At 33.0% G+C, this 144,179-nt stretch overlaps 9 protein-coding genes across 9 annotated transcripts; all 9 read left to right on the plus strand.

Annotated features, from left to right (window-relative positions):
* The first annotated feature begins 3,964 nt into the window (after window positions 1–3,964).
* Window positions 3,965–13,579, plus strand: LOC138317661 (probable cytochrome P450 CYP44). Its single transcript, XM_069259473.1, has 9 exons — window positions 3,965–4,257; window positions 6,086–6,323; window positions 7,167–7,357; window positions 8,167–8,362; window positions 9,055–9,229; window positions 9,716–9,876; window positions 10,327–10,405; window positions 11,112–11,274; window positions 13,254–13,579. The coding sequence occupies exons 1-9, from the start codon at window positions 4,023–4,025 to the stop codon at window positions 13,406–13,408; spliced, it is 1,593 nt and encodes a 530-aa protein (XP_069115574.1). The 5' UTR covers window positions 3,965–4,022; the 3' UTR covers window positions 13,409–13,579.
* A 15,866-nt stretch (window positions 13,580–29,445) lies between these two features.
* LOC138319492 (SCO-spondin-like) lies at window positions 29,446–70,549 on the plus strand. The gene is made up of 27 exons (XM_069262647.1): window positions 29,446–29,575; window positions 36,823–36,984; window positions 38,163–38,371; window positions 39,737–39,842; window positions 40,428–40,592; window positions 41,109–41,188; window positions 41,850–41,960; window positions 42,430–42,586; window positions 43,489–43,735; window positions 44,759–44,903; window positions 45,584–45,922; window positions 46,244–46,402; window positions 46,848–47,091; window positions 49,124–49,385; window positions 50,888–51,086; window positions 55,055–55,149; window positions 56,764–56,813; window positions 57,216–57,584; window positions 58,682–58,878; window positions 61,718–61,848; window positions 62,677–62,786; window positions 63,182–63,331; window positions 67,953–68,054; window positions 68,906–69,016; window positions 69,572–69,688; window positions 70,021–70,146; window positions 70,518–70,549. Exons 1-27 carry the CDS (start codon window positions 29,446–29,448, stop codon window positions 70,547–70,549), a joined length of 4,305 nt encoding a protein of 1,434 aa, XP_069118748.1.
* A 1,312-nt stretch (window positions 70,550–71,861) lies between these two features.
* On the plus strand, window positions 71,862–73,764 carry LOC138319493 (uncharacterized). Its single transcript, XM_069262648.1, has 3 exons — window positions 71,862–72,677; window positions 73,269–73,446; window positions 73,706–73,764. Exons 1-3 carry the CDS (start codon window positions 72,237–72,239, stop codon window positions 73,762–73,764), a joined length of 678 nt encoding a protein of 225 aa, XP_069118749.1. The 5' UTR covers window positions 71,862–72,236.
* A 701-nt stretch (window positions 73,765–74,465) lies between these two features.
* Window positions 74,466–76,353, plus strand: LOC138319494 (uncharacterized). The gene is made up of 3 exons (XM_069262649.1): window positions 74,466–75,263; window positions 75,855–76,032; window positions 76,295–76,353. The coding sequence occupies exons 1-3, from the start codon at window positions 74,823–74,825 to the stop codon at window positions 76,351–76,353; spliced, it is 678 nt and encodes a 225-aa protein (XP_069118750.1). The 5' UTR covers window positions 74,466–74,822.
* Window positions 76,354–77,027: 674 nt separating this feature from the next.
* Window positions 77,028–78,939, plus strand: LOC138319495 (uncharacterized). Its single transcript, XM_069262650.1, has 3 exons — window positions 77,028–77,851; window positions 78,443–78,620; window positions 78,881–78,939. The coding sequence occupies exons 1-3, from the start codon at window positions 77,411–77,413 to the stop codon at window positions 78,937–78,939; spliced, it is 678 nt and encodes a 225-aa protein (XP_069118751.1). The 5' UTR covers window positions 77,028–77,410.
* A 694-nt stretch (window positions 78,940–79,633) lies between these two features.
* On the plus strand, window positions 79,634–81,528 carry LOC138319496 (uncharacterized). Its single transcript, XM_069262651.1, has 3 exons — window positions 79,634–80,439; window positions 81,031–81,208; window positions 81,470–81,528. The coding sequence occupies exons 1-3, from the start codon at window positions 79,999–80,001 to the stop codon at window positions 81,526–81,528; spliced, it is 678 nt and encodes a 225-aa protein (XP_069118752.1). The 5' UTR covers window positions 79,634–79,998.
* Window positions 81,529–87,501: 5,973 nt separating this feature from the next.
* LOC138319497 (uncharacterized) lies at window positions 87,502–91,015 on the plus strand. Its single transcript, XM_069262652.1, has 4 exons — window positions 87,502–88,337; window positions 88,929–89,106; window positions 89,369–89,419; window positions 90,675–91,015. The coding sequence occupies exons 1-4, from the start codon at window positions 87,897–87,899 to the stop codon at window positions 91,013–91,015; spliced, it is 1,011 nt and encodes a 336-aa protein (XP_069118753.1). The 5' UTR covers window positions 87,502–87,896.
* Window positions 91,016–91,646: 631 nt separating this feature from the next.
* On the plus strand, window positions 91,647–99,294 carry LOC138319498 (mucin-2-like). Its single transcript, XM_069262653.1, has 9 exons — window positions 91,647–91,842; window positions 92,101–92,151; window positions 93,409–93,806; window positions 94,398–94,575; window positions 94,836–94,886; window positions 96,144–96,541; window positions 97,134–97,311; window positions 97,573–97,623; window positions 98,882–99,294. Exons 1-9 carry the CDS (start codon window positions 91,647–91,649, stop codon window positions 99,292–99,294), a joined length of 1,914 nt encoding a protein of 637 aa, XP_069118754.1.
* A 1,910-nt stretch (window positions 99,295–101,204) lies between these two features.
* On the plus strand, window positions 101,205–103,101 carry LOC138319499 (uncharacterized). The gene is made up of 3 exons (XM_069262655.1): window positions 101,205–102,010; window positions 102,602–102,779; window positions 103,043–103,101. Exons 1-3 carry the CDS (start codon window positions 101,570–101,572, stop codon window positions 103,099–103,101), a joined length of 678 nt encoding a protein of 225 aa, XP_069118756.1. The 5' UTR covers window positions 101,205–101,569.
* The last annotated feature ends 41,078 nt before the right edge of the window (window positions 103,102–144,179 follow it).

Raw genomic sequence — 144,179 nt, forward strand, 5'->3', positions numbered from 1 at the left:
TACAGTGATTTATAAATATTTTATTGATTTAAGATTAATTACGACTATGGATAGATAATATTAATTTAGCTTCAGACTCCAGAGATCGATTCTACCGTGTTACACGATTCAGATATGTAGTTTCAAAATACGTGTTCAGCTTCATTAAACTTTCGATTAGGTAATTTAAGAACATGCTTTGACAACAACACCCTTTTCCAGTCATTATTACTTCATGATATAAGATCGATTAGGGCTAAGATACTTTTTTGTATGTATATAATGCAATGAGTGTTGGCAATGTTAATCCAATCATCATGCTCTGCTGACTATGATTGGAAATATTATACTTCACCAAACGCAACCACATTACTCATACATATATACACACACCTTTTTGGATATTTACGTAACGATATACAATCATATGCACTTTATTAAAGATATTTACTGGAATAAAGGCGATATCTATTCATTTATAGCTACGAGTACAATACTGTTTTCCAGTACAATACACTAATATAATACAAGCAGATGACGTCATGGCGTCAACACAAAGACTGTTTTCTCGGTATATTTGGGACGCCGTTTTTCTGAAATTAAGCTTCTATTTATGTATATGACACTAGCGCAGATGGTTAATGTTAGAAATATTGCGCAATTTTCATGTGTTGGTAATGTATTGGGGTCGCGGTTTTTTTTATATGTGCCGTATTTTTCATACTCATGGATCAAGAAGAGCTTTGAATATGTTATCTACCATCGAAAATTACTAACATTTCAGAATCACATCCCTAATAATGCATTGGTTTTAATTTTAGATGTACAAGTAAGAGCTGAAAAGGATTTTTTGACAGTATTGCCAAAAACATTGTTTTTACTTCTTCAGCGCACTGAAATAAGTACTTACGGTCAGACGACGACGCCAAGTTGTCTTCTACAATTTCTTTTCACATTTCGTCAGTTTTATTATACAAATATAGCAATTTGATGAGGTCGATACATGGTTATATCGACCACAGAAAAAATATTGACCGAGGACGAAGTAAAAAATATGTAACAAATAGCATGTCACCATTTTCGCCCAGTAAAGGAACATATAACTTTCACAGTTTATGAGTGAATTACTGGGAATCTGATAATACGCTAATGTACGAAGAGTTAAATTCGTTCAAAATAGTGAAAAGCGGGACATTTTGATCTACAACATCAAGCGGATAGAGGTAATATTTAAATGTAAGCTTGTGTTCTGAGTATATGATAACATTGGTTTTGCCAATTATAAACAGTCATTTTTATCAAGTGTGAATTATTGCTTTATCCAATCGTGAGTTTAATGAAACATGCAATTTCGAAAAATACACAGATAAAATCGCATTATCTTTTATTTATAATAGTTCAAAAGTGAGCACACAAGGAAAACCTATTTCTAAAACTCCATATAAACTGTTTAAATAAATGTTATTGATAAGAAAATGTTGACTTCTCAGCGGAGAAGATCCTTAACAAAAAATAAGACAACAACTGTTCCGAAAGAGTACATACACATTGGTTGTCACTTTGTATTGTACTCAAATGGATCATTAACATATTTAATATGGCGTGCGAGGGTGTGTACATTTGTATGTAGGCGTGTGTGGCGTATGTATGTCTGTGTGGATGTGGGAGTGAGGATCATGATCGTAAATAGAGAAATGAGGTAGAAGCTGCCACTGCAGATGTCAGATGATGATGATGATGAATGATGATGATGATGATGATGATAATGATGATGATGATGATTATGATGAATGTTGATGATTATGATGAATGTTGATGGTGATGATGAATGGTGATGATGATGATGATGATGATGATGGATGGTGATGTGATGATGATGATGATGATGATGATGATGATGATGATGGATGATGATGATGATGATGATGATGATGATGATGATGTGATGGTGATGATGAATGGTGATGATGTGATGATGATGATGTGATGATGATGATGATGATGATGATGATATGATTATGATGAATGGTGATGGTGATGATGAATGGTGATGATGATGATGATTGTGATGGATGGTGATGGTGATGATGATGAATGGTGATGGTGATGATGATGATGACGATGAATAGATGATGATGATGTGTGATGATGATGATGATGATGATGATGATGATGTGATGATGATGATGATGATGATGATGATGATGATATGATTATGATGATGGTGATGGTGTGATGATGAATGATGATGATGATGATGATGTGATGATGATGATGATGATGATGATGATGATGATGAATGATGATGATGATGATGTATGATGATGATGATGATGATGATGTGGTGATGATGATGATGATGATGATGATGATGATAATGATGATGAATGAAACTGATGCAGCAGATTATGAGGATGACGATGAATGAAACTGCTGTGGCAGAGGATGATTGATGATAATCTTTAATTTGTTTTGTATTTGTAAAAATGCTTTAGAAAAATAAAATAATTATAAAAAAACCCAAAAAACCCCATTTAATATGATATGATATAATTATATGTAATATATGTAATATATGTAATATATATATATTTTGTTCTGAATTTACAACAATGGCGATGTTGAACGTGTTTACACAGCCATATCAGATTATATGCATAAAGGTTTTTGACCTGTTTAAACTTATGATATTCTTTATGACTATATATCAGTTCTTAAACATACTTGAACATAACTGAATTGATAAAAAGTGTCTATGCATCAGGCCTAAACTTAGGTATCACAGTTGACTCGAAGGTTGGCAAAAAATTTTGGCATTGAATATTTCAGTTAAGCATGTCCACAGGGATCGGTACATATTTTTGTCACCAAATAACTATGATGTATTAGGAGCGCTTGTTTGATAGGATTCGACTTTACAAAGGCATACATGTCTATTCTTTTTATTTACCTTGTCAGGAAAATGGCGGCTGTAGATTATATCTTACAAACATAGCATGTAAGAAATCATTTCAATCATATCAATTAATTCTATTGTATTTTGGGAACACCAAATATGAAATGAAGACTAGTTTTGAGAAAGAAGTGCTCCACTGCTGTATTTGGGGCAAATCATACAGATTTGTGGATATACACTTATACTGTTAAGCGTTTTGACTTTAAACCATTATTCCCACCATGTTAAGATGATGACATTATAACATTGAATATGTGAATTTGTACATGGGAATCAATCAGAATGGCTTCTATATGCCATACTTACATGTGCATGACAATATAAAAAGGATTCGATGTGTTTCTTAAAGTCAACTCCGGTTGAACAAGCGCTCGTAGTACATGCTGTACAAACACTAGTTAACATAATGGCGTACTGAACCCTGTACATGTGGACTAAACTGTACAAGTTTTGCATATGTTGCCAAAATGTACAAAGAACATAACACTTCATACAAGTCAGCAATAGTATATTAGGCTAAGACGGATGCATAGACACTTTTTAGCAATTAAGTCTTGTTCAAGTACACCTATGAAGTAATATGTAGCATACACAAATCACTAGTTTAAAAAGGACTCAAAATTTAAATGTTTTGTCGTATTGAGCATGCAAGTGCTTCAACCGTGAACTGAATCGAATTATCAAACAGGAACAAATTATTCATTTTCAAATAAAGCAATATTGTTTGATGAACCAGTAAACACGCATGTATCACTAAGACTCTTTATGACTTAATTAAAATATTATGTTTAAAAGTTTGTAAATGCTTATTTTACATATTAGCATTTACTCATTCTTGGAAGCTTTCGATAAGTAATAAAAGAATTTAAGTTTAGTGGAGTAATACATGCTTGAATTATAATATTCTAATATTACTTTTGATTATTAAAGCATCACACCATTTTTATTTACGATATCAAGTGTTATTTTTGTACCATATACATATTAAGAACCTGTTTTCTATTTCACGCATGACATCCGCAGGGGACATAGACCTCGGTAGACCTATTCATTTATAACATCCCCGATCTACCCAAGACTAATCTGGATGAAATACTGTAATTGTAATAACATTACGATGACCTTTTTAAAGCGATTTGTGATTTGCAGGACGATATTGCTAACACACGAGAGCCATGTTTGTAAAGGTAGAAGAAACCAAAGCACTGTAGTTGGATCTGTTGATTGCCACATAGACAAGAGATATGCCAACGCTAAGCCGTTTAGTGCCATTCCTGGACCAGTTGGGGTTCCTGGCATCGGATCACTCATGCAATACACAGGTAAATGTTTTTTTTTCCATTAATACACGTGGATAGCCTTGGGAAGAATATACTTAATAAGTACAATTTTATATATGTTTATAGTAGTAATAATAGAAGTTTTTTTTTTATATAGAATTACATATAGTGAAATTGATTTCACGAAAATAAGGATTGGCTGTGAACGATTTTCTCAATTCAAAATTATCATTACTTTACATTACTGAATGTTAGATACATTTATTATGTGACTCCCTATTCAAACTCATATTAAAGATGTTCTACCGCCAAAAGAGAATAAACGATATTTATTATTTGAACAATAACTGATGTTTAATCGTGTATATATGTGTCTAACACAAAAATACATATAAATAATTTGTTTTGCTTTTAGTGTATGCGCAATCAGTTATTCGTTCCATATAGGACATATTGCCACCGATTTTTCGAAACGCAATTAATTATTTTTATCTTGAAGTAAAATGAGAAGCTTAAACTTTGGAGGTAATGGCGTAAAATAAGTAACTTTTGTAACTGAAGAAACATACTAATTCGTCTGCTCCTGCTGATAGCGAAACAAATATCATTTGTCAGCGGTGTACCATCTTTAAGCATTTTGACTATTGTTATGAAACCCATATATGAGTACTGCTAATCATTTGGTTATTGCCAGATGCACTGTTGCATAGTACTATTGCATTTATGCGCCTAAAATATGCGCTGTAGTCTCAACGACCGAGAACCCATCGCGCCACTTCTTTGTGTTTATTTCATGACGTCAAAATAATTTTCCTCTTCGATATAACCACTTGATATATTTGAGAAGTTTATTAAGTGATATTGTAATAATAATATGCTGACGAAAAGTATGGGGACATTTTACGAAACTGGTGAGGCATATTTGATGGATATAACATCAATAAATAGAAAAGATACAGAAAAAATAAATAAAGAGAAACAAAATAAAACAGTTAATAATAGAAATATTTTCGACATATTTCTTGAGAGTGTTATTAACATATTTTATTACAATTAGCATATTTGATGAAAAGAACCCTTATAATAGGTTAAAGCACTTCGTAAAGGACGTTTGGTTGGTTTTGAATTACATGGCAGGTGAGTGACATATTTAATGTCATATCGTTTACAAAAAAGAACGCCCGAACTCCGTTGACCTGAATCTGATATCATGTCTTCAAGATGAAAAATAGGAACAAACTTTAACTTATATCCTCGTTTTTTAGTAACCAAAGAAGTGTGAGATTTCGTATCACCAGGACTAACGAAACCTTAACGAAAAACGAAAACATCACTTGTTGACATATCACACTACCCTACTTCTTAAATCATAGTAGACAAAGGACCCATTACAGTAACCTGGAGAAATGTGTCTGTACAAAAATAGTTTAAATGCTAATTTCAGTATCATTTATAGTTACAGTACTTATCACAATGAAAAACGTGTTTATATATGCATAATCTGGCATAGAAAAATATATGTGATATATACATTATGAGTTATGTATAATATTCACAAAGTTATTTTTAATCCAAATGTACTAAACTGCAGCGTTGTTAAATGTTTTGTACACCCGAATACAATTTCAATATACGGACAGAGACGGAGAGCATGCACCAACAATTGACGTATTTCATATTTGCATATTTAAATCCCGAATGGGTAGGTATCCATTGTGACGTCACTATTTTATGAACGAAACTTATAAAACATATAACTTAACGCTTGCAAACACTTGACGTCACTATCAATACCTACTTTAAAGGGCAAATAACTCTGTAATGTGCAAATACAGAATACTGAAATAGTCATTCTAGTCATTCTTTGCAGGCCCTTTTAAAAAGTATGATATATCACGATATCAAGAAGCCTTGGAATGCAGATGGAAGTCATATGGGCCTGTTGTGAAAGAAACTATTGGAACTCGCACGGCGGTACGGTTGTACGATCCAGACGATGTTCAGACTGTTTATCAACATGAAGGGATGTGGCCAAACATTATTCCAATTCTAGAAAGTTCCAGAAAGTACCGTGAATCACGTAACATGTCGCCAGGGCTTGGTAATATGTGAGTAAAGACTGTAACATGTTACTACCTTCTGGATTTAGAACAAATACAAAAAAAGATGGTCAAATATATAACTTAAGCTCTACTTAGATAAATACAAGAAAACGGAAAAAATGTGACTCTTTAAATCTGTTCATATATCAAGATGAACATTTTTTTAAAATAAGCAATGAAGGAAAATTGCTGAATGAATTGCGTCCCAAATTATGACAATATTCTTGCTGCTAATTCTGCTAAATATCTTCTCATAATGCATTATTTATAATGCTATTCAGATACAAATGTTGGTAATATGTCAATCATTGGAAAATTAGAAAATTGATATTATTACAAACCTTATACCAGTACATGTAACTCGTAGCATCCAATTCGTCGTGACCATAGTCGAGTTATCCGAATATTGTGTTACATAAAACGGAACATATTAGTCGAGATAACGAAGAAATTCGGGTCTTCGAGATTAACGAGTTTGAGTTCAGAGTTCAATGATATATGCCTAGAATTGATGGTAAATAGAGTATTACCACACCATGTTGTTGTGAATTCGCAATTACACTATCATATAATTTATAACCTTGTTCTCAAATAATATTAGTTTACTATACAACTGCTACACAACTTACTTGTTATAGTATACAGTTACATTTGACCAATATTTGCCTTAAAACTTCTTTATAAAGTGTTAACTTAAAAAATATAAAACATTGATATTAAGAAAAAAACTCATGTTACAACTGCATTGGTTTCAGTCGTAGGTCAATCATTTTCTTTATAGATTTGTTTTTGTAACCATGACATTAATATAAACTATATCTTACCCTTGTATACTTATATCTGGAACAGAAATGGCGAAGAGTGGAATAGAATGAGAAAGGCTATTCAGTCCGTAATGCTTCGACCTCAGGAGGTGGCTAAATACCTTCCATTTGAGAATGAAGTAGCTGATGATGTTCTGGTAGAAATAGAACAAAGGAGGGACTCGGAGGGAAATGTTGTTGACTTTAACAACCTTATGGCGCGTTGGAATATGGAGAGTGAGTAGCTTCAAAATTTGGCTATTAACATTTGATACTTGTAGTTTGACATGTGGGTTACAATGATAACATTTTAAACACTCTTCTGCAGCGAAATACAATAAATAAATCTCTACTAGAATTTTGGTATTTTTGGTAACATATTGAAGTTAATCTAAAACTGAACAAAATGCAATGCAGATTCCGTAAGATAATGTATAAGAATTCGATCTCTATATGATTGTAAAGATATTGCTAGGAAGACTACCGTTCAAGTAAGTTATGATTAACAGGAAAGTTCTATAAGCATGTACATTAACATAGAATAATTCGCTGTGCTCTATAGTTTTAAGTTATTGGCCTTTGTCGAGGACAAATATAATAACAATTCACTTATCACATCGCCATCTTTGCTGTTCGAATGAAACAAAACGTTTTATTGACTTTGTATAAATTCGAGGAAATTGCTTGTGAAAATCAAAGAAACTAACATTAAATGTCAAATTTAAAAGCAACATTAATATGTGTAAGTATGAGTTGGTTGTAGACTAATACCGACATTTTCTGTCATATTAGAGTTGCTTCCCCTCGTTTCACTCCGTCAGTACTCAAAGTTACTTCCCTTCGTTTCACTCCGTCAGTACTCGGAGATACTTCCCTTTGTTTCACTGCATCAGGAATCGGAGTAACTTCCTTAAATATCACATATACAATGCTCAGAGTTACTTCCCTTTGTTTTACTTCATCTGTACCCAGAGTTACTTCCCTTTGTTTCACTCTGTCAGTTGCTATAACATATCAGTCTGATGCAGACATTTTATGTTACAAAGCTGCCGGACTAATTTGTTTTGAAAAGAGGCTTGGTGCGTTGGAAGAAGGAATGGAATCACACACTCAAAGAATGATTCAAGCGAACTATGACATCTTTGACATTTCAACTAAATTGATGTTTAATCCTCCGTGGCAATTTACAACATATTCTACACTCTCGAAAAGACACTTTGAAGCCGAGGACTACTTTTACAGGTAAATGCTGCTACATATGCTGTCAAGTTCACATTTATAAACATACTAGGCTAATGTACGTTTATAGCTCAATGTTCATATATTAAATGTTCGTACAATCACATCACATAATACATATAAAAATAATAAAATACCCTTTGCACACAGGTTGACGCATTGTATTCTTATACTTTTTCATGATGTATTCTTGCCAAAAATGTGCAGATCTAAAAAAAGACAAACTTTAAAAAAGTTCACCTCTAAGATAAATTCATTTCAAATATTAAAGATCACTATGTAATTGTTTTCATATTTACTGCCAAAACGATGGGAATTTAGCTAATGAAACTAGCAGATTACCGAGTATGAGTATTTGTAATGGGTCTGGATCGGTTCGGCCACCGAGGACAACATTCCGACGATAAGAAATTCTGTCTGGTCATGTTGCATTTTGTAATCATACCTGGTGTGTAGCGAGCTGAATACCTAATAAGGGGAGACTCGAAATTACGGTTTGACACAAAGATGCCTTAAGTTACAGTTGACAGGTTTGTAAACGACTTGACAGATATTTGCATTATATCTTATTGGCGTTATGAATTCAGATACTCTTATGGTTTTGTCTTGTTTTATTATTCCTTTGTCTTATAAATAACCCGATTGAAAGCAAACCTCATATTCGTTTGGCATTATGAGATTTTTTCTGTCAACAGAAATGGTCAGGATTTAGTTAATTCGACACTTTCCCACATTAAGACACTGACAGAAGATGGTGAACTAAAAGAAGGACAGTACCAGTTTGTATCCCATCTATTGTCTAATACCGATCTTAATTTTAAAGACCTCAGTATCACGGTTCTAACTCTGTTCGCTGATGGACTCAATGCCGTACGTACATATATATTCCCTTTACTTTCGTCAAACTAATTCCCCCAAACACATATCATATAATGAAAGCTACATTTGTAAGCCTATATGCGTTTTAATAAAGCATAAATATGAATCCTAATTCGATATTGTATAAAATAATATCATTTATTTCATTTATTTTCTTTCTTTTAGCTATCGATTACACGCTGTTTATTTACCCCAACGAATGTTTGGATAAAGTCAGTCAGTCAAGCACATTCTTGAATCACTATAATGATATACATCAGATATTAGGTCAACAACTGTGTTTTCTTTTTCAGCTCTATATTTGACGTCACAATGTTTGACATTATTTGAAATGATTCACGTATGGGATATTTAGCACTATACATTGTACGTTTAATTGGTTTGATTGAAGTAGGTTAGCTTCACATGGTAGAAGTAAGAGAAACACTGCGGTGAATAGTTTTTGGTTACCGTATAGTTGTTTGTTCCTTTTTGCAGACGGTCCCTACATTTCTATTTGCATTGTATTGCCTTGCAAAGAACCAAAAGATGCAGGAAAATGCATTCAAGGAGCTGCAGCAAAATACTACGGATAATATTACAGTTGGTTGCCTGAAAAATCTGCCCTATTTGAAGGCATGCTTCAAAGAATCGTATAGGTAAATATGTAAAACTGTTGCTACAATAAATATTGTTTTATATGAAATTTTTTGAGACAGATTTTACATGTAGGTTAAACATACGTTGACATCAATGTCTTTTGACACTGTCACCTATGTAGTTATGACAACGCGTAAAACTCCATGATTTATCCTTAATGTTAACAGGTCCTCCCTATGTTTGTTCTTGACTAAGATAAAATAAACAGAGTTTTATAGAAAGTGCTTTGATATGAGAATGTGTACCTAAATCAATGATATAGTGCACTTAATTTTTTTTCGTACGGTTACACCTACTTTTTTTCGTGTTATCTGAGTAATGTTAAAATTATCTGAAAAAATGAATAATTTGTCGGGAAAAACATGAAAGTCTTATTTTTGACTGTAATTAAATGTAGTTTGTCAAGTTCCAATGCTAAATTCTTTTATTTTGGTCTTCGTCAACAACAGGTTTTATCCACTGAATCTCGACACAAAGCGAGTACTTGATAAAGACATCGTTCTTGGTGGTTACCAGATACCAGCCGGTGTGAGTATATTCTTTTTTAGATAAACATAAAGGAAACTTATTAGACAACAACAACAACAACAACAATATTACTTATTAAAGTATCACAAATCACATTTCAAATACATAAACTACGTTTCTGGAATCAATCTTTGCGAAGGAATTGTAATTGATTAAAAAGGATTTTAACTGCAATTAATTTTCGCGGATCTTTACAAGTAAAACAAATTAAATGTAACATTCTTTCGAGGCCAGCAGTGTGGCACAATTATAGTGTCAGGGGGGTTGGGGATATTCCTGCTTGTACCAGCGTGGTCCACACAATATACACCATCCATACAGATCTATAGATTGATAGTGTTGCATGTTTCCTACTGATATCTGTTTCGATTAATATTTATATTTTATTGACATATTCCGGTAGGGTAATAAATGAACATCATAGCATTTAACAAGGTGTAGAATATACGCATATGGCAAAGTTTCTTGCCTTTTTCCAAAGACCCCTTAACTTATGTTTTATTTCATATTTTATTCAAACTTGCTATGTTAACAACGAAGAAAATAGAAGATGTGTATTTTTTAAAGTTATCCATATCATATCTTCTTTTTAAATAATACATCTTTTGGTTTATCGAAAATCACAAATACAAAGGGATTTATAAACTAATTGATAACTTAGAAATATTATATTCTACATTTGAATCGCATATGATTTGTTCAACAGACGGTGATAGAATTTTGCTCCTTCGTGCAACAAATGTCTCCTGACTACTTCGACAACCCGAATGACTACCAGCCTGAGCGTTGGATACGTGGAAGCAGTCACTACAAGAACCACCATCCTTTTATTCTAATTCCTTTTAGTCATGGCCCGCGGATGTGCATAGGTAAGATTAGAACAGTCATTGTATATATGTGACATTAATACGTACCGCGTATTTACGCACACTGTCCGTGCAGAGCAGAGGGAAAACTCATTTAAATATTTAAAAAAAAATCATTACGGGCACTCGAATGGGTCCTTAGGGAACTCCAAATTTGGTTTCTAAGGACTGGACGGTATATACAGTCAAAATGTTATTAGGAATATCCCTCATCAACTGACAGACCCATGCTTATTAAGTTCCCCAAACGGAGTTTTTGCTCCGTTTCCTATTCTTCTTCTCTTCTTCTTCTTGTTCTTCATGTTCTTCTTTTTCGCAGCGACTTTGTCCGACCATTTTCTCGAAAACCATAAGTCGGATCGCCATGAAATTTTGTGACGTCATTTCTGCTGACCTGCAGATGTGTAAACCGTTTTCACTTTTTCCAACCAGCATCCAAAGATGACCACCACAGCCTTTCATTGTTTAAAATTGAATTGCTTATAGATATTTAGTTACTTGTTCGATTTGCCTTGAGTCGGTTTCAATATGTAGTTTAAATTTAATTTAATTTTGTAAAGATAAAAATGCCATGATTATGACTAAAAAACAAATTTTATGACTGTTTTAAATTTTCTAAAATCAGTAGGAGTTATCTCCCTATATTCACAGGTCAGCAGGTCCGTTTTATGTCCAATCTTATTTTTGTTGTATTTTTAAGTTATATATCATATTGTTACTAGTGACATAAAACTATTTTGAGGTCATTTTTGGGCAACTTTTGCAGACCAGAAACCAAGATGGCCACAACGGCATGCAATAAGTCAAAAATTGAACAAAAATGAACATGGTTGAGAACAAAAATCTAATACAATTATAAGCATCGCTGTGCCTAATATATTAACTTTTAATGATGATACTTTTCCAAAGGCATTTTTTCTTTTGCGAAATTAAATTTATTTATAGGTAAAACAACGTCATCATTCAGGGGAGGTCACTCTTGTAAAATAAGGCTCTGTGGAAATTGGGGGAACTTTATGTGATGGCTACCGTCGCAGTTAGATCTTGTTTTTATATGATTTCTTCTATAACTGATCGACTGACCGTAAATGACCGGTTGTTTAGGAACACCTTTGTTGAAATTTTCAAAATCGATGACGTCTACTACACTGTGTGTCAAATATATTAATGACGTCAGGTCTCAAACCTCGTTACAAATATAAGACCTTCCTTGAGGGCGTGACAACCAATTCACAACCCGAAGGTTAATAAAGAAACTTACAACACGAGGCTTTCTGAGGGTTAGATACTCACAAATTATCCCGAAGGTGATACACTTATTTTCATTATTTGATTATGATAGATACATGATTTCGAAAATAAAACAGAATCAATGGAGGAGAATGATATCCCATTTTTAAACGAGTCTAAGAAAAAATAACAAGTTGCGAACTACGAAGTTAGAACAGGTGATGATGGCGATATTTAATCGACGAAGAAAAATGCTTTCAAACTTGTGATGGCTATCTTGTCGATTTAATGATGTTTGCATATAACATACATCCACAAATGAAATAGCGGGATATACGTGTATATAGACATAGATTTTAATATTTTCAATTGTGTATACATAATGATAATTTTTACATTACATTTTGATCTATATCACTGATCAAAGGGAGGTAATCAAAATTGGGGACGCCTTATTCGTTTTTTTTTTTTTTTATACAGTGTATTTCTTTACAACTCGTTATTGTTATTTTAGTCACATATAACACAGTCCAAACAATATCTAAATCGATATCTTTTTAGCCATGTGACATTATGACGTAAATGTTGAAATTCGTGTAGCGTTCCTCACGTTAATGCTAGACTATGACTTAAAGTCTTAATATTTAACCAATACCATATGCATACCTATTAACCCAATAAAATACACCAGATACCTAATGTCGGGTCCATACAAAACATAGAGTAGTTAGGTTTTTTTTCTTTTCTTATAGGCAGACGCATAGCTGAACAAGACATGTACGTGATGATGGCGAAGTTGCTAAAGAAGTACAGAGTGAACACTCCAACAGAAGGTTTGGGGTTAAAGTTCCAAATCATCCAAACGCTAGACCGACCAGTGACGTTCACATTTGAGAAACGAGAGTGACGGGAACCTCTTAACTGGTATAATCTGTTTCATCAAAATGTTTAGAGGTGGTAGTACTTTATGTACTCATATTGCAATAAGTTTATAATTGTTGTTTATGTCTGAAAGTGTTTAAAAGTAATTTCTACATGTAGATAAACTAATTTAACAAAATAAAATAATACAAGAGAATTTGCTATAATTAATTTTGAAATTGGATGACGTTATTGCAATATAATATTTTTAACGGAGAAGGAAGCAATACAATGAAATAACTAAAGGATGATTCTGCTATTTGGTTAGTCAACCAAAAACCAGTATAAAATAACTCTTTCATTCTGGACAGAAATCATGTATGGAAGATGGAGGTTGACTTGTATGTATATTGAGAAAACGGAAGAATTAACTAAAAGTGTGGGCATTAAATGTTTGTCAGAAGATGAAGAAGCTGGGTATGACAACGACAAGGTAGACGAATAGTGGTTAAGTCACTAGTAATGATGACCCAACAAGGTAGTAAGGTTAAATTCGAAATAACGGAAATTGGATCCATACCGCTTGCAAATTCTGTATTTGCGTATTACATAGTTATCTGCCCTTGCGGGAAGGTTCTGATTGTGACGTCATATGTTTGCGACGTCGCAATGGATATATACCCGTAAGAGGCACCTCTATGATGTGCAAAGACCTACATGTATTTATTATTTGTATTTTCAAATGTAGTCATCAACGTTGGAGCGTTTACTTGTACAGTTTAACTTGTCTATAAATCCATGGCACGACGAAAAATGATCTTTGTAATCAAGTTGTCTTTTACACATGTCAAATGGTTTTTTTGAAGTGATGTTATCACACAACTGGTCATGACATTTTACAATATTTTTTTCTCAGATGAAATCATGTGTAGTGAAAAGCTTTATTCGGATCACATTACAACTCTGAAAGTGATACTTAGTCATTCCGTCTTTGTTATATACGGTTTTTTTGGAAATAGACATTATAGATATATGAATCAAATTTGAAAGCAACAAAGCTTAAAACATCAAAGGACAGCAATCATGCGGAACTATATATTTGATCATATTAAGTACCTTATCCATCTAACTTTGCAACCATCTCCGTTTTAAATTCGACGATGACCGAACATGCTAATGCAGAAATATCATGTAAATATATGAATTCAATAGTGTTGTAATCCGTTAAAGGTGAAAAGAAAACACCACACAATTACATGCACTCATATTGTACACGTAGCGCTAGGTAACGGTTCATTCGGTAAGTATGCTTCCAATACGTCCATAACGTGACGCGACCAAAGCTGAAACACTTTTTGAAGCATGTCCGGTCCAGTCCTGTCTTTCAGCAGGTTTGAGTACCCAAAATGGAACACCTTTGATAAAAAATGTTTGAATTCATTTAAAGAAAGTTCCAACATATTTTATTTTATTCAAGTCACATGTCTTTCAAAAACAATCTATTCAGCATTTTTTTTCTTATTTTAGAATATGGTGTTTTTCGGGTTGTCGCTCGACGGAGTTTTTCAACATTTCATTATTTTCATTTTTAAATACAAATTATAAGCAACTGAAAAGAAAATGACATATTAAGTTCATCGCAGTCATTAGTCGTAACCTTAATTTTTGTTCAAGACAATTATTGTTAGTTTAAACTGTAAACTGAAAATTATATATCACATATTTTAAAAGTGTTTCATTTTGGGTAGCGTTCCAAATTAACGAAGTAATAACACTGATCGTTCAAACCCTATTTAATAATCATTAATAATGATCATGATTCTTAATGCACAGCAAAGTAGAAATATAGATAGAGAAAGTGGTGATAAATTCGCCCAAGTTCAAAGCAATTGGTTGACATTACGCGTGTCGTTCATCGAAATAAGCACGACGTGCCTTCCTGGGGATGTTAACACAGTAAGGAAAGAGTGCTTCATTATAACTGGGTGAACATCAGGATATAAAGTCCATCAAAACAATTTATCTAAGATACTCCCACTAAAAATATTTATTATTTAGACAATTTTGATTTTTAAACGAGTCTAATTAACAAAAAGAAAAAAAACTATATTTATTAAATAATTTATTTTCCTTTTGTCGTTTGCGCAATCAGTACCTCATTCCGTATTCCGTATCTTATTATGTGTTAATTTTTAAATCCTTATTTTAGCATTTCATGTAATCATATAACATCTGCTTGCTGTTTGAATGTATGCTATATAGCGTATAATCTGTAAAATTTTATTTTTTGCCATATTGGTATATACGTATACAAGACTCATATTTGTGTCTACTATTTCATTATCACTACTTGCAAAATGAGAGTTTATGTCTGCGTGGCTTTTATGTGTACACTTGTGGCAACTTTCTGTATTTATCTAGACTGTGAAACTATGATTTTATTTTGTGATATGATAATTTAATCTATGATATATACACATAAATGTAGGATATATGCATTGCGAAAGTCCAGCTAATTCCGCCATTTTCTCCCGCCGTCCTCGAAATCCTGACGTCACATATTTTTTTCTGACATCATATCATTTCTGTCTGACGTCACAATGAATTTTCAGCCAATGAAAATCGTTTCAATTCATATCACACTAGTGACATACGCAAAAATAGTACACGGGCGAATCACTGGATATCAGGCGAATTATGTGATAAGATTAACTTATTGAGTGATGTTTTTATTTCATTTTTATTGTTACTGTGTGTTGATTAAATATGGTGTAAATACTGCACATTTTATATGTTTGACTACATGTGAAAAGAGTCTTTGAGTAAAATCCATTATTATCATTATTAATAATGTACCTCCTTTGGACATTGATCCAAAGTCATTTTTAACTTTGAATGTGGACCCCGAATAATGCTGCCGAAACTGGTTAGTGCCATTAAAAGTTGATAGCTTCTGGGGTCTGTTTATAATGGAAAGTCTGTTGAAAAATGGCCTTCGAAAATTGTCAATGAATGGTCTGCTGAACATGACTTTATATGGCTACGGTGCATTAGCCGTTCAACACACTCACTGAATTACTGACATAAAGAGTTTTGTGATCGCTTCTCTGTATTGGTATTTAATTTTCACATTCACTGTCTTTTATTTTGATTTCCGATTCTATTCTTTTCTGTCAGTCATCCGTTATCCTTGCCACAAAATGATCATGCCACAACCAATGGAGTTTCCATATATACAATCGCTGAAAGGCGTATCCTGTGGGAAGTAATCTACAATAGTGAAGACCTATACCATTAACCAACAATTGGTTTTCGGGAGGAAATATACATATGTAGATGTAAGTGTGTTGATACACCTTAACCATCTACTTATGCATCAGTGCAAACACACAGGAAGGTTAATCGTTGGTACACTGTGCATCTGTGTTTGATAAAGAAAGCAAACTATCAAGTTAACACAATGATAATCATATATATATACTTTTTACTAAAGATCATAATTTGTAAAACATACCAATTTGCATTTTATCTAAGTTTAATGGTTATTTTAATAGAAAACAATGGATTAAGTTTCAAACATGAATAACATAAGTTTAATACATGTTGTTACTTACAACGTGAATTTTTTGTTTCCTTTTATTGTATTTTCCCCCGAAGATGATTCCGGTAACTCTGATTGTTGCTATTTATAAATTATACTTCAATTACTTATTAAACGAAAATTCGCAACCACACTGAGGAAATGCCTATTGATATAACTTGCTATTCTAGTAAAACGAATATCTCAAGTTTGATTAAGCCCCAATTTATCGTGGCTGCTATCAGCCATGTCGTACTATCGTGTTGGCGACCCACAATGCGACATGGCCGATATCAGCCACCATAGCAAGTAAAATGATTGTTACTTGGTGGTAATTATCCTAACCAGCCGCTGAATCCTCACGTCATCAAGTTTAACAATGTTCCCTAGCTCTTCCTCGTACACTGCAGCGACGTGATCGTTTAAAGGGAGGTAAATCTTTCTCTTATCGTCAACCATTTTCCACAATTTTTGTGAAAAGGCCATATCAGAAAGTGGTTTGTGAACGATTTGGTTAGCGATTTGAATCTTTAAGGAATCAATCTTGATAAAAGTATGTTGAATCAGGTAAGGGTATTTATTTTGACAAGAAATAAAAAACAAGGTATGCTATACCATGTGTAGCCGATGATATAGACATGTGTGTTTGGAATAATTCTGAGTATGAGATATGTATATCCTTCGCAGAAAGCTTCATTTTTTCTTTATCGAATATTTCGTCGATAACATCATCATGCCGTTGCTTCTGAGGCGACGACACAAAAGGCGATGTCATTTCTGTACGTTATGGAATTATAACATCATTTCTGTACGTTATGGAATTATAACATCATTTCTGTACGTTATGGAATTATAACATCATTTCTGTACGTTATGGAATTATAACATCATTTCTGTACGTTATGGAATTATAACATCATTTCTGTACTTTATGGAATTATAACATCATTTCTGTACGATATGGAATTATAACATCATTTCTGTACGTTATGGAATTATAACACCATTTCTGTACGTTATGGAATTATAACATCATTTCTGTACGTTATGGAATTATAACATCATTTCTGTACGTTATGGAATTATAACATCATTTCTGTACGTTATGGAATTATAAAATCATTTCTGTACGTTATGGAATTATAACATCATTTCTGTACGTTATGGAATTATAACATCATTTCTGTACGTTATGGAATTATAACATCATTTCGGAGGCAAGGACAATGTGTTTGCTTTGCATTGTAAATAATTCAGAGGAAAATATATAAATCATAAAAAACCCGCTAAATTATTTGCTTTTCTTTCGTCTTTCCTATGAAATAAAAATTACCCACCTCACCTAACATACTTTTATAAAGTTGTTGTTTTTAAAATAAATCAAGGAGGTTTAGTTAGCGCATATCGGCCTATTCGACCTAAAGGTGACAGTTTTGATAATCCAAAAATAAATATCAAATGTATGACGTTTCTTGAAACATATGCTCTACAAATGGTATTTAAATGATCTTATTTGTTAAAAAGTATATTTTATTGTAGATAATTAAATTACTGCTTCAATTGGCGACTTGTGGTAGGTATTTTTCCAAATTAACATTAGAGCGCATCAAGAACCAATTTCTACCACGGTTTGTTTTATTCGACATACTCAAATACAACTGTAATCATATTTCGAAAAAGTGGCCCTTTAATGTGCTGACACTAAAAAAAAAATGAGAAAAAACGTAGTTGATAAAATGTTTTAATTATATACCGTATAGCTGATATTTTCGCGCACCAAAATTATAGCAATTTGATCTAAAACGAGAAAATCATTTGTTGGCGATTTATTGGTAGATATCATTCAACAATTTCTCAATTTTTTGCTATCCTAGCAATGTCTCACGAAACCGCGAAAATAGCCAGTTATACGGTATCAGCTAGACTGTCTATAAATTAAAGTATTACCAGTATCAGATCTGTGTAGTTTAGGTGGTTCAGCCGTCATAATGACCTATGGGCCCAATGCCTGGGACATAACAATAATATTTAAGATAAAAAATGTCGTCGCAAAGGTTGAGGAAGTTAAGTGTTCAATCTACCACTCGAGGTTTTTGTTATTTGTATGTTAACTAGGAACAGAAATCCTTTGTTTTGTCATACCACACACACACACATATATATATATATATATCACTATCACTTTTGAATTAGTCCTCCACCTCTGGGTCGCGAGTTCGAATCCCATGCGGGGCAGTTGCCAGGTACTGACCACTGTCCGGCGGTTTTTGTTCGGGTACTCTGGCTTTTCTCCACCAACAAACCTGACACGTCCTCAAATGACCCTGACTGTTCATAGGACGTTAAACTAATAAAACCAATCCAAACTTTTAAATTATATAAGTGATATTTAGTCAATAGAATCTAAAGTGAATTTTAAAAAAAATCGTAAATATGTCGGGATACATGTATAAATAATACATCTTTCCCATATCTGTCACATTATCAATTGAAACCATTGTGTCACGTCAACCCTAGTAGGGAAAGAGTCATTGTGAGTGATACATATTTTGATTTCCGCTTACTTTCCGCATGCTTCGATATTAATTATATATATTACTAATATCTAAGTAATACAATACTGCTGCGTTTGCAGCTTATGATGTGAACAATGAAAAGTCAATAAAAAGGCACGTGACATTTTATTTCTAGTGTATTTTTAGCGCGAGCATGAGCTGTGCGCAACCTAGGTCGTGACAGGCGACATTTTTCTACATCTCTTCTCCCCCTTTTATACTAAAACAAACATTAAACATGTTTGACTCCATCTTCAATGATGGTCCTAACCACAGCTTCTCTCTACAAATGTTACACAAATTTCTTAGTCATACTACTATGAATAGTCCATGTAACCATACGTAGTTCTTATATTTTGAAGAATGGCTATAACTTTTGAATATAAGTATATGGAATTAAGTACTGATTGTGTATACACCAAAAGCAACATAAATTATTTCATACGCATTTTTGTGTTAATTTTACACATGAACACGATCATACATCAGTTATTGTTCAAATGATGGGTATCGTTTATGCTCTGGTGGCGATGGAGCATCTTTAATTATGTTTCGAAAAAGTCTGTGACATTATGTCCTACTCCGTCTTTGCATGTTACGGAGTTAGCTCCCTTGCGGGTAGGTATCTATTGTTACGTCATTATTTTATGAGCACAAGTCACGTCTCTTTCTCCGAAAAGTATGACGTCACGCTAGCAAACACATCACGTCAATTCCTTTCCGCGAGGGAAGGCAACTCTATTTTATGCAAATACAGAGTACGGAATGCAGTATTTATTGCGTGCCACAAAAAAAGGAAAATGAATACCTTAGTAATACAAATTATTTTTCAAATGATGAGCATATCGCTTTGCTTTGTCGGCAGTGGAACATCTGTAATTCGATTGAAATGAGACCTATGTATTTTTCATTATGACGTTATTTACCGCGTCCATCTACATGATTTCATATAAGTAACTTATTCTCGCTCATAAAATATCTCAGTTTAGCATAACAAAATAAAATATTTCTATTGATTGTCAAATTAAAGATAAGAAAGAGAAATGATGGCGAATCGAACTTTAAACCTTCTTATTACTACAGTACTAAGTATAACTCTCTCTCCCTCTCTCTCTCTCTCTTTCTCTCTCTCTCTCTCCCTCTCTCTCTCTCCCCTCTCTCCTCTCTCTCTCTCTCTCTCTCTCTCTCTCTCTCTCTCTCTCTCTCTCTCTCTCTAAAATCTTGTAAATATGTAAATATGTATATTTTGCCATTTTTGTATTCTTTGTTATAAAATTGATTATAATTCTGTAGGGAGAGGGCTTCATATAAGTTGGAAAACTTGTGCCCAATCCCATTGTATATTAAAATTACACAATAAAATATGTTTAAATCAAATACTAAGTATGCGATGACACAACCACCTCTGTTATACTGACCTAATGCTAAACAATATTACTGATTCATACGCAGTCTCGCTGATATTAAGTTAAGATATTCCATAAAACTACACTTAAAACATTTTCTTCGGTACGCGCGCACTAGAGGGTCACTTTTTTGTATAAAGGTTTACGTTGTATTTCATAATATTGAATAAAACCAGCCTTCTAATGCTTTATACATGTATAAAATAAATTTCAACTCGGCAAAACCTTTACAAAAATTTGATAATCACAGAATGATACATTTTTGAGGTCAAATAATGGATTAGCTAATGCAATTAAAATGAAACTATTTTCACAAATATGATAAATATGTTAGATATTACATTAAGTGTCCATAAACTCCATATTTTGACATTTAGGTTTCGATTTCGAAAATAATGGCCTTTACGGGCCAATATATGAGATGCCTCTTTAAATATACTCAAGTTCTATCAACGTTTTAATACGCCATATTTTTACATTGGGCGAATGGTATCCAAAATTAGTTAACGGGTTTAAAACATAATAACTAGGTGCTAATTTTTGGCCCTTTCCCCTTATGTCAAAATACTAAAAATGACAAACTGCTGACTAAGAAGAAATATTTTCCCAGATGTTGACCCAACACATAATGTCAACATTCCAGGGATATTATGGAATATATATATGAACAAAAGGACGATCGGCTTCTCTGTTACCGAAGATAGACCCTAATGTACAACCAAATAAGTTTTAATCCTACTTCAATAGGATGTCGAGATGTCTTACTGCGTATATTAACAGTCACCACAGCTGTAACGTAGACGCAGGCATGCGGAACGAAAACTTAATTACGCGTTTCTATACTTCTTATATACTTTGAAGCGGCTGGGTCGAGGAGAGCCATTGCACAATATCTTCGGTATGGAAATGCAAGATGTTGTTTATATTGCAAGCTTTCATTCAGGACTCAGAAAAAGGTTAAGAAACACAGCTGTTCCTTTTAGCGTTCCTTCACGTTAAATAATGAGTATATTTATATTATGAACACTCCAGCAAACGTTTTCTTTGCGTTATGAAGTTCGCGAACACTCCCTTGGGTTGATTATTAATCCTTTGTGGTTTGTTAATACCTTCAATACCCCATGACCATCGTGCGAGAAGAGGCGCCCCAGCTGTCGAGGATAGTACACAATTGCACATAATTATCACATGCTTTATGGAATAAGGCCATGGTTGTGTTTTTGTCTGTTTTACGTCCGGTAGAATATAATTAGCTAAAAACAAATATTTTTTTGAGCGGAAGGAGTAATAGGAGACATGTGCAACAGGGAAAGGAATGCTTCCTACTGTATATAAAATATCTAAAATATATAAAATTAATACAAATAAAATTACAAATAATTATATATATAAAATAAAATATACAAATATAGAACACAGTCTTCTCGACATCTGAGCAATATTATAATACATTTTTTATGAGAAAATGATATATTAAAAACTAAATTGACTTGAATGCCTAAAAGGGTTACAATTGTAGTAATGTAAGAATGAAGGTTATGTTTATTTTCTTATATGTTTTTTCCGCCTTGCTGGTTGGTAGGTTTTTGAAAATCAAAAGGGTCCTTAACAGAAAAATAAATACGATGAAAAAAAAATATTTACCCAACAAACCACTAGTCATAGTGTCAAATATTTTATTGTAGTTTCGATTAATAGTAAAATTTGGACAATGTATCACTGTTATCATGGCTACAAAGACAAGACAAGAAACGAAAAAAATGCAACAAATGTAATTTATGTAAAATAGAAAGTATCGTTCAATAATTTTTGGTGTGTAATGCCTTTTGATGCTGGCATGTAGAACTAGATCTATACGTATCATCCTTAAAAGTTCTCAGTGTAGATTGAATCAAACGCCATTTACTTATTACTATGATTCGCGGGCCGCAATGACCGAGTGGTTAAAATGTCTCGACAGATATACCACAGACCTTCCACCTCTGGGTCGCGAGTTCGAATCCCATGTTGGACAGTTGCCAGGTAATGACCGCTTGTCGGTAGTTTTTCTTCGGGTACTCCGGCTTTCCTCCACCTTCAAACCTGGCACGTCCTTTCGTGATCCTTACTGTTAATAGGACGTTAAAATAATAAAACCTATTCCTTTTTTAAAAATATAATTTTCAGTATTACAAGTTAAGCGATATTCACTTGATATATAATTCATCTTTCGATTATATGGACGTAGTGTGAATAACAACTATTTTACATAATGAATAACTTGCGTGCCCCTGTGCTTGGGCTGAGGTGACCAATATTACATTTTACGGTCCAAGAAGAGCAGTTGAGATGCGTTGTTTTTATCTTTTAAACACGTTCCTTCCACATATTCATAGTTCTAAATAAAACTGTTGTAGACAGATATAGCTGGATCAAATATTCGATGAAAAGTTACATAATATAAGACCACGATCGAGTGCATCGTGGGAAGCGATAGGCCTATGGCGTCTCCTTTCAGGCGGTGTATGGAATTAGAAAATTATTATTTGTCTAGATGAATTAATTGATTTGTTTTAATGTCCAGACTGGTTTATGTAAATAATGAATATACAAACCCATATTTTCAACGTTAGACATTTTTTTATTTATTTTTTTCATTTCATTAATATGAATATACGTTTTCGTTTTCATTTCATAATATTTTATTGTCTGAAGTTAAAGACAATCGGAATTGGGCAACAGGCAACATATATCAATACACGCCATCTCATTGGTATCGTTTGTGCGATATGCGAAGATGACGAGGTTTTGCCTAGTCATCTCGTCTTTCCGTGTCGACACCAAAATTTAACTTGTACTGTAAGATACTGACTGTGTATCCGATGTAAATCCTAAATAGAATTATATATTTTGTAGTAGTAGCTAAATGTTCATGTTACCCTCACCAGGTTTTGTAAATAGTTTGAATATGCATATTTGCATGATATATTAAAAAAATAAATAAATAAATAATGCCGCCGATGGTGAGAATGGAACCCCGGCTGTGTAATCAGAAGATCTGCACATTTTTTTATAATAAGAAGATAACACTGTTATTTTAATCATCTATCTTAGCAACTATTTGATAATGTATGATTTAGTATTTTCTAATAAAAAAACACTTTTATAAATGTTATTTTCATGTAGCAATGGTTTCAACATGAAGAAAAGTGAAAAAAATGATAATAACACATTAATCACTAATCAGAAAGTGTTTTGTTGTTCATTGTTATACCGTAACCTTTTTTTGTTTGTTGGTTTATTGATATCAAGTTCAATCCGTGATCCGCTTTTTGTCGAAATGCTCGAATGTCGGTAAAGACACCCCTTAGGGTGATTGGTTGGATTTCGACGAGATGAAACAACACCTGTTATTTCATAACGTTACCATGGAAGTTATATGGTGTGAGAAATTGTACAACACTATTTGTTTTAGTTTATATCTTTCGATCGAGCTTACTGCGTATGCACCGTAAAATTCTACTAAGTTGAAATATCACGATAACTGGTACAGTCGATGTCGGGAACAGGTCCAATTGGATGCATGCATTAATTGTCTGCCAATATTTCGTATGACACAATTCAAATATAAAAACAATGAATGCTATTTCTGAAACTTCTTGGGTTAAAGATAGTTCATGTGGATTTTAAGTCTTCAAAGATCGTTACTTTTTTAATAAATAAAAACCCAAGAAAAAATCACGATAACTGGTCGCGACACAGTACTGTTTCTTTTTGTAAAAGTGACGTTTCAATACTATAATATTTCAAGATAAACTTACACAATTATTTTAAACTATGTTCTTTTGTATATGAATGCAGATTGCCACAATGATACCACAAATGAATGTTTATTCCTTCAAAACACAAGCTTGTAAGGTCGAATAACCCGGGATCATATACGACTAAAAAGTGACACGTCACTGGAATGTTCGGGATCAAATCATCAAATTTAGAAATGGTAATCAAAATAAAGAAATTAATTGTTTATTTACTCACATCGTTATATTTTCCAATCGGAACTGTTACAGGAAATTCGTATTATCTGGTATTGAGTTCTATGCCTGACTAATCTCGATATGAGTGCTGAAAACACATTTTTTATTGATATTAATGTTCCGCTCCTTTTGTTGAGTTTAAATTCGCAAATTTGAAATTTTGTATAACTTGTTTGTAAACACGCGAGAGTGTGACTTTGGATACTGTCTTACGCAATGCTGGATCTTGTTTTGACTTCTGGTTTCTGGGTTACGAGAAAGTTTTCCACCTCTACATATATAGGATGATTTTCATAGAATAACGTTACCGAGACACCTCTATCACAAGAGTTCGCTTCGCGAACGGGCCTTCGGCCCATTCACTGGGCTCCCTATAAATGTATGCTAAGGGAACCCGCCAAAAGAAATGTTAGCTTGATATTATTTTGATCTAAATTCTAATACGACGAACAGAAAATGTAATATAATTATAGACAAAGCCTATCTGAGAGCGCAGCAGATAATCCATTCTTCTGTTTGTTTTTCAAACTGTGTTACTAAAAAGAAATATGCCAGGCAAATAAAGGATTTCCAACGGCGAAAGAATACTTTTCCCTGACCCATCAGTCTTATCGATGTTGACATTAATCATTATAATCATAGCTTTGCTGAATTACTGGCATTTAGTTTATAACAAGAAAAACAATATTGAACACGGGATACTTCTACTTTCACTTTCTGCAAAAATACGTGACTACAGCTACAAATTATATATCTACGTCATTCTCCGTTGCCAGGCGGAATATTCCGAAACAACTGCTCATGTAAAACGGCTTTTCAGGTTCAGGACAAAATGTAATTGTTAGATTCAGGTAAGAATAAATTGGAAGGTTTATCATTCACTAATGTTTTTATTTTGATTTTTTCCAAGCGCGTTTCTTATACGCGAGAGTGTGATTTTGTAATCACGCGAGTGTGTGACTTTGGATACTGTCTTGCGCGATGCTGGATCTTGTGTTGATTTTCGGTTTCCGGTTTACGATAAAGTTTTCCAACTCTACATATATGGATGAATTACATAGAATAACGTTACCGAGACACCTCTATCACAAGAGTTCGCTGCGCTCTCTATAAATATATGCTAAGGGAACCCGGTAAAAGAAATGTTTTTATATAGGGATTGAATGTATTTTTCTAATTTTCATAGCGGCTATGAATAGCAGAAGCTATATACACGTATCCCGTGGAGCGCGTTAGCGCTCCTCGGAAGATATGTAGATAGCTTCTATTATACATTAAAATATTGAAAAATACATTCAATCCATATATTTACATTAGAATAATTTATGAAAATAAAAATTATGGAAAGGTTTTTATATTATATTTAATATTATCACACACATACACAATAATACGAGAAACGAGATTAATGGAACAGCTGGATGACAACGTCGTTCCACAACGTCGCGTTTTCAAGCTTCCGCCTTCCGGTCGACTTTTTTTTTGCAAATGACAAACGAAAAAAAAAGAAATTTAGTTAAAATAAGATTTGATTGACTTATTACAGTAAACCTTAGTTAATTATATATCAAGAAATAACACATTATATATTATACATTAAAATATTGCGGGGGACTATTTTTTATTGATATGAAACTGGCGCATTGTTTGAAATCAGCTGATCGATGCACGAGAATCGTTGTATTCATAGTGTTTTCATAGGCAAATGTTTGTTTTCGTCAGTTGGTTGATTCATATAGTGACGGAACACTCAGAATGTAAATATATAATTTTGAATCAATCCGGATACGACGAACATAGAATATAAATGTATGCTGAAGGAATCCAGTAAACGAAATGTTAGCTAGGTGTAATTTTGATCTCCATCTAGATACGACGAACATAAAATATAAATGAATGCTGAGACAATCCGCCAAAAGAAATATGAATGCTGAGACAATCCGCCAAAAGAAATGTTAATTTGATATCATTTTGATTTCAAACGGTACACCACTAACATAAAATGCAAATGTACGCTGTATCCTGAACCGGCCAGTAAAAATAACTTTAACTTGACAGTGTTTTGATGTCAAGCATTACACCCCATCCTCCGGTCGCCAATAAGGATAATATTGAACCTCAGATACGTGATAAATAGTTAACTTTCACGGATGTTTATCAGCACAACTACAACACATTATAGACCACAGAATCACATACATTTCATTTGAACTTTTCTTTGTTTTATAAAATAAATCAGAATTAAAACCTGAAGCGGATGTATAGAACGACTTAATATTTAGAATGATTGCCGTGTGTTTGGTTTTTTCCCTGAACAAACCTCAAAAACGCAGGATTGCTTACCCTAGCATTTTTATTTGCTTCGTTCTTGTATAAAATATCAACGTGTTCACCTCAATCGATGGAATATAACTTTTTTCATCACGAAGCAAGGCATATTTGGTTTGTTTAATTTTAAGTCTCTGCTTTAGGTCTAGACTAGACCGACCGATACCAGTTCACGTAATAGGCCGCAATTCCCCCCCCCGTAATTCCCCCCCCCCCCCCCCCCCCCTGACTATTTGTATAATTCCACACATGGGACACATATTTCGAGGAAAACTAACATAAGACAATCTACTTCAACATCTTTATGCTCCAGCCATTACTATAAGTATAAAAAGTGAAAGGAAATACGTACCTCATATTATGTTAAGGTGATTTTTTCACCCAGATAAAAATACTATTTATATATATTCATCATTGTGTAAAACCGTACAGTTTGAAAATAATACAAATGTAATAAAATTGTTTAGTTCGCTTTTTTTTTACAACGGCATTCGATAAAATCTTATGTCAAAGTAATGTTTGTCGTAATTTGCATGCTTATGCAATATAAGTTTTCATGTTTGTCTCTAAAAGAAAACTTCCTAGCTTACACAATATTCATTTATATAGAAAACTAAATAAGATTACCAAACAGTCGAAGCAATTCTATCTTTATTCAGATTTATTTTGATTTCATTCTGAAAGACGTTACAAACTGACCAATGATTATCGCTGTTGTTGACAATGGGAGGAGCTACGCCTTGCTGTCGGAACATCTGTGACAACAGAGGGATATATAAGCAGATGATTTTAACGTTTTCTCTGGAATAATATCCCACGAGTGATAACTGTGAAGAAACATTAATTTGATCTAACAACAGTTAATATAGATATAGATACTGAAAAAGTATAGCTACAATCCTTCACCCTCTGGGACCATGACAGGGCCATTTGGCAGTTGGGTGTTATGGAGTCTCTTTCTGGGAACGACTACACTATTGAACTTCGCGCATGGCCGGGAACGTGCTACGTACGTATATTTATTTATATGATTATTAGAAAATATTATGCTTTTATTATTTATCATTATCAATAATAATTAAAGACAGGAGCAGACGATTTAGTATTTTTCTTCAGTTACAAAGTTACTTTACACTATAACCACCATTGAAAAGTTTGGGCTTCTAATTTTACTTAAAGTTCAATATATGAAAAATAATTAATTGCATCCCGAAAAAAATCCGTGGTATTATATCTTATATGAAATGAAGTAATAATTGCGCATGCACCAAAGGCGATATAAATTATTTTATGTTTTTTGTGTGTGTTAAATAGGCATATATTGTTCAATGATGAATATCATTTATGCTCTGTCGGCGATTGAGCGTCTTTAAAATCAAATAGTAGAATGTATGCTTTAATATTTAAAATCATTGGTGAATTCATAGTATAAACCACATTGACATGGACAGCACAAATTTATTTCTCGTTAGATAAAAATAAATTCAAAGTAAAATAACAAATCATATCACAATTCTATAGAATATATATTCAGCCACAATAGGGCCTTCTTCAGTCCAAAATAACACTAACACAACGTCTTAAAGTTATATGTACCGTAACTGGCCGAAAGTCTGGACATGTTATTTTTTCTTCAATTATCTATGTAAGACCATAAGTTTTCATGAATAAAGCTGTGAAAATCATTCAAATTGACAGACAAACATATATAATGCCTTATAAACGTTAGTTGGAACACATAGGTTATGCGCTGTGAAATTCTTGTTTTTTATGCATTATACACGTTAAGATGGAAACATACCTTCAGAAATCACTTTATAATTATCAATAATACTGTAAAAATGTGCAATGAAATTGTGGACAAATAATATGGCTTCGTGGTCTGACCGTATGAACTCATTTGACTACACTAAAGATGTTAATATAATGATTCGTGGCTATGAAAAATACGGCACATATAACTTTAAATGTTTAATATAGTACATGTAAATATGATAAACGGTAGAAAAAAAAAATAAAAAATAAATTGGATGATTGTTGAAATTTGTTTATAACAAAATCACAAGAATATTTCATCATGCTTTACTGAATTATGCATTTAACTTTGGAATAAAAAAAGATAATTATTGCTTGATTGCACATTGTAAGGCAAATGTGTATCGGATTTCAGAGAAAATGAGTGTGTTGTGAAGAAAAAAATGACGTACACCTTTAGGAGGCCGTGCAAGGATTACCTTGATATTGTAGTCAAAGAAGGTTTGGAAATGAATTTTGCGGACAATTTTCCAACCCCGGAGTTACAGGCAGCGAAAATGGATATCATTACAGGTCAGTACAATTTTTTTGATAGATATTTAAAATAAGATTTGATTACATGACCATTTTGATACCATATCCATTACGATATCAGATAGAACTAAAATTATATCTAAATAATTCATTCTTACTTATAGTGACTTATACTGACCATGATATCTATAAAGTAAAGATAAGTTCAGAAAGATACGAATACTGCAAACCAACTTTCTTTTACGGCTATCAAATTTCGAGATTTCCATTTCAAAACAAGTTTGCGAAGATTAACAATGGCAGTTTTAAAAACTTTTCGAAAAGACATACAGTATCGGAATGAATAATGTAGTTGTGAATTCGCCGATATAAACTTTCTTGAATTTACTTTGGTCTCGAAATTCGCGAAAGTAAATGGTACGCGAAAGAAAATTGGTTTACAGTAGTAGGGATTATCACAATTTCTTGGATATTGTGAACGGTCAAAGATTAATTACAATTTTCATTTGATGAACCTGCTCTCATGAATTATAGCAAACTTTAAAATTAAATATATATAATTCTGTACTATATGAAAAAAGAGCGATAACGGAGTTATCGTTCTTGAACGAATTTTTTACACGGCTAATTTAACCTACCAACACACTTATAACCGCGATTTGGGTAATAAGGAAACGGTAGGTACGAATTTGCTGAAACTTTTCATGATAAATCTTGGCGTGATCTATTTTTGGCATGATATTCATAACTACTAAAACTCATTCGAGAGAGAAATCTTTGGTCAAATATGCAGAAGTCAACATTTTCATCGATAGCTTCTATTTAATTTGAACTGGCGAACAAACGCTTAAAGTTGACAAACTGAGATTCTACACATTAAAAATAATTCTTAATAAAACGGTATCTTTGGTTTTTGAAAATATTATGAAGAACGACCACCAGACGGTCTTGGAAATTGGTAGCATTTCGCAGGTTCCCAGTAAATTTCCACAGCAGACGAGATTTCGGGACCTGTGGGCCGCTTTCCTTCAAAGTTATTCTGACCGATTGGATCGACGAGTTGACCATTCACAAATTGATCGTATTTATGAAAATTCTGTTCATTTTATTATATACTTTAAGTTTATAGAACGTTTTATTAGTCTTGCAATGATATCCAAGTATTTGTTGGGAATTGCGTTTATTGTGGAAATGGATGCTATTTTGGGCGTTCAACCGCACAAAGGAATGCTATACGACTAGCGCCACCTGGTAGAAAGAATGTGCATGGTAACGTTGTGTCACTTGTGTATCCGGTTTGAACCGTTTCGGATTGATGTTGAAAGGCGCCTCGCTGCATGCACTGACCATATTTTGGTTGGTATATCAATATTGAGTCCTGAACACAGTTTTCATAAATGCAGAATTTATCATACCTGTTTAACAAATTTATATATAGATATATATATATTATATCTTATAACATTGTAATTTTAAATCAAGAAAACAACAACCCTTTGAATGTAAAAAGAAAAGATGGAGAGAGATGATGAATGAAATATTTGTGAGCAATGAACATTGAAATGAGAAATGTAGGATGTACATGGAAGTACAATATTATATTTTTTCCATGACTGCATGTGACAATAACTATTTTTTTTCCATTGTGATTCTCAACACTGATCCAGTTTATTGCTGTTTTGTGTAATTAACTCTATTAACTATGAAATAGTATATGCCTGCAAATCTGGATATCTAAGTCCTTTTATAATTTTGAGAAACCACTTTAAACCTACTGAGTCACTGCTTACATGTAACTTACATGTATCTGTACTGAAAGTACATGTGTAGGTCATTGTCTGAGGAAAATGTCACTGGTTTGTTGTTTGATTATTTCATTTTATTTCAGACAAAAGTACAAGGTTTTCTTACAATCTTAGTGATTAATAAACAAAAAAGTTATAATTGACACACACACATAATATATAGATAGGTATATATATCCTTGCTATAAATCCGGATCATTAAACCACAACCGAGCACCTGGCCTGGTAGATCGTTTTAGTCAGCAACGTTGGGGTATGCGCATTGGTCGTAAAAACAAAAATGACGAAGCGTGATGTTTGAATTGCGGTGTTATACTCAGAAAAGTGGCGTATCTGCGTTAATAAAAGAGGTATCGTTATGGAAATGATATCCGAAGAATTTTAGAATTTTTATCCGAAGATATAGAGATTCATTTAATGCGCTTACTTTTGCTGAAAACGGATGATAATATAGCATAAAATAGCCGTCGAATGGCTCTACGTTTACGGCCCTTGCGTCCATTTCGATGTAGGCGTATACGAATATAAATCGACGATCGAAGTCATATTTGAACTTAAATTGTCATTTTATACTTGTATTTTCGCATCACAATAGTATAAATAACAAAACACAGTAACTAGGATTTTAGAGGGGAAAACCCGAATTTTGTACATAGAGGGGTCGTACCAAATGGGGTAGGGTCACGTTATGCCTACAAGTAGGCGACTAGTTCTCGCCGGGTACCAATTCTCGCCATCGTTTCTGTATCTGCATAATTAACATACAAATTTAGTCACTAAAGCCATTTTCTGATAGAAGACACTATCATGCTGATTTCCACAAAAATGATCTGAGAATTCGTGTGTGATCATACAAGTACACATGCGATGGCGTGAATTGGTACCCGGTGAGAACTCGTCGCTTGCCAGTACTTCAGTACCGAATCTGATCATGACAGCGACTGAATCAAGCGTTAGGCTAGGCAACACTGCATGAATTAAATTTAAAAACAATGTGTATTGTGTATTGCTTGATTGTACGATTACATAAGCCATAGTTGACGGCTTGACGCAGCAACACTAGTTTTTTGACAGGTCCTGATCATCAGCTGTTTACATGTAAGACTGCCGTCTAAAATAGACCGAGCTTCTTTTGTATGAAGATTTTGAATTAATTTCATCGACTGAGTCAGGGCATTTGATTTCCTTGACCATACCATGTACTGATGACATGACATAGTAGGGTCATTAGTATTGATATTAAACAATTTTGTCTTAAACAGAGCAGGCATGGTTTTCAGAATTTTCCTTAAGCATCCAAACTTAACACGTCCAAATGTGTAAAATGGAAGATGTACAGTAACCGGACGGATACAAGTTTAAAACATTGAAAAACTCCAACAAAGACAAGAGATGTAAGTTCTACATGTACTGTCACATGTAGAGATGTATAGGCCTACATGTATACCAGTATATGTACAATGTACACACAAGATATTTGCGTTTATACATGGCATACATGGGAACCTATGCAATACAGCCTCATGCGACATGAGTGTTATGCCCTAGACAAGCCAGAATTACACGCGTAGGTATGAGGGAATATTGAGTAATGTTTATGCAAACAGTAAAGAATCACTTTTAGTAACATTTCTTTTTTTATCATTTTACAGGCAAAGCGGTTGACCCTGAATATCACAATATGTATTGTAATTATACACAGTAAGTATATGGAAGAAGAAATCAATCAATTAATGATAATATTCTCAGGTGTTTTTATTTCGTTAAAGTCATGGATTCATCGAAGTTAGCGAAAATCAATTACTCGGGAAATTAATCATAATCATGGTTCTACATGTTAAAGCCTGTCATGGGAATGACGATTTCAAGTGTTCTGAATATAATTTACGAAAATTAACCAACGCGAAAAAATTCTAAACAGTAAATCGCGTTTTTGGGTCTATTTACCAAACAATAACAACCACAATCCTAAAAATAAGATATCAAGGTGATTGCCGGATTGGTATAAATCAGCAGTGAAATCAAAAATACTCCTCTGATCATTTTTTATACATACTTACCGGACTTGAATTGACCACTGAATGTGACGCTGATCACCTTGAAATTGAGGCTTATAATTCTTGATAAGTATATGTATATTGTATCAGTTTCGCCTGTTCTCTGGTAAATCGCCCGGGTTTGCTTTTGCTTTAGTCACTAATGTAACTCTTTGCTTGGCAGAAAATACAATACGTGTCTTTATAATGTGAACAATAACGTGATGTTAAGAAAATAATGACGTTACGTCGAAATCCGAAGATGGCCTGAAAGTGTTCTCTGCTAAATGTATAAGCTTTTATAAGCATTGATGTCACTATTTTGTAAACTTTGTTTGCAAACAAAAATTCTTTCATAACCCTATGCTTACAATTAATTTTTCAGACTACGTGTGAGCATAAAAAAGTCAAATAAACGTACAATTTCATTAATTTTCCAATGGATTATTTTTTCACAATTAATACGCAACGTCGACGTCTCTATTGTGGTGTCATGATAATGTCGGGTTACCACGCCATTCTCGGATTTTTCCTTCGTGAAGTGAAAGAATCTGCCAATCAGGAAGTCAGATTTAGTATGAAAACAAATCAAAATTATTTTTAAAATGTTGTGCTATTTTCTAATGAGATTTTTGAATTTGATTCATACAATTCTTTATGATATATATTCTCGTGATAGATTATATGCCATTAATCACATTTTTGAACGCTCATTACATTGTACCACTATAATGAAAGCTATTTTTTAATTTCTTATGCCAGCTCCAACCTAACAGATGTGTTGGAATGTTGTGACGGCTGGTCACCACCGGAATTCTGCGACAAACGTAAGTTTAATTCCATTTCTCTGAAATAACGGTATTTGCTTGAAATTTACCAAAGCAATATAGTTATAAGTATTTCAAAGATATCTGTCAAGAGAGCCACATTTTATCATTAACAAAATGGTTACGTCTTGCATTTGACTAATCAGATTCCGAAAAAAAACACCTTTTTAACATAACGCAACCCTTTTGGAATAAACAAAAATTAGAAATGGGTCAAAAGCAAATGTTCCCGGTTTTTTTGAAAATCGGAATGGAACTCGATAGAGTAAGACTTGACAGACATGAAAAAAAACCATTTTAACATAATGCAACCCTCTTGGAAAAAACAAAAATTAGAAATGTGTCAAAGGCAGATGTTCCCGCTTTTTAAGAAATCGGAATGGAACTCGATAGAGTAAGACTGGACAGACATCGATGATATGTCTTACACTTTTTTGTATGCAAACCACACTAGATAACAAACATCGATTGGCTAATCTACACAAACTTATCCGATTACTTACACGTTATTAACGGAAATATCTTAACCCGGCATTGAAATTAGACGGAAGTCGGCGTACTGAGTTTATTTGCTCTGATATGGTTATGCATGGACATCTGGTCAATCAAAGAAACGCATCTCTGTATCATAGGTCTAATAGACCCTGTTAATATAAGGTCAGCTAGGATAGTTCAAGAAGATCTGAGTTCAAAATAACGAGAAAAAACACCAAAAAGCATGTTATGTTATGCAGTACACGAAAGCTAAGTTGAATGGCACACTTATGATAATATTTCTATTTTTATCCCATTAATTCATTAATGCCCAATGTGTACTCTAACGAACTGCATTACAAGCCTGAGCCGTGATAGAATTGTTAAAGGTCCCGAAATTGTATTATTACAATAGACCTTCAACTTCTGGATAGGTGGTTTTCCGCCAGGTTGTCCAGATTGCATCTACCTTATTGACATGGCATGTCTCTAAATAAGCTTGGTTCCTAAAGTGAATTTAAAAGTCAAACTTGAAATAAACTTGAAATAAATCGAAAAAAATACCAAGATATCTGATACCCCTTTATTAATAATATTTATTTCATATTTTTATGAATGGTCCTTTCATCAGTGAACTGTCGAAATCGACAAAATAATAAAAAAATGTTGTCCAATGGACTGTTCGTCGGTAAAGTCTGTACAAATAATAAGTAATGATACTTCCCACTTGGTTGTTGATAAAGTCATGATAACAGTTTCTAGAGGGTAAAATCTTTTCATTTATGATAATTTACATACAACTGTAATGAATGTCATATAAATATCACAAAATACATAATTATATTTCAGCTATATGCACGTTTGAGTGTCAGCATGGAGTATGCAGTGCACCCGACGTTTGTGAATGTGACGAGGGGTGGTCTGGATATCAATGTAGTGACGAAATATTAGGTGCGTATGTCATTGTGTCTCATTGTATTAGTGTTTATGTAGGAAAGGCATTCATGATGTTATATTCAATTTAACCACTCGAACTTTGAAGCTTACGTTTATAAAGCTTTAGTAGTTTCATGTCAATGCTAATGCTAACTACGTTTATGCTACTTTAGTATATCGAAGCTACATTTGCAATTTATAAATGTTAGGACTCGAATGTTCGAAACTTAATTCAATTTTTTTTTTATTTTAATGGGTTTTTTTTTAAATTATTTTCAGTTCTTTCGGTTTAAAACCTTCATAATATATTATATAGTTTTTTTTATGTTTTTATGTATATTTGCAAAATAAAAATGTAATATATTAATAGACGAAATATAGCAAAACGCTATTCATGCCTCTTCATAGTGGCGATCGTGCCGATATGTTGCGGAAGGCAAGGTATTTGAGGCATTAGATTATATTATCTACAGAAAAAGAACACTGGCCAAAACTTTGTCTATCAATCCCATTATCACTTTGTGATATTTATTTCCGTGGTTTAAACGTTGATCCTTAACGTTACAATTTTATTAGACCATTAAAAAAGAAACTGCTTACGAGAGTTGCAAATGTATACTGATTCATCGGTGCGTCGAAATATGAAATATAAAAAGTAAGGAACGGGGGAAATTACTGTTCTATGGAAAGTATGTACTGCTTTTATTTTTTTTTTTATTTTTTTTTTATTCATTGAATTTTCGTGAAAACAAATAATTTGCACATGGAGGTACAAATTAGCGCAAAAAAACATGTATTCGCCCATTCCCAGTTAATGGGTAATCAAAAATACATAATACATTCTATTTCTGGATACATTATTTAATACGTAAGTGGCTAAGAGAGAGCGGATGTAATGCGTGGGGTCCATAAATTGTGCGATATGATTCAAGGTGCGTAGTTTTTGAGTGGCGCATTTATAAGTAAATCTATGACTTTTGGAATTAATGATTTTGATTCCAAAATATGAAAAATATTCAGATTAAAGATGTGTAACTAAATTTTATAATTGTTCATCTTTTTGCGTTTGCTTCATACCCTGTTTTTTTATATTTGTAGAATATATTAATCAAATCTATTGTTTACATGTTTAAGAGTTTACCTTTATTTTATTTACCGTGATTACTGTACTTAGACGACATCACAAACGAAATGTTATCATTTGCCAGATCCGACCTCCCAGGAACAGTACTGTTTTGCCAACAGAAATTGTTACGGTGAGAAAGTTCCAGAGTTTGAGAACACGCTGGCGACTGTTGGTGACTGCTGTAGCAATGGAGCCTCTCAGAGTTGGGGAATGCAAGGATCGTACTCGTGCCAAAACTGTAAAGGTATACAACATATATTCCCCTGTAAGTTACCACACAGGGTTAAAGATGGGTTTTATGTTGATAAAAAGATCAAAGGCACATATTGTCGAAAATTGAGCAGCTATTAAATGCCAGTGAATTAATGAATATAGAAATGAAAAATATAAAAGTTGGGGGAAAATGTTATTGGATATATGAAGGATATCATTCGATACAATAGAAATAAACAAACAAAATAATGTGTATAAAATTAACAACAAACAAAACCATGTACATTACAGAAAACAATTGTGTACAAACAAACAGCGTAATGTAAAAAAACCCCAACATTAGATAAAACCGTTATATACCAATAAACAGCATAATAAATCTACACAAAACCATTAGAAAGAAACAAAATGTATATAGAAATCCATAAAAACAAACAACATAACATAATAATAGAAAATCATTAGATACAAACAAAACATATAATATGTTTAAGACATACATTTACATGAATATATACCGATTATTGCTCAAATGATGAGAATCGTTTATACTCTGTTGGCGATGGAACTTCTTTTAAGATCCATATCATGAAGTCACACCAGCAATGTTATAACAAAGGTAAATGAATTTGTATAAAGGCGGATTGTGTATCACAATGCGTAAGATCGATACGTTAAAAGTACAATCGAGCCGTCATTAAAATTTGTCTGTGATAAATGGTACATCAAGGTCCTGGCAAAGATGATGTAACAAAATCTACTTAGTACCACATGTATATATACAACTATTGACATCACACATGTCATGTAATAAATTACGTTTAGTTTGGTTTTATTAGTTTAACGTCCTATCAACAGTCAGGGTCATTTTAGGCTGGTTGGTGGAGGAAAGCCGGAGTACCCGGAGAAAAACCACCGACAAGCGTTCATACATTGCAATTGCCACACTTGGGATTCGAACTCGCGACCCAGAGGTAGAGGGCATGTTGTAATATGTTTGGACGTCTTAAGCACTCGGCCACCGCAGCCCCTAAAAATAACGTTAAGATATAACCCCATATATATATATATCTTTTGATTGGTTATATTATTTGTTATTTGTTTGCGTGGTTTAAACAACCACATCTCTTAAACAGCTATTTTAAGTCGATCCCATTGGTGGCCGCTTGATACATGCTTGAATGTAATTAGATGCGATTTTGATTGCAGATATAGCCGATCTTGACCAAATTAACCTGAATAGTAGCGCCATCTTAACTTATGGAACCTGTCTTGCATTCGGTAAAAGCTACTACAGAACGTTTGACGGCGTAGAATACATGTTCGAAGGAGAATGTCGATATGTCTTGGCTAAAGGAACACATTGGTCTATTTCTATCCAATCAGTGGAATGTGTAAGCGCATGTGATTGCTTTAAGGTAAGAAAATATACAGACAAGCTCCATTTTTCCTGTTTGTTTTCGAGGAGCGGATTTTCACAAAATTTTTCAAACAATTTATTTCATTACCCGTTGGAATTAAAAGAAAAATGATATCAATGCTGATAAGCAATTAAGCAGACTACTTGACACAATATAATGCATTTACACACATAGATTCCTTTGATTTCCCAGGAGATTGTTTTTCTAAACCAATACGCAAAGTCAATATGTCTATTGTGACGTCACGCTAACGTCGGAGTTTCGCCCTATTTTCGTTTTTTTCATAGTGGTATATGAAAAGAGGAATCGACCTATTATAATGCCAGATTCAGTATAAAAACAAAGAAAACTTTATTATTATTGCAATGGAAAAAAAACCTTGATGTTTAAACGTGTCACTTCATATAATTAGTAATTGAACTAATACGCCGATAGAACTCTTATTTCGATATTTATAGGATCATAAAAGAATGTTTATTACATAGAAGATTCTCTAAAATGTGTCTAAAATCAAAAATCAAAGACGAGGTTCGTAAAATAGTGTCTAAATTAACACTTGTTAAAGATTCGTGTTATTACATAACTACAACAACGTGCATTTTGAAGAATCTCACGTGAGCATGTATCACAAAAATCCAGCAGAGACCGCCATTTTATCAAGACGTCCTCGACATCCTGACGACACGTCATTTTTCCCCATCGTTTCATTTAATCTATTACAATGATTCCCCAGCCAATGGCAATCGCTTCTGTTCATATTTCCATGGTGACATGCAGACATTTAATACTGGAGAATCCACTGGATATCAGGCGAATTATGCGATAATCGTCTGTTTACTAAGGCCTAATCACTGTTACTTCAACCTGGAACAGATTTTGAGCAAGGACCGTCCTTCACCTGATCTATTAGGAATACAAGACATACTTATAATGTCACTGCTCATAGTTTAGAAGTAATGCTATGTCTCTGCATTTTAAGCAAGACAGTTTATATGATTGCACCCATTCCATATTATTTATACCGTTAAAGTGGTACTCGCTTGGTCAAATTCAATTTGATTTGTTTATATGTACTAAAATGTGCTAGCGAAAACATACACTGTAATAAAAATGTATATTAACTTTATATGTATCGTACATTACATTAACGACTGATAAATGGTGACATTTATCTTCTTTTAACTGTAAAAAAAATAAGACTATTTCACTATTTAATTATTTTTTGAAATGTTGTTGTAAATGATGGTCAACAAACACTTTAATAACATGGTCGTTTTACTTTTATGATAGAAAACATCGTTTTACTTATTTTTATGAGAATGAACGACTGTAAAGGTGAAACGTTATGCATTGTTCTTGCAGAGAATCACAGTGATGTACAATGCAAAAGAGTTTCTACTGATCAAAGGAGAACTCTTCTTAGAAGGAAGTCTGATGGATCTTAAACAAGAACCGAATAAGCAACATGGTAAATTTTGTAGATCAATAAGAGTTACCGAACTAGGGTATATGGAACTAATTCGCAAGCTTCAGTAAATATACTTTATTTATTTTACATCGATTGAGAAACAATTTATACAACTGATATAAATCACTCTCGATGGTCCGAATGTTAGCGCGCAAGGCGTCTTAGTGTGGGGGGAAACCGGAGTACCCGGATCAATTTGTCAATTTGATGTCTATATTACGAAAAATTGCCATTAAAGTTCGGTTTCAATGTGATCATGCATTTCCATTTAAATTTGTTTAGCCTCATTCAGAACTTCGAGCCAGGATTGTTTTAATGACTTATATCATTTCCTTCACTTTTAATTCAGAAAGCTGATAATTAAACTGGTGATATCAAATAATCTAATAGCAGTCGTATATTTATTTTGTAATGCTAAGCTGTTGGTTTTTTACATTTGTATTTTATTTTCATTAAAATCAGATCGCATCAAAAAGGCTACACATCTGTTTAATGTTGTTTGACTTTATTTAATATTACTTTAAAGAAAAACAAATTATAAAATGTGAATTAATGTAACATTTTTATGTCTCACCTCACTGTCAGGCGTAACGTACATGAAAAAGCTGGACAATTGGACGATGTTAAATACTGCCGAGTTCAGACTAAAAGCAGACAAAACGTCGGCCGTATACGTAACCATAGAAAAGGATATTGCAGAACAGGATACTATATTGGGGCTTTGTGGACACTACAACCAAGACAGAACAGGTAACGTCATTATTTAGAATTTCGAGAATGACTAAAAGGTGTACTTCCTTATTGCACATTACGCCATTTGGGAAAAAAATCAAAAATTGACGTCACTATTATTTTTCAAATCTATCGGGGTATCAAAAATTGTTTGTAAACTTTTGTTAATATCCGCTACACGGATTCACACAGTTTGCGAACATATGTTTTTTCATAACCCGATGAAGTTTTTTTCCAAATGTAGGCAACGTAAATGTCCCTAATGTGATGTTCAATATCGTCGTTTTTTTAAGTGTTATCAGAAAGTATCAATATTGATATTCACGTAGTTAATTACATTGCAAAAATGTTACTGTTACCGAAAGTGACGCTCAATAACTTAAGTGGTGAGATACAAAAAATTAGACGTGGCGGCTGATAAAGCAATTTTATGCATCAGCATTTTTGTAATGTCGTGTTATCGTTTATTATTGTTTCTTTTACTGATAGTGGTTAACATTTCATGGATTAATATCTTTTCTTAATTCCCTTTAGATGATCTGTTGATGAAATCAATGGTTCCAACATCTAACCCAACAACCTTTGGAAATTCGTGGAATGATGATGAAAATTTCGTAAGTATCATTAAAGTGAATTTCAAAGTGTTAGAGATATGTTTAAAATAATTTTATCATCATTTTATCGACATGTATATATTGATATTTTCTCGCTAAATTTGTCTATTGAATATGCATACATATATCAAGGCCATAGTGCCGCTAACTGATGGGAAAACTTTATTTCATTTTTTCAAGTTCCTTTGATTTACCCTCTTAATAATGGTAAATTCGTGTTGTTTGTTTTGTAAGAGAGTGGTTTAATATTTTAGATAAACTCTCATTTGTTGATGCATACATCCTGTTGCATGAGATGACTGTTTTTGAAGTATCCCTATTTTTTGAAATATATGCAAACATACATAAAACTCGTTTATACAAGAAAAACACGAATTTGCAGACATCGCTTGGGGTTCTATGTATTACTATGAGTTATTCATACTCGGAATTTGAATTATCGTCTACAACAAAGGGGCATACGGAGTTTAACATCAATTTTCCGTTAAGCAGATAAATGGGAGTAAACAATTGCATTTCTTCTAAGTAGCTGTAAGTCACACTTTTCGTGAGGTGTAAAATGATAGTAGAAATGTAGTCTGTTCCGTAAATGTAAAAAAAAAAAAAAAAAAGCCAACGTTTATTGATAATGATATCTTTTTAAAAACATCTTTATCCGAAGTGTCCCTCTGCCGGATCTGTCCAATCATGCCAAGATCAAGACGAACGCTCTCGAGCAGAAGATGCCTGCGTCATGTTGCGCATGAATACATTCTCTCAGTGCCGCCAATACGTAAGACAGTGTTTTACCAATTAAATATTATTTTTGATCATAGCAGCAAAAAATATTCTTATTGTACTTGTGCGATATGCTTTTATTTTCATATATGGCGTAATTATGCTCACCGCATAATATTGTAATTAATACTAATGCTATTACGAATTGCAAAATCACCACGTATTAAGCTTTTGAAAATAATGCTATTTTTATTTTGAAAAGTCGATATACTGTATTTTCCATAATACTATATAGCCGGTTATTTCCGCGGGGATAGTATTTCGCGGAACAACGCTCTGATCGCGAAAGTGTGATCCGGAAACTATTGACAAATGGTTGAATCATATACACCCTTATAGCTATATCGCAAAAATTAAAAAATGTTATTTTTTTCGTTTATTGATGAAATTGTGAAAATTATCCAGTCTGGCTATCGGTATTTGAACAGAACTGGTGTATCAAAGTATTACTCTATACATTATAGGTTGACTACAGTCTTTGGTATCAAATGTGTGTCGATGAATACTGTAAGGTTAGTGAGGACAGGAAGGAGGAACTTCGATGTAAAGTAATTGGCGGGTATGCTCATGAATGCGCACAGCATAACATTCAGGTTTATTGGAGAACTGCAGACACTTGCGGTAAGTTAACTTACCATGTTCATAAAATGCATGCCGTGTAGTTTGTAGTAAGCTGTGCTATTCTAATCCATGACTAATATTCAATGTTTATTGTCTATTCAGATATTGCAAGGACATATGCTTAGTTGCTATGGTAATATATTCTGAAAATATGTGGTCATATGCTAATGAATTGTGCTATAATATCATAAGCCCCATTCATACATGAATGTGGATATGAAGTATTCTTTCTCGATGATCAAAACTATAATTGTAAACCCGAAGCTTGCGGGGGGTTGTATATCGTATATTGTGAAATCTAGGGTAGAATATCAATATACTTCATATCCACATATGATGTATATTTCTCTCATACCAGGAAACTTTAGTACAATTAAACAATTATGATATCCTTTCATTTTGAAAAAATGGTTTGAATAGGTGGAACTGCAATTCAATTATTCATGGATAACATTGCGTCACAATATTAACAAAAAAAGGTTGTTAGTGTTTCTAATTATAAAACCAGCTTAGGATAATAATGGTATTTTTCCGAGAAAATACCAACTTTATTACATAATTGATACATAATACAGGCTCAGCCGTCATGAGTATATTGCATGTGATAAAGCAGCATTACAACCGTCAGCATGAGAGAATAATACATACCAAAATTGTGGATCATTTAGAAAATAGTTATCTGATGATATTGTTTTCAAAGATTGCTATTTTATTACAGGATTCCTATGTAAAATTTCCACAAGGCGAGTCTAATGTATATAGAAAATATATAACACTCCATTACGATAACGTGAAATAGCTTGTTTTGGTGAAAAATCATAGACATCATATCTCCTGCTATATAAATATTCTACATTAAGAGCATCAGATAAGTTGATGGTAACAGTAAAATTTCTTTTTAGCTCCAACATGTCCACAAGGTTTCGTATATAGTGATTGTGCATCTCCATGTCAAAGAACGTGTTCGAATCCCTTTGCTGACCTCTCCCCTCTCTGCACCAAAAGCTCGGAGTGTTTAAACGGATGTGAATGTCCGAAAGGACTCATTAGAGAAGGAGATAAATGTGTCGAAATAGAACAATGCAAATGTTCATACAAAGGTGAACACTACGACGCAGGAAAAGTCATAAGAGATGACTGTAATGAGTGGTAAGTGAAAGTCATACGTTATCTCAAGTCAAATCTGTTTTCCGAGTAAACCGTAGACGAAGATTTTGTTTAAATATGCTGGCTTAAGTTCCATTCTCATTTATTCAACTGGTAATGTCAGATAAGGGAAGTTTATGTCTAGGTACCGTACAGGATATTAAAAGCGGCAAAATAAATAAATTAAGTTTGAAGAAGAATATTAGAAATATGGAAATTACGCGAGAAGGAAATTACGTGAAGGTCTCTTGATCGCAAAAAATTCCCGCGTATTTATTCCCAGGAGAAATTAAGCACTCAAGGATTACAGTAGTTCAGTTGTGATGTAAATAATGCTAGATTCCTATTTTTACAAAGCAATCATTATTTCATCACAACAAAGCAGCGAGAGAAAAAATTGTATTGATATTAGCTGCAATTGTTGTTTGGATTTTAAGAAAAATGTCAATGTCAATGTCAACCATCGACTTCCGCAAACCACTGGTCGGATTGTAACAATATTTATCTGGTAGCAACGAAATCGGGCGGTGACTAAAAATTGAGCAAACGGTCGGACTGATTGCATTGGTTCTGGGGGCGGGCCAAAGGGGTATCATCCTTATGTTTTGAGGATTCAAAATTGTAAACATTGTAGGGATAACCTTCGAGGATCTTAACACCAAGATGAGTAAAATTTGCTATTTCCAATTGTAAAAATTTATGTGATAATTGCATAACAAATTGGTGAGCCGTACAGTCCCACTAAGCCCCTTTTTAATTGCACATGAATATGAAAAAGGAATTACTTGTTAACTGTGTGAATCCGCGTACCGGATGCACACACGAATTTCCAAACAATTCTTTAAGACCCAATGAATTTAAATAAAAATAATCACATCCATGATTATAATTAATCTTTCATATTATCTATAAAATTTAATAAAATTCTCCTCTTTGTTTCATATTGGTATTGAAAAAATAGTTCGCCAATACAAAACTTAGTTTTAGTGTAGATGCAAAGAAGTAAATAGTATTAATATTTTACAGTACATGCGAGAAAGCACAGTGGAAATGCACAGACATGAAATGCTCAAAGACTGCCAGTTACATCGGTGTTAACAATCACGTGACAACATACGATGGCAAACGGTACAGCATCCCGGCAGGCCCCTGTGTTTATACGATGACAAAGGTGATTACCATGTTAGAGAGGGATGTACTAAGGATGTATTATGTGTTATAATGTCGTATAGGTCGGAAACACTAAAAGTTAGTAAATAGCAAGTATAACGCCAGGGAATCCATTTCCATGGATTCCGGTGTTGAAGTTAAAACATCAAGCACATGCGGGATTTCCCGTATACATGGAGTTTAACAAGGACAATGAAGGACCATTTCACTATATTTGCACTTGACGGTATAAGCACGACGCCGGAAAATATAAGACCACCGGTGTTATGAAAATTAGCATTACATCTATCGAGATGAAATTGCTAAAAAGTTATGCTAAGTGTAGTATTTACAATAAGTTAATAACCTTTTGAGACTCTTGTTTTGCAGTTCAAATTGAAAATTTATGTGTCTAGAAGCGTATGCGTTCTTGGGTGATAATTACCCCATATATTACAAATTTGCTAGTTCAATAAGTATATATAAGAAATGTTGTATCAAATATCTCTTGACAAAACTATGTAACACGTATGATCATAGAAGTAACTCAACAGAACGGTGTGATAATAATTGCATGTTTAGTTATTTACACTCATGTCTAACTGCAATACTTAATTCTACATTTCAGATTTTCAAATTCTCGTCTATGATTATACTTCTTTCACCAATTCTAACCCATTTATAACATTTATGGCAATTTAGGTTGATGAATCTGCAGTTGACGAAAGAAGAGGAAAACTAAACATTGAAATAGCTTTTACAAGTTGTGTGGCAACGCAGGATGCATATGGTCTCAACTGCTTCCATTATTTGAAGCTTACATATAAAACATCGATCGTGGAACTGCGCCGAGACGAAATCAGGGTGAACGGGAAACTTATCGAAAAAAATTTCAAGAAATACTATCTACACAATACTGCCACCTTGTACATTAAGATGGTAACCTCTCAGTTCGTGATGGTGAAAGGATTCGGATTTCACATTTTATACGATTTTAAAGAGACTGTTTTTGTCACATTAGCCCGGGAATACGAAGGCAAGGTAATATAACGTTATCTGAGTCTTTTTCCTTGGTGTCAGGAATAATGTCATGTTTGTAAAATTCTAGTTATAATCAGTAGTTATAGAACATTCTCTATGCAAACGATCCTTCCAATAGTTGAATACCTTTGGAGAATACTAAATATTGCTATGAGTAAACATTAAAAAAAAGAAAAAAAAGAATTATTACTTTTAACACCATAAAACTATTTCCAACAGTTCACATGTCGAGAATTTTTATGTATTATTATACAAGATGTAGATTGGGTTAGATCAGCAGCATATTTTGTATGCGTATCTTCACTGTTTCTATTTCTCAAGGTAAGCGGTTTATTTGGAAACTACGATGATGATATAGCTAATGAGTTTCAAATGAATACCGGATTGCCTAGCACAAATGAAAAGTCCTTCACTGAATCGTTTAGAACCCAATGTTCTGATGAACCTACCACAACAGAGGCAAGCAACATGTGTACCCCGGTAAGTGTTAACTTAAAAAAAAACCCATTTAAAACATACAAATAACTTAACCAGCGTTTGAATCACTTCCCTTACATACTATCTAGTGTTTAAAGGGTTCTTAGACCTTATTTTAGATAAAAGAATTACATTGTAACTGAATAGTGATATTTTGTCTTGTATGAACGTCAATTACAACATGAATGGTATAATGTGCTGGAATTGAGAACATCTTCTGAAATTGCTTCGGCACCAATTCTGATCCGAGAATAGCATTTATGATAAACATATATGTAACAATAATATATAATGATCATATCACAATACACATACAACTTTGTTAGTAAGGTATTTATTAAATTTAAAATGATGAGGCTTTACGCGGCTAGAACTAAATCAACCGTTCGCTGAATAAGCGGTTCATCATGTGATAGTCATTTCTTTCATGCTGCCTTCCATTTTGTAGACCATAGAGATGGAAGAACTATGCAACGCTTTTACGTCAGACGTATTCCAAGAGTGTATAGGGAGTTCTACTGACGTGAGAGACTTTGTCGAGTGGTGTAAACAGGATTTGTGTGTGGCAAACAGCAATGAACAAGATGCCAAGTTCTGCGAGCTGACATCAGCTTTGGCAATGACATGTTTAATGGCTGACAAAAACATGAATATTCAGTGGTACGATGTCGCACCATGGCAGACAAGATGTTGTAAGTAATTTTTTTGCCCCATTTTCCTAAAAGAAATTTAAGTGATATAGAAATTGAAGTAATATGTGCCATAACATGCTAAAAGTTTTGAGGTTATGTTGGGATTCAGTAATGCATTGAACACCATCAGCTGTAAATATAATTTAAATAGATAGATGAACCTTTTACTTACAATTAGTTAGATTTTATTAACAAAATCACTGTAAAATGTAAAATGAATATTATTAACTGAGATTTTGAACTGATATTATTTCCTGTAAAATTGAAACCGAAACATTTGCATTGTAATCATTGAAGTTCTTAAAATGTTGGTAACCTTTTGGGGGGTGAATGAAAATTCAAAGCTCTGGATTCATCAACACAAAATTACGGCACATTTAACTTATAAATTCAAGACGGGTTATGTACACATTCTAACATATTATTGTATTAATATGCTGTCTCCCACTTACTGCTAACGTTACTGTTAAGGTATCATCAATATTATCATTTACCAAATACACAAAGCATGCCATGCTCTTCTATCTCTGTATCTAGGCATAATGCAGATGCGTGTACATATATATGTATATTTATGCATTGGAAGATACTACATGTGTTGTAATATACAAAAAAAAAATGAAAGAAAGGAAAAATCCTAAAATAAGATAGATGTTACAGAGCTAAATTATAATGTAAGGCTCATTGAAAGTCTGAAATTAAACATTGTGGTACATACATCTGCAATAATCGAGATTCACGCGACTCAAAAATAGAGTATTTATATATGTATATTTATTAATTTTGGCTTCTGTTGAGGTCCATATGTTGTTATATCTCCCTAGTAGAATAAATGATGCCTGTAAATTATACAAGGGCGATATAACACCATATTGACATAAACAAAGGCTCTTAATACACATATTAAATATGACATTTCAAAAAATGTCAAAAAGTCTAAGGTTTATACGAGTTATAAGAAAAGCGTTTGCCAAAGAACGGCACTCTGAAGAATGTTACGTTTGTGCAATGAAGTTCACAAAGGAATATTGATTCGGTGTTTCTTAAAATGGAAACACCTTGTCAATATGCTATATATTGAACTTCACGTAACCAATGAAAATAGCAGAAAATGATAGCATATCTAATATATATGGATTTGCCTTTTAATTGACAAATATCATATTATTATTGTAATCCTCTATGCTATTCAATTTCGTCCTACTTACGTGACGCTACCCAAATTGGTACACTTTTTGACAATAATTGTAAAAGTTTCTTTTAATTATTTGCTGCCTTTAAAAGACTAATGAGGCGCCACAGACAATGTTAGAGTTCGAAAGAATAATGTCTTTATTAGAGAAAGAAAGTAAACACTGAATATAAACAAAAAAGTTTCGTCGTTCCGTGAAATGAACACCAAAATTAAATTTAACCTCGAATTTTAAAATGATATAACAATGAGAATATGATCAGTAATTATACTTAATAGAAAAATTGATACATTACATACAGTATTCGTCACTGGTCAGGGATTTCCACAAGAATGCTCTCGGAAACTCGGAATTAAGCTAATTTGGGGAACCTGATTGGGGCAGAGCTCGGGGCTCTCCTCGGGGTTTTTCAAAAATACACCCATCGCCTGTCAATAAGTGCCCGTGACTGGGGATTGGGTTTGACAGAAACTTAGTTCCGTCTAATTTATCGCTTTCCAGTAACAATATTTACACAAGAATGGTAATAATAAACGTCACTAATCAATCATTTTTCTGTTTCGGTGATTCAGGGATGTGTAAACTCAACAGAATTATTCGTTAATATATTTTTTAATAGTTTTGTTTCACTTTTGAATAAATCAATTGACATATTTCCATGAAATATTATTTGAAGTAATACATGAATGTCATAACAAAAACAGCGCATTAATAACTAAAGGTATAAATGTGTTAACAGAATATCTCTAGAACTATTTCAATCAATTTCAGTGTGCATGCATGTGATGTTTTAAATCATTTGTTTGATAATCGTCTTGTAAACCTATTGTTTCTTGTAGTCGATCATACAACATGTGATCTGGGAACATATACGAATTGCGACAATATTTGTGAGGGCCACTGCCTTGATTCACATCTCGGGGATAAAAATTGCATTGAAATGTGTGTCCCTGGGTGTAAATGTGAGGATGGTCTGCTGTTTACATCCGACAGTAATGCTGGCCGGCAGTGTGTACAGAAACAGCAATGTCCCTGCTTTGACATCTACACACAGAAACAGGTACCACCAGGTCATACAGCAACGCACGGATGTACCAATTGGTAAGTACAGGTGGTGTGTGTTTGTGAAATCAAGATATTCTAATTATTTGTTAACACATTACTTTTTTAAACAATGGCGAATTAGAATAAGCTCGCCACCTAAAGATAACACCACAACGTAATCATTTTTGCAAATTCTTTATTTTGCGATTTGTTATTAGAAACCTTTTGAAGCGAAGTTGTTTTCGAGATAGACATATACCTGAGAAGTTTAGCAATATTTAATACGTTATAATGCCCTTTTAAGCAAGCATTACCCTGACATTATTATATAGGAGGAATTATACTTGCTTATCTTTATACTGAGGCATGATAATGACATATATTTTATAGGGAAGCATTATATGGCAAAAAATATACTGATATACCTTTCTAGGTACGCATTGGACTGACATACTTTATCTGCATTTATACATCGAGGCATTAGAAGGTATTTTACTGTCATGACTTTATACATTTTCAAAAAAAAAATTCTGGAGGTATTAGAAGGTATTTTACTGACATGAATTTGTAAGAAATGTTAAACAGGAATAGCTTAATAGGTATGCATTATATTGACATATCTTTTAAAGAAAGACTTATTCTTACTGACATATTCTTAAAGAAACATTATGCTGACGTATCTTTAATATATACATTATGCCTAAAAACCTCTGTAGAGAAGCCTTTTACTGACATATCTTTTTAAGTAGGTTTCAAACTGACTAACCTTTTAAGGAAATATATATCATACTGACATAGATGTATAGGGAGGCATTATGTTGGCATACCTTTACCAGTAGACATTATACAGACATACTTAAAGATGCTCCACCGCCGACAGAGCATAAATGATATTCATCACTTGAACAATAATTGGTGTTTAAAAGTGTATATATATGGCTAATTAACAGATAAAGTAATATAAAATAATTTATTTTGCCTTTGGTGCATGCGCAATCAGTACTTCATTCCATATAGGATATAGTGCCGCGGATTTTTTTCGGGATGCAATTAATTATTTTTTGTAATTTTAACTTGAATTAAAATGAGAAGGTCAAACTTTTCAAAAGTGGTAATGGTGTAAAGTAAGTAACTTTTGCTACTGAAGAAAAATACTAAATCGTCTGCTCCTGTTTTTGACAGTGAAAAAATACCATTTGTCAGCGGCGGAGCATCTTTAAATAAAGATCCAATATACTGATCTACCGCCATAGAGATAAAGTATACTGACATAATTATCTTTATAAAGAGGCCTTTACGTATTGTGATTTTTTTTTCTAGATAAAACGAGGAATTCTTATAATGTCGTCACAATAATAACATTCAATTTTGCGCCACTGCTATAGTGCCTGATTCTCCAGGTAGTATTGAAAACAGTGCGCATGTATTTAGCCAATCAGAATCTAGTAATTAGTTAGGTGATGTACTAATGATAACTAGTATTGAGGGTATCTAATACATATTGATTGATATTCAATATTACTTGTAATTAAGCATGTTTTCAACATTGTCTTTTAAAGTACATGCTCCAATACCGAGTGGGTGTGTGACGATGACTACTGTTTCGAGGATATTGACTGTCCAAGAAACCAGGTCTACCAAAAAGGAATATCCGGATGTGCGCTCACCTGCGAAACTCTTGGATACAGCACAAATTGTGAATCCGAGGCGACCTTCGATGGGTGTGAATGTCCCGTGGACACATACAAGACCCCAGATGTATGTGGTTGATATTATGCTAATTTTTGTTTTAGTAATTCATATTTAGGTGTCAATAAAAAAGACATTTTTAGTGTATTGAACTGATAATATATTTAATACTTGACTATTTGTCGAATTGCAATCTTGAAATGTAAGCGTTAAACTATATGTAAAATGAAATATTGTTATTTTACAACCTAGTGATAAAATATGTATAAATATCGAAATACGCTTGGATATAAGACAGAGAAACTCATGTGGAAACAATAATTTTATGGAACAAAGTAATATTAATGATAAGAAGTGCGAAACAAAATCTTTTAAAATTTCAAAAGATTGGGTTACAAAATTCTTCCACGCTCCGATTCCCCCCCCCCCTCAAATTTTGCAGTGTTAAAGGTCTAGGTATATAGCTAATCTTTATCGCACCTCGGACAGAAATGTCCCCAAATGATTGACGGAGAGCCGTCACGTGGTGACCCCCTAATACTTTATAGGGGGTCAGTAAATTTTATTATGGTGCAATATGGCGGCTGTCGCCCTCGCTTCAAAATTTTAACCCTTTTTCTTCAACTAAATATACTATTTCTTTATCGTAAAAATATATTTTAGTTATTATTTTTCATGTAAAATTCATTTAAAATCGTTTTAATACTTCAAATTAAATGAAACGGATTTTTTAAATACGAGTTGCTTCCCCTACGCCAGTTTGAAAGTTGATGACGCGGTGAAAGTCAAACGTAAGAATTCAAGCGTTTTCTTGACCGAGACCATAAACAAATGGAGGGGTTCGTATCTTTAGATCTATCAACCCTCACTCTACAGCTAATTTATCGGCATTACTTTAAGTCATTAACTAAGCGAGAATGCCGAGATGATCACGAGTCTGCGCTATAAATGTTGGATTGATGTTTGTGTCACTTTTGTTTGTGATGCTTTCAATATACAACCATTCTGATGTCGCATTGAGGTAGGCCTATTGTGCACTAGGAATGTCGAATTATTGTTGATTTATGAATTACTCAGTATTGTTCTTCAGGTCCCTTATATATAGTAATTTGATGATTCTGGAAAGAAATACATACATGTAAATAAATACGTAGGCCTACTGTAGGCCAAATATTTAAAAATGCAGCGATTGTTTTATACTTCGCCAACATGGTTCAGGTTTAATATCGGATTCTTGAGAAAACAAATAAGAAACAAAGATCTAATGAAACAAATAAATGGTCCTCGATGCGATAAATTCGTTATATAGTCAGTTACTGACCCCCTATAAAGGCATAGAGGGTCAGTAAGAAGTATATGAGGCTCGGGCTACGCCCTCGCCCCCTATAAATCTTACTGACCCTCTATGCCTTTATAGGGGGTCAGTAACTGACTATATAACTAATAATATGAGTTTTTGTCTCTTACATTTTTTTTTTCAAAAGCATTAAGCCTAAACTTATGGTTTCTAACAATACTTAGGTATTTGGTAAGGGGACCCCTTGTGTTTACCTTTTGAACATATTTTTTTTTATTTTCAAATTATTTTTTTAGTAAAATATACTTCGTTCTGTATTCTAAACCCAATGGTATTTATTAATTATTTTTGACTACAAATTGATTTTCAAGCAAAAAAAATCAAATTCGTTGCAGGATAAACATTTAGGATGTTTGGTTTTCTCGAAAAATTTGGCATGTTATCGATTTTGTCTACACTTTTAAACCATATCAAAAACATGCTATAGGTTTATTCTTATAGCAGATACTTTTTTTTCAAAAACTTGAAATCAAGGAAAACAGTATTTCATAGGCTGAAATGTAGCAAGGAGAATTGTCTAAAAAAACCCAACAATATTTGCCCTATTGACTGTCAATTCAAAATGGATCATAGACACCATCATAAAACATCAGTTAGTGATAGAATTTTGTCAAATAAAATGTATACTGTACAATAAGTTCATTATTATTTTTGCATTTCAATTACAGAAAAGCCTAACAACTAGATATGCTCTTGGGTGAAACAAATAGTTTCTTTTTTGATATCAGAAATAAAAAAAATATTGGAAAAAATATATTTTTGTCAACAACTTAAACTAAAAAGATACAAGTTAAGGTTATTCATATCTTTTATGTAGCCAAATACTATTTTGAATTATATTATAAATGATTAAAGAGGGAACAGAGTTATATTTGATTTTCAAATAAAATATGGTTAATCAAGAAATAATACCAGCACCTCATAGACTAAATTCTTTATTTTGACCAATCAGAGGGCTTTTATTTCGTTACAATGACAGCAATTTATTCAAAACTGTTATCATTTCATTCGGCATACCCCATTACCAATATGTACGAATTTTTAGTTCGTAACCTCTATATACAAATTTTCAGCTATTTCTGACATCATTTAAAATTTAGCCAATCAGAGGCGTGTATTTTGTTACCATGGCAACCAATATTTTTAAAGTGTTGCCATGACATTTAGCATCTAAATTTATTAATGAACACTAATTTTCACTTACATCAGACTCTTGAAACATAAAATGAAATCATATGGCTAGGCATACTAACAAAGGAGTGGTCAGTTACTACCTGCACTTTCAATTTTCAAGTCACTCAAAAACTGTTTTCCTGAATTTTAATTTCGAAATCATTTACAATTCGAAAGAAAATGTCATGAGTGTATTTTTCATCGGGGTAAAATTGTGGACAAAACCCGTAACAGGGTGAAATGAGATGTCTTTTTTTTTTTTTTTTTGACAATTTTTTTCGTGAAACTTATTATTTAAAACAAAATTTTAGTTCAAAATCTAAAAGAAATGAATTACTGAATAAATATAAAGTAGACGATCTACTGAAATTATTTATTGATAAAAAATGCAGAATATTCAACAAACGCTAACCTACTTTGGAATGTTTGTGCTGGTAGTATTAATGAAGATGATTAAGAAGAATTCAGGCTCATTGGGCCTTTTTAAAATCACTAAAAGAATAAGTATGGTAATTTTAAAGAGACAACTAGTAGTACTTTCGATATGCAAAGTTACAAGAAAATTGGGCTGCGGGCAGTTTCTATGGGATTTTTAACAAAAGCTTGAACACCACCTTTTGAAAATCTTGTCGACAAAAGTCTCTCTGGGTAAATGGTGGCGAATTGCCAAGTCTGTAATAAATAGCAAAACAAAAATGATACAGATTATCCTTCGGAAATTAATGGTAATTGGAACATACCTTCTGTGGGGAAATGCACATCTCTGATCTCTATTTACATTTTTTTCTACAACTAATAAAATAATTGATGGGATGATGTCCCAGACTCATTTCACCCTAAATGTGGAACTTATGTTTCTGAATTACTTAATAAACCATACATATACTTTTTAATAAATCAATTGGACTTCATCAACAACCTCAAATCTGGAAAAAAAATGTTAATGTTACAGCTATCTACTAAGGTAAAGGAATAAGAAGTGTTCCATCTAACTATAGACGTATTTCTATCACACCATTGTCTATCAAAATGCATGAGAAAGTAGTTTTAAATATATTTTTAATTAATTATCATCATTTACATAATTTATGAAAAAAAATTCCTCCTAAAGACTCCACTGTAAAAGAACCCTTGTCTGTCTATGATTTAATTCTTATAACTGTCAAAGATGATATCGTTGCTTGTACAATTATGAGGTTAAAATAATACGAGTGATTATATAGTATATCTCGTTTTTTTTTTTTTTTTTTTTTTGCTAATATGTTCAGATTGGTATCGGACGAAAGGACATAAAAGTAGATCGAGCTAGGTATTAGAATATCAGCTAGTTTAAACTTATTCCTTCTCAACTAATGAGCGCCAGTTTAAAACCTAGACAAGCTATGTTATGGCGAGAATAGCGAAGAAAAAAACCCGTTATACGGTATTTGATTCCGAAGACGTAATGTCGGATCAGTATGAATTAGAAACTTTCTATTGCTAGGAATTGAGTTTTTTTTTATTTCAGGGAACTTGTGTGACAAAAGAAAATTGCCCATGTAAAGACGACAGGAACAATTACCACCAACCAGGGGAAATGATCGAACACTCCTGCAAAACCTAGTGAGTTTTAACCGTTTCTTAATAGAAACTGATATTTTTCCTTAGACAGAGGACAAGAATCCATATTGGTTTTCTGATTGTTAATTTTAGTCATGAAAAAACCCTTTCCTCACGAAGATACAGGTTTTCATTGTAAAAAATGGATAAAGCATTGGACAACAGATTGACTAAAATAAACGATTTTTAAGCCTTGGAGTGTATAATGTGCGTATTATGCAAATGATGTTGATGACGTTATGTTTTCAACGGAACGAGCCGTTTCCATGATGGCATATAATGTGCAGAAATGATGCGCACTTTAGTTATATGGTCATGTTTACTCAAGCTCTGTTTGACTTCTTCATGGGAGGTAACTAAGCGGGAATCAGTTTGTTCTTTCTTACGCGTTGTATCAAGACCCTATGTCCCTGGCGGATTTCTGTATAATTAATTTCAGAAATACTATTTTGTTTTAATATACCCCTACTTTATTTACGCTATATAAAAAATTGCTTGGTTAAATTGACTAGCTCCCTCCTTTTTTCCAAAACCCTCGCTCAGCTGTGTGTTAGTCGAACTAACACACCCCTTGAAGCTAGCACACACCCCGACTCGACTATTTTCGTTTAACCAATCAAATTCGAGGTTGGCGGGACTTGTTTCCTATCACGTCATTAGTTGCCAGGCTACATAACAATTAGGCGGAGCTAGTTTCCGATCACACCATCTCCGTTGACGTAATCAAACGACGTTAGTATCGATTTGAAACTGTTACCAAACACGTCGTCATGTTTATCTTGTAAATGAAAGGTTTGTTAAAATGTATTGGGGTTAGAGGACATTACCTTTATATGTACATGTACGTACAGTTGCTATGTACATTTTTAGGCTACCTGTAAGTCTCGGGATTTAAACTATGCATGTATAAAAATTTAGTTTTATGTCTAGCGGTAGAAAATTTTGAAATATATAGAAATCATAGCGGAATCAAATTATAACCTGCAGTTTAAAAAGAAGCAAACCAAAAAGGACATTGAATCACAATTTTCATCTCGGAATAATTTTAATGTTTGAAGCCAACATCATGTAGATCTATTACAATGCAATGTCAATCTCTAATGACCATGGCCTTACGCGACAGGAATATAGCGTATGAGAGAAATACATTTTTAGTCTAATCATAGCTTTTGTATGTATCGGTATATCAAAACAGTTAAAGTATGGGGTTGAGTGATATAGCAAGGTTTTGGTTTTCCTCGAAATACGCCTCGGGAAATAGACAAGTCTCGGGAAACCAGAAACTTACTATATCCCTCAACCCCATACTTTAACTATATAATAAAGTATACATTTCGAGTTAAACAAACATAATAATTTAAGTCAGTTTGAGATTAATAGAATGATAATATGTCTTTATGTTGTGGGTTTTTTGGAATGGACAATAGTTTTTTTTATAATTTGGTTAGTCGTTATGAATGACACTTTGCTTCAACAGATCTCCCATTAACTTGTATAACAACTATATTGAACACGAGTTAATGGGTGTGATAATGTGTCATAATGTGTCTTCCATTGTCTTACAGCATTTATCTTAATTTGAAAAGTATATCACTTTTGCTCGTTTTTGTTTTACAGCAAATGTAGCAATAACTCCTGGTCGCTCATCGCAACACGGGACTGCCCCGGTAAGAAATACTATATTAGTTTAGAAAGTCTCCAAAATGACGGAATCCTTGTTTTTAAATTTATTATGTAAGTTGCACTAGTCGAGTACATATTAATCAAGCGGTTCATGACGCTGCTTCTTACACATAACAAGTGACAATAGATATTTCGAAAATTCGGTGTAAACAGTTAAAAAATGGACCGAATTCATGCATTGTGATTATGCAGAATAAGATATTATCCTAAAGGAATATGACACATTTCATTCTTTCATTATCATGTAAAGTTACCGTGGACCCTTCATACCATTGGTGTAGTATGCAATTTTGGCTTAAGTCAATATAAATTTGTTCTTTTATTGTAAATCCCTTACAACTGCTACACATATTCTTTACACCAAATATTTGTATTATTATTTTCAGCGGTGTGTACAATATCTGGTGGACCACATATACAGACATTTGATAAACAAGATTATGAATTTGATAATGATTGTTCATATATCATGGCTAAGTCTACTTCTCCGAAAGATGGCGTTGATTTCTCCGTCTTTGTCAAACGTACTGACTGTGGATTGAACGCTGTTGCCTGCGCACGCACAGTAACAGTTAAAATAGGCAACGCTGAAATTAGCATGATTCGTGGGAAACCAATTGAAGTCAATGGAAATCCAGTCGGGGTCAACTTTGATTCGTTTTGGATAGGCGCATTAGAAGGTCATCTGTTGATTGATTTCCCATGGACTGTTCTTACTGTTAAAGACTATGACTTTTCAATCATGTGGGATGGAGGTAAGGATAATATATGGACTTTGTTGCTTCTAAATGATTTCATTATGAACAGTATCACTGCAATAATAACTCACCAAAAACGAAAAACGTAGACGTGATACATTCTCTATGATTCTTATGTCCCAGGTACCTGCATAATCTGTAGAGGTTGGCACGACTAGTTTTTAACTTCCAATAATTCATTTTAAGCTTCTTTTTGTACTTTAACTTATGCATTACAGTTATTGTAATTCTCAAAGAGTTGGTAATTATTCTTGGAAAAAATCATTGGAATCTCTTCTTGATTCATGTGTATATATTTACATTTTCATTTTCTCTTTGCTATATAACCTTACCAACTGCGAAATCGTTTATACTTGCGTAAACGCAGTGGTTGCCGCGCAAGAATACAGCCACCGGAGCACTGACTTCCGCAAGTAGTGTGAATGTGCATTCGGTTAGGCATATTGTATCTGTATGAAAAGTCTTCAATATATTACATTTATTAATGTAATGTAAATTTTAAATTATATATCAGTAAATCACAAAATTAACAAATATTGTGTAAATGGGATAGAAAAGATAGAGTTAATGTGCAACTATATTATGTTTACTCTCTAAATTTGACATCATTTCCCGTCAAATTGAAGCCAGCTGTTCCTGGATTCTATCAATTGACGGGCTGTTCCAACAATCGTATAACATTGAAAAAACAGAGTTTTATTTTATTTGAATACTTAATTTAAATGGAATGGCCGGTCGAAATGTAAATATAAGGAATGATTTTCACTGTTTGTTGTTTACTGGTGTGTAAACTGCACTTTTTGTACAGATATTTCAACATGACGCCATTCAAAATATCTGTACAAAAATGCAGTTTACACACTAGTTAACAACAAACAATAAAAATCATTCCTTAAATAAATTACGGCAAATGAAACTTCAAGGCTGCATTCAATTTTAAATCTCAAAACGATCAGTTTCATTTTTGTATCAGAGAATTTAAAAGTTATGCTCAATTATAAGCATTGGTGATATTATTTCATTTCCGATATTTCGTGTGATTTTCTTTAACTTGAATTTGATTCGTTGTCTTTTTATAACAAATCTGTTTTCAGGAACAAGAGTTTACCTTTTTGTCGGGTTGTCATGGAAGGATCAAGTCGACGGATTATGTGGCAATTTCAATGGCAACAGCCACGATGACCTTGGGACAGGCCCTACATCGTCAGGATTTGAACATACAGAAAAGTTTAAAACGTCAACAGAATGTGCCGCTAATCCGTTAGACATAAACTCCCTTTTACCATGTTCTGTGAGTATACGTATACTTTAGTTGAAGGCTTCTGATTTGAAAATTAAATAAATCATCCGTTAGACAACAGTAACTTACTTAAATTACATAAAACAGCAGAATGCCTACTTCAGAAACATTCAATTATCAAATTCCTGCTGATGAATCGAGGAGACTATAGTGTTTGTTTCCATATGTCTGTCCATCTGATAGCTTATGTTTTTTGCCGAGAGCCTATAGCTGTACTGAGCATAGAAAGTCGTGTTTTTTGACAATTTTTTAGGTAAAAGTATAACACGTAGAATTTTTAGCATTTGACAAGTTATAGTAATGCTTGCGACTTAGTGCACATCAGCTTTCGGTTGATTCTCTTTGTATTCTAGCCCAAATTAACTGATTGAAAATTGCTATATTGATGCTAGTTATCTGCAGCTGATCCAGTTAAAACGGAGGGCTAGTTCATGTCCCGCCAGCTAGTGCAGGTCACCTGCAGCCGAACCTGCCTTTTCCAGTTCGTATCATTCGTATCAACCCTCTGTTCGGATAGAATATTGAAATTAAACAATGATATGATGATATTGCTTAGCAATTTCAAATGTGAGACTAGTGGAAACGAGTAATTTTATTATACTGTTGTCACTAACAAGATAAAAAGGGTTTTATGCAGAGATTGCTAAGTTACGAAAAAAGACAAAGAAAATATTAAACTTTACCACATATGTTTCTGTGAGTTTTATGTTTTTAGTACTCCGTGTTCTGTCAATTAGCATACGCATTGTCTGATATTTTTTTGTTAAACGATGGCGTTCTAAATAAGAAAAAAATGTCTCTAACATGTTATACTACTACAGATACATTTGTTTCGCATGTAATTGGAACCAGATTTCATAAAAAAAATGCCTGATTAATTTTCATTCGGAATAGTTTCGACGAGAATGCTTGTTCAACGGATACAAGCGCTGTGTGACTATGATTTATCAGAAAAAATGGTGTCCAAATCCAAATCCAGATTAAAGTCTGTTTCCGTAATTCGTTTTACTATTATTTGAACAGGCAACGAATGCATGTAACACACGGATTATGCGTCTTATTCAAGCGTTCTTGCTACATGACTATATTGCAAGAGTGCGTGAATTGCTTATGAATCTAACTACCTCGCCTCAAGCGGCGTAAAAGTCAAGTGGCATAGCAGTGATATCTGATCAATGGATCATTACTGCTTAGGCCTTTGGGTCTCTTATATTAAAAGTACATTTCCATTTTTTTTAAATTGTACGGCAATTAAGTAAATCAGTACTTTTTATTAATAAAGCAATGTCGGTGGAGAATGAATGTTAAGTGTTATAGCGGCCGAGATCCTTGTGACCTTTGGCCTCTTATTATTTATACATATTGTATTTGCATATATTGAGGTGATTGGTAGGGCGGACAAAAATACAGCTCTAAACTCAGTTGTATAGTTTTGAAAATACAAAAACTTGCTACAACACACATACAAACATCCGGATTTCGAGCTAACTATAAGTGCACCACCGAATCGCCTACGCAATAATGCATCCGACTGCGCCACACGCACATATTGTCATTCTTACTAATATTGATAAAGAATAGCATTAATATATGAAGGCATAATGTAACGTTAATCTGCTGATACGCAATGTCTCAGATTTTGTGGACTAGGATGACTAGCTGGTCGTGGGAAAGACTTAAATCAGGTACAATAAAGATTATTATAACTCACTTTCATTTAGAATGCACTGATTGGGTAAAACTTGATCACATCACATTAATTAAGTTAGACATTTCCCCGAAATTGAAAGGCGAGGGAAATAACCCCAGGGAATTAACCCACGCGGGAAATAAACACAGGGAAATAACCCCTTGGAAGCTCCGCACGTGACCGGAAGTTGACGTCATCTGCAACGTCAACCAACAATGGCAACGCTGTTTCTTACTTTTATTGCAGCTTGACGATATCATGACAACGTTGTTATGCAATTAAGCCATAAGTTCTTTTACCAGAGATTTTGTTCTTTTGATTTTGTTCGGTATAATAAAATAATTATGACCCTATGTGTCGAGATACATCTAGAGTTATCTCCCTCGAGAAAATACCTTTTTACAGGGTGACAATTCTAGATGTATCCCTCCACATAGGACCATAATTGTATATTATCACTAGCCAGACACCACGAGAATAGTTGTCGTAATTCAGTAGACTACTTGAGAATAAAGGTTTTGTTTGTTTTGTCGAGTTTACCGAGTTTGCACTAGCATACCCTTCCAGGTGCTGTTTTTAACATGACCTTTCTGGAATTCTTTCCAAAACACTTCGGCAAACATACATTCTGAAACGTATTTCCAAATTGTTCTAGGAAAAAGTGGCTTCGAGATTACGTGCATGTAGAAAACATATTGTTAGCTTGACATATGTCTTATGTAGCACTTAAGTTATATCATTAATGCCTGTATACACATCATATGGTGTATTTGATTGTTATTCCGGTATCACTGAGGTAAGACTAACTAGAAAACGAAACCAAACATTCATTACAAGTCGTACTCATGTTTATTTTGTATAATGGTTTGATTTATATATTTTGTTGTAAATTTAGGTTCTCTTTACAGTACTTATGTTGTAACTGAGAGTTCAATCCATGAAATACGAGGGATTTTCGGAAATAACTGCTTCTTTCTATCTGAATACTTTAAATTTTAAGTTAGCCCAAAAGTATTCATTTCATATCAAGCTTGAGGATAGGTTGCAATGCTTCTTGTCGAACACCTCCTGTAATATATCGTTAAGCGCGCATTTAAATTCATTTCTTTTCTATAACTTTCAATTTTTTCCCTATGACAGGGAGAGCAAAGCATCCGGGAGAAATGGGCTGAGGAACAATGCAATATTATATACGATGATGAGTTTAGTGAGTGTCGTGCCGTAATCGAACCTAAGAAGTATTATGACCAGTGTTTATATGACGCATGCAGGTGAGTTTTTTCCCTCGATTTTTTATGACATTATCAGAGATCTAGATTTGTTGGTTTATTTCATTAACAATTTCAGTTAAAAAAATTGCTTACTAGTTCAGGTTGTAAGGAAGATTGGTCCTCATTTCATTATTTTTGGTTTTCTTTTTAAAGATTTTGATTCCTGACTCTTTAACAATAACGAACGGAAGCGTGTTAGGCTGACACAGGAGATTATTTGGCGGCCGCCATAAAATCTTTCGGTGGTGGCGAAATAAAAATTTGTTGGTACATTGAAAAATATTTTCCTACGGACACTTCCGTATTTACAACAGCTGTTTTTAAATTGTGCTCCTAAGATATTGCTTTGTAATGGTATAAATACCAGTATATCACTCATAATCTATTTTTCTTGAGTTGCAAAAGTTACTTACTTTACACACTTACAACCTTTGAAAAGTTTGAGCTCTAGTTTTATTTCAAGCTAAAAATATTAAAAATGTTTAATTGTTTCCCAAAAAAATTCCGTGGCACTATGTCCTACATGAGGCACTCATTGCACATGCACCAAAAGGAAAATAAATTAGTTTATATTATTGCTTGTGTTGATTAGACATTTTATAAACACGATTAAACACAAATTATTGTTGAAATGATGAGTATCGTTTATGCTCTATCGGCGATGGAGCATCTTTAAACTTCTTTCCGATATGTATAGCGAATTAATTATCGACGAATAATCCACGTATTCGACCTTCCAGTTATGTAGCTTAATGTGAAGGTTGTCTGTGTGATTCCCAACTGACAATGATTAGCCTAAAATAATATTACATTTCTTTTCATTTCAAGCTGTAACACTGGTGGTGATTGTGAGTGCCTATGCACTGCTCTGGCTAATTTCTTCGAAGCCTGTTCAAGAGAGCGGATAAGCTACAAATGGCGCACGCCGCAACGTTGCCGTAAGTTATCTAGATAATTAGTTTAATCAATTCGAAATATATTTTGGGTGTTGGGCGTCTTTATGTGCCTGTTGTACTTACTTATAGAGTTTCTTAAATGAGTGGCTATGTGATATGTAATTGCAACGAGTTCAACCATTTTATATTCCACGAACCCTGTTTCTATATGTACTTTGATCTTTTAGAACTTTATATCAATCTTGGATGATGTTAGATTCTTAAGTGCATATCGTGTTGTATTACGGCATGAAAGTGTAGTTGCAGCAAATCAGAAGCGATAATTATGAAAATACATAAATTACTTGTCTAAATGATATCATCGTCTAGTTGTGGTAATCACCACTGGACTTCTTATTCCAGATCCAATTCATATGTCATATCATATTTATTTTTAGCCATAATGTGCGAAAAAGGAAAGGTATATACTTCATGCAAGTCCCCGTGTCATCAGACCTGTCAGAATCAAGGGGAAGAAAAGGAGGAATATTGTGATGCTACCCAATGTGTCGAAGGCTGCGTATGCCCGGACGGATATATTGAACACGGTAAATGCCGTCTTTGTAGTTGTATGAAATGAAATAGTTTTATTAGAATTTTGATCGATTTAGCATTCTGAAATTTTGTTGTTCTATTAATCAACATGACGTCATGATATATAAATAATATGTGCACACAAACAACGCAAGCTACAAATTGCTTGACTGTATCAGTAAGATAAATTTATACAAGGTACAAATTTGAAGGATAATATCTAAATAATAATGACTTCCATATGTTTGCTGTCTTAATATTAAATAAACTTTATACGGATCGATGAACACAATATTAACTTTTATGCTTATTAACTTATTACTACAGTAAAACTCGCTTAATACGAACTCGAAGGGACCGAGTAGAACTCGCTTAATACGAACTCGAAGGGACCGAGATAAAACTTCGAGTTATCCGAGTGTTCGAATTAAGCGAGTTCTCATGTCTACTGACGATGTATTCAAATTCCATATTTCGTGATCATGTGCAAGACTTTGTGAATTTATATGAAAATACAAACTTCAGAAATGAATACCTGTTTATACTGTATTAAAAATAATTATAATAATACTATCTTTTATTAAACCAGAGTAACATTATTATAAAAGTCCTATTTGCACTATGGCCCTGCGTTAATATATATACAGCCATCACAGACAAAAAAAATTAACAAAGAAAATACCTCGGTTAAATATTTATACATATTTACATCAAAATGCAAATATGGTTGCTTCCTTAAATATGAATGTATGTATGTAAGGTAATAAACTATAAAACTACATATAAGACTAAAATACATGTAACAGTTATTATATTTTAGTCCTTATCTTTTAATTGATATTCAAGTTAAACGTCAATGAAAAGCAATGCTCCCTTTATTGATCTTCCAGAGGACAGTTGCATCCCTGCCGATGAATGTCCATGCATTTATAATAACGTTCCACACGAGCCTAATTCTGTTATTACAAAAGACTGCCAAACATGGTAAGTTTGTTTAAAAAAGTGCAAATGGACGAGGAAATGAATGAACCCATGAAGTAAAATGTTGTTTTTTTGTGATACAATGGCATCATGATATTATGTTACAGTTCGTTAATTAATAATATTCAGTTCATTGGGTCATCCTCGTTATAATATTTAGTTCATTGAACTGACCAGGACATAATTGGTATTTCTCTTGGCTATCGTCTTACAATTTTATATTGATTCGGAATATAGAAAATTAGAATGAGACAAAAACAATAATTGCTTTCTTAATGTGATTCCAACGTACAGTTGCACTACATTTCGTTAAAGATGGGCTCCGGCGTAAGTTGCGTTCAAAAACACTTACCGGAAAAGAAATACGGATACTGCTATTTTCAACAATGCCTAAGGTTATAACCTTAATACAACAATTACTAAGTTATTCGAAGTATTTAATATATATATAATTATCTTTGGTTTATTTGTCACCCACAAATAAATACAAGGCTATGTGTACGAGATGTGCAAACGATTACCGATCAGGCTAGCATACGCAGCTGTGCATTCACGTTGGTCTGTAACTTGGTAGGTGGTGGGATATTTACTATATCAACCATACGAGCGATACAGGCCCTCTAGATATGTGCCTCTAGGTTCTATACATCTTCTCTTTTACGACCTTGTGTGTCTCGCCATCTTTTTATATCTAGGTATTTTTCTATTTTAACCGTCCTTAGCTTTTCAAGGTTCATATACCTGTTCTATTACAGCTTTCTTGACTGCATGTATTGCTTTTTTACAAAAACTTAATATTTTCTATAATCAATAAAGACATATGATAAAAATAGACGCCTGCTTTACATTACCGGCCGTATATACATGCACATATACTTAAAGAAAAAATAATTACACTAGACTATTCGTTAGCTGTAAATGTAGTTAGTTAGTAAATTAGCTAACGGCTGTCTTATTTTAGAATTTGTCTTTCCGATGGTTCATATGAGCAGACACGTACAATTGTAGATGTACATATTCGGATACAGGGATTATAAAATTATATTATATTATATTATAAATATATATTAATATATTATTATATAATTACTGCCTATGGCAAATTGTATATGTAGCGTTTCTCCAAAATATGATAGCACTTAGGCTATGACGAGACGCTATTGTATATCGTAAGTCCGTGATGGGAGGTGACTACGGCAGGGAAAACTATAGTCCGCTAAACCTGCCTATATTATTAGGCTTTTTTTAAAAAAAATTTTTTGCCTAATATATATTATATAATATATATTAGGCAAAAAAAAATAAAATAAAAAAAATCCTAGTAATATAGACAGGTTTAGCGGACTAGGAAAACTAGAAAACATCACTTTAAAGTTCACATAATTTATTCACATAAACATTCACGTAACATAGTTTACAATAAATCCATTAGGAACACACACACTGGTAACTGTTTCACTTAAGTTCACTGCTAGGTGATATCCATATTTGCAAAGTATTCAGTACATCCCAAATGCAAGTATAAATCCCATAGTCACAAACACGCTAAAAATGATAGAGTAATCCGTTTTATATCACATCACTGATACATGTAGGAAATATCCGTACAGTACACCCCAAGTATAAATCCCATAGTCACAAACGCACTAAGTGTAGTAAAGTAATCCGAATTAAAATAACTGATTCTGAGATGCTTGGAGTAAGTCCCAACATTCCATGTAACCTGCCGTTTCTTTGATTGATTGATTGATTGATGGGGCATAACGTCCTTGTTCCGGTTATAACCGAGCCTAAGACACTACCTGCCGTTTCGCCACGTGCATCCCCTTTTATACCACTTTCATACTGTCCTCTAATTGGCTAAAACCTCACTTCTCCGACCTTCATTCTCACGTTCATTGGCTGAATCTTACTATGATTACGTATTTCTACATACTTTCATTCCCCCTCCCAACCTAACTCTAATTGGCTGGCCGGAGTGACCACTACCTAAATTAAGCTCTCTGTTACCATTATTACGAACACCTTATGCAACCTGTCCATCAAACTGGACCCTAATACACAGCCCTAGTCGTAATCGACTCCTTATATGGAGAACGGAATGCGGTGCCCTAGCTCCCTACGTTTACGTAATGACCCCAGATGGGCACGTGCACGTGGCCACCTGGTCCCTAACTGTCCAATGTATGTATATATACACTATACGTACTGCACATATATAAACTAAAACCATCAACTTAATAGTATAAAACTGTTATTTTACAATACAAATTAACTTTAACTTTAACAATTAATAAAACCTAAGCGTGACATTCCACGCAACATATATTATAAATAAGAATTACGTTTCTCCGCAGGATATACTACTTTCTGATGCAATATTATCGCATTACACACACAATTCCGTTCACATTATTCTTGCATTTTATCATCTTCCCTTCTTGGCCTCAAGTCTGACATTTATAGGATCATAGAATAGTCATGCCATTTGGAGATTGTCAACTTGAAATTAATATAGTACGTGTAAAAGATATTGAATTGTAATAAAATTCTCTATTTTTATTCCCTAAGAGTAAAAACGTTCACAATATATTTCTTCTATCAAACCTGCAAACATCACCTTGTTGACCCTATTTTCTCTTATTGATATTTGACTGGACAGGAATTAACACATGACATTCCTAAATATTTACTAATGGTATGTAAATGCCGATGAACCAGTTCATCGTTTCGGGTTCCGATGGAGATAACATAAACTTTAGAGTAATACAGCAAAAGGTCAAACCATTTTTATTGATTTTCATCTAATTAACCCATAAGAAATGAACATCGTAATACATTTTCCCATTCCATTGTTGAAAAAATAACTAATTTAGGCAGGAGCCCATCTTTAGAATATTTAATATCCTGTGAAATTGAAAGTATTCAATTTATTATAAGGTTTCAACAAGTTGAATTAAAAAACGTAAAGATATAAAGAATATTGTTTTTTTCTTGTGTTGTTAATATTTGATATATATATATATATATATATATGTATGTTTTATGCCATAGTTTGTGCCTTTGTCATCATCGTACATTGTTCTTTTTGTAATTCGTATTTTCAATTATATTTATCCTCTCATTTTCATTTTGGCGTTTGATTGTATATTTTTTTACGAATACATATGTAGTATATACATACATAAGACTGTGATATGTCATAAACTAGTTCGTTCATGAGGACTGTATTATCAATGTGTCAGACATTTGCCATATGATAAATGCCCACGTTAAAATTATGGCAATTGACACACATTGAAACAACGGTCGTGTATCGATCAATAAACGCTTTAAGAGATTCCATCGAAAACCTGCTTTAGTCATAAGCCTGATTGTATTTAGCTTGAAATTAACAATTTATATAAGATAGTGGTATACATACATATATTTATTGATCAATACACGCTTTAAAAGTTCCTACGAAAACTTAATTTCTACAAATGAAGATAAAAATAGTAACATTAAAAGACCAGTTGCTTAAATCATATGCCAGACTGCATTGTGCTTGTACTTAAAAATTAAAATAATTCTATTTTCGTGAAATATTTAGTACATGCACCAAGGGAGACTTCGTATGTACTGGCCAGCAGTGTAAACCACACAATTGTTCAGAATTTGAGTTTAGCTGTAACAACGGAAAGGACTGTATCGACAACATGTACCACTGCGACCAAGTAATGGATTGTCGTGATGGATCCGACGAACTTGCCTGTGGTATGAGAATGTTTGAATGATTGTTATCGCCTAATTGATAATGTAATTAATTACTTAATATGCTGAAACATATTTTGATTAAATCTGGGTTAAAGCTTTGTTTGTTTTTAGGCTTTCACTCGGATAATCCTGTTTTCCACAACCCTTAACAATCTTTAGTGCACAAATTGACTCGGATAACATCGTGTTTTATCAATTAGATTCAATCTCATTTTGAATTCATAAGGGCTTTAATCCCGATGTCATCACCACGATTATTTTTGTGGATTTTTTTGTCATATACCTGACAGCGGCCAATTTCAGTGATTAAGATGTCGAAATGATATGCAACCTACACTTTAATTTTGCCAACATAGATATTTGACCATATTCTCAATTGCTACAGTTCTAAACAAATCTTGTTTTCATATATTTCAAAGTCATATCCAATTATCAAAAGCAGCTCTATCTCACACTTCCTTCTGAATTAAGAAGTATACCAGGTGTAAAATAGTACTGATTATGTGATTAAAATGAATGGCTTAAAACTACTTAAGTTGTTTCGTTTTGGAGAGAAACCCAACCAATGGAGAACCTAATGTGATATTTTTGCTTGGCAACAGTCGGCAAACCTCTTGCTGACCAATGCTGACCAATGCAACATTACATGGGACTGTATGGTGGAAGGAATATCTTGGCCGTGGTGTCCGAATTTGGCTGACTAACACTAAATCTTGTGGACCAACTTAAGTTCAACACTAGGATCGAGATATTCCTGTTCATTTAACGTTGCCATGTAAAATTTTATTATTCCTTTAAAAATCGAATATTGCTTTTATGTGTATTCACATACATTTTTTTCATTAATCAAGAATGTCCACTTGGCCAGTTCAAATGTGACAATGACGTATGCATTGAGGAAACTAAGGTTTGTGATGGTATAAAGGACTGCCTGGACGGGTTGGACGAGTTAGCCTGCCACCGTATGTATCTTAAGTCCAGCACAATTAATATGGATATAACACGCATGATGTTTGACTAAAAGCATCCTAATTATCTCTTTTCCTAATAGACCTAAATAACACTTCATTGTAGTACGGTTCTAACACATTATTTTTTTTCAAAGTAAACCATTCTGTAAAAGTAAAATTGCTTCGTGAATGTTTGAGTCTTAAATTCACTCAGCAATTTGTCATTGATAGGATAATTTATTTTGAAAAAAAAATAATGAGTTTTTTTGCAAATATTTTGTCATAAGTTTGATAAAAACATATCTGTCTTTGTACGTGAGTAGTATTATACCAAAAGCAAAAGTATGTTTAAAAAAAACTGTATATACTTGTATATTACCCCATTTCATATTTTTGTTATTATATTTGGTGAATCCTGAGGATTGCTACAAATGTGTTTTACATACAAAGTCGTATTTAACCGATCGTATAACCTTATGTCGTAGCATATCATTGTTGTCCTTTTATCTTTGTATTTTGAATGCCATCATTGGCATATTTATTTCCTTCTACATTTTGGCTATATAGATCCGTGTGAAGATAGCGGGTATGAACATTTCCAATGCGGAAACGATAACTGTCTGCCGATGTCATTCCGATGTGATGGGGTTGGCGATTGTGACAACGACGAAACTAACTGCACTTGTAAGTTATTGGAATAGATCGAGTTGTCTTGAATACAGATGACGACAACCTACGACAGTAATACTTATTTTTATATGATAATATGGTGCTTACCGGGTGGCTAACATAAAACTGTTTGATTTTACCATTTCAATTCAACATCAAAGTTTATGATAAAAAACATGTTATATTTGGTTCAATTATATGATATTTCTAGCATGAAAGGCTAATAAAATTAAATAAATAAATAGATATCAGACTTTTAAATCAATAAATATGTCAACCATAGTAATTTTTTAATTTGTTATTTATATTTCGATTTATATTGTAGTGATAAAACTATTGTTTTACAGACACCGGGCCATGTGATCATGTTGCACATTTTAGATGTGGACAAACTGGACAATGCTTGCCAGCTACTCTCAAATGCGATTCCCACGACGATTGTGGTGATGGGTCGGATGAACCACCTAGTTGTCGTAAATATTGTTATAAATCTGTTTTCTCTTGTCACAGAATTCAAAATATCTTTTAACTAAATTTTCCAAAATAACTCCAATAATCTACATTGCACCTGAACTAACAAAAAATAATAATTATGGATATTTATGTAATCCTGGTCAATACTAGTACTCCCCTAGAGAACTTATAATTTAGCTCGATCGTTAGAGCGTCAGACAAGTATTTCGAGGGTCACGAGTTCGATCCCTGGCAGAGGCAGGTATTACATAAATTGTTAATTCTGCACCATGTGACACAAGCACTTTTTCTTTCATTCATGTCTAGAAAATGTTTTCTTTAGGGTATTCGAAGTTATGATATATTTTTGATTCGTGTTTTGATTGTATAGAGTTTTGTGGTGATATAGAGTCAACACAATGATTATTGAGCCGTGTTGATTAGTCATTTGCTATTTCTGAACCTATAGAACCAGTAACATCTACCAGCGGGACGTCAACAACAGCTATAACAACAACAGGTAAATAATTTTAGATAATAAATATTATATTGGTTATGGATGTATGCATAAGTAAGAATAGTATTCTCAGTAATATGTTTATAAATATATGGTACGAATTAATTAAAATCGTACATGAACTGTCTGAATATTAACATGTGCATTTTTGTGTTTGCATGTTTAGAAAAAAAAACTTTGGAGTATACAAGTAAATGATATTGTTTATAGTTTTTTTTATTTGTGATGTGATAGCATAGCGTTTTGTGGTGACATAGAGTCAACACAATGATTATTGAGCCGTACTGATTAGTCTTTTGCTATTTCTGAACCTATAGAACCAATAACATCTACCAGCGGGACGTCAACAACAGCTTTAACAACAACAGGTAAATAATTTTAGATAATAAATACTCTGATGCCAACATATTAAGACAGAATCCATTGAAGAAATATAATTTACCACAAAGATATTACTAGCGGTTGTTGATGAAATGGTTTATTGTCAAATAATAGAAAGAATACTAATTTTCAGTTATTCAGCAAATAGATAACATAGCAGTATCTTTAAGAAATTAATGTGAAAAATGTGATACATAACCAGACATCAAACTTATCTGTAGATCCATTAGGGTACTAAAATCACTATCAAATCTCACCATCTCGTGTCATTTTGGACATGATAATCAATGAAAACATTTTTTTTTCAAATCACTGAAATCAGTAATAGTCAAACTATAGTTAAACCTAGTGTTGAAAAGACGACATCTGACAGTCCTGCATGACGACAACCATAAATGAGTGTTGGGGGAATTTATTTGCGCCTAACGTCAATATCTGACATCATGAAATCTTTATAATATGAAATGTCTCTTGTGTAGTCGCTTATACTATGCAGCATTGATAGTTTTCAAAACCCCCCTACAATAAATTCGCTGCGTTATCTATTAACCACATACGCGAAAAAAGTTTAATAACGATGTACATGATAAAACTTAAGAAGTATTTAGAATAAGATTGTTATGTTTGCGTACTATTTAATGCGGCGCATTGATATTTGACCGACATAAGCTTTTATTGATAAGGCCCGAATCGCAACTGATAAGTTAAAAAAAGTTTAATAACGATGTACATGATAAAACTTAAGAAGTATTTAGAATAAGATTGTTATGTTTGCGTACTATTTAATGCGGTGCATTGATATTTGACCGACATAAGCTTTTATTGATAAGGCCCGAATCGCAACTGATAAGTTAATTGATCATTTGTAGTAAAATCGTAAAGGGGCTAGCGAGAGGACCATAGGTAAATATCAGTCATATGATAAATAGAATTTGTCATTCGTTTCACTTTGCGATAGGCTCGCAGAAAATGAAAAATATAAAACGAGTATCCTAAATTTATTATGAATGGACACTTACGGCAAACACTCCATATGAGAGATTGTTTACAAAATGGATATCTTATGTGAAAGAAGTTTACCAATATGTTATATTACCATGTTAGAATTACAAATGACACCCTGTTAAATCAAATGTATTTTTTATTTGTTTTTTTTTTTTTTTTTTTTTTTTTTTTTTTTTTTTGCAATTTTTTCTTTCATTCATTTGAGAAATGGAATCAGTAATTTTCCAAGTAATTTTCTTTGGTTTAACAGAGTTACCTACTACCAGCACACCAGTTACCATAACGACCACAGAAATTCCCACACCCCTCTGTCCAAAGGAAAATGTGATGAATGATACCAAGGTTACCGAATATTTGAAAGAAGATTCAGTACTAATCACTGTAGAAGATAGTCAAGGAAAAACGAACACTACGTCTACAACATTTGACAAAATTGACGATCTGCCATCACTTGTAGAGGAGCAAAATGTCCCTGTGAAAAAAATTACAATCAGACTGGATCTTACAGACCTAGATGACAATCAGGCTGCCTTCTTCAAAGAAGAACCAGTTCCGACAATCTTTGTGCAATATATCGTGCCAAGAGATGAACCTAATCCAGAAGATGTTCTGACGGTCAATGTTACTGATGATGACGGAAATACAAAGGTGAATATTCTATAAAAGGACAGTATTTTAATAAAGACATTTATGTGGAAAAGATTCTGAATTATATTGATGTATTAATGACAATGTTTCAGGAATACAAATCGTATCATAACGCAACCAATGAAGACTCAAACATACCCTTCTTTGGAATATTTCTTTCTCAGGATTATCCCAGAATTCTTTTCGATTGCAGTCAAAATTTCAAAACAATTAAAACATATCAAGGAAATAAACAATGGTAATTAAAGTAAAATTCAAAAATTCAAAAACTATCGACCTAAAATTACGAAAGTATTAAATGATGATTCTTATGTTATCATTTATTTAGAAGAGATGTGATTTGTTTGAAACCATAGACACAACTTTTCGTTGGAAATTTCCAAAAGTATTTCATTCAAATGATATGATCAGTAATGACTAATATCTTGATTTCTTTCTCATATCAATGTGTGTCGAGTTTATTTGTCATTGATAGAACAGAATGTCAGTCGATATAATTTGTTTAACATCAAAATAGACATAACCGTATTTATAACACAAGATTGAATATCTTCATATTAACATGAACATTCCATGTCATTGTCTCCAAAGTCCGTGGATTTCATCCTGACAAATGACGACGAGGACACACTAATAACAGCGGTTGTCGATATAGTAGATGTCAACAGTTTACTTATTGTCATCAAACCGACAACATCATCGCAAACGACCACCTCCCCAAGTGAACAGCCTAGCAATGTTGGCGCATTGGTTGTGGATGTATGCATAAGTAAGAATAGTATTCTCAGTCATATGTATATATATATGGTACAAATTAAATAGAATCGTACAAGTACTGTCTGAATATTAACATGTGCATTTTTGTGTTTGCATGTTTAAAAAAAAACTTTGGAGTATACGAGTAAATGATATTGTTTATAGCTTTTTTTATTTGTGATGTGATAGTATAGCGTTTTGTGGTGACATAGAGTCAACACAATGATTATTGAGCCGTACTGATTAGTCTTTTGCTATTTCTGAACCTATAGAACCAGTAACATCTACCAGCGGGACGTCAACAACAGCTTTAACAACAACAGGTAAATAATTTTAGATAATAAATACTCTGATGCCAACATATTAAGACAGAATCCATTGAAGAAATATAATTTACGACAAAGATATTACTAGCGATTGTTGATGAAATGGTTTATTGTCAAATAATAGAAAGAATACTAATTTTCAGTTATTCAGCAAATAGATTACATAGCAGTATCTTTAAGAAATTAATGTGAAAAATGTGATACATAACCAGACATCAAACTTATCTATAGATCCATTAGGGTACGTAAAATCACTATCAAATCTCACCATCTCGTGTCATTTTGGACATGATAATCAATGAAAACATTTTTTTTCAAATCACTGAAATCAGTAATAGTCAAACTATAGTTAAACCTAGTGTTGAAAAGACGACATCTGACAGTCCTGCATGACGACAACCATAAATGAGTGTTGGGGGAATTTATTCGCGCCTAACGTCAATATCTGACATCATGAAATCGTTATAATATGAAATGTCTCTTGTGTAGTCGCTTATACTATGCAGCATTGGTAGTTTTCAAAACCCCCCCTACAATAAATTCGCTGCGTTATCTATTAACCATATACGCGAAAAAGTTTAATAACGATGTACATGATAAAACTTAAGAAGTATTTAGAATAAGATTGTTATGTTTGCGTACTATTTAATGCGGCGCATTGGTATTTGACCGACATAAGCTTTTATTGATAAGGCCCGAATCGCAACTGATAAGTTAATTGATCATTTGTAGTAAAATCGTAAAGGGGCTAGGAAGAGGACCATAGGTAAATATCAGTCATATGATAAATAGAATTTGTCATTCGTTTCACTTTGCGATAGGCTCGCAGAAAATGAAAAATATAAAACGTGTATCCTAAATTTATTATGAATGGACACTCACGGCAAACACTCCATATGAGAGATTGTTTACAAAATGGATATCTTATGTGAAAGAAGTTTACCAATATGTTATATTACCCTGTTAGAATTACAAATGACACCCTGTTAAATCAAATGTATTTTTTATTTGTTTTTTGTTTTTATTTTTTTTTTTGCAATTTTTTCTTTCATTCATTCGAGAAATGGAATCAGTAATTTTCCAAGTAATTTTCTTTGGTTTAACAGAGTTACCTACTACCAGCACACCAGTTACCATAACGACCACAGAAATTCCCACACCCCTCTGTCCAAAGGAAAATGTGATGAATGATACCAAGGTTACCGAATATTTGAAAGAAGATTCAGTACTAATCACTGTAGAAGATAGTCAAGGAAAAACGAACACTACGTCTACAACATTTGACAAAATTGACGATCTGCCATCACTTGTAGAGGAGCAAAATGTCCCTGTGAAAAAAATTACAATCAGACTGGATCTTACAGACCTAGATGACAATCAGGCTGCCTTCTTCAAAGAAGAACCAGTTCCGACAATCTTTGTGCAATATATCGTGCCAAGAGATGAACCTAATCCAGAAGATGTTCTGACGGTCAATGTTACTGATGATGACGGAAATACAAAGGTGAATATTCTATAAAAGGACAGTATTTTAATAAAGACATTTATGTGGAAAAGATTCTGAATTATATTGATGTATTAATGACAATGTTTCAGGAATACAAATCGTATCATAACGCAACCAATGAAGACTCAAACATACCCTTCTTTGGAATATTCCTTTCTCAGGATTATCCCAGAATTCTTTTCGATTGCAGTCAAAATTTCAAAACAATTAAAACATATCAAGGAAATAAACAATGGTAATTAAAGTAAAATTCAAAAATTCAAAAACTATCGACCTAAAATTACGAAAGTATTAAATGATGATTCTTATGTTATCATTTATTTAGAAGAGATGTGATTTGTTTGAAACCATAGACACAACTTTTCGTTGGAAATTTCCAAAAGTATTTCATTCAAATGATATGATCAGTAATGACTAATATCTTGATTTCTTTCTCATATCAATGTGTGTCGAGTTTATTTGTCATTGATAGAACAGAATGTCAGTCGATATAATTTGTTTAACATCATAATAGACATAACCGTATTTATAACACAAGATTGAATATCTTCATATTAACATGAACATTCCATGTCATTGTCTCCAAAGTCCGTGGATTTCATCCTGACAAATGACGACGAGGACACACTAATAACAGCGGTTGTCGATATAGTAGATGTCAACAGTTTACTTATTGTCATCAAACCGACAACATCATCGCAAACGACCACCTCCCCAAGTGAACAGCCTAGCAATGTTGGCGCATTGGTTGTGGATGTATGCATAAGTAAGAATAGTATTCTCAGTCATATGTATATATATATATGGTACAAATTAAATAGAATCGTACAAGTACTGTCTGAATATTAACATGTGCATTTTTGTGTTTGCATGTTTTAAAAAAAACTTTGGAGTATACGAGTAAATGATATTGTTTATAGTTTTTTTTTATTTGTGATGTGATAGTATAGCGTTTTGTGGTGACATAGAGTCAACAAAATGATTATTGAGCCGTACTGATTAGTCTTTTGCTATTTCTGAACCTATAGAACCAGTAACATCTACCAGCGGGACGTCAACAACAGCTTTAACAACAACAGGTAAATAATTTTAGATAATAAATACTCTGATGCCAACATATTAAGACAGAATCCATTGAAGAAATATAATTTACCACAAAGATATTACTAGCGGTTGTTGATGAAATGGTTTATTGTCAAATAATAGAAAGAATACTAATTTTCAGTTATTCAGCAAATAGATTACATAGCAGTATCTTTAAGAAATTAATGTGAAAAATGTGATACATAACCAGACATCAAACTTATTTGTAGATCCATTAGGGTACGTAAAATCACTATCAAATCTCACCATCTCGTGTCATTTTGGACATGATAATCAATGAAAACATTTTTTTTCAAATCACTGAAATCAGTAATAGTCAAACTATAGTTAAACCTAGTGTTGAAAAGACGACATCTGACAGTCCTGCATGACGACAACCATAAATGAGTGTTGGGGGAATTTATTCGCGCCTAACGTCAATATCTGACATCATGAAATCGTTATAATATGAAATGTCTCTTGTGTAGTCGCTTATACTATGCAGCATTGATAGTTTTCAAAACCCCCCTACAATAAATTCGCTGCGTTATCTATTAACCATATACGCGAAAAAGTTTAATAACGATGTACATGATAAAACTTAAGAAGTATTTAGAATAAGATTGTTATGTTTGCGTACTATTTAATGCGGCGCATTGATATTTGACCGACATAAGCTTTTATTGATAAGGCCCGAATCGCAACTGATAAGTTAATTGATCATTTGTAGTAAAATCGTAAAGGGGCTAGGGAGAGGACCATAGGTAAATATCAGTCATATGATAAATAGAATTTGTCATTCGTTTCACTTTGCGATAGGCTCGCAGAAAATGAAAAATATAAAACGAGTATCCTAAATTTATTATGAATGGACACTCACGGCAAACACTCCATATGAGAGATTGTTTACAAAATGGATATCTTATGTGAAAGAAGTTTACCAATATGTTATATTACCCTGTTAGAATTACAAATGACACCCTGTTAAATCAAATGTATTTTTTATTTGTTTTTTGTTTTTATTTTTTTTTTTGCAATTTTTTCTTTCATTCATTCGAGAAATGGAATCAGTAATTTTCCAAGTAATTTTCTTTGGTTTAACAGAGTTACCTACTACCAGCACACCAGTTACCATAACGACCACAGAAATTCCCACACCCCTCTGTCCAAAGGAAAATGTGATGAATGATACCAAGGTTACCGAATATTTGAAAGAAGATTCAGTACTAATCACTGTAGAAGATAGTCAAGGAAAAACGAACACTACGTCTACAACATTTGACAAAATTGACGATCTGCCATCACTTGTAGAGGAGCAAAATGTCCCTGTGAAAAAAATTACAATCAGACTGGATCTTACAGACCTAGATGACAATCAGGCTGCCTTCTTCAAAGAAGAACCAGTTCCGACAATCTTTGTGCAATATATCGTGCCAAGAGATGAACCTAATCCAGAAGATGTTCTGACGGTCAATGTTACTGATGATGACGGAAATACAAAGGTGAATATTCTATAAAAGGACAGTATTTTAATAAAGACATTTATATGGAAAAGATTCTGAATTATATTGATGTATTAATGACAATGTTTCAGGAATACAAATCGTATCATAACGCAACCAATGAAGACTCAAACATACCCTTCTTTGGAATATTCCTTTCTCAGGATTATCCCAGAATTCTTTTCGATTGCAGTCAAAATTTCAAAACAATTAAAACATATCAAGGAAATAAACAATGGTAATTAAAGTAAAATTCAAAAATTCAAAAACTATCGACCTAAAATTACGAAAGTATTAAATGATGATTCTTATGTTATCATTTATTTAGAAGAGATGTGATTTGTTTGAAACCATAGACACAACTTTTCGTTGGAAATTTCCAAAAGTATTTCATTCAAATGATATGATCAGTAATGACTAATATCTTGATTTCTTTCTCATATCAATGTGTGTCGAGTTTATTTGTCATTGATAGAACAGAATGTCAGTCGATATAATTTGTTTAACATCATAATAGACATAACCGTATTTATAACACAAGATTGAATATCTTCATATTAACATGAACATTCCATGTCATTGTCTCCAAAGTCCGTGGATTTCATCCTGACAAATGACGACGAGGACACACTAATAACAGCGGTTGTCGATATAGTAGATGTCAACAGTTTACTTATTGTCATCAAACCGACAACATCATCGCAAACGACCACCTCCCCAAGTGAACAGCCTAGCAATGTTGGCGCATTGGTTGTGGATGTATGCATAAGTAAGAATAGTATTCTCAGTCATATGTATATATATATATGGTACAAATTAAATAGAATCGTACAAGTACTGTCTGAATATTAACATGTGCATTTTTGTGTTTGCATGTTTAAAAAAAACTTTGGAGTATACGAGTAAATGATATTGTTTATAGTTTTTTTTATTTGTGATGTGATAGTATAGCGTTTTGTGGTGACATAGAGTCAACACAATGATTATTGAGCCGTACTGATTAGTCTTTTGCTATTTCTGAACCTATAGAACCAGTAACATCTACCAGCGGGACGTCAACAACAGCTTTAACAACAACAGGTAAATAATTTTAGATAATAAATACTCTGATGCCAACATATTAAGACAGAATCCATTGAAGAAATATAATTTACCACAAAGATATTACTAGCGGTTGTTGATGAAATGGTTTATTGTCAAATAATAGAAAGAATACTAATTTTCAGTTATTCAGCAAATAGATTACATAGCAGTATCTTTAAGAAATTAATGTGAAAAATGTGATACATAACCAGACATCAAACTTATTTGTAGATCCATTAGGGTACGTAAAATCACTATCAAATCTCACCATCTCGTGTCATTTTGGACATGATAATCAATGAAAACATTTTTTTTCAAATCACTGAAATCAGTAATAGTCAAACTATAGTTAAACCTAGTGTTGAAAAGACGACATCTGACAGTCCTGCATGACGACAACCATAAATGAGTGTTGGGGGAATTTATTCGCGCCTAACGTCAATATCTGACATCATGAAATCGTTATAATATGAAATGTCTCTTGTGTAGTCGCTTATACTATGCAGCATTGATAGTTTTCAAAACCCCCCTACAATAAATTCGCTGCGTTATCTATTAACCATATACGCGAAAAAGTTTAATAACGATGTACATGATAAAACTTAAGAAGTATTTAGAATAAGATTGTTATGTTTGCGTACTATTTAATGCGGCGCATTGATATTTGACCGACATAAGTTTTTATTGATAAGGCCCGAATCGCAACTGATAAGTTAATTGATCATTTGTAGTAAAATCGTAAAGGGGCTAGGGAGAGGACCATAGGTAAATATCAGTCATATGATAAATAGAATTTGTCATTCGTTTCACTTTGCGATAGGCTCGCAGAAAATGAAAAATATAAAACGAGTATCCTAAATTTATTATGAATGGACACTCACGGCAAACACTCCATATGAGAGATTGTTTACAAAATGGATATCTTATGTGAAAGAAGTTTACCAATATGTTATATTACCCTGTTAGAATTACAAATGACACCCTGTTAAATCAAATGTATTTTTTATTTGTTTTTTGTTTTTATTTTTTTTTTTTTGCAATTTTTTCTTTCATTCATTCGAGAAATGGAATCAGTAATTTTCCAAGTAATTTTCTTTGGTTTAACAGAGTTACCTACTACCAGCACACCAGTTACCATAACGACCACAGAAATTCCCACACCCCTCTGTCCAAAGGAAAATGTGATGAATGATACCAAGGTTACCGAATATTTGAAAGAAGATTCAGTACTAATCACTGTAGAAGATAGTCAAGGAAAAACGAACACTACGTCTACAACATTTGACAAAATTGACGATCTGCCATCACTTGTAGAGGAGCAAAATGTCCCTGTGAAAAAAATTACAATCAGACTGGATCTTACAGACCTAGATGACAATCAGGCTGCCTTCTTCAAAGAAGAACCAGTTCCGACAATCTTTGTGCAATATATCGTGCCAAGAGATGAACCTAATCCAGAAGATGTTCTGACGGTCAATGTTACTGATGATGACGGAAATACAAAGGTGAATATTCTATAAAAGGACAGTATTTTAATAAAGACATTTATATGGAAAAGATTCTGAATTATATTGATGTATTAATGACAATGTTTCAGGAATACAAATCGTATCATAACGCAACCAATGAAGACTCAAACATACCCTTCTTTGGAATATTCCTTTCTCAGGATTATCCCAGAATTCTTTTCATTTGCAGTCAAAATTTCAAAACAATTAAAACATATCAAGGAAATAAACAATGGTAATTAAAGTAAAATTCAAAAATTCAAAAACTATCGACCTAAAACTACGAAAGTATTAAATGATGATTCTTATGTTATCATTTATTTAGAAGAGATGTGATTTGTTTGAAACCATAGACACAACTTTTCGTTGGAAATTTCCAAAAGTATTTCATTCAAATGATATGATCAGTAATGACTAATATCTTGATTTCTTTCTCATATCAATGTGTGTCGAGTTTATTTGTCATTGATAGAACAGAATGTCAGTCGATATAATTTGTTTAACATCATAATAGACATAACCGTATTTATAACACAAGATTGAATATCTTCATATTAACATGAACATTCCATGTCATTGTCTCCAAAGTCCGTGGATTTCATCCTGACAAATGACGACGAGGACACACTAATAACAGCGGTTGTCGATATAGTAGATGTCAACAGTTTACTTATTGTCATCAAACCGACAACATCATCGCAAACGACCACCTCCCCAAGTGAACAGCCTAGCAATGTTGGCGCATTGGTTGTGGATGTATGCATAAGTAAGAATAGTATTCTCAGTCATATGTATATATATATATGGTACAAATTAAATAGAATCGTACAAGTACTGTCTGAATATTAACATGTGCATTTTTGTGTTTGCATGTTTAAAAAAAACTTTGGAGTATACGAGTAAATGATATTGTTTATAGTTTTTTTTTATTTGTGATGTGATAGTATAGCGTTTTGTGGTGACATAGAGTCAACACAATGATTATTGAGCCGTACTGATTAGTCTTTTGCTATTTCTGAACCTATAGAACCAGTAACATCTACCAGCGGGACGTCAACAACAGCTTTAACAACAACAGGTAAATAATTTTAGATAATAAATACTCTGATGCCAACATATTAAGACAGAATCCATTGAAGAAATATAATTTACCACAAAGATATTACTAGCGGTTGTTGATGAAATGGTTTATTGTCAAATAATAGAAAGAATACTAATTTTCAGTTATTCAGCAAATCGATTACATAGCAGTGTCTTTAAGAAATTAATGTGAAAAATGTGATACATAACCAGACATCAAACTTATCTGTAGATCCATTAGGGTACGTAAAATCACTATCAAATCTCACCATCTCGTGTCATTTTGGACATGATAATCAATGAAAACATTTTTTTTTCAAATCACTGAAATCAGTAATAGTCAAACTATAGTTAAACCTAGTGTTGTTGAAAAGACGACATCTGACAGTCCTGCATGCCGACAACCATAAATGAGTGTTGGGGGAATTTATCCGCGCCTAACGTCAATCTCTGACATCATGAAATCGTTATAATATGAAATGTCTCTTGTGTAGTCGCTTATACTATGCAGCATTGATAGTTTTCAAAACCCCCCTACAATAAATTCGCTGCGTTATCTATTAACCATATACGCGAAAAAGTTTAATAACGATGTACATGATAAAACTTAAGAAGTATTTAGAATAAGCATGATGTTATGTTTGCGTACATGTAAACTATTTAATGCGGCGCATTGATATTTGACCGACATAAGCTTTTATTGATAAGGCCCGAATCGCAACTGATAAGTTAATTGATCATTTGTAGTAAAATCGTAAAGGGGCTAGGGAGAGGACCATAGGTAAATATCAGTCATATGATAAATAGAATTTGTCATTCGTTTCACTTTGCGATAGGCTCGCAGAAAATGAAAATATTAAAACGAGTATCCTAAATTTATTATGAATGGACACTCACGGCAAACACTCCATATGAGAGATTGTTTACAAAATGGATATCTTATGTGAAAGAAGTTTACCAATATGTTATATTACCCTGTTAGAATTACAAATGACACCCTGTTAAATCAAATGTATTTTTTATTTGTTTTTTGTTTTTATTTTTTTTTTTTGCAATTTTTTCTTTCATTCATTCGAGAAATGGAATCAGTAATTTTCCAAGTAATTTTCTTTGGTTTAACAGAGTTACCTACTACCAGCACACCAGTTACCATAACGACCACAGAAATTCCCACACCCCTCTGTCCAAAGGAAAATGTGATGAATGATACCAAGGTTACCGAATATTTGAAAGAAGATTCAGTACTAATCACTGTAGAAGATAGTCAAGGAAAAACGAACACTACGTCTACAACATTTGACAAAATTGACGATCTGCCATCACTTGTAGAGGAGCAAAATGTCCCTGTGAAAAAAATTACAATCAGACTGGATCTTACAGACCTAGATGACAATCAGGCTGCCTTCTTCAAAGAAGAACCAGTTCCGACAATCTTTGTGCAATATATCGTGCCAAGAGATGAACCTAATCCAGAAGATGTTCTGACGGTCAATGTTACTGATGATGACGGAAATACAAAGGTGAATATTCTATAAAAGGACAGTATTTTAATAAAGACATTTATGTGGAAAAGATTCTGAATTATATTGATGTATTAATGACAATGTTTCAGGAATACAAATCGTATCATAACGCAACCAATGAAGACTCAAACATACCCTTCTTTGGAATATTCCTTTCTCAGGATTATCCCAGAATTCTTTTCGATTGCAGTCAAAATTTCAAAACAATTAAAACATATCAAGGAAATAAACAATGGTAATTAAAGTAAAATTCAAAAATTCAAAAACTATCGACCTAAAACTACGAAAGTATTAAATGATGATTCTTATGTTATCATTTATTTAGAAGAGATGTGATTTGTTTGAAACCATAGACACAACTTTTCGTTGGAAATTTCCAAAAGTATATTTCATTCAAATGATATGATCAGTAATGACTAATATCTTGATTTCTTTCTCATATCAATGTGTGTCGAGTTTATTTGTCATTGATAGAACAGAATGTCAGTCGATATAATTTGTTTAACATCATAATAGACATAACCGTATTTATAACACAAGATTGAATATCTTCATATTAACATGAACATTCCATGTCATTGTCTCCAAAGTCCGTGGATTTCATCCTGACAAATGACGACGAGGACACACTAATAACAGCGGTTGTCGATATAGTAGATGTCAACAGTTTACTTATTGTCATCAAACCGACAACATCATCGCAAAACGACCACCTCCCCAAGTGAACAGCCTAGCAATGTTGGCGCATTGGTTGTGGATGTATGCATAAGTAAGAATAGTATTCTCAGTCATATGTATATATATATATGGTACAAATTAAATAGAATCGTACAAGTACTGTCTGAATATTAACAAGTGCATTTTTGTGTTTGCATGTTTAAAAAAAACTTTGGAGTATACGAGTAAACGATATTGTTTATAGTTTTTTTTTTTTATTTGTGATGTGATAGTATAGCGTTTTGTGGTGACATAGAGTCAACAAAATGATTATTGAGCCGTACTGATTAGTCTTTTGCTATTTCTGAACCTATAGAACCAGTAACATCTACCAGCGGGACGTCAACAACAGCTTTAACAACAACAGGTAAATAATTTTAGATAATAAATACTCTGATGCCAACATATTAAGACAGAATCCATTGAAGAAATATAATTTACCACAAAGATATTACTAGCGGTTGTTGATGAAATGGTTTATTGTCAAATAATAGAAAGAATACTAATTTTCAGTTATTCAGCAAATAGATTACATAGCAGTATCTTTAAGAAATTAATGTGAAAAATGTGATACATAACCAGACATCAAACTTATCTGTAGATCCATTAGGGTACGTAAAATCACTATCAAATCTCACCATCTCGTGTCATTTTGGACATGATAATCAATGAAAACATTTTTTTTTCAAATCACTGAAATCAGTAATAGTCAAACTATAGTTAAACCTAGTGTTGAAAAGACGACATCTGACAGTCCTGCATGACGACAACCATAAATGAGTGTTGGGGGAATTTATTCGCGCCTAACGTCAATATCTGACATCATGAAATCGTTATAATATGAAATGTCTCTTGTGTAGTCGCTTATACTATGCAGCATTGATAGTTTTCAAAACCCCCCTACAATAAATTCGCTGCGTTATCTATTAACCATATACGCGAAAAAGTTTAATAACGATGTACATGATAAAACTTAAGAAGTATTTAGAATAAGATTGTTATGTTTGCGTACTATTTAATGCGGCGCATTGATATTTGACCGACATAAGCTTTATTGATGAATTATGTTTGTACATGTAAAACTTAAGAAGTATTAGAATAAATTGTTATGTTTACGTACTATTTAATGCGGTGTATTGATATTTGACCGACATAAGCTTTTATTGATAAGGCCCGAATCGCAACTGATAAGTTAATTGATCATTTGTAGTAAAATCGTAAAGGGGCTAGGGAGAGGACCATAGGTAAATATCAGTCATATGATAAATAGAATTTGTCATTCGTTTCACTTTGCGATAGGCTCGCAGAAAATGAAAAATATAAAACGAGTATCCTAAATTTATTATGAATGGACACTCACGGCAAACACTCCATATGAGAGATTGTTTACAAAATGGATATCTTATGTGAAAGAAGTTTACCAATATGTTATATTACCCTGTTAGAATTACAAATGACACCCTGTTAAATCAAATGTATTTTTTATTTGTTTTTTGTTTTTATTTTTTTTTTTTGCAATTTTTTCTTTCATTCATTCGAGAAATGGAATCAGTAATTTTCCAAGTAATTTTCTTTGGTTTAACAGAGTTACCTACTACCAGCACACCAGTTACCATAACGACCACAGAAATTCCCACACCCCTCTGTCCAAAGGAAAATGTGATGAATGATACCAAGGTTACCGAATATTTGAAAGAAGATTCAGTACTAATCACTGTAGAAGATAGTCAAGGAAAAACGAACACTACGTCTACAACATTTGACAAAATTGACGATCTGCCATCACTTGTAGAGGAGCAAAATGTCCCTGTGAAAAAAATTACAATCAGACTGGATCTTACAGACCTAGATGACAATCAGGCTGCCTTCTTCAAAGAAGAACCAGTTCCGACAATCTTTGTGCAATATATCGTGCCAAGAGATGAACCTAATCCAGAAGATGTTCTGACGGTCAATGTTACTGATGTTGACGGAAATACAAAGGTGAATATTCTATAAAAGGACAGTATTTTAATAAAGACATTTATGTGGAAAAGATTCTGAATTATATTGATGTATTAATGACAATGTTTCAGGAATACAAATCGTATCATAACGCAACCAATGAAGACTCAAACATACCCTTCTTTGGAATATTCCTTTCTCAGGATTATCCCAGAATTCTTTTCGATTGCAGTCAAAATTTCAAAACAATTAAAACATATCAAGGAAATAAACAATGGTAATTAAAGTAAAATTCAAAAATTCAAAAACTATCGACCTAAAATTACGAAAGTATTAAATGATGATTCTTATGTTATCATTTATTTAGAAGAGATGTGATTTGTTTGAAACCATAGACACAACTTTTCGTTGGAAATTTCCAAAAGTATTTCATTCAAATGATATGATCAGTAATGACTAATATCTTGATTTCTTTCTCATATCAATGTGTGTCGAGTTTATTTGTCATTGATAGAACAGAATGTCAGTCGATATAATTTGTTTAACATCATAATAGACATAACCGTATTTATAACACAAGATTGAATATCTTCATATTAACATGAACATTCCATGTCATTGTCTCCAAAGTCCGTGGATTTCATCCTGACAAATGACGACGAGGACACACTAATAACAGCGGTTGTCGATATAGTAGATGTCAACAGTTTACTTATTGTCATCAAACCGACAACATCATCGCAAACGACCACCTCCCCAAGTGAACAGCCTAGCAATGTTGGCGCATTGGTTGTGGATGTATGCATAAGTAAGAATAGTATTCTCAGTCATATGTATATATATATATGGTACAAATTAAATAGAATCGTACAAGTACTGTCTGAATATTAACATGTGCATTTTTGTGTTTGCATGTTTAAAAAAAAAACTTTGGAGTATACGAGTAAATGATATTGTTTATAGTTTTTTTTTATTTGTGATGTGATAGTATAGCGTTTTGTGGTGACATAGAGTCAACACAATGATTATTGAGCCGTACTGATTAGTCTTTTGCTATTTCTGAACCTATAGAACCAGTAACATCTACCAGCGGGACGTCAACAACAGCTTTAACAACAACAGGTAAATAATTTTAGATAATAAATACTCTGATGCCAACATATTAAGACAGAATCCATTGAAGAAATATAATTTACCACAAAGATATTACTAGCGGTTGTTGATGAAATGGTTTATTGTCAAATAATAGAAAGAATACTAATTTTCAGTTATTCAGCAAATAGATTACATAGCAGTATCTTTAAGAAATTAATGTGAAAAATGTGATACATAACCAGACATCAAACTTATCTGTAGATCCATTAGGGTACGTAAGATCACTATCAAATCTCACCATCTCGTGTCATTTTGGACATGATAATCAATGAAAACATTTTTTTTTCAAATCACTGAAATCAGTAATAGTCAAACTATAGTTAAACCTAGTGTTGAAAAGACGACATCTGACAGTCCTGCATGCCGACAACCATAAATGAGTGTTGGGGGAATTTATCCGCGCCTAACGTCAATCTCTGACATCATGAAATCGTTATAATATGAAATGTCTCTTGTGTAGTCGCTTATACTATGCAGCATTGATAGTTTTCAAACCCCCCCTACAATAAATTCGCTGCGTTATCTATTAACCATATACGCGAAAAAGTTTAATAACGATGTACATGATAAAACTTAAGAAGTATTTAGAATAAGATTGTTATGTTTGCGTACTATTTAATGCGGCGCATTGATATTTGACCGACATAAGTTTTTATTGATAAGGCCCGAATCGCAACTGATAAGTTAATTGATCATTTGTAGTAAAATCGTAAAGGGGCTAGGGAGAGGACCATAGGTAAATATCAGTCATATGATAAATAGAATTTGTCATTCGTTTCACTTTGCGATAGGCTCGTAGAAAATGAAAAATATAAAACGAGTATCCTAAATTTATTATGAATGGACACTCACGGCAAACACTCCATATGAGAGATTGTTTACAAAATGGATATCTTATGTGAAAGAAGTTTACCAATATGTTATATTACCCTGTTAGAATTACAAATGACACCCTGTTAAATCAAATGTATTTTTTATTTTTTTTTTGTTTTTATTTTTTTTTTTTTGCAATTTTTTCTTTCATTCATTCGAGAAATGGAATCAGTAATTTTCCAAGTAATTTTCTTTGGTTTAACAGAGTTACCTACTACCAGCACACCAGTTACCATAACGACCACAGAAATTCCCACACCCCTCTGTCCAAAGGAAAATGTGATGAATGATACCAAGGTTACCGAATATTTGAAAGAAGATTCAGTACTAATCACTGTAGAAGATAGTCAAGGAAAAACGAACACTACGTCTACAACATTTGACAAAATTGACGATCTGCCATCACTTGTAGAGGAGCAAAATGTCCCTGTGAAAAAAATTACAATCAGACTGGATCTTACAGACCTAGATGACAATCAGGCTGCCTTCTTCAAAGAAGAACCAGTTCCGACAATCTTTGTGCAATATATCGTGCCAAGAGATGAACCTAATCCAGAAGATGTTCTGACGGTCAATGTTACTGATGATGACGGAAATACAAAGGTGAATATTCTATAAAAGGACAGTATTTTAATAAAGACATTTATATGGAAAAGATTCTGAATTATATTGATGTATTAATGACAATGTTTCAGGAATACAAATCGTATCATAACGCAACCAATGAAGACTCAAACATACCCTTCTTTGGAATATTCCTTTCTCAGGATTATCCCAGAATTCTTTTCGATTGCAGTCAAAATTTCAAAACAATTAAAACATATCAAGGAAATAAACAATGGTAATTAAAGTAAAATTCAAAAATTCAAAAACTATCGACCTAAAATTACGAAAGTATTAAATGATGATTCTTATGTTATCATTTATTTAGAAGAGATGTGATTTGTTTGAAACCATAGACACAACTTTTCGTTGGAAATTTCCAAAAGTATTTCATTCAAATGATATGATCAGTAATGACTAATATCTTGATTTCTTTCTCATATCAATGTGTGTCGAGTTTATTTGTCATTGATAGAACAGAATGTCAGTCGATATAATTTGTTTAACATCATAATAGACATAACCGTATTTATAACACAAGATTGAATATCTTCATATTAACATGAACATTCCATGTCATTGTCTCCAAAGTCCGTGGATTTCATCCTGACAAATGACGACGAGGACACACTAATAACAGCGGTTGTCGATATAGTAGATGTCAACAGTTTACTTATTGTCATCAAACCGACAACATCATCGCAAACGACCACCTCCCCAAGTGAACAGCCTAGCAATGTTGGCGCATTGGTTGTGGATGTATGCATAAGTAAGAATAGTATTCTCAGTCATATATATATATATATATGGTACAAATTAAATAGAATCGTACAAGTACTGTCTGAATATTAACATGTGCATTTTTGTGTTTGCATGTTTAAAAAAAAAACTTTGGAGTATACGAGTAAATGATATTGTTTATAGTTTTTTTTATTTGTGATGTGATAGTATAGCGTTTTGTGGTGACATAGAGTCAACACAATGATTATTGAGCCGTACTGATTAGTCTTTTGCTATTTCTGAACCTATAGAACCAGTAACATCTACCAGCGGGACGTCAACAACAGCTTTAACAACAACAGGTAAATAATTTTAGATAATAAATACTCTGATGCCAACATATTAAGACAGAATCCATTGAAGAAATATAATTTACCACAAAGATATTACTAGCGGTTGTTGATGAAATGGTTTATTGTCAAATAATAGAAAGAATACTAATTTTCAGTTATTCAGCAAATCGATTACATAGCAGTGTCTTTAAGAAATTAATGTGAAAAATGTGATACATAACCAGACATCAAACTTATCTGTAGATCCATTAGGGTACGTAAAATCACTATCAAATCTCACCATCTCGTGTCATTTTGGACATGATAATCAATGAAAACATTTTTTTTTCAAATCACTGAAATCAGTAATAGTCAAACTATAGTTAAACCTAGTGTTGAAAAGACGACATCTGACAGTCCTGCATGACGACAACCATAAATGAGTGTTGGGGGAATTTATTCGCGCCTAACGTCAATATCTGACATCATGAAATCGTTATAATATGAAATGTCTCTTGTGTAGTCGCTTATACTATGCAGCATTGATAGTTTTCAACCCCCCCTACAATAAATTCGCTGCGTTATCTATTAACCATATACGCGAAAAAGTTTAATAACGATGTACATGATAAAACTTAAGAAGTATTTAGAATAAGATTGTTATGTTTGCGTACTATTTAATGCGGCGCATTGATATTTGACCGACATAAGCTTTTATTGATAAGGCCCGAATCGCAACTGATAAGTAAAAAAAGTTTAATAACGATGTACATGATAAAACTTAAGAAGTATTTAGAATAAGATTGTTATGTTTACGTACTATTTAATGCGGTGTATTGATATTTGACCGACATAAGCTTTTATTGATAAGGCCCGAATCGCAACTGATAAGTTAATTGATCATTTGTAGTAAAATCGTAAAGGGGCTAGGGAGAGGACCATAGGTAAATATCAGTCATATGATAAATAGAATTTGTCATTCGTTTCACTTTGCGATAGGCTCGCAGAAAATGAAAAATATAAAACGAGTATCCTAAATTTATTATGAATGGACACTCACGGCAAACACTCCATATGAGAGATTGTTTACAAAATGGATATCTTATGTGAAAGAAGTTTACCAATATGTTATATTACCCTGTTAGAATTACAAATGACACCCTGTTAAATCAAATGTATTTTTTATTTGTTTTTTGTTTTTATTTTTTTTTTTTGCAATTTTTTCTTTCATTCATTCGAGAAATGGAATCAGTAATTTTCCAAGTAATTTTCTTTGGTTTAACAGAGTTACCTACTACCAGCACACCAGTTACCATAACGACCACAGAAATTCCCACACCCCTCTGTCCAAAGGAAAATGTGATGAATGATACCAAGGTTACCGAATATTTGAAAGAAGATTCAGTACTAATCACTGTAGAAGATAGTCAAGGAAAAACGAACACTACGTCTACAACATTTGACAAAATTGACGATCTGCCATCACTTGTAGAGGAGCAAAATGTCCCTGTGAAAAAAATTACAATCAGACTGGATCTTACAGACCTAGATGACAATCAGGCTGCCTTCTTCAAAGAAGAACCAGTTCCGACAATCTTTTGTGCAATATATCGTGCCAAGAGATGAACCTAATCCAGAAGATGTTCTGACGGTCAATGTTACTGATGATGACGGAAATACAAAGGTGAATATTCTATAAAAGGACAGTATTTTAATAAAGACATTTATATGGAAAAGATTCTGAATTATATTGATGTATTAATGACAATGTTTCAGGAATACAAATCGTATCATAACGCAACCAATGAAGACTCAAACATACCCTTCTTTGGAATATTCCTTTCTCAGGATTATCCCAGAATTCTTTTCGATTGCAGTCAAAATTTCAAAACAATTAAAACATATCAAGGAAATAAACAATGGTAATTAAAGTAAAATTCAAAAATTCAAAAACTATCGACCTAAAACTACGAAAGTATTAAATGATGATTCTTATGTTATCATTTATTTAGAAGAGATGTGATTTGTTTGAAACCATAGACACAACTTTTCGTTGGAAATTTCCAAAAGTATTTCATTCAAATGATATGATCAGTAATGACTAATATCTTGATTTCTTTCTCATATCAATGTGTGTCGAGTTTATTTGTCATTGATAGAACAGAATGTCAGTCGATATAATTTGTTTAACATCATAATAGACATAACCGTATTTATAACACAAGATTGAATATCTTCATATTAACATGAACATTCCATGTCATTGTCTCCAAAGTCCGTGGATTTCATCCTGACAAATGACGACGAGGACACACTAATAACAGCGGTTGTCGATATAGTAGATGTCAACAGTTTACTTATTGTCATCAAACCGACAACATCATCGCAAACGACCACCTCCCCAAGTGAACAGCCTAGCAATGTTGGCGCATTGGTTGTGGATGTATGCATAAGTAAGAATAGTATTCTCAGTCATATGTATATATATATGGTACAAATTAAATAGAATCGTACAAGTACTGTCTGAATATTAACATGTGCATTTTTGTGTTTGCATGTTTAAAAAAAACTTTGGAGTATACGAGTAAATGATATTGTTTATAGCTTTTTTTATTTGTGATGTGATAGTATAGCGTTTTGTGGTGACATAGAGTCAACACAATGATTATTGAGCCGTACTGATTAGTCTTTTGCTATTTCTGAACCTATAGAACCAGTAACATCTACCAGCGGGACGTCAACAACAGCTTTAACAACAACAGGTAAATAATTTTAGATAATAAATACTCTGATGCCAACATATTAAGACAGAATCCATTGAAGAAATATAATTTACCACAAAGATATTACTAGCGGTTGTTGATGAAATGGTTTATTGTCAAATAATAGAAAGAATACTAATTTTCAGTTATTCAGCAAATCGATTACATAGCAGTGTCTTTAAGAAATTAATGTGAAAAATGTGATACATAACCAGACATCAAACTTATCTGTAGATCCATTAGGGTACGTAAAATCACTATCAAATCTCACCATCTCGTGTCATTTTGGACATGATAATCAATGAAAACATTTTTTTTCAAATCACTGAAATCAGTAATAGTCAAACTATAGTTAAACCTAGTGTTGAAAAGACGACATCTGACAGTCCTGCATGACGACAACCATAAATGAGTGTTGGGGGAATTTATTCGCGCCTAACGTCAATATCTGACATCATGAAATCGTTATAATATGAAATGTCTCTTGTGTAGTCGCTTATACTATGCAGCATTGATAGTTTTCAAAACCCCCCTACAATAAATTCGCTGCGTTATCTATTAACCATATACGCGAAAAAGTTTAATAACGATGTACATGATAAAACTTAAGAAGTATTTAGAATAAGATTGTTATGTTTGCGTACTATTTAATGCGGCGCATTGATATTTGACCGACATAAGCTTTTATTGATAAGGCCCGAATCGCAACTGATAAGTTTAAAAAAAGTTTAATAAACGATGTACATGATAAAACTTAAGAAGTATTTAGAATAAGATTGTTATGTTTACGTACTATTTAATGCGGTGTATTGATATTTGACCGACATAAGCTTTTATTGATAAGGCCCGAATCGCAACTGATAAGTTAATTGATCATTTGTAGTAAAATCGTAAAGGGGCTAGGGAGAGGACCATAGGTAAATATCAGTCATATGATAAATAGAATTTGTCATTCGTTTCACTTTGCGATAGGCTCGCAGAAAATGAAAAATATAAAACGAGTATCCTAAATTTATTATGAATGGACACTCACGGCAAACACTCCATATGAGAGATTGTTTACAAAATGGATATCTTATGTGAAAGAAGTTTACCAATATGTTATATTACCCTGTTAGAATTACAAATGACACCCTGTTAAATCAAATGTATTTTTTATTTGTTTTTTGTTTTTATTTTTTTTTTTGCAATTTTTTCTTTCATTCATTCGAGAAATGGAATCAGTAATTTTCCAAGTAATTTTCTTTGGTTTAACAGAGTTACCTACTACCAGCACACCAGTTACCATAACGACCACAGAAATTCCCACACCCCTCTGTCCAAAGGAAAATGTGATGAATGATACCAAGGTTACCGAATATTTGAAAGAAGATTCAGTACTAATCACTGTAGAAGATAGTCAAGGAAAAACGAACACTACGTCTACAACATTTGACAAAATTGACGATCTGCCATCACTTGTAGAGGAGCAAAATGTCCCTGTGAAAAAAATTACAATCAGACTGGATCTTACAGACCTAGATGACAATCAGGCTGCCTTCTTCAAAGAAGAACCAGTTCCGACAATCTTTGTGCAATATATCGTGCCAAGAGATGAACCTAATCCAGAAGATGTTCTGACGGTCAATGTTACTGATGTTGACGGAAATACAAAGGTGAATATTCTATAAAAGGACAGTATTTTAATAAAGACATTTATGTGGAAAAGATTCTGAATTATATTGATGTATTAATGACAATGTTTCAGGAATACAAATCGTATCATAACGCAACCAATGAAGACTCAAACATACCCTTCTTTGGAATATTCCTTTCTCAGGATTATCCCAGAATTCTTTTCGATTGCAGTCAAAATTTCAAAACAATTAAAACATATCAAGGAAATAAACAATGGTAATTAAAGTAAAATTCAAAAATTCAAAAACTATCGACCTAAAACTACGAAAGTATTAAATGATGATTCTTATGTTATCATTTATTTAGAAGAGATGTGATTTGTTTGAAACCATAGACACAACTTTTCGTTGGAAATTTCCAAAAGTATTTCATTCAAATGATATGATCAGTAATGACTAATATCTTGATTTCTTTCTCATATCAATGTGTGTCGAGTTTATTTGTCATTGATAGAACAGAATGTCAGTCGATATAATTTGTTTAACATCATAATAGACATAACCGTATTTATAACACAAGATTGAATATCTTCATATTAACATGAACATTCCATGTCATTGTCTCCAAAGTCCGTGGATTTCATCCTGACAAATGACGACGAGGACACACTAATAACAGCGGTTGTCGATATAGTAGATGTCAACAGTTTACTTATTGTCATCAAACCGACAACATCATCGCAAACGACCACCTCCCCAAGTGAACAGCCTAGCAATGTTGGCGCATTGGTTGTGGATGTATGCATAAGTAAGAATAGTATTCTCAGTCATATGTATATATATATGGTACAAATTAAATAGAATCGTACAAGTACTGTCTGAATATTAACATGTGCATTTTTGTGTTTGCATGTTTAAAAAAAAACTTTGGAGTATACGAGTAAATGATATTGTTTATAGTTTTTTTTTATTTGTGATGTGATAGTATAGCGTTTTGTGGTGACATAGAGTCAACACAATGATTATTGAGCCGTACTGATTAGTCTTTTGCTATTTCTGAACCTATAGAACCAGTAACATCTACCAGCGGGACGTCAACAACAGCTTTAACAACAACAGGTAAATAATTTTAGATAATAAATACTCTGATGCCAACATATTAAGACAGAATCCATTGAAGAAATATAATTTACCACAAAGATATTACTAGCGGTTGTTGATGAAATGGTTTATTGTCAAATAATAGAAAGAATACTAATTTTCAGTTATTCAGCAAATCGATTACATAGCAGTGTCTTTAAGAAATTAATGTGAAAAATGTGATACATAACCAGACATCAAACTTATCTGTAGATCCATTAGGGTACGTAAAATCACTATCAAATCTCACCATCTCGTGTCATTTTGGACATGATAATCAATGAAAACATTTTTTTTCAAATCACTGAAATCAGTAATAGTCAAACTATAGTTAAACCTAGTGTTGAAAAGACGACATCTGACAGTCCTGCATGACGACAACCATAAATGAGTGTTGGGGGAATTTATCCGCGCCTAACGTCAATCTCTGACATCATGAAATCGTTATAATATGAAATGTCTCTTGTGTAGTCGCTTATACTATGCAGCATTGATAGTTTTCAAACCCCCCCTACAATAAATTCGCTGCGTTATCTATTAACCATATACGCGAAAAAGTTTAATAACGATGTACATGATAAAACTTAAGAAGTATTTAGAATAAGATTGTTATGTTTGCGTACTATTTAATGCGGCGCATTGATATTTGACCGACATAAGCTTTTATTGATAAGGCCCGAATCGCAACTGATAAGTTAAAAAAAGTTTAATAACGATGTACATGATAAAACTTAAGAAGTATTTAGAATAAGATTGTTATGTTTACGTACTATTTAATGCGGTGTATTGATATTTGACCGACATAAGCTTTTATTGATAAGGCCCGAATCGCAACTGATAAGTTAATTGATCATTTGTAGTAAAATCGTAAAGGGGCTAGGGAGAGGACCATAGGTAAATATCAGTCATATGATAAATAGAATTTGTCATTCGTTTCACTTTGCGATAGGCTCGCAGAAAATGAAAAATATAAAACGAGTATCCTAAATTTATTATGAATGGACACTCACGGCAAACACTCCATATGAGAGATTGTTTACAAAATGGATATCTTATGTGAAAGAAGTTTACCAATATGTTATATTACCATGTTAGAATTACAAATGACACCCTGTTAAATCAAATGTATTTTTTATTTGTTTTTTTTTTTTTTTTTTTTTTTTTTGCAATTTTTTCTTTCATTCATTCGAGAAATGGAATCAGTAATTTTCCAAGTAATTTTCTTTGGTTTAACAGAGTTACCTACTACCAGCACACCAGTTACCATAACGACCACAGAAATTCCCACACCCCTCTGTCCAAAGGAAAATGTGATGAATGATACCAAGGTTACCGAATATTTGAAAGAAGATTCAGTACTAATCACTGTAGAAGATAGTCAAGGAAAAACGAACACTACGTCTACAACATTTGACAAAATTGACGATCTGCCATCACTTGTAGAGGAGCAAAATGTCCCTGTGAAAAAAATTACAATCAGACTGGATCTTACAGACCTAGATGACAATCAGGCTGCCTTCTTCAAAGAAGAACCAGTTCCGACAATCTTTGTGCAATATATCGTGCCAAGAGATGAACCTAATCCAGAAGATGTTCTGACGGTCAATGTTACTGATGTTGACGGAAATACAAAGGTGAATATTCTATAAAAGGACAGTATTTTAATAAAAGACATTTATATGGAAAAGATTCTGAATTATATTGATGTATTAATGACAATGTTTCAGGAATACAAATCGTATCATAACGCAACCAATGAAGACTCAAACATACCCTTCTTTGGAATATTCCTTTCTCAGGATTATCCCAGAATTCTTTTCGATTGCAGTCAAAATTTCAAAACAATTAAAACATATCAAGGAAATAAACAATGGTAATTAAAGTAAAATTCAAAAATTCAAAAACTATCGACCTAAAACTACGAAAGTATTAAATGATGATTCTTATGTTATCATTTATTTAGAAGAGATGTGATTTGTTTGAAACCATAGACACAACTTTTCGTTGGAAATTTCCAAAAGTATTTCATTCAAATGATATGATCAGTAATGACTAATATCTTGATTTCTTTCTCATATCAATGTGTGTCGAGTTTATTTGTCATTGATAGAACAGAATGTCAGTCGATATAATTTGTTTAACATCATAATAGACATAACCGTATTTATAACACAAGATTGAATATCTTCATATTAACATGAACATTCCATGTCATTGTCTCCAAAGTCCGTGGATTTCATCCTGACAAATGACGACGAGGACACACTAATAACAGCGGTTGTCGATATAGTAGATGTCAACAGTTTACTTATTGTCATCAAACCGACAACATCATCGCAAACGACCACCTCCCCAAGTGAACAGCCTAGCAATGTTGGCGCATTGGTTGTGGATGTATGCATAAGTAAGAATAGTATTCTCAGTCATATGTATATATATATATGGTACAAATTAAATAGAATCGTACAAGTACTGTCTGAATATTAACATGTGCATTTTTGTGTTTGCATGTTTAAAAAAAAACTTTGGAGTATACGAGTAAATGATATTGTTTATAGCTTTTTTTATTTGTGATGTGATAGTATAGCGTTTTGTGGTGACATAGAGTCAACACAATGATTATTGAGCCGTACTGATTAGTCTTTTGCTATTTCTGAACCTATAGAACCAGTAACATCTACCAGCGGGACGTCAACAACAGCTTTAACAACAACAGGTAAATAATTTTAGATAATAAATACTCTGATGCCAACATATTAAGACAGAATCCATTGAAGAAATATAATTTACCACAAAGATATTACTAGCGGTTGTTGATGAAATGGTTTATTGTCAAATAATAGAAAGAATACTAATTTTCAGTTATTCAGCAAATCGATTACATAGCAGTGTCTTTAAGAAATTAATGTGAAAAATGTGATACATAACCAGACATCAAACTTATCTGTAGATCCATTAGGGTACGTAAAATCACTATCAAATCTCACCATCTCGTGTCATTTTGGACATGATAATCAATGAAAACATTTTTTTTCAAATCACTGAAATCAGTAATAGTCAAACTATAGTTAAACCTAGTGTTGAAAAGACGACATCTGACAGTCCTGCATGACGACAACCATAAATGAGTGTTGGGGGAATTTATTCGCGCCTAACGTCAATATCTGACATCATGAAATCGTTATAATATGAAATGTCTCTTGTGTAGTCGCTTATACTATGCAGCATTGATAGTTTTCAAAACCCCCCTACAATAAATTCGCTGCGTTATCTATTAACCATATACGCGAAAAAGTTTAATAACGATGTACATGATAAAACTTAAGAAGTATTTAGAATAAGATTGTTATGTTTGCGTACTATTTAATGCGGCGCATTGATATTTGACCGACATAAGCTTTTATTGATAAGGCCCGAATCGCAACTGATAAGTTAAAAAAAGTTTAATAACGATGTACATGATAAAACTTAAGAAGTATTTAGAATAAGATTGTTATGTTTACGTACTATTTAATGCGGTGTATTGATATTTGACCGACATAAGCTTTTATTGATAAGGCCCGAATCGCAACTGATAAGTTAATTGATCATTTGTAGTAAAATCGTAAAGGGGCTAGGGAGAGGACCATAGGTAAATATCAGTCATATGATAAATAGAATTTGTCATTCGTTTCACTTTGCGATAGGCTCGCAGAAAATGAAAAATATAAAACGAGTATCCTAAATTTATTATGAATGGACACTCACGGCAAACACTCCATATGAGAGATTGTTTACAAAATGGATATCTTATGTGAAAGAAGTTTACCAATATGTTATATTACCCTGTTAGAATTACAAATGACACCCTGTTAAATCAAATGTATTTTTTATTTGTTTTTTGTTTTTATTTTTTTTTTTTTTGCAATTTTTTCTTTCATTCATTCGAGAAATGGAATCAGTAATTTTCCAAGTAATTTTCTTTGGTTTAACAGAGTTACCTACTACCAGCACACCAGTTACCATAACGACCACAGAAATTCCCACACCCCTCTGTCCAAAGGAAAATGTGATGAATGATACCAAGGTTACCGAATATTTGAAAGAAGATTCAGTACTAATCACTGTAGAAGATAGTCAAGGAAAAACGAACACTACGTCTACAACATTTGACAAAATTGACGATCTGCCATCACTTGTAGAGGAGCAAAATGTCCCTGTGAAAAAAATTACAATCAGACTGGATCTTACAGACCTAGATGACAATCAGGCTGCCTTCTTCAAAGAAGAACCAGTTCCGACAATCTTTGTGCAATATATCGTGCCAAGAGATGAACCTAATCCAGAAGATGTTCTGACGGTCAATGTTACTGATGTTGACGGAAATACAAAGGTGAATATTCTATAAAAGGACAGTATTTTAATAAAGACATTTATGTGGAAAAGATTCTGAATTATATTGATGTATTAATGACAATGTTTCAGGAATACAAATCGTATCATAACGCAACCAATGAAGACTCAAACATACCCTTCTTTGGAATATTCCTTTCTCAGGATTATCCCAGAATTCTTTTCGATTGCAGTCAAAATTTCAAAACAATTAAAACATATCAAGGAAATAAACAATGGTAATTAAAGTAAAATTCAAAAATTCAAAAACTATCGACCTAAAATTACGAAAGTATTAAATGATGATTCTTATGTTATCATTTATTTAGAAGAGATGTGATTTGTTTGAAACCATAGACACAACTTTTCGTTGGAAATTTCCAAAAGTATTTCATTCAAATGATATGATCAGTAATGACTAATATCTTGATTTCTTTCTCATATCAATGTGTGTCGAGTTTATTTGTCATTGATAGAACAGAATGTCAGTCGATATAATTTGTTTAACATCATAATAGACATAACCGTATTTATAACACAAGATTGAATATCTTCATATTAACATGAACATTCCATGTCATTGTCTCCAAAGTCCGTGGATTTCATCCTGACAAATGACGACGAGGACACACTAATAACAGCGGTTGTCGATATAGTAAATGTCAACAGTTTACTTATTGTCATCAAACCGACAACATCATCGCAAACGACCACCTCCCCAAGTGAACAGCCTAGTAATGTTGGCGCATTGGTTGTGGATGTATGCATAAGTAAGAATAGTATTCTCAGTCATATGTATATATATATATGGTACAAATTAAATAGAATCGTACAAGTACTGTCTGAATATTAACATGTGCATTTTTGTGTTTGCATGTTTAAAAAAAACTTTGGAGTATACGAGTAAATGATATTGTTTATAGTTTTTTTTTATTTGTGATGTGATAGTATAGCGTTTTGTGGTGACATAGAGTCAACACAATGATTATTGAGCCGTACTGATTAGTCTTTTGCTATTTCTGAACCTATAGAACCAGTAACATCTACCAGCGGGACGTCAACAACAGCTTTAACAACAACAGGTAAATAATTTTAGATAATAAATACTCTGATGCCAACATATTAAGACCGAATCCATTGAAGAAATATAATTTACCACAAAGATATTACTAGCGGTTGTTGATGAAATGGTTTATTGTCAAATAATAGAAAGAATACTAATTTTCAGTTATTCAGCAAATAGATTACATAGCAGTATCTTTAAGAAATTAATGTGAAAAATGTGATACATAACCAGACATCAAACTTATCTGTAGATCCATTAGGGTACGTAAGATCACTATCAAATCTCACCATCTCGTGTCATTTTGGACATGATAATCAATGAAAACATTTTTTTTTCAAATCACTGAAATCAGTAATAGTCAAACTATAGTTAAACCTAGTGTTGAAAAGACGACATCTGACAGTCCTGCATGACGACAACCATAAATGAGTGTTGGGGGAATTTATTCGCGCCTAACGTCAATATCTGACATCATGAAATCGTTATAATATGAAATGTCTCTTGTGTAGTCGCTTATACTATGCAGCATTGATAGTTTTCAAAACCCCCCTACAATAAATTCGCTGCGTTATCTATTAACCATATACGCGAAAAAGTTTAATAACGATGTACATGATAAAACTTAAGAAGTATTTAGAATAAGATTGTTATGTTTGCGTACTATTTAATGCGGCGCATTGATATTTGACCGACATAAGCTTTTATTGATAAGGCCCGAATCGCAACTGATAAGTTAAAAAAAGTTTAATAACGATGTACATGATAAAACTAGAAGTATTAGAATAAGATTGTTATGTTCGTACTATTTAATGCGGTGATTGATATTTGACCGACATAAGCTTTATTGATAAGGCCCGAATCGCAACTGATAAGTTAATTGATCATTTGTAGTAAAATCGTAAAGGGGCTAGGGAGAGGACCATAGGTAAATATCAGTCATATGATAAATAGAATTTGTCATTCGTTTCACTTTGCGATAGGCTCGCAGAAAATGAAAAATATAAAACGAGTATCCTAAATTTATTATGAATGGACACTCACGGCAAACACTCCATATGAGAGATTGTTTACAAAATGGATATCTTATGTGAAAGAAGTTTACCAATATGTTATATTACCCTGTTAGAATTACAAATGACACCCTGTTAAATCAAATTTTTTTTTTTTTTTTTTTTTTTTTTTTTTTTTTTTTTTTTTGCAATTTTTTCTTTCATTCATTCGAGAAATGGAATCAGTAATTTTCCAAGTAATTTTCTTTGGTTTAACAGAGTTACCTACTACCAGCACACCAGTTACCATAACGACCACAGAAATTCCCACACCCCTCTGTCCAAAGGAAAATGTGATGAATGATACCAAGGTTACCGAATATTTGAAAGAAGATTCAGTACTAATCACTGTAGAAGATAGTCAAGGAAAAACGAACACTACGTCTACAACATTTGACAAAATTGACGATCTGCCATCACTTGTAGAGGAGCAAAATGTCCCTGTGAAAAAAATTACAATCAGACTGGATCTTACAGACCTAGATGACAATCAGGCTGCCTTCTTCAAAGAAGAACCAGTTCCGACAATCTTTGTGCAATATATCGTGCCAAGAGATGAACCTAATCCAGAAGATGTTCTGACGGTCAATGTTACTGATGATGACGGAAATACAAAGGTGAATATTCTATAAAAGGACAGTATTTTAATAAAGACATTTATGTGGAAAAGATTCTGAATTATATTGATGTATTAATGACAATGTTTCAGGAATACAAATCGTATCATAACGCAACCAATGAAGACTCAAACATACCCTTCTTTGGAATATTTCTTTCTCAGGATTATCCAAGAATTCTTTTCGATTGCAGTCAAAATTTCAAAACAATTAAAACATATCAAGGAAATAAACAATGGTAATTAAAGTAAAATTCAAAAATTCAAAAACTATCGACCTAAAATTACGAAATTATTAAATGATGATTCTTATGTTATCATTTATTTAGAAGAGATGTGATTTGTTTGAAACCATAGACACAACTTTTCGTTGGAAATTTCCAAAAGTATTTCATTCAAATGATATGATCAGTAATGACTAATATCTTGATTTCTTTCTCATATCAATGTGTGTCGAGTTTATTTGTCATTGATAGAACAGAATGTCAGTCGATATAATTTGTTTAACATCAAAATAGACATAACCGTATTTATAACACAAGATTGAATATCTTCATATTAACATGAACATTCCATGTCATTGTCTCCAAAGTCCGTGGATTTCATCCTGACAAATGACGACGAGGACACACTAATAACAGCGGTTGTCGATATAGTAGATGTCAACAGTTTACTTATTGTCATCAAACCGACAACATCATCGCAAACGACCACCTCCCCAAGTGAACAGCCTAGCAATGTTGGCGCATTGGTTGTGGATGTATGCATAAGTAAGAATAGTATTCTCAGTCATATGTATATATATATATGGTACAAATTAAATAGAATCGTACAAGTACTGTCTGAATATTAACAAGTGCATTTTTGTGTTTGCATGTTTAGAAAAAAAACTTTGGAGTATACGAGTAAACGATATTGTTTATAGTTTTTTTTTATTTGTGATGTGATAGTATAGCGTTTTGTGGTGACATAGAGTCAACACAATGATTATTGAGCCGTACTGATTAGTCTTTTGCTATTTCTGAACCTATAGAACCAGTAACATCTACCAGCGGGACGTCAACAACAGCTTTAACAACAACAGGTAAATAATTTTAGATAATAAATACTCTGATGCCAACATATTAAGACAGAATCCATTGAAGAAATATAATTTACCACAAAGATATTACTAGCGGTTGTTGATGAAATGGTTTATTGTCAAATAATAGAAAGAATACTAATTTTCAGTTATTCAGCAAATAGATTACATAGCAGTATCTTTAAGAAATTAATGTGAAAAATGTGATACATAACCAGACATCAAACTTATCTGTAGATCCATTAGGGTACGTAAGATCACTATCAAATCTCACCATCTCGTGTCATTTTGGACATGATAATCAATGAAAACATTTTTTTTTCAAATCACTGAAATCAGTAATAGTCAAACTATAGTTAAACCTAGTGTTGAAAAGACGACATCTGACAGTCCTGCATGACGACAACCATAAATGAGTGTTGGGGGAATTTATTCGCGCCTAACGTCAATATCTGACATCATGAAATCGTTATAATATGAAATGTCTCTTGTGTAGTCGCTTATACTATGCAGCATTGATAGTTTTCAAAACCCCCCTACAATAAATTCGCTGCGTTATCTATTAACCACATACGCGAAAAAAGTTTAATAACGATGTACATGATAAAACTTAAGAAGTATTTAGAATAAGATTGTTATGTTTGCGTACTATTTAATGCGGCGCATTGATATTTGACCGACATAAGCTTTTATTGATAAGGCCCGAATCGCAACTGATAAGTTAAAAAAAGTTTAATAACGATGTACATGATAAAACTTAAGAAGTATTTAGAATAAGATTGTTATGTTTGCGTACTATTTAATGCGGTGCATTGATATTTGACCGACATAAGCTTTTATTGATAAGGCCCGAATCGCAACTGATAAGTTAATTGATCATTTGTAGTAAAATCGTAAAGGGGCTAGGGAGAGGACCATAGGTAAATATCAGTCATATGATAAATAGAATTTGTCATTCGTTTCACTTTGCGATAGGCTCGCAGAAAATGAAAAATATAAAACGAGTATCCTAAATTTATTATGAATGGACACTCACGGCAAACACTCCATATGAGAGATTGTTTACAAAATGGATATCTTATGTGAAAGAAGTTTACCAATATGTTATATTACCCTGTTAGAATTACAAATGACACCCTGTTAAATCAAATGTATTTTTTATTTGTTTTTTGTTTTTATTTTTTTTTTTTGCAATTTTTTCTTTCATTCATTCGAGAAATGGAATCAGTAATTTTCCAAGTAATTTTCTTTGGTTTAACAGAGTTACCTACTACCAGCACACCAGTTACCATAACGACCACAGAAATTCCCACACCCCTCTGTCCAAAGGAAAATGTGATGAATGATACCAAGGTTACCGAATATTTGAAAGAAGATTCAGTACTAATCACTGTAGAAGATAGTCAAGGAAAAACGAACACTACGTCTACAACATTTGACAAAATTGACGATCTGCCATCACTTGTAGAGGAGCAAAATGTCCCTGTGAAAAAAATTACAATCAGACTGGATCTTACAGACCTAGATGACAATCAGGCTGCCTTCTTCAAAGAAGAACCAGTTCCGACAATCTTTGTGCAATATATCGTGCCAAGAGATGAACCTAATCCAGAAGATGTTCTGACGGTCAATGTTACTGATGATGACGGAAATACAAAGGTGAATATTCTATAAAAGGACAGTATTTTAATAAAGACATTTATGTGGAAAAGATTCTGAATTATATTGATGTATTAATGACAATGTTTCAGGAATACAAATCGTATCATAACGCAACCAATGAAGACTCAAACATACCCTTCTTTGGAATATTTCTTTCTCAGGATTATCCAAGAATTCTTTTCGATTGCAGTCAAAATTTCAAAACAATTAAAACATATCAAGGAAATAAACAATGGTAATTAAAGTAAAATTCAAAAATTCAAAAACTATCGACCTAAAATTACGAAATTATTAAATGATGATTCTTATGTTATCATTTATTTAGAAGAGATGTGATTTGTTTGAAACCATAGACACAACTTTTCGTTGGAAATTTCCAAAAGTATTTCATTCAAATGATATGATCAGTAATGACTAATATCTTGATTTCTTTCTCATATCAATGTGTGTCGAGTTTATTTGTCATTGACAGAACAGAATGTCAGTCGATATAATTTGTTTAACATCAAAATAGACATAACCGTATTTATAACACAAGATTGAATATCTTCATATTAACATGAACATTCCATGTCATTGTCTCCAAAGTCCGTGGATTTCATCCTGACAAATGACGACGAGGACACACTAATAACAGCGGTTGTCGATATAGTAGATGTCAACAGTTTACTTATTGTCATCAAACCGACAACATCATCGCAAACGACCACCTCCCCAAGTGAACAGCCTAGCAATGTTGGCGCATTGGTTGTGGATGTATGCATAAGTAAGAATAGTATTCTCAGTCATATGTATATATATATATGGTACAAATTAAATAGAATCGTACAAGTACTGTCTGAATATTAACAAGTGCATTTTTGTGTTTGCATGTTTAGAAAAAAAAACTTTGGAGTATACGAGTAAACGATATTGTTTATAGTTTTTTTTTATTTGTGATGTGATAGTATAGCGTTTTGTGGTGACATAGAGTCAACACAATGATTATTGAGCCGTACTGATTAGTCTTTTGCTATTTCTGAACCTATAGAACCAGTAACATCTACCAGCGGGACGTCAACAACAGCTTTAACAACAACAGGTAAATAATTTTAGATAATAAATACTCTGATGCCAACATATTAAGACAGAATCCATTGAAGAAATATAATTTACGACAAAGATATTACTAGCGGTTGTTGATGAAATGGTTTATTGTCAAATAATAGAAAGAATACTAATTTTCAGTTATTCAGCAAATAGATTACATAGCAGTATCTTTAAGAAATTAATGTGAAAAATGTGATACATAACCAGACATCAAACTTATCTGTAGATCCATTAGAGTACGTAAGATCACTATCAAATCTCACCATCTCGTGTCATTTTGGACATGATAATCAATGAAAACATTTTTTTTTCAAATCACTGAAATCAGTAATAGTCAAACTATAGTTAAACCTAGTGTTGAAAAGACGACATCTGACAGTCCTGCATGACGACAACCATAAATGAGTGTTGGGGGAATTTATTCGCGCCTAACGTCAATATCTGACATCATGAAATCGTTATAATATGAAATGTCTCTTGTGTAGTCGCTTATACTATGCAGCATTGATAGTTTTCAAAACCCCCCTACAATAAATTCGCTGCGTTATCTATTAACCACATACGCGAAAAAAGTTTAATAACGATGTACATGATAAAACTTAAGAAGTATTTAGAATAAGATTGTTATGTTTGCGTACTATTTAATGCGGCGCATTGATATTTGACCGACATAAGCTTTTATTGATAAGGCCCGAATCGCAACTGATAAGTTAATTGATCATTTGTAGTAAAATCGTAAAGGGGCTAGCGAGAGGACCATAGGTAAATATCAGTCATATGATAAAGAGAATTTGTCATTCGTTTCACTTTGCGATAGGCTCGCAGAAAATGAAAAATATAAAACTAGTATCCTAAATTTATTATGAATGGACACTCACGGCAAACACTCCATATGAGAGAGATTGTTTACAAAATGGATATCTTATGTGAAAGAAGTTTACCAATACGTTATATTACCCTGTTAGAATTACAAATAACACCCTGTTAAATCAAATGTATTAATTATTTGTTTTTTGTTTTTATTTTTTTTTTTTTTTTTGCAATTTTTTCTTTCATTCATTTGAGAAATGGAATCAGTAATTTTCCAAGTAATTTTCTTTGGTTTAACAGAGTTACCTACTACCAGCACACCAGTTACCATAGCGACCACAGAAATTCCCACACCCCTCTGTCCAAAGGAAAATGTGATGAATGATACCAAGGTTACCGAATATTTGAAAGAAGATTCAGTACTAATCACTGTAGAAGACAGTCAAGGAAAAACGAACACTACGTCTACAACATTTGACAAAATTGACGATCTGCCATCACTTGTAGAGGAGCAAAATGTCCCTGTGAAAAAAATTACAATCAGACTGGATCTTACAGACCTAGATGACAATCAGGCTGCCTTCTTCAAAGAAGAACCAGTTCCGACAATCTTTGTGCAATATATTGTGCCAAGAGATGAACCTAATCCAGAAGATGTTCTGACGGTCAATGTTACTGATGATGACGGAAATACAAAGGTGAATATTCTATAAAAGGACAGTATTTTAATAAAGACGTTTATGTGGAAAAGATTCTGAATTATATTGATATATTAATGGCAATGTTTCAGGAATACAAATCGTATCATAACGCAACCAATGAAGACTCAAATATACCCTTCTTTGGAATATTTCTTTCTCAAGATTATCCAAGAATTCTTTTCGATTGCAGTACAAATTTCAAAACAATTAAAACGTATCCAGTAAATAAACAATGGTAAATAAAGTAAAATTCAAAAATTCAAAAACTATCGACCTAAAATTACGAAATTATTAAATGATAATTCTTATATTATTATTTATTTAGAAGAGATGTGATTTGTTTGAAACCATAGACACAACTTTTCGTTGGAAATTTCCAAAAGTATTTCATTCAAATGATATGATCAGTAATGACTAATATCTTGATTTCTTTCTCATATCAATGTGTGTCGAGTTTATTTGTCATTGATAGAACAGAATGCAAGTCGATATAATTTGTTTAACATCAAAATAAACATAACCGTATTTATAACACAAGATTGAATATCTTCATATTAACATGAACATTCCATGTCATTGTCTCCAAAGTCCGTGGATTTCATCCTGACAAATGACGACGAGAACACACTAATAACAGCGGTTGTCGATATAGAAGATGTCAACAGTTTAACTATTGTCATCAAACCGACAACATCATCGCAAACGACCACCTCCCCAAGTGAACAGCCTAGCGACGTCGGAGTATTGCGTGTGGATATTTGCCTAAGTAAGTATTTACTTGTAATAACGATTGAAGTCCAGATTGTTCTCGCTGTTTTGAAAAAGTAGCCAATGTTAGAAAAATTAGAGAGGCATACAAGCTGTCATGATATCAATTCAACCTTATTTGATATTTGAAAACGTCCTATATAGGAATAGCAAAGATGTATGAAAAAATACAATCTCCTCATAGACTACAACAGGGCTTCCGTCCAAATTGTGGTAGTATTACAGCAATATTTATTATAAGGGAAGCCGTTCTTCACATGCTGCGTTCTTAGACAACTCGAAGGCGTTTGAAAGTGTCTCGGTTAACGGCCTTCTCTACAATCTATATCAGATAGGGTTTAATGGCAAATTTGGTGCATACTGCAAAACTCGTTTGAAGAAGTTTCGGCTTATGTACTATATGAGGGTAAACAAGGAGAACCATACCAGGTCATGCAAGGCGTCAGCTAAGGTCGGAGGTCATTATCTTGGATGTTTTTGGTAATGATTGACGATCTCCTCTCAACACTTGATTCCTCAGAGCTAGGTCCACACATTCATGATATCCATATACCAACAGTTCTTCTAGTTGATGATACGGTGTTGCTTTCCTGTTTGATTGGGAACATTCAACGTTTGCTTGACTGAGTTTATTTGACTTCGCATGTAAATAGAGAATAAACTATAACTCTACCAAAGGCTCACTAATGCGTTTCCAAAACAGCTGTAAAACCTTCTTGCCAGAAACAGGGTGCAAGCTAGGAAATGAAACATCAAGTTGGGTTACACAAAAAGATTATGGGGAATACGGGAATCGCTCCTGCTGCCACCCTACAAGTGTCGGGATCTATTATATTAGTTTAAGACTTATTGCAAATGTCAATTTCAACCAGTATTCTCAGCAAGTGATGTATTTGTGTGGAAACTATTGTTCATTGTACGGCTATGCACGCTTGTTTTCAGCGAAAAACCACACAGTCCCAAAAGTTTAATGTTTGACGTATTTACAATCGCAGCATAATTTACTATAACGGACAATTTATTTGATTTGATTTATTTATTTCAATGTTTTAGACCGTCTCGCTCCTCATGGAGATCATTCTGCAAACTAGTATACATAACCATTACCACATGAAGTGGCTTCAGGAAATTGAGACTTCAAAACCGCTACAAACATATGTGTCTTTACAAACTAAATATTGTCCTAATCCCCCATGGACTCTTGGAAAGAAGTTCCCAAAATACGCGTTGGCACTTGGAGAGTTAATAACACTCCTTTATCAGCACGAAAGAGACTGTCATTTTTAGGTTTTATAGTAAATCTACGAACAACATCTCTTTTAATTTTCTCATAGAATGTTATCGTGTCTTCGATAGTGGCGACAAACTGTTGAAATTTCTTGTAAATTATCTTGATGTCCATGAATATGTTCATTTCGATAATTTGGAAGATATTCAGAAATGTTTATTTATACTCGGCTGTAAGAAAGATATTTACTCGATGAAGATATATGGTCAATCTTAATGACAATTCTGTCAATTTTTGTAAATGATATGATACAGGAACTGTCTATTTTAATTAATTTGTAAATATACAATATATAATTGAAAAACGTATGCTTATGCAAATCTCTGTAAAGAGGAAATAAATAATGTCTGTCTTTGTGATCCTTACGGATGACAGGTATATTTTCGTCCTTTGTAAAGTCACCCATCGCATGCTTATTATTGCCGATACAAAATATAGGGCGAATGCGATCTGAAACGGGTTGGCACATTGATGAATTCTTGCAATCACAATGATAACTATGTAAAAAGAAAAACAGATAATACAATCGGCACAATATTATTTTCGCGCGGCATTGCTCTTGCTAAAATACGAACACTGCTAAAATATATCCCTTTACGGTATTCACTTTGGTTAAGAACATTGTACATAGCATAATTCCTCACTTTTGACGACACAAACAAGTGGTCTCCATATTGGAAGATAGCAAACAAATAGATATTTCTTACTTTCCCCGAGTATATTATTCAATTTCAGTTCGTAGATGTGTTTTCTCCCTAAACTTGTTCTCGTCAATCCTATATACATGTAGCAACATAGAAAACTAGATTTGATGTTCTGTGTTAAATTTGTGATGCTGCGAAGTTATTGATTGATTATACTATTTTGATAGTATTTCTAATGAATATGTATGTTTTAATGATTATGTAAAGTGCCTTATATTTAGAAAGTGAAAAGTTGCATAGTTATTTTATGCCAAAAATCAATGTTAATATTATTGTGCTAACAAACCATCGTTATATTTCAGAACCTGTCACAACCATTGAAACTACAAGAAGTACTGTGCCATCGACTTTGTCTACACAAACAACCACAGGTATGTCAACATTATAAATAAAACTAATTATGACAAGTTTCATTTCAGGTGCAAAAGTGATAAGGATTGATTTCGCATCCATTCGGTCCGTAAAAATTAAACAAAAAGCATATTTTTTCAATGCGAGGTTTTATTAGGTCATTTAGAATAAAAATTCTGCTGATAAAGGCAAACGATATGCGTTGATCTTTCCTTACATAAATTAATGTTTATTTGTAACATTTGAATCCAATTCATTGTGCACTTTTTGTAATTAAAATCCCTTTGGGAAAAATGCTTTTCAATAAGAACAGGATTTGTCTGGTAGCCAAAGGAAGTTGACGTATGTAAGGAGGATATGGTGAGGATGTACACGCCCTAATTTACCGACGGTAAGTATGTTAAAGGCCCTATAATTGGCTGATTTCCCTCCATACCATAGTTTTAAAACGCGCATCCTGTGGGATTCCGAAGCTTTTACAAAGAAGGAAGGGATCCATGTGATTATCAGCGAGTTTAATTAGGTAAGTATGTAATAAGTGTAGGTATGACATAGGTTTTACCTTTATTAACTGTATATATAAATTTCACTAAGGAGTAAATACTTTATTTCATTTCGAGTCTGGTATCTTGACTTGTTTTTTAAAGCATAATCAGGAATACGATTTAGCAACATGTGCAAAACATATCGACAAAATGTATCAGATTCGTACGATGGCCGATATCAGCCGTCACGTTACTCACATTATACGGGCAATATATTTCTTCATAAGAACTTCACGTAAAAAATTACGTGAACTTCACGTGAACCGGGGCAAAAACGTGGATATCACGTGAGATTTTTAACATGCATTTCACGTAAAAGTCACTTGAAGAAGTTATATCTGTATTGAAATGGTAAGTATTCAAGTTTAAAAATCACTGAATATTAATTTATTTAAAAATGTTTCAAGTGCATATATTATTAAAGCTTCAAAACTAGAGCATCATTTTACAAAACCATTGCGCCTCAGATTGAAAATATGCGGTAACAGCTTTCATGTATTTTAAACATTTCTTTCTCCATCAGTCACATGAAAAAAAACCACGTAAAATTCACGAGACGATATATTGCCTGTGTGATGTATTACAGGTTACACACTTGTTATGCTAGTAACTTGATAAAGGCATGTGATGCGAGTTAACTGACACAGGTACATGTAAACACACATTACAGGTTATTCGCATGTAACGCGAGTGACTTGACACAACCCCAGACTAGAGTACAGAACGCTTGCAAAACCAATTAACATTCCATGGATAGGACGTGTTTCACATCAACGAAAAATTAAAACTTGATCTTTCATTGATTTTCGTTTTTTTCAACGCTTAGAAGCAGATCAGACTTTCCTGCACGGGAATAAAAGGACCAGTCGAAACGATTAAGTACAAATAACTGTAGTCATTATTTCAGCTTGATTAAGAAAACAACACATTGAGTTTTGCAGTGTAACTATAAAAAACAACTGTTTCTGCTACAGGCCTTTCATAGCTATCAAGGAAAATAAGGACAGTGAAACCATATTAGTGTTTCCCACTTTAAATCAGGCTGAAATAATAACTACAGTTATGTGTACTTACAAATGATCGTTACGGCTGGTCCTTTTAGTCTCTTGTGGGAAAAGATCTGCTTCCAAACGGGGAAACAACGAAAACACTCCACAAAAAAATTAATCAAACATAAAGTTTCCTTAGCTGATGTGAAACACGTGCTATCCATGGAATGTTAACTGGTTTTGCAAGTGTTCTGTACCCTACTCTGGGATGTTATCTAATCACTCGCAACACATGCGAGTAACCTGTTATGCTATTTTACCCTTGTCAAGTTACTCGAATCTCATAAATGCGACTTACGCGACGGCTGATATCGGCCATCGTAGATTCATTTTGTTTTAGAATGCTTTAGTATTAGTTTGTAGAAAGAGATGAAAAAGCCATACATTTCCTTGTGTGATGTGATGGACAGAGACTCAAAATCCATTCTATAAAACAGATAATGAACAATTGGGAAGAAAGGTTGGTATATTACTATATCACTGTTTTGATTCATTCTGGTTTTGTGTAGATTGCTTTGCTGCAAATAAACAAATACATAGCAGATTGTGTATGAGTGTGTGTGTGTGTGTGAGTGTTGTGTGTGTGTGTGGGTGTGGGTGTATGTGTGACTTATGTGTGATCATTAGAAAACAATATAATTTGGACCTCATTCTATAAGACATTGCTTACACTATGATAACCAGGTCCATCCTTTTCACAGATTACGACAATGTTTAACATTATGATTCAGACATCGCTTCAATTAACGGACGGATACAGAATAAGACGATTGACCAGGTTTGACAGACGGTCTTGTCATTCACACGATATCATCCTAAAAACAAGGTAAATATACCAATAGTTGCCAATTTTCCTAAAATGTATTCTCTTATCTTTTTCAATATCCAAAATGGTTTTCTTTAAATATCAAAACTTAATATGAATCGTTTTTCGTGATACCCTCATCATACTCGTGGAGAAAACCTTGAACATTACCGTTTAAATACACAGTCGACACTGTCACCTGTATTGTTTGATCTCTCAAGCGGAACTAAGCTCTACCACACAACACAGTTACAATTACAATCTAGAGTCGGTACTCAGCTAGTGTTTTTACAGATGTGTCCAACAAACAATTATCGTGTCACATTGATAGAGTCATGATATACTCAATCAATTATTTGTTGGTACATGTAGATGAAGTCTATGAAATTCTGAAAACTATCTTTGTTTGAACAATATTTTCCAACTTTGAACTTGTCATGCTTGTCCCCAAAATATACCTTATGTAGTGAGGTAATAGGTAATAATCATCCTACAATGTATGAACGCATAAACTTAAATGACATTGGTATAGGTGTATGTATTTTCGTGGGGATGTAAATTCGTTGTATTTGGTCAAAAAACGAAATCCACGAAAATTAAACCCACACGAAAATTAATGATTTCACAGTATGCATTTAAACGGGCCTTTTTCGTTTATTCACAACATAGGTATATGTTTCAATCGTGACTAAAAGGCAATAACGTTTTCATGAGTATGACAGTACCTGTTATTGTTTAGATGGCCTGATATATATCTCGGAGGAACTTGACTTGCCAGGAGCCGTGGAATAGGAAAACGTTTCGCTATTTCATACGAGGACAAGTTTCACAAAGACGATTCTATAACTAGTGGAAATCTGGATTAATTGGCTGAACAGAACAATAATACATTTTAAAAGAGTTTTAACAATTTGATTTAGCGAATTCATTTGAGATGTTATACGTGAATGTGTAGAAGTGGATGACCAATCAATATGAATAAATGCGATTGTTTGCGAAATGTGATAAACTTCTATTTTGTTGTAATTTTGATTGGATACATTTTGTGAAGAAAAATTACCTGTTTGAACAAACGCAGACTATACTGGTCATTCATTAACCGACGCTTTGGACGTAGTGTTCGATTTAGTATTTTCTGGCATATTTGAAAAGGAAATAAAAAATATTATAGAACAAAACATGCATAACCTTTGCTTCCCCTAGACACTCACCGAAATAAAATATTTTAAACATACCAGATGTTGGTATATACCATTTCAATGTAGTGGGTCATGAATTTGACTTTTGGATATCTTAACATGGGCCTTGACGGTCATCTGATATTTGATACAAATTAGTTATATAATTTATTAGCAAACTGATGTCTTTTGTTTACGAAATAGGATCTTACATCGAATAGGTCTACATACAAAGTTTCATTCAACTTGGTGCATATTTAACTCATATTACCGTGTTCACAAGGTCAAAAATTATTATTGCAACGGGCAATAACTCCGTAAATAAGTCGAAACAAGCTTATTTTCAAATTTGTTTGAGATATTTTCAATGTTAGTCCATACGCAAATTTTCATTAAGCTAAGGTCATATTTACTCAAGTTATCATGTTCACAAGATTCAATAATTATATTTCCAGAGATCAATAACTCTGCAAGTTACAATTGAATAAAGCTGATTTTCAAACTCGTCCGAGATCTTTCCAATTTTAGTCTAAATAAATACAATGTTTCATGAAGCTGAGTGGATATTTATTCAAGCTATCATGTTCACAAGGTCTAATAATAATGATTAGTGCAAAAGGGTTATAATTTCATAAATTATCCTCGAATGAAGCTGATTTTCGAACTCATTCAAGATATTTAATGTTCACAATGTTAAATAATTATTATTGCAAAGTGCAATAACTCCGTAATTTACAGTCGAATCAACCCCAACTCGTCCGAAATCTTTCCAATTTTAGTCTTCATACTAAGTTAAATAAGCTGAGTGCAAATTTGCTCAAGTTACCGTGTTCACAAGGTTCAATAATACCACCCATTGCAAAGGGCAATAACTCCGTCAATTACAGTCAGATCAATCTTTTTTCGCACTCGTCCGAGATCTTTCCAATGTTAGTCTACATATAAAGTTTCATTAAGCTCGGTGAATAATATTTACTCAAGTTATCGCGTCCTCAAGGAAATGTTAAAGGACGTCACACGACGCACAACGGACGACGCACTACGCCCGACACACCACGGACGACGCACGACGACGGACAAAGAACTATCGCAAAAGGTCACCATGACCTATGGTCAGGTGACCTTAAAATCGAAATAAACAAAAGCTCTTAAATAATTATTACAAAAAGCTCTATATAGGATTTTTATTTATGTGTTAGTTAATCGAGCAGCATATGAGAGTTCATCGAGTACATGAATACATGACATATTTCTATTGGATTTATATAGTTATCCTTTTACCATTCGTTAACAGTCATAGCTGGTAGGAGCGTATCATTCAAGAGTAAATACGGATATAATGTTTTATAACCAACTAACCATAGATCAGCCACTGTATGTACTTTGTTTCTACTCCTGCTTACCGGGAGTGGAACGACTGGTTCTCCTGTTGTCAGTATAATGTGATCGGTTGGGGTGTGGTGATTGGTGTCTTCGGCGGCATGCTTCAGTGATACAGCACTATGAAAAGGACGATAGTTCCACTATAGAAGAAGACACAACACGAATATACCGCAGTCTCCCAAAACACGAGCCTCGCACTACATACAGGCAATACACCGCATACATGGGAGGCCGTCCTTACATGACCCTAAATATTAATAGGACGTAAATTTAATCAAACAAACAAACAAACAAACAATCTAATGTAGAAGTCACTACATGGATCAAGCTCAGGTGAATTCTGTGTTAGAGGGGAAGTAACATTGTACATTCAGCCCCAAAAATAATGTTTCTATCGAAAATGCAATTAAAAAAGATTTTTCAAAGATGGTTGGTTTCAAATTCTGAATATTGTTAAGGATGTCTATCAATGATATGGGTAATGTTCAATGCACATTTTTGTTATAAAAACTCATTATTTTTTCAAAGTAACTTATCCTGTCAAAGTAAAATTACTGTGTGAAATTCCGACCCGCATTATTGTACTATTTTTACTGCAAATTGTACTGAATATCTTCTCATTATGCAAAATGAAAAGCATTCTCGGTACTCCAGGGGTTCAGATCACTTACGATTCCTACACCCCTGGACTTTCTCATAGTAAAACCGAAGGCAATGGAACAGAACAGGTAATTTAGTCCTTTGATCAACATCAAAAGAGCCGTAACGGTACACTCTGGTCGACTGTGTGTTACATAAGAGAGAAGGATAATCTTAATTTGTATCTTTTGAGTTTGAGTTGCTGATTAAAATACATTTTTTGTGTTTTCTGATATTAAAAAGACTATCTTTTTCGCTAAGAAGAATGTATATCTGTCAAGCGTTTTTGTACTGTTATGGAAAATTCAAGAATAAAAATGCTCTAATTTTCTAGTACATATGTTGGTTAACAAAATTCTATCACAAATTGTTGTTATTTTTTTTATTGTGGTACCTAAGGTCAATTTTACAGTCACATAGGGCAAATTGTTGATTTGTTTAGAAAATTCTCTGCTGATTCTGCTGATGTCACTGAAATATTTAAAATGATACAAACAGGAAAGACACAATTATACTATAGCAGGATCTGGACACCTTGAGTACCTGACTCCACATATCTTTAAATAAACCTATGACCCCCTCTCCAAATGAATGCATTATAGCATATAGACGCACATGCCATTTTTAGTACAGTACATAGTCCAAACTTTAAAAGGATTACACGGACGTATAACCCGGCGGCAATCTGCCGGTGCATGTTACTATGACGTCGTTAGACTGGAAGTAGTGCAGCGGAGAGCTACCAAAAGTTTACCGGGAATAAGTGATCTACCGTATCCAGAGCGGCTCAGGAAATAAAAGAAACTCCCTCTTATAGTATACAGACGGATTCGCGGAGACATAATTGAACTTTAAATGAATTTTAAGTGGCATTTATGATATCGACTCCTGTAATTTTAATTAATTATGGAAATATGTGGCCGAACGGCACAGCAGTAAAGGACAATCAAAGATGGTATTTCCACAACATTCCAGGATCACGCGGAGAAGTAAAACATTCGCCATTAGAACTGCTACAACATGGAAGTCTTCCGGAGTATGTACTATGACCTGAAAATACAATATATTTGGTTTTTTTTTTTTTTTTTTTTTTTTTTTGCTTTAAAAATCAATTGGTAGTCAAAATAATTTAGTAAATATCATTATGAATGGGTATAAAACAGTATCATTCATTAACAAAAACAATCGGAGCGTGGTAGGATTTTGCAACCCGATTTTTTGCAGAAAGAATAGGACCAAAGTTCGGATTGCAAACTCACTCAGCAAATTCACTTTGACAGAATAATTTACTTTAAAAAATGATTGAAATGTGTTTTGAAATTCTTCTGAAATTATATATATCTACACTGTGATATAATATGGAAAAGTTATAATTTGGATATATTATTTGAACCCTTGAAATGCATATTATATGTTTTAACTGTACATGTCTGTAGCCCATGTCTGTACATGTGGCCTTAGGGACCTGTCGTCGTGTCGCGTAACATTTTGTCCAGACATCAGTGAAAGCTATTTAACCCAACAGTTACACATGACTGTGATTTATCATGTCTGCTAATGGTCAGCATTTTGATGTAAATTAGAATGACTCTGTGATTAACATTGATGCATGGATATTTAACCTGAACATGTAGGGCTGTTTAAAGGCCATCAAACCATGCATAGTGTGTCACTGCCCCAGTGCTCGACCATGAGTGCTGGGCCTCCACCGCATCATTCATGAACCATGATGAAACTACTATGCTGCATTCGACTCTATACACAACACCGACGTTAAAGAAGACACACAGAAATGTAAAGAAATTACGGTGGCTGATTTGTGCCATTTCGTCTCAATTTTTTCGTCTTTTCGCCCCAAAATTACAAATTAGATATACTTTGTCATCTTTCATATACGACGGAGATTATAATGTAATTTTTAATGTACAATTATGATGAAGACCATGTCATGTATGTAGTCAAAATGTCTTTTCAAATAATACACAGTACATTGTACCTACTGATTGACTGTTATAATTAACTGTATTTGAGCAATTTCTTGGGAAAAGTCCTTCCTTGAAAGTCTTCACGAGTTGTCTTTCATAAATTATTTTATTAATAAATTGATCCGTGGTTCAAACGCTTTCAAATATTACCCGCTGACAACTTTTTTTCAAGTTGTGTAGGGGAGGCAACTCATGTAAGTGCTATGTTTAGCATCTTAAGTTCATCATGTGCCTAACATATACACGGCAATGTTTTGATAAGCGTAATTGCTAAATAGAACGATTAGAACACAAAAAATAAGGTAGTAATGAATTTTAAAAAAAATCTCTCAATCAAGCTAAAAGATTTGCGGATGATGAATCTATTAGTGGCACGTAGAACATGCCACGTGTTAGAAATCCACGCAACTGCTGTAAATATACATGTTGACTTTTGTTTTAAACCTTCTAATCTTAGTTATAGATGAAGATACTTGTAATACTATCAATTTAATAAATCGATTGATATCATTAACTACTTTGATGCATCCATATTGAACAATTAAGTCAATATTAAGATAAAAAGATTTCAAAATGACTTCCACACCGGACCGGAAGACGAAAAGACGAAATTTAAGGTTTGTTAATTTTCGTCTTTTCGGGGCGAAAATACGAAAAGACGAAATGGCATAAATAAGCGACCGTAAGACATAGAATTACTTCATTGGCGCCGTGCAGAGAAAAAACAAACTGGGTTTGGACACATCGCAAAGCTACTACCACTTACGATCATTGGTTCACAGGTACGTGGATTTGTCTAAACTCTTTTAAAAGCAAATATTTGTACCACATATTTTCCTTGCACAAAATCATATTACAGTTTTACCATGGCTATTTCACCACTGAGAACCATACTTATTCTTAGTGAGAATTATATACAATGCAAGTTTTATTAACTAAAACCAGTATATAGATTAACTTTGAAGTACACATATAAAACGTACACAAAAACACAGACATGCACCACAGGGAGTTGACCACATAAATACACTTAAAGTAACATATACACCAAAATAAACAACTCATACTTGTGTTCTGGAATTGTTTGATACTATAAATTTATCTAATAACCTTGCTAGTTATTTTTTATTACGATAAGTCACCATATTAAACATCTTCCCTGTTTTACAATTTTTATCACTAATATTACTATTTCTCTCCTTTGACATGTTCATGAATTATGTCGATTGTTTTCATCACAAATTTAAGAGGTTCCTTTATGTTTATATATAGTATTTTGTTATTACACAAATACACATTTTACATATTTTTACCTAATGGGAAGTTTTATCTCACGTGATTACTCACGGAGAAATATATATCCTTAGTAACTTTCCATTTATTATGTTAGGGGCAGAGTAGTGATGTGATTAAACACACACGTTAATTTGTAGTTGCTCTGATCCTCACATAACATAATACGTACATTATACTTTTATACACATAACAATTTTTCATACGACATAATGCACATTATTACCTGATGCAATTGAATGTTAGGTTATGTTAGATAGTTTTCTCCTACATTATTCATGTTACATATATAATTCTTAAACTTATGGAACTTTCTTTGATGAGTGGTCTCTAGATTGCATCATGTCTGAGTTAAGCCGCAACTACGTACGTCGGCCAAACGCTTTACTAATTACTTGTCATTTACCCTATAGCAATAACATATCGTGAACATGTCCTTGAGGTCAGAATTAGTACCAATTAGCTTATATATAAGTTTTATAGGTCTTTTTCCCTCAAGCATTCCAATCCAATCATATGCAAGGTTAAGCTGATCGAATCAATTTAGTAACATTGATATATATATATTTACTTACTCATTTTTATGAAATTAGGCAGTAATAAGTATATTTTTCTCATACCCACAACAAAACACATATACATTTTAACTAACACAATTAACATAGTTACTTACTTAAAAAAAAAAGAAAAAGAAAACCCACAGAGTTAAAAAAAAGAAGAAGAAATTGTAAGGAAAGCAACTCATAAACTACACATGTATGCTATACTTTTGTTATGTTTTCATATAGTTTGCACGTATCTAATATCTGTGCTTTTGCAACATGAAGATAATAAATACCGATTAATTAGTAATATATTCCTTAAATGTTGCTCATATGTCATTATTTAAGTATGAATTGGTTTACCAGTAGATAAAGAGACAACTATGTTGTGATATTTTATATACGGTTATATTAATTTTAACGTTTGAAAGCCCATTTTACAAGTTTATTTTTATACTATTCACACCAGCAGTTAAAATAGGCCTATATAACACTACAATTCCATAATAGTTTGTTTTGAATTAATTGGCTTCTTAACACATTATAATATATAATCTTTTTTATATTTTTTCTACCAATTGAAATACAAACTGATTATTAGTTAAAATGTTACGTGAGAGGTCCCATTGTCTCTATGACAAATTACAATCATAATACAACTATCTATTTTCATTTCAAAATATTTTTATTAAATCATTTGATTTACTTGGGATTGGGCAGCAGGCAGGCTATGCCTATATAAGCTCTCTCCCTGTTATTGATATGTATAAAATTATTGAGTTATTAATTTATTTTCTTTTATTCTTCAAAATAGTTTTTTTCTATATTTCTGGTGATGCCATGGTATTATAAGTAATATGTTTGTGATTGGTACAATCATTTGCAAAGAAAAGAGTGAAAAGGCAAATCTATCAAACTTGTCACTTTTGATTCACAAGTGAAAAATCTGAATCCAAGCCACAGAAGAATCATCTATAGTACAGCCTCCAGTGATAGAAGTGGAGCAGTAATTCCTTATAACGATGACTTTATTATGTCTACATTGTCCATTCACTTGTTTGTGTATGCCGTTTCATTTAATCATCAGAGTTCCCTTTCTACATATCTTCATCGAAGAAACTTCTTCAACATTACATCAAAAGTCCACATTGTTTATACAGTGTACATGTTTATTATATGGCTGGTGCTTTTGCTGTATTTTGATTGGCCAATACGTTTCTCAGAAGTATTCATCAACTGCGATATCAACTCCAGAATCGGCGGCAAAAAGCACGAGAGGTTACTGGAATAAGTCCAGATACCTCTCGCGAGTCCAGTAACCTGTGTCAAAAATAGATCGAGGGAAACTCCCTTTAGATGTGACGTCATTATCACTTTTGACGTCAAGTCGTACCCAAATATAGCGTAACGTGAGTTTCCCTCATTCAATGACGTCGGGATAATCTATTGTGATGTCATTATTATAGTCGGAAACATATATGGCGGAAGGCAGCAAGTTTACTGCAATCAACGGTGACAACTGCAAACTTCAATTTATGGAAAACATTCAAGAATGCCAGACGGGCTGCAGTTGATACAATATTCCGGTTCTACCAGTCTAAACCGTTGGCAAGAAGCATTTGAATATTTACCATATACTACATGTAATTGCTTTTGTAAACAGAAAGTTTGCAAATATCATCCTGTTATTTGTAGTTTTAAAAGTCTTTTTGAAGGGCCGGGCTAATATCATGTAAGTGTCATATAATAAAACAGTTATCGACCTATTTTCAGGTGGATACGGTGAGTTATCAACCCTCGAAAATGATATAACACTCGGCCTCCGGCCTCGGGATATATTACTTACTCGGGTTGATACCTCACCGTATCCACCTGAAAATAAGTCGATAATTGTATAATGTCTTCATCGAAGAAACTTTCTCAACAATACATCAAGATATATCTTCAACGATGAAACTATTTCAACATTTTTTTACCAAATTTTCTACACTGTTAATACATCTTCTGGATAGTCCCCTGAAGTGATTCCTCACCAGGTTCTAATCGTAATTAGGACTATGCCAGGCTATGTCAGAGTACAGAGATTGTGACGTGTTATTTCACGCACATTTCATACCATATCTCTGTACTCGAAGCCATTAAACATCCAACACACCACGTGAACACCACATATTCCAACGGATAGGAAGGGACCGATGCAATTCAATGCCGGGAAAAATTGTTTAAATCTCCTTATCCAAGACGCACATCAACATTCATCATTTACAGACTCGAAGGATTTTGGAATACCTGATGCAGTTCAATGCCAGGAAAAAAGATATATGAGATATATATATTGAAATATAAAGATATATTTCAATCTCCGGAGAGGACACTACACTACATTCAACGTATAGTTTAATATCTTTACACGGAGCTCTGTAATTCATTATTTATATATTTTCTCAGCCTTTTATGTGCGAGAATTCATATTGAATTCAAGATAGTTGTTATATTGGATTCAAATTCATTAACTTTCATCACGTGACGGCATATTGATAAACATTTCTATATCTACGTTGGACATTTTTAAAGTTGTTTTTATATGTTGAGTACTGTGTTTTCATATTCTATGTGGAAGTCTACGTTTTTACATACTATAAATTTTTGTTGCTCATTTGAATTCCCCTTCAACATTCTTATCAGTTATCAGTATCAATTATTTCACTTTATGGATATGTTTCATTTGCAAAAAAAATTCGGAAATGATGCGAAAATATGTTATATAATATGGAAATGTTAAAGTTTTTAGAAATTTTTATCTAATATTTCAAATTATTGCTAATTTGATATACTTTATAACATTGTGACGAATGTGATATAATATGTAAAAGTTAAAATTTAGATATATTATTTGTACCCTTGAAATACATATTATATGTTTCAAATGTACATGTCTGTAGCCGGTGTGTTCCCGATACGCCTACAGTCTATAGGTAAAAAGATAAAAAACTGAAGTGTAATTATAGTCTGTTTCATACAAGTTTCTTATACATGTACTTCGTATCAATATTACACGTACATTATAGAATCGTCCTCGTGATGAAATATCATATTATAAAACATTTATTATGATTAATGTATTAATGAAAAAACATGTTGAACATTTCCCGCAAAAGTGTGTTGTAAAATGCACATTCTTACGGCATCATAATCTTCGTCGTGAAAATATGTGATCTGTTAAATCATATTGTCGAGAATTAAACCTGCGATATGTACACCATTGAATGAAATATCACCTTTTTGTATATGATGATTTGGAAAGAAGTTAAACTTACAAAAATATGCATATAAGTAGAAAATATCATGTTGTATGCGTTCGATTTCAAGGGTTTTCATACCTATTTTTGCTGATTACATGATGGATGCAATTTCGCTAATTCCCATAGTCGCTGCCATAGGTTTCACATCATTTTTATTTTTTATCTTTTTTTTTTACAAAATTAATGTTAGTTCTCCTTGTTAATGTATTTGCCGTCCATGGGTTGTATATGGGTTGTATAACTTATGAATTTAATTAAGGACTACATGTATGAGTTGTTATGGAAACCATCCTAACAGGATATACATAAATTACATAAAAACAGAAATTGGAAATTTTGTCAATTATTTGCTATGCTAAATATAGAAATCATAGAGCGCATCATTAAACAAAACTTATATTTATCTTATTAAGTTGTAACTTAAGTGCCTGTATATTCTCAGTAAAATATTACATGTATGTACATGTGCATGAATTTAATTTCTGTTTCTGATTAACTCAATAATTTTATTTTTTTATTAGTTGCAAATAATTTCACTGCTCTCTTTATATAAATTCGATTTGTAAAGAATGGAGGTTATATGTACTAACATTACGATGTTTGTCTTTAAGGTCGTATGTTATTTAAGTTTTATTAGATTCCATAATATAAGAAATTCATTCGAAATTGATAGAGAGAAATATTGTCATAAAAATATATAATGCTGTTTTGTGTGGACAAAAATATCGGTAATAAATATGTTTTATTTTCGTTTGTTATTTTTTGTTCGTCTTTTCAAAAATATATATATACGTATACCTCTAGATACAATTACCAAAATCCTTCTGACGACCTTTAGCCCATAATGCAAAACAAAGTATATGTCCAGGTAAAAAAAATCCATGTAGATCACACACAGGTAAAGTTACCTTTATGATACAGACTATAATTGCTATAACAACATACTCGCTGGTAGATGTTTTTAAAATGTAGGCGTTCCGGGATACAGCCCTGTAGCCTATGTCTGTACATGTAGCCTTATTATGGACCTGTCGTCGTGTCGCGTAAAATGTTGTCCAGACATCGATGAAAGCTATTTAACCCAACAGTTACACATGACTGTGATTTATCACTTCTGCTAATGGTCAGCATTTTGATGTAACTTAGAATGACTCTGTGATTAACATTTAACCTGGACATGTAGGGCTATTTAAAGGCCATCAAACCATGTATAGTGTGTCACTTCTCCAGTGCGCGACCATGTGTGCTGGGCCTCTATAGCTACCGCATTATTCATTAAATTATATTGCTGCTAATTTCATTGTAACGATATGTAACTTAAACATTTGATATTTAAACATTGACATATAACTTGATGATTTAGCTCCCCAAAAGCATATGTCGGCCTATAAGAGAGCCGAAATCTAGGCATCACATATTCCTGGTTTTGAATAAAGCGCCTTCAATCACCGCCATGTTCAGTGACTTCGGGTGTTGTCGGATTCCGAATCGTATCACGTGGCTGACGTTTGACACGATCTGCACGTGGTGAGTCAGGTAACTAGCGTAAGCGCACATGTGTTTGTTTACGTTTTCCTTCTGGCTAATAGAGCAAATTATGCTGGTATATGTCCACAGATTGAGTATTTGAAACATCCAATTTACACATTGCCGTAAAATATTGTGTGTATCAAATATTGTAATGTTCGAGCATTATTTTCTTTGTAGATAGAGTCTGCTGAGGTCGACCACATGTTTTGTTTATGAAAAATTGTTGACATATTCTCTTGGTTTCACAACTCTCGTTTTACTTCGAGATTGTCGCTACGATGTTCGGAATGATTCGGCATCTTTCGAGCCTATTTTTTACGTGTACACGTTAAAAAGATTTTTCACTTTTATAATTAAAAAATACTTCCAGTGCCGCAACTTTATAAAAAATGGTAAAATTCGAAAGTTTAAAACTCAGACAGACGGAGAAAAATATGTATAACACTTAAGCAGTTTTCACTGTGACAAAAAGAGCGAAAGTTATAGACTATACAACTTTAAACATGATGAAACTACTATGCTGCGTTTGACTCTATATCAACTCAACTTTACTCAACAATACACCACACCGACGTTAAAGAAGACACACAGAAATATAAAGAATAGAATTACTTCAACACTCCGAGGATTTACCTAACTGATTTATAAGTGATTGTCCAAAACCGGCTACATTTCATTGTAGACTAGGTCAATCCTGAATAGTCCATGAAATATAGCACAAAAAGAACAAACGGATAATTGCCGTCTGTGTGCTCAACGGCGTTGACGAACTCTCTCCACTTGCTAGCATAAAAACACTGTTTGCCACAAGCACTTTGGTTCTTGACGGTGGTCCTTCTCGGCTTTCTTATGTAACACACTTATAATCCATCAATTAGTGATAATATACAAATATACTAATGTAGTTCAGTAATTTAGCAGCTGAAGTTGTGTGATTTTTAAGAACAAATACATTTATTTAAGATTGGTCAATTGACTTTAAGTTTGTCTTGTATTGATTTCGTTCGGTTGGAAATATCACAAACCAACTCTAAAATAAGACGGGTATGTAAGCTTGTTATTTTCTTGATTGATTTCGTTGTACTATTCTAAGCATTTTAATTAGTCATGCTATAAGAAATCCTTCAAGCAGATCGAATTCATTGAATATCACATCTGCTATATATATGGGTATGTTACATTACGTCTAAGAATTCCAGGCAGGCCTACAGTGGTACAGCACATTGGTAACAATGCAAACTTTGAACATTATCCCAGCGCAGTCTACTTTCTTCTGCAATCAAGACTGAACCAAAACAGACAAATTAAATTTCAATTTTGTAACATACAATTTGATGTAAGATAATTTAAGAAAGAAAAATAATTTAATTAAAATCAGGAATTGAAAATAATCAATTTTCGTTTTATATATAAAAAAAATCCCATTTTAATTTTAACTGTGGCTTCTAGAATAACAATGTCTTCAAAACATTCGTATGAATCAGTAATTCATTCACAAAGCTCTGAAGCACAGATAACTCCATATTCCGCTACCGTGATTCTCTTCTTTTTAACATATATAAAATACCCATTGGGTACATAGAAAAATTATGAGCATTGTTATAAAATACAAGCTGTGTTCATTTTCGCGAGGGTTAATGTGGTCAAAGTGGCAAGTGATCATCGGCATACCATTTGTTTTCTTTCTGACGCGAGCTTAAAGTTGTATGGTCTATAACTTTTGCTCTTTTTTCATAGTGAAAACTGTTTAAGTGATATACATATTTTTTCTCCGTTTGTCTGATTTTTAAACTTTCTAATTTTACCACTTTTTGTAAAGTTGCAGCACTGGAAGTATTTTTAATGATAAAAGTAAAAGTCGTTGTAACGTGTACAAGTGAAAAATAGGCTCGAAAGAGACCTAATCATTCCGAACTCTTCCGAACATCGTCGCGACAATCTCGAAGTAACACGAGAGGTGTGAAACCAAGAGAAATGTCAACAATTTTTCGTAAACAAAACATGTGGTCGACCTCAACAGAATGGATCTACAAAGAAAATAATGCTCGCACATTACAATATTTGATACACACACTATTGAATTACGGCAATGTGTGAATTAGATGTTTCAAATACTCGCTCTGTGGACATATACCAGCACGATTTGCTCATATTAGCCAGAAGGAAAACGTAAACAAACACATGTGCACTTACGCTAGTTACCTGGATCACCACGTGCATGACGTGTGGACGTCAGTCACGTGATACGATTCGGAATTCCGACAAAACCCGAAGGTACTGAACATGGCGGTGATTGAAGGCATTTTATTCAAAACCAGGAATATATGATCCCTAGATTTCGGCTCTCTTATAGGCTGACATATGGGGAGCTAAATCATTAAGATACATGTTAATGTTCAAATATCAAATGTTAAAACGACATATCGTTTCAGTGAAAATTACAAGAAATACAACTTTAAAATACAGCTTATATTCTAAGACACTGACTATCCATTTTTAATCCTGTAGTTCTGATAATTAAGGAAAAGATGTTTATTTTGTTGAGGTTATGAGGGTATAATGATAATGGAGCACGTGTAAATTATGTAACCCCGGCAAAGCCGGGTTACATAAAATTTACATGGCTCCATTATCATTATACCCTCATAACCTCAACAAAATAAACATCTATTCCTTATATTTACAGTTTTTCAAGTAAATGAATATTATTTTTTCCCGCGGTAGTTGCATATTTTTTATTAATATACCCATACTTTTTCTTTACCGTCATCGTCAACGAATTCGATTTAACAGCTGATTGGAATCGAGTCATTCATATGTTCCCGCCAAAAGTGGGGTCATGACCCCACGTTGCTACGCCATCGACTATTCACGTTACAATAGAATCGCCGCGCGTGTTGTGATAACATTATACACTGATAATGATAATACTAGAAAGCATTGTTATTGAGTCCATGTCAGTGCAAACTGTAAATATAAGTTGTTATTATTATATTAATATATTGCTATATTTGTATAATATAAAAGATATCAAAAATGTCACAAGTATTTACATCTTCAAATAATAATTCTTATTTGAGGCGGGCCAGTATTTCAGTACACACATATATTGTATATGTATTGCGACAACGTCTATGTTTGCTGCAACTTAAAATAAGTGGTTAAATGATATTTGACTAAGTATCGATAGTTGTTTTTTTCTTATATTGACTTTTCTTATAATTAATATGCACATAAGATATTGTCTTTGCCATTTTCGTAGAGACGACATATCTAATACAAAAAACGAAGTGATCTTATTTAAGGAATGATTTTTATTTTTTGTTGTTTACTGGTGTGTAAACTGCATTTTTTGTACAGATATTTTAAATGACGCGCGTCAGCGCGTCATGTTGAAATATCTGTACAAAAAATGCAGTTAACACACCAGTAAACAACAAAAATTTAAAAACATTCCTTATATTTACATTTTGACCGACCATTTCTTTTAAATGTAGTGTTCCGGTGAAATAAACCTTCGTTTTTTCAACGTTATACATTATGTAGGATTGATGGAACAGCAGAGTAATTGATAGAATCGCGGAACAACTGGCTCCAATTTGGCGGGAAAATGTGTCAAGTTCCGGGAGTAAATAAGATATAGTTCCACAATAACTTTAGCGTTTTTCATCCATTTATTCCATATGTTTTCATTTTTTTTATTTTCTTAATATTAACACAATGCTTCCCATTGCATTTAAACTGATGTTGATATCGAACTTTTGTCATGGCATATATTTTGGCCTAACCGGATGCGCATTCACATAAGGGCGGAAGTCAGTGTTTCGGTTTGTGTTTTTGCGCAGCAGCCCCTCTGTGTTTACGCAAGTGTAAACGATTGCCCGGTTAGTAAGGTTATATAGGAAGGTGAAAACGGAAATGTAAATATATAAAAATGAAGGGATCTTACGATATAACACCCTATGGACCTCAACGATGGTCAATAATTGATGTATATTAGGCGAGTGAAATATTCCATGTTTGACCATTGTTTAACCTGGTTGACCAGTTACAACGTCGTATATGAAACACAATGTTTTTATCAAATTTAAATCTTGTATATGAGGCTCACAGTATATCTATTAGACCTCTTATTCCGTTTTCTATACCACACAGGCAATATTGATTTCACGTGACTCAATGAAAAAATTCAATCGCCATTTGCATGACTATTTTAAAGAGACTAATACCTTCAGTGAACTAATGACACTTTGAATTCTAATCTGAATTTTTATATTTACTTGAATCCACAGGGGATATATGCTACAATGTATGTAAATCAATAAGAGTTGTTTTTAATTTCAGTTTCATGCATGAATGCATGTCTCAACAATAAAAGGTGCACGATGTATACTCACTGTGATCACAAAGCTCTGCAGTAAGAGGAGTTTGTTAAATGTCGAAACACACACCCCATCCACCAACTTAGTAAAGAGTTGTTTCCCTTCTCATAATATTTGTTTATATATATATATTTTTTTTTGGGTGGGGGGGGGGGAGGGGGGGGAAATTTATTGGTGTTGATCATGTAATGGTTTTTCTGTTATTGGAGCTTTATAGATATGTGCGTCAGTGTCTACCCACTGGTGTATAACAACAATGTTCGGTTATTTGGTTTTCATTTTGAACAGCAATACTAATAAAGTGATTTTGTACAAGCATACTATAGACTTCATCAAAACATGACATTGTTAGCTGGTCATAATATATCGGATACGACTGCTTAGGTTATTCATTAAAAATACATTTCATACTGCATAAATCACAGTACCCGTTCTTGATCATTGGTAGTTAAGGTTACCTCCAGCTAAACTAGAATCGTTTCCGAAAACATCGTTATTTAAATGGACATTTCAGTCTAAGAGTGCAATAAAATTGCACACATTTCGGAAACAAACCAGTTCTAATAGAAATTAGATTGGTTGGTTTTATTTTCATATGCCAGAAAAGCCGACTGTAGTGAAATGTTAAACTCGCTTACCGTCCGCCATTACACATAGTGGTCGGATGTCTTGTATGCCGAACCCTGGCCCTTGCCAGTGTAGTAAAGAATTTTTGTCTAGAACTACTCAAATCGTTCAATGACGTGAAATTTGTCAATATTTCTTGTTATTCACAAGGAATGTATATTTTGCTTCGTGCTTATGTAACAGAATTAGACTCACTGAAGTGTCCCTTTAAGAAAAGCATTTAGACTGATGCATTAACATTGATACTGATTTCCTGTTTTATCTTAATTGAGTAGTTTTTAAAGCTTTAATGTTAAAAATAAACATACAAATATCAGTAATTTTGATAATCACTTATAACCGATTGCATATAGTAAACATTATAATTGTAATTATCGAACTATAAAAATTACGTTATTTAGAAATGCAATTGATTTGCGCTGTAACCATGTCATTGATGGGTATTCCCAGCCATTATTGCTACTTATTTTACGGCACGGAATACACGTTATCCTCGATACTCCAGAGGTCCTGATCACTTACGATCTCTACACCCCTAGATTATCTCATAGTAAATCTGAACCAATCACAGGCCAAAAATCTGAACCAATCACAGGCCAGCAAAACAATTCATTTGAAGACTTCCGAGACAGCGACGCCCAACTGCAAAGCCACACAGTCAACCACAGTGTATCAAGGACTAAATTACCTGTTCTGTATGTGAGGAAAGGGAGACTACTCGCCATTCCTTTAGCTTACTGATCGCGCAATCTCATATCTGTAAACGGCGCCTCTGTAAACTACGAACTACTATAGTGGTGCAAAGGGGATTTACTATATATACTCATCTTTTAACTTTGACAATGAAATTCTAATCCTTATATAGAAGGACAATACGGAGCAGCCTACGATGATTTCTGAAGACTACATAGGGATTGGATTGCGCTTTTATGTTAACCATGCTTGTATGGAGCAATTCCTCTAAGAATATATTCTATGGGGCGCGTATTGAATATATTCTTAGAGAATTGCTCCATACAAGCATGGTTAACATAAAAGCGCAATCCAATCCCTATATTTACACTCAAACGAGTATTTATATTTTATGCAATAAAATCGTCATTTGAATGTGACGTAATTATTCAATAAAAGTCGGTCAAAAGTGGGAGGAGCTTACTCAATTGAACAGCGAATGATGACTAATCACGTAAGGTAGAATTATTCATCCGCGACGACAAAAAAGTTCAATATTTTATTGTAAAATAAACATGACAAACACATTAAATTTCAGAGAAAATTTTATTTCATCAGATAAGAACTTTAAATATATATTCAATTTTGCTAAAAGTTAATATATAGCGTAATAACATAAAGAATTTGTACACGACCACATGCACAATAACGAGGCGAAGCTGACGCACGCTTACACACTTGAGTTTGCCGAAGTTGTCAAAACACCGATTTTCAAGTAGCTCAATGTGTTTGAGATGTCGTCTGACTTGACGATATTACATCCTTGGGAGCCATGTGATTATATAATCTACGCTTAGATCCATCGCCATCGATAGATGAAACAAATTCACTTGTGTTCGATGGATATAATGTATTTGTGGTGACGCGTAACTGTCAACACGTGGATTACTAGCGGTGCATGTTTTATAATACACATGATTAAATTCTCAAAGAGCAAAGACAAGAGGATATGTTTATAAATGACTTCTATCAGAGGGTCTCACGCCCGTCCACCCCAAAGACTCGATCGTAGGAACGAACATAGGCACAGAGGTAATGTTTACATTTGACACCCATCATTTTTAACAAAAATGAAAGCACGTGTTACAAAAAGGTCTTAACTATGTAATAACATGTATTGACAAATAATTATAGGGGGAAGTTGTAACTAGGATATATATCATCAGGGGAGGTATAGGCATTCAGATGTAGTACACATGGAGGGAGGTCATTAGGCGTAATGGGGTTCATTACAAGTCCATAGCTAATGGCCAGTACACATATGCTGTAATTAGATACAATTACCTAAGTAAAGAGCCTTGGCTTAGTGGTAGGAGTAAAACGCTGGTCAGGCAGTTTATACTGGACTCTAATCATTACATACTTTTAGTGTTGCTAATGTGTATTTTAAATTTTAAAAGAAAAATAACAAATATTGTAACGTGGCAAACAGTTAAACACTCTGAATCCCTATTTCATGCTGGTTTTACAAAGAAACCTTTTATGTTTAAGATGTTTTGTTATTTTTAGTCAGCTGACAATGAGAACCTGAAATGAAGAAGGAACGTGCAATCAAATCAAAAGTTTGCATTTGTCATACTAGTATTAAATTGATCAACGGCTGATAACAGTACGACTAGTAAAAGAAGCCGTATAAGTGGGAAAAATATTACCATACCATAGATAGGATTACAACTTCTATAAACGATTGTTGCCTTAGCACTTATACCGTATTTCTTTTTATCTATGAGAAGTAAGAATCACAAGACTATACATTCTGAAGTTTTTAGCACAAGGAGATCTTTTCATTTTTTTTTCTTCTAAATTGATAAACAAAAAACAGTAAAACAAAACTAATATGCAGAAGATAATTTAATGCTTTAATTTTCCAAAGATATTAGTGTTCAAACTTTTAGCGTGACGCAGTGAATTTCGCATCGTAACATTAACAGACACTAACCAGCGATGATAGATAACGTCATTTTATGGACAATTGGGTTGCATTTTATGACATCTTCAAAGTTTCATATTTTGGTCAACCGCATGATAGGCAAAGAAATCTTTGCCAAATCGCGCTACAACAATCATTAGATTATTGTCCTTTCTGTGTACCAATCATATGATGTTTTTATTTCTGACGCTTGCCTAAAATTTTCTACCTTTTAGCCATGTGCTGGATACCCATCCCCCTTAAGAGGTTTTGTAACCTATTATCTAACCGAGAAGTCCATAAATCGATCATAAAGAAATCGTTCGGTGAAAAGCATTATTAAATGGACGAAAGTTCTGCTCCTTTAATGAGACCTAATACGAACGTATCACAGATTTCCCAAGACACCCAAAACAGCATGTCACTGAAGAACAGTTTAAAATGATATCAGATATGCTAACAATACAAAAACGATACAATACAAGTGTTAACGAAAATAATTGTATTACATGTATCATTGTATCTCTATAATCAAGGTAACAACGGAGATAACATTTAGTGCATGTGTCAAATCCAAATAGTTCTACACTTCAACACTCTTGTCAGATAATAATTGGAATACGCTTCTCAAACACCGTCTTTATTCAGCATTTTATATCTAAGTGTGTAATGTATTAAGTTGTCTATACAAGGTCTCTGCAAGGTGTGATCCGTTTCCTCCCAGTTGCTTTTTATCTAATGAATGGATCAATATTTTTATTAACCCATCATTTGGTTAAACATCATGTTAAATGATACTTGTTACATACCGTTTTGTTTATTTCACTTTCATTAGCATTCTTCTGTGGATACTTGCCAAAGCTGACCGTGTATGTTAATTTTTTTTAAATATGAAAAGAAATAATATGTATCTTTAAGAATAGTGTATGAGGCATTCTCTTATCGTATTGAAAGGCCGACGCTTTTTTACAATTCTGTTCCAGCATTTGTAGGCAGACACTTTTTAAAATTCTCTTCCAGTGATTCTATACCTCGTCCTTTATTGGTCACATAAAGTAGACTGTCGAGTGAGGATACACCATCCAAAGCCAATATAATGTCTTTTAAAACTACTAGATCAAAAGCAAAATACGATATCAGATTAATACAAAAACAAAAAATTGTACATGCCCGACTCAGAAGTGTCATATTTTTGTAGGATTTCCCAGCAATACAAGTAAAACTTAAACAGTTCATATACTACATGTTTTTCTTTTCTTTTTTTTTTTCTCTTTTTTTTTTATTTATAAATACGAACAAATCTTACTTGTTTATTTGCTTTCCTTTTGTCCGCTTCGAAAAGATGTCCGAAGCAATAAAAATTTGTATTTGTCATCGAAGTATTGTGGTATTTATTATATCTATTTTTATGGATCAGACGTGGCAATGTCATGAAACATCATTGATTTTGTAATATTTAAGCCTGCTTACACAATCTCCTAAAAGAAGCTCCAAAGTAAAACATAAATGGCTTGTAGGTTTAGCATTAGTTTCTGATTTATCATCTATAAACGATATCTATAAACAATTGAGAAGAGATTAGGTGTTTAAATGGTCCCATGGTATGTAACATGAACTGCTGTTATTTGAATATCGTCTAGGACAGTCACAATTAGTCTTAATATAATATATGTGTGTTTTATTCATCTATTGACTTTATAATGCAACGCAAAGAAATGATATTTAATGCATCAAAGTGAATCTGTATTAACTTTTTCCTGGTAGAGCAGTTGAGATATTCATTTTTTTTCTAATCACTAAAAGAGAAATTGCTCAATACAGTATATAAAAATAAAACAATTCAATGACAAGAGACAATGAAATGTACTGTCAAATAAGGAAAATAAGTTGTGTAGCGTCCGAAATTCTCGGTAAATGTGATTTTGAGACACTTGTCCCGCAGCTTCACAAAAAGAAGTGTCCGTGCATTCCGCTATTAATCATTGTGAGGGTATCAATTTTAATGCGATGTTGATGTTTTACTAACCACATGAACTCTTCTGATCTGTTTGAAGGTTTCACCTGAATATTTGTCCAACATTATATCTCATGAATACTTCTTTGTATTTCGTTGTAACCTACAATATATGATACAAAATAATACAAATCAGTGTTGTGTTTCAGGAACCCTCTTATCAGAAGATCATATAAACAGACTACCTGCATTTTGCGCAGTATTTATACCTAAAGGTTGACGCTACAGGTAGGATATCATATTCACTCTAGTATTTATATTTAAATTGATTTAAATCATATTGCAATTTTATATGCAGGTAAATATATTTTAATAAAGACAATGTTATACTTTTCGGCAATAATTTTAAGAATGCGAAGGTTCTTGTTTATGTAGTTGTTCCGTTTGCTTAAATTCCATTTTTTTTTTCTTTCATTTTTTAGAAAATGAAAAATAATTGGTACACTGTTTTTGTTGAAGTCTTAATGGTACAGTCCTATTCAGGAGTAGATTTATCTGAAAAAAATATATGTATTACAATGTCATATCGTGATTTCCTCTTTAATAACTGTGCAATCCAGCCACGGAGACCACCATGTTAACAATACAATTTCATTATGATAACCTAAACACCTACACCTGTATTCTATAAATTAATCAGTTAGACAAATTCATTATGAATATTTATTTGAAATGATTTTAAAAATCAGTTTAAGATTTTAATATAATCTTTGTCATGTCGTTTACTTATCATTTCGCATTCTCCCCATCGGTAGTGATCTTATCTTAGTAAAGTATTGCTACCATTATTAACACTACTGCACATGGAGACAATGAAAAAACTATGACCATCCTATGAAACTTCCATTAAACAATGAAAACATACCATGAAATTTTGTTTGAACATTTTTCAAGGTGCCATAATTCGTATAGACGTAAAAAATAACATATCGGATGACAGAACTAAGGCATTGTTGCATTTTAAAACATTGATTTACTTTAATATAAAATTATTTTAACCTGCATACGAAATACGGCTATCAAAACTAGGGCCTGAAATACAGCAAGGTCGACACATCCTTTACTCCATATGAGGACATAAAGAATGCTCTTTCTTAGTATTCATAATCGTTTGATGTACACATATAAAACAACTATAGATACAGGCGTTTTTTTTCAGCATCTATATACTAAACGGGTCAGTGTCAAGGTAGTAACGATTTTTATTTCCCTAATAGACAGGGGGGATCTTCTTACCACGGGGTTGCATTTATCTCTCTCTCATACACGTGTAGCTATTGAAATTTGTTTTGCATTTGAAGTTCCACACTAAACTACTTAATTATTAGCAAAAAAATGAAAACAATCCACAACAGTAGAAATACTACAAACCTAGATTCGTTCGTGTGGTAAAAACATAGCTTTATAACGCAGCTTGAAATGTTTCATATTTCACAACTGGTGACAGAATAAAGAACCTTCTTGTCATTTGTAAGGTAGACAGAGGAAAGAAATGTGTCCAAAATGAAATATAAATAACGAAAATGTATCTCACTTAAGCCTTCTCCACATGGCAATGTTAGGATATGTCACTGATAAGATATATTTGTGACGGTACACTTTTCTGAATATTGTTCAAACTTTCCTTATATTTCGTTTCTATTAATATATTTTCTTCTATTTTTACTTCTATAAGTAGCATTAACATATTCTATATATCAGTTGTAAACCCAATAACTTTGAATTATATTATCAAAGGATTTGAAAAAACAGATAATTCAATAACAAAATAGCGTGATAAACCAGTTTTAATACGTTAAAGTTTTAAAACGTCATATGCAAGTAAATATTAACCTGTGCAGTCCAATTGGTTAATCCTTATCACCTTTGACCCCCCGGTTCATGCTTCACGCGCGTGCTGAACTTAATGCATCATCGCAATTGGAAGTTTATATGCATCACATATTTCGTTGATGTTTACCCAGTAAAAAGACTATTTAAATGGTTTTGATATAATATGTGTGAATATTTCTTTGACTTCGAATATTTCAAAACTATTTAGATTCTTGGTTGTCCAACAAATTTAATTAAATTTTGACAGGTAAAAATAAAAATTACAAGTTTATAAAGTAAGTAAATAAATATAAGTCTTTTTTGAAATCGCATGTAGTTTTACACATATTTTGGGGAAATTACGAGGGCAGAGAAAGGATCATTCCCTATATTTGAGAGTAGGACAGGGATACATTCTCGGAGGAGATTCACGACAGTTAATCCTCGGCAAGCCAGTCGTGAATCTCCTCCTCAGGTAGATTTCCCTGTCCTACCCTCAAGGTAGGAAAATATCCTTTTAGTCTTAACCATGGCAAGACACTCTGCACGCGAAGAACATATTCGCATAATAAATCGGAAACTGTAAAACGTCATATACAAATAAACATTAACCTGCGCAGTCGAATTGGATAAATAATATCTTCTTTGATTCCGAGCTCATGCGTCACGCGCGTTCTGAACTTTGACCTAATGATCATCGTAAACGGAAATCAAAAGTACCTTCACATATTTAGTTTCCGGGAAAAAGACTATTAAATGGTTTTGATACAATATAAATATTAATAATTCTTTGACTTTGAATATTTGAAAGCGATTTAGATTCGTGGATACGAGGTATGCGCAGTTTTTTTTTAACATTTTTTGTGGAAATTAGAGTGGCAGAAAAATGATCATTACCTACCTTGAAGATAGGACAAAGGAATATCTACCCTTACCCTCGAAGGAGATTCATGACAGTCTAACACTCGGCAAGCCTCGGGATAGACAATCATGAATCTTCCTCGAGTAGAGATATCCCTGTCCTACCCTTAAGGTAGGGAAAATCCTATTAATCTTTGGCAAACCTATGAATTACAGCACAATCAATATCGTAGCTAAAGGTCCGTGTACGTCTACAAGGTGCTTCTTTGACTTTTTGTTCAAAGTAAAACGATTTAAAAAGAATTATGCATTACTAGGGTTCCCTAGTAAGAATCATGACTGTTATGTTATTTGAATAATTTCTGAGAGACTCACACAATCAACCTTTAAATAAGCAAGAATGTCCTTGATTGTATCTAGTGAACATTATAATTGCAAATGCAAAGAAATTATATTCAATGCATACGTAAAACTGTATAATTCTTTTTCTTAAAACGTGTAACTTGTTACTTGGATTATTATGAATAATTTAGCACTTGAACAATCCTAAAATTTCATTGTTATCTATCCATGACATAACATTCCACCTGAGTACTCTCACAGACCTTTTGGTATATATGTTTATAAAAATTTGCTAGAAATTTTCTGTAATGTGAAAAAAATGATAAGCTTTAAAGTATTCAGTTGGAAAATATTAATTAAAACATTGGAAAAGTGGCTATGTTGATTATCCTAAAACTACTCCTCCAAATTTCTCACAACTTTACTCGATTCTAACCGCGTATGTACGGGAGTACCTCAAGTGTTTAGATATAAAGAAAATTGGGGGGGGGGGGAAGGTTGGAAAGGATTCTGCTGAATTTAGTGAGTGAGGGAATCGATTATCTAACGTTTCGGTCAACCTTGATAAAAGATGTTTTTATGATTCAAATATTTTTCGTCTCCCTATTTGTAGACAAGTTGCCACAAAAAAAAAATGTTTTAGAAAGTAGCCTGGCTACATTATAAAGAATTTTTATATCCCAAAATATGAAGAAAGCAGATTGGTGTAACGACTGACATTATCGGTCAATACACGGAATATTACCTGTCACTATCACACTGCGAACAGGAATGTAAGTATTCCGTTGGTGATTAATAAATCGAAATAGATCACAGGTTCGTATGAGAAATGATAAGCCTGCCAACTTTGAGACACTTGTCCCGCTGTGCTTCACACGAAGGTGAAAAGGCCGTGCATTCCGCTATTGATCAAAGGAAGGTTATCAAATTTTAATGCGATGTTGATGTTCACACAAACCACATGAAACATCATCTGATCCGTTCTGATAGAGTTTCAAGAAAATACTTATAAAATATGACTTGAATTTTGCCATGTATTGTGAACGGATGATTATTGATGGAGCATTAAGTAATAATTGGAAATCTGATAAAACCCTAGGTGCAATTTGTTGAGTATCTAAAACCTTCTACTCCCCGTTCTTCAACATTGCACGATAACACTACGTATATCCGGAGTTACCCATGGTTTGTTATATTCCAATTGATGGACAAAACAGAGGTACTGTTGAAATTGGTGATGAGAGAATTTAAACGTTTTTCTGATCAATCCTTGAAAAAATAAGTTTTTGTGTTTAGTTAACAATCTTTGTTCTGATTTGTGACAAGTTTCCACACAAAAAAGATTTAATAGTAAGTAGACTGCTACAATTGTTAAGATTCTAATCGAAGAATTTGAAGGAAAGACAAACTTAACAGCCATTTTAATGATGTGGGCTCTTTGCGCTTTGTCTAGAGGGAAAACGTCATTGTTCCTTTTTCAAATGTTTCAGTTTTAACTCCCTCATAGCAACATTTTTTTAGCTAATCACATTTACTGCCGCTATTAATCGTTTGCAATTCTCACTGTGATGAAAAAAATAAAAAAACTCTGACTTTGAATTTATATTTTTGTTTGTAAATTTAATGTAGTTAAATGTATTTTGTTTGTTGTTAACAATAAATGCTGAAAAGTAAATATTTCAACGCATCAAAAATCAAACAAATTAGTCTGTGGTTTTCATACCAGGTTTAGAAACTGCAACTATTTTTCTTCTATGCCAAAAGATATAAGTTAAAATTTACATTCTTAGCTGATTGAATATTTAATTGAATAGTGGTAAAATTTATTGACATAAATAAAACATAAATAAGGATTGATTTTGACATTTGTGAACGCTTTCTCAGATTTACCAAAAGTAGTACTTACTAGGTGCTGCTATGGCCATGTGCTTAAATACCACCCTATTCAATTTTTCACAAATGGGCGTGATAGAATGTTAAACCCGCAGTTCCCATTGGGGGTACGCATACAGATAAAAGTTATTCCACATTAGACTACGGTTGATTTCGATTTCTATTAGTTTATCCTAACGAGGAAGACAGGTCAATGTTGGAAACAAAATAGAACAATTATCAATGGACAAATGCTATAATGAAATGTACTGTAAAATAAGGATAACAAAACTGGTGTAGCAGGCTGATATTATAAAATTCTTATATTTTTAAAAACAAATTTTAATTTTCAATCTAATTAAAAATATTCCTGGTAAATACCGAATTTACCTGTCACTCACATGGGCGAGCAGGATTGTATACATTTCCGTTGTGATAAACTTTCAGATGATCACAGTTTCCGTATGGAAATTATGATAAGCCTGTCACTTTGAGATTACTTGTCCCGCTGCTTCACACGAATAAAAGACAGTGCATTCCGACTTTTAATCATTATAAGGTTATCAATTTTATGCGATGTTGATGTTTCACTAACAAACATGAACGCAATCTGATCCAGTTTGGGAATGGTTTCACCTGAATGTTTGCCCAATTCTACAATGAATACTTCTTCGTATTTTTTCGTAGCTTACAAAAATATTGATTCAAAATACTACCAAACAGTGTTATGTTAGGTAGGTAGTGTAAGAAGAAGGCAGTCTATACAAATAGACTAACCTGGAATGGGCGCAGTGATGTATATCAGCAGGTTGGCGTCCCCAGGTAAGGATATCATTTGCATTCAAGTGTATGTACCTGTATTTTAAATTGAGTTTAAGTGAATTCTATGAATTTTCGTAATTGTAAAAGTGCATGTAGAATACAGAATGGAATAAGGTGCGTTTAGGGCCATTGTGGCCCATGATTGGAATTTCCTTTATTGTTAGAAAAGCAATATCAAAATAACTCTGACATTGTGTTTGCCTTGCATCGGCCAAGCGTTTTTATTCATCTTTCGTATTTTAATATGGTTTATGATCACAATCATTTTGTTTAAAATTCTTTATTCGTCCTCATATAAAATGACTAAAAACTTCCTTTAATACAAAGTATTATATATTGTAGCTTAATGAAATTGGTTTAACTGTCCCTACTTGGTAGCCTTGCTGTTCCATTAGCAAACCTTGCTGTATATCACCTTAGGCAACTCACAAAAGCTTCCAAACTTATCAAAGTAATATCAGCAAATATGGAAGTTTTGGTGGAAACTATGTTTCGATATCGAATAACAATTAACGAATTAGTTTAAACTTATAATTCACTACTCAAATAAGAGATTTACTTAACACAGTCAGACTAAATCGGCACTTGGACGCATCAGCTAAACGCGTAATCAAGTCATCTGATAATCTGTCCGTTCGTGACCTTAATATTCTTGGTTGACTGTTTTGAAATTTTGAATGTTGGAACTTGGTTGTACCACTTGAATTAAATCAGGTTAGTTTAGTTGATTAGTTTAATGTCCTATTAACAGCCAGGGTCATTTAAGGACGGTGCCAGGTTTTGTTGTGTGGAGGAAATCCGTAGTACCCGGAGAAAAACCACCTCTCAATGGTTTATAAAGTCTAATCATTACCATATCTTTAGTGTTGCTAATGTGTAATTTTAACATTAAAAGATAAAATAACAATTATTATAGAAACGTGATAACAGTTAAACACTCATGAAATCCCTATTTTTATGCTGGTTTTATATAAGAAACCCTTTGTGTTTTTATGAATTTTTTGTTATTTGTAGTCAGCTGAAAAATGAGGTAACCTAAATAGATGGATGAAACTGTTAAACATCTTATCAAAAGTGTTTTTGCATTAGTCATTACTTATATTAACTTATTCAACGCCTGATATGAAGTACGACTAGTGAATAGAAGCCGTAGAAGGTGGAGAAAAAATAATACCATAACGATAGATTAGTTTACATACTTTCTTTAAAACGATTGTTTCCTCAAGCACCCTAATTACCGTATTTTCTTTTATCTATGAGTAAGTAAGAAACCACAAGACCAACACATTTTCTGAAGGTTTCAGCTCAAGGAAGATGTTTTCATTTTTCTTCTAAATCGATAAACAGAGAATAAAACAGATATAAAAAGCAGTCCTTGGTATGGTGACTTGGTAATGTTACAAAATGCACATCTAAGTAAAAAGTACCATGTTCTGGAACTTTTTTGATATCGAGATTATTATATATGATTAGGTTAGAACTCTGTGTTTGTGAGTGTGTAAAGTTTGAACTAGTATTATTTATCGTAGGCCCAGCTTGAGGTTGGTGTTTGAAATACAACTAAAGCACAAGAGTTATTCATCAAATAGGGTTATAAAGAAATTCTGTTTGTTAAAACTCTGGCGGATTCTTTACAAACGTATTTGCAAACAAAAGTTCTGAAATTAAAAAAATTATTTTATATCAATGCTTATAATAATTTTTTCAGTACTACTTGATAATAATAAAATACTATACACATTCGAACGATTCAATTGATTTTCAAGGGTATTATTTTTCTAAATCAAAATGGCAACCTCAATGTTATTCTATTGTGTACGGTCACGATAACGTCGGGTTTTCGCGCCATTCTCGGATTTTGTTCATAGTGGTATGTAAAAAAAGGAATCGACCAATCTGAATGTCTGATTTATTATGAAAACAAAGCAAAACATTTAACTATAAAGAATTGAAAAACATTCTGATACGGCGTAATTCTTCGTATTGTACTTAGGATTTAATAATGATTACATTTTGACATGCAATTTTCCGGTTTTCTGCTTCTTATTACGACTTGATAGACTGTTCCCTTGAAGTTGGTTTTGTTTTAGATTGTAACTCCAATCTCAAAATGCATAATAATCCTTGACCGCTTTTCCAGGTATTCAAAACAGTCCTTACTATGTGTATTACGGCTATGAGTTTCTTAATCGCACAATATTTGATTAAAAAAACCATGTGCGTAATCGAATGTAAAGCTCGTTGTTCCATGGGGGTACACAACATAAAAGGTGGACAATATTATTGGATTACGGTTGATTCGATATTCATTGTTTTTGTCTTATCACTAATAGAGAACTTGTGCAATAAAGTATAACAAAATAAAAGAATTCAATGACAAGTGATAATGATAATGTATTGTAAAATAAGGAAAATAAATTTTTGTAGCGTCTGAAATTCCAAGTAAATGTGAGATGATGTGCCTTAATCTCACTCACACTTAGAACAGGAATGTATTGATTCATGTGATAAACTATCAGAATGATCACAGTTTCCATATGAGAGAAATGATAAGCCTATCACTTGAGATACTTGTCCCCGCTGCTTTCACACGAAGAAAAGACCGTGTTCATTTCGCGATTAATCTTTATATAGGCTATTCATTTTGAATGCGTGGTTGATGTTTCACTAAACTCCATGTAACAATTCTGATCCGTTTGTAGGTTTCACCAAATGGAAGTTTATCAAAACTTTATATCTCATGAATATGCAGTGATAATTCTTTAGTTGCCTACAGTAAGAGATGATACCAAAGTATTTATGTAAATTACTACCAGATCAGAGTTGTGTGTTGTCAGGAAACCTCTTAGAAGTTCATTTAAACAGGACCACCCTGGTATTTTGTCGCTCAGTAATTAATTACACTAGCTGGTTGACGTTACAGGTAGGGAAAGTCATAATCAATCTAGAATATATAATTAGATTGATTTAGAATCATGAGTTGCAATTTTATATGCCTGGTAATTTTATTTTTATATTAGAGTTATACTTCTTCTGGCACTCAATAGATTTTAAATGAATGCGATGTTACTGTTGTTTATTTAAGTTGTCTACGTTTAGCTTCTGTTTTCTAATTATATGTTATTTCTTTACTTTTTTTAGAAAATGAAAACAATATATTTACTGTTTTTGTTGTAGCCTTAATGGTACAGTACCAATTCAGTAAGTTATGATTTATCATGACATATTATATGGTATTAGTATGTAATATCGTGATTTCCTCTATAATAACTGTGTGCAATCCAGCCCCTGTAGTCGCACATGTGTTACCAATAAAAGTTACATTAAGAAAACGCTAAACGACTTGATTTCAGAAATGAACAACCTGTAATTAGTTTAAAAGTCAAATTCAGAGGTATGAGACATAAAAATCATTATGAAGTATTTCATTTGAGATATGATTCTTATAATAAGGTTAAATATTTTAAAATATCCTTATTGACCATGTTGTATACTTATGATTTTGCTTTCTCCAACATCGGGTATGTGTTATTATCTTAGATAAAGTTATTGCTACCATTATTAAAACACTACTTGCACATGGAGGACAATGAAAAAAAACTATGATAATCCTATGAAACATCCCCATTTAAACAATGAAAAGCATAACCAAGAAAATTTTGTTTGAACATTTTTCAAGGTGAGCCATAATTCGTATAAAACGTAAAATAAATAACATAGCGGATGACAGGTAACTACGAAGTTTTAATAGATAAAATACTGCTTATCCAGAAAAAAGGCGTTTAAATGTGAGAAGTATTAGCTGTCATTGTTATATACGGAAAAGTAGCATGGGGGGATACTGGCAATTGTTTGCCTTTTTAAGCAATGTGATTTGTACTTTAAATAGTATAAATTTATCTTAACCTGCTTACGAAATAACGTGGCATATCATAAAAAATAGGTGCAATGAAATAGCAAGCAAGGTTCGTACACAAGTCCTTGATACTTCCATTATGGAGGAAATAAAGATTGATCTTTCTTGGTAATTCATAATCGTTGGAGGTAATATAAAACAACTATAGATAGAGGCGTTTTTTTTTTTTTTTTTTT

This window comes from Argopecten irradians, chromosome 3 (assembly GCF_041381155.1).
Source record: "Argopecten irradians isolate NY chromosome 3, Ai_NY, whole genome shotgun sequence".
In the NCBI taxonomy this organism is placed as follows: Eukaryota; Metazoa; Mollusca; class Bivalvia; order Pectinida; family Pectinidae; genus Argopecten; species Argopecten irradians.

Excerpts from the sequence above, each read along its gene's own strand:
- LOC138317661 (XM_069259473.1), top strand. The coding sequence starts at position 4,023 with ATGAAATACTGTAATTGTAATAACATTACGATGACCTTTTTAAAGCGA. Across the intron at positions 6,324-7,166 it reads TCGCCAGGGCTTGGTAATAT|AAATGGCGAAGAGTGGAATA; the intron begins GTGAGTAAAGAC and ends TATCTGGAACAG. Across the intron at positions 8,363-9,054 it reads GCCGAGGACTACTTTTACAG|AAATGGTCAGGATTTAGTTA; the intron begins GTAAATGCTGCT and ends TTCTGTCAACAG.
- LOC138319492 (XM_069262647.1), top strand. The coding sequence starts at position 29,446 with ATGACGTACACCTTTAGGAGGCCGTGCAAGGATTACCTTGATATTGTA. Across the intron at positions 56,814-57,215 it reads CGCAACACGGGACTGCCCCG|CGGTGTGTACAATATCTGGT; the intron begins GTAAGAAATACT and ends TATTATTTTCAG. Across the intron at positions 61,849-62,676 it reads TGTTTATATGACGCATGCAG|CTGTAACACTGGTGGTGATT; the intron begins GTGAGTTTTTTC and ends TTTCATTTCAAG.
- LOC138319493 (XM_069262648.1), top strand. The coding sequence starts at position 72,237 with ATGGAATCAGTAATTTTCCAAGTAATTTTCTTTGGTTTAACAGAGTTA. Across the intron at positions 72,678-73,268 it reads ATGATGACGGAAATACAAAG|TCCGTGGATTTCATCCTGAC; the intron begins GTGAATATTCTA and ends TTGTCTCCAAAG. Across the intron at positions 73,447-73,705 it reads GGTTGTGGATGTATGCATAA|AACCAGTAACATCTACCAGC; the intron begins GTAAGAATAGTA and ends CTGAACCTATAG.
- LOC138319494 (XM_069262649.1), top strand. The coding sequence starts at position 74,823 with ATGGAATCAGTAATTTTCCAAGTAATTTTCTTTGGTTTAACAGAGTTA. Across the intron at positions 75,264-75,854 it reads ATGATGACGGAAATACAAAG|TCCGTGGATTTCATCCTGAC; the intron begins GTGAATATTCTA and ends TTGTCTCCAAAG. Across the intron at positions 76,033-76,294 it reads GGTTGTGGATGTATGCATAA|AACCAGTAACATCTACCAGC; the intron begins GTAAGAATAGTA and ends CTGAACCTATAG.
- LOC138319495 (XM_069262650.1), top strand. The coding sequence starts at position 77,411 with ATGGAATCAGTAATTTTCCAAGTAATTTTCTTTGGTTTAACAGAGTTA. Across the intron at positions 77,852-78,442 it reads ATGATGACGGAAATACAAAG|TCCGTGGATTTCATCCTGAC; the intron begins GTGAATATTCTA and ends TTGTCTCCAAAG. Across the intron at positions 78,621-78,880 it reads GGTTGTGGATGTATGCATAA|AACCAGTAACATCTACCAGC; the intron begins GTAAGAATAGTA and ends CTGAACCTATAG.
- LOC138319496 (XM_069262651.1), top strand. The coding sequence starts at position 79,999 with ATGGAATCAGTAATTTTCCAAGTAATTTTCTTTGGTTTAACAGAGTTA. Across the intron at positions 80,440-81,030 it reads ATGATGACGGAAATACAAAG|TCCGTGGATTTCATCCTGAC; the intron begins GTGAATATTCTA and ends TTGTCTCCAAAG. Across the intron at positions 81,209-81,469 it reads GGTTGTGGATGTATGCATAA|AACCAGTAACATCTACCAGC; the intron begins GTAAGAATAGTA and ends CTGAACCTATAG.
- LOC138319497 (XM_069262652.1), top strand. The coding sequence starts at position 87,897 with ATGGAATCAGTAATTTTCCAAGTAATTTTCTTTGGTTTAACAGAGTTA. Across the intron at positions 88,338-88,928 it reads ATGATGACGGAAATACAAAG|TCCGTGGATTTCATCCTGAC; the intron begins GTGAATATTCTA and ends TTGTCTCCAAAG. Across the intron at positions 89,107-89,368 it reads GGTTGTGGATGTATGCATAA|AACCAGTAACATCTACCAGC; the intron begins GTAAGAATAGTA and ends CTGAACCTATAG.
- LOC138319498 (XM_069262653.1), top strand. The coding sequence starts at position 91,647 with ATGTCATTGTCTCCAAAGTCCGTGGATTTCATCCTGACAAATGACGAC. Across the intron at positions 94,887-96,143 it reads AACAGCTTTAACAACAACAG|AGTTACCTACTACCAGCACA; the intron begins GTAAATAATTTT and ends TTGGTTTAACAG. Across the intron at positions 97,624-98,881 it reads AACAGCTTTAACAACAACAG|AGTTACCTACTACCAGCACA; the intron begins GTAAATAATTTT and ends TTGGTTTAACAG.
- LOC138319499 (XM_069262655.1), top strand. The coding sequence starts at position 101,570 with ATGGAATCAGTAATTTTCCAAGTAATTTTCTTTGGTTTAACAGAGTTA. Across the intron at positions 102,011-102,601 it reads ATGATGACGGAAATACAAAG|TCCGTGGATTTCATCCTGAC; the intron begins GTGAATATTCTA and ends TTGTCTCCAAAG. Across the intron at positions 102,780-103,042 it reads GGTTGTGGATGTATGCATAA|AACCAGTAACATCTACCAGC; the intron begins GTAAGAATAGTA and ends CTGAACCTATAG.